General features: G+C 40.3%; 3 protein-coding genes across 6 annotated transcripts; 1 reads left to right on the top strand and 2 right to left on the bottom strand.

Annotated features, from left to right (window-relative positions):
- Positions 1 to 31,096: 31,096 nt before the first annotated feature.
- On the bottom strand, positions 31,097 to 48,623 carry LOC123036311 (opsin-VA-like). Of its 3 annotated transcripts, XM_044455460.1 has the most exons (7): positions 48,480 to 48,623; positions 47,303 to 47,482; positions 40,249 to 40,362; positions 38,966 to 39,294; positions 37,768 to 38,013; positions 35,134 to 35,239; positions 31,097 to 32,640 (listed from the first exon to the last, which is right to left on the bottom strand). In XM_044455460.1, exons 2-7 carry the CDS (start codon positions 47,451 to 47,453, stop codon positions 32,324 to 32,326), a joined length of 1,263 nt encoding a protein of 420 aa, XP_044311395.1. In that variant the 5' UTR covers positions 47,454 to 47,482; positions 48,480 to 48,623; the 3' UTR covers positions 31,097 to 32,323. The 3 variants fall into 3 exon arrangements, with proteins under 3 accessions (XP_044311395.1, XP_044311396.1, XP_044311398.1); XM_044455461.1 differs by lacking the exon at positions 47,303 to 47,482; XM_044455463.1 differs by lacking the exons at positions 31,097 to 32,640; positions 47,303 to 47,482; positions 48,480 to 48,623 and having other exon boundaries at positions 32,670 to 35,239; positions 40,249 to 40,966.
- On the top strand, positions 48,363 to 72,117 carry PLEKHG7 (pleckstrin homology and RhoGEF domain containing G7). Its single transcript, XM_044455191.1, has 13 exons — positions 48,363 to 48,956; positions 56,808 to 56,909; positions 57,147 to 57,296; positions 58,505 to 58,600; positions 59,850 to 59,945; positions 62,077 to 62,190; positions 64,651 to 64,822; positions 65,162 to 65,277; positions 66,033 to 66,126; positions 67,428 to 67,507; positions 69,030 to 69,189; positions 71,371 to 71,468; positions 72,010 to 72,117. The coding sequence occupies exons 1-13, from the start codon at positions 48,363 to 48,365 to the stop codon at positions 72,115 to 72,117; spliced, it is 1,980 nt and encodes a 659-aa protein (XP_044311126.1).
- Positions 72,118 to 73,809: 1,692 nt separating this feature from the next.
- EEA1 (early endosome antigen 1) lies at positions 73,810 to 136,374 on the bottom strand. Of its 2 annotated transcripts, XM_044455458.1 has the most exons (29): positions 136,196 to 136,374; positions 130,861 to 130,953; positions 124,540 to 124,667; positions 121,606 to 121,660; positions 121,428 to 121,493; positions 120,024 to 120,063; positions 118,423 to 118,536; positions 118,213 to 118,334; positions 116,757 to 116,912; positions 112,401 to 112,517; positions 110,949 to 111,287; positions 104,840 to 104,989; positions 103,682 to 103,801; positions 102,723 to 102,926; positions 98,168 to 98,368; positions 96,683 to 96,796; positions 95,855 to 96,010; positions 92,534 to 92,673; positions 91,881 to 92,211; positions 90,806 to 90,907; positions 90,231 to 90,425; positions 89,445 to 89,627; positions 87,094 to 87,279; positions 84,796 to 84,927; positions 82,682 to 82,867; positions 81,828 to 82,066; positions 80,662 to 80,782; positions 80,313 to 80,411; positions 73,810 to 78,468 (listed from the first exon to the last, which is right to left on the bottom strand). In XM_044455458.1, the coding sequence occupies exons 1-29, from the start codon at positions 136,217 to 136,219 to the stop codon at positions 78,346 to 78,348; spliced, it is 4,236 nt and encodes a 1,411-aa protein (XP_044311393.1). In that variant the 5' UTR covers positions 136,220 to 136,374; the 3' UTR covers positions 73,810 to 78,345. The 2 variants fall into 2 exon arrangements, with proteins under 2 accessions (XP_044311393.1, XP_044311394.1); XM_044455459.1 differs by lacking the exons at positions 121,606 to 121,660; positions 124,540 to 124,667; positions 130,861 to 130,953; positions 136,196 to 136,374 and having other exon boundaries at positions 121,340 to 121,441.
- Between the last annotated feature and the right edge of the window lie 7,805 nt (positions 136,375 to 144,179).

The following is a 144,179-nucleotide window of genomic DNA, read 5'->3' as shown; positions in this document are numbered from 1 at the left end:
GAGAGAATCAGGAAGAAGCAAAAGTCAAGACAAGAGTGAGAACATTGCACAACTTGAGGCAGCCAGAGAATCATAAAGCAACCACCACAAAGAGTCCTACTACTGCTACAAAGCAGGTTCGAACCAAGAAGCCCTATATAGAGCCTTTTGCAGCTCCCAGCGAGTTCGGTCCAAACTGCAGAAGTACCTTCAGATTAGATACCAATCTTGGAAAGACTCTCAAGGTGGGCCAGGCTATCTGACGAATCACCACCTGCTGTGTATACCTGCCCAGACTCCTCAGCAGTCCTTCTCTGAAAACACCATCACCACCACCACCGCCACCACCACCCTGCAGGGAGGCCAGTGACTGCTGGCAAGAGGGCCTTTCTGTTGTGACACCGGGCTGTGGAATGAGCTTCCCAAAGAGGCCTGCATGTGGCACGTGTTGTGCTCTTTTGGATGCCAGGTGGAGGCCTTATATTCCTAGGCAGCTTGGCCTTTACTTTTTGTTGTTTGCAAAACTGTCACAGTATAATAAATCTTTGCACTGCTGTTTTTTATTTTTATTGTATGCTGTAATTTCAAACCTTGAAACTTCTGCATTATGCTTAATTGCATTGCGTGTTACAGTTTTAATTATTATTTACTCCCTAGAGAGCTTCAGCTCTTGGGCAAGACAGAGGGGAAAAGTTTTAAAAATGAAAGTGTGGGAACTGTAAGAGTTTTTAGAGGAGTGAGCAGACTCATATCAAGGCCAATAAGCAACCTTTATCAAAGGAAAGCATTACCTGTGTGGCCTGGATTTTCCAGTCTGGATTTTTGTGCAAACCTGGTGAGCAATGCCAGAGAGCCTGAATGAGGAAAAGCAGAGAGGCAGATGTAGCACCAGGTCACAGGGTCAGATTCTTGCTGGTAGTCATGCACACAGCTTACGCACAGAGTGCCTAATGTGAACTGGGCTGTACAGCCAGACATGATCTCCACAGTCAGGGCTGCCAAGAAACAGGCAACCATCGTTCATAGAAGGGGCTTGCTGCCCCCTACTTACGCTGTCGGCTGCACCAACCTTCCTGCATGGCAGGCACTCCCATACCCCCCGTGCAAGCATGCCGAAGAACACGTCTGTATGCAGCTGTCCAAGCCATACGTGCTTCTGCTAGGATGGATGTATAGAGACAGTCAAGGGACCGGCACTGCACACCCAAGGCAGAACTGCCTTGTTGCCTCTATGTTATGTGCAGCCCTCCTCCATTTGCCCTATAGAAAAGGTGGAAAAGGACGTTTCTGGGCCCAGAGCGGCAGACAGATTTGTACATGGCCAAGGGGAATGCTTTGGTTTGTTTCTAGCAACACAATTTTCTGTGTTTCTGTTTCTAGCAGTGTAGGCAAGCCTCAGCCAGGGCCCAGTGATATGCGCTAGGAGGGTGCATCTCTGTCCTTCTGAGATATCAGCCTCTTGACTAATGCATCCATGTACCAGCATCCAAACCAGAAGGGTGCCCATGAAGCTGGACGGAAGGATGTGCAGTCCTTCCAATGTTGGACTGCGAGTCCCATCAGCCCTAGCCAGAGTAGCTCATGGGGAGGGATGATGGGAGTTGCAATCCAGCAATATCTGAAGACCACACATGCCCCATCCCTGACATAAAGGGATTGTTTCTTTATGTGAAAAGAAATGAAGAGATGTGCATATGTGCATAGATACATAAATGTGTTTGCGTGGATGGCCTCTTCTCCAGTAAGTCTACTTTTCACCACTGTTGCTCTTTCCCTTCTTTCTCATCATTGCTGCCACTTACTTGTTTGACAGGGGAAAAGTCACTGAGCAAGTCGGCAGCAGCTGTTCCTCCTTCTCGCCAGAGGACACCAGCCAAAGCAAGAAGCAATGGTGAAGAGATGGAACGCCATTAAGGGGACCCTTCTTAATAGGTCCCTAATGGGATCTGTGAACAGGTACCCAGCCATGCCTACTCTTACTGCTTGAGGGATAGACACACACACACAATTGGGAAGGGGGAAGATTGTAACAATGAGGTCAAAGGGAAATGCAATGCAGAAGCATATAATCGGTGATCACCGTGATATTAATAGTACCCATTTACAAAAGAGTTGTTGACAACACGGGCATCCTAGTATTATGCTCATTCATTTAACCTTATTCAGTTCATTTTCCAGAAAAAATCCAGAGCAACAATCTCTCTTGGGGTTTGTTTCCAGAATTTTGGATCCAGGCAGTATTAATGGTAGCATTGCATGTTTCATGGTGAACACAAGGTCCCCACCTGTACATTTGACACATAATGCTAGAGCAGGAATGGGTGCCTTTGCAGAACAGAATCAGCTGGTTGCTTATTCCTGCCCACTCGTTTGTTTCACACACACACACACACAGCTGATTTTACTTCTCCCAGCTGATGACAAACCAGTTGAAAAAAGGCAGGAGAGAATTAGGCAAGGGGGAAGACCTCCCCAAGTTCACCAATTCCACTGCCTTCACTGGGACTTAGTCCCAAGTATTAGTGAGTAGGATTGCACACTTAGTTCAAGAACATTTAGTCATTTGTGCTGTGCTAGGTTTTTACTTTACAAGTCCCTTGCTTGCTTTGAACCCTCAGGATGCAATGGGTAAAATAAATACACCTGTTCGTGTCTGTCAATATCTCTGCCTCTTTTCCTTCCCTTGCCTTCCCCAGAACTCATCACTTAAGGAATAGCTTGTTGATTAATGTTCTTCCTCCACTTCACAGAGATATGATGATTGCATTTCCTGGAGAAGAGTTCAGCTCTGTAAAGAAACAAGTTGTTTCATCGGGATTACATGCATGGGCTCAGGCTTTGTTATGATCTGCTTGAGCACGGAGCGATGCCTATCAGGCTGCTGCTAGAAACCATTGCAGATCAAGTTTCTGACTTTGCAGTAAGGAACAGATGTGATTTTCCATGATGCATCTCTGGGTTAAAGAAATCAATCATAGGCCTGCAAAATACATGGTTTGGTTTGAAAATAACTGCAGGCCATAAATGAAGCAACACTTCAAGTATAGGGTGAGTACCATTTTCTTGCACGCTAACCAAAAAGGTTGTACCAACTGGTTGTTAAATGACCTCAGGGTAAAAAAAGCTGGGAGACTTTGCCCAACAAGGCCACTACTCACAGAATGTGTGCTAGGATGTTTTTGTTTTAAGATAAAAGGAATGCTAGATGTTTAACTGCCTTTGTTTGCATACCTAAAGCAATAGGCAAGTAGAATGGCCACATGCCCTGCTTTACAGAGGACAGTCCTCTATTTTATGGGCAGTCAGGGGACACTCCTCTGTTTCAAGGCACTGGAATATTCTGTTCAGTTCTGATTGCCTTGCCTGAAAAAGGACATTGTTGAATTGGAAAAATTCAGAGCAGGGCAACAAAAATGGTGTTTTCTTGGAGCAACTCCCTAAGAGGAGCAGCTACAACTGGGTCTGTTCAACTTAGAAAAAAGACAAGTCAGGGGAGACGTGAGCTTAAAATAATGGGTGGAGTGGAGAAAGTAGAGAGGAAGACATTTCTCTTCCTCTCCCATAACACTGGATCCTGGGTTATGAAGCCGAGTGGTGGGAGGTTTAGGAGAGAAAGAAGAAAATATTTCTTCACGAAGTGTACCATGTGGAATTTGCTGCCACTGGAAGTGGTGGTGGCCACCAATCTGGATGGCTTTGAAAAGGGATTGACAGATTCACAAGGGAGGCTCTCGGTGGTTATTCTGGGTGATTGCTCAGAATAACCTTTACCAGAGGCGACAGAGATGGACCTTTGGCCTGATCCAGCATGGCCTTTCTTATGTTCTTATCTTCTGACTGAAAGGCAGTCTGTTTCAAACCCGATATACAGAGAAAGAATCAGCATGTGGGGGAGTTAAGGAGCCTCGAAGTCAGGCTTCAACACTCAGCACCAAACAGCAGACCAAGAAAGCAGATACATTGGTCATCCGAGCACCCCCTTTCCTATCATAAAATCTGCAAAGTTATTCTTTGTAGAGGTATATCTGCACAGACCAAATAGCATGTGGAATTTTATGCGAATTTATATCCTCTTTTGATGCATGTCCTCTTGGTGACGTGCAGGTGGGCCACCTAGAGCCAGTGAGTCCTATGTCCAAATGCAAAAGAGAGCTGGCTTGCTGCAGAATTGAGCAAATGAGGCACTGACTTCTCAGCAAGTAGTCTGTTTTGGTAACTTACAATACAATCCTATGCAAAGTTCCTTGGAAGGAAGTCCCACTGTGTTTAGTGGGTCTTGCTCACAGGAAAGTAAAGCAGGATTGCAAACTCAGTCACACTGGACATGGACATCATTGATCTTCCACGGAAATATGCAGGGGGTCATGCTGTTCAGTTTTGGGGTTTTATGTAAGGTTAGACACCTGAACAGGCTCAACACAGAAATTTTGCTTGATGTGAAAAACCATCTTCGACTATAACAAGCAACCTGGCTGCTGCTAGGTGACCAGAAGCCCTGCTGTACAGAGGATATTCCTCTCTTTTGGAGAACCAGCAGAGGACAGACTTCTATTTAGAAATGTATCCATCCCATGTTTAAAGTGAAAGACCCTTAAAATCCAGGGCGTTGATGTTTCTTACCAGCATTTAGCACCTGGGCAGCGGATGGAATACACACACAACTCACTTCTGGTGGCAGTTTCCCATGCACTATATTTCAACTGAAATGGGAATTATCATTTCTCATTGATCATCTGCATATACATCTACGTTCATATACTGTACTATAATTAAAGTGCAATGCAGAAAATCAATTGAGCTGGGTTCAAATTTAGGCTAGGCAACTGGAGTAGAAGCAAACACCTGACAGCCACTCCAGTCGCCTGAAAATGCTACAATCTGAGTCCAAATAAGCAGAGCGATGATGCAGCAAAGGTCCTAAAAGTCAGAAGTCAGAGGCACCTTCCATGAGCAGAGTCCTTCCAACCACCAGAGGCAGAATGTGGCTCCAACACATCAGTTCCATCTAAGAAGAAGCAAAATTAGTCTTTTCAACTACATGCTTGGTGATTATGATGAAAAATAGCTAGTGCAAACTGAAAATAAAGAAATGCCTGCTAATCAAAGTATTAATCAAAGGTAATCAAAGTATTTCATTTCTATACTTAGTCAGGTAAACCAAAACTAACAAGCAGTTGTGGAGGGTACGGTGGTTTGGTTGTTGTTGAGCATTGCTTTGTATTCACAATTATTAAGGCAGGTTCTCAGGTCAAGACCCAAAATTCAGCTTCATGAAATGCCAAGTGCTCCTCTTCCAATTTCTCAGCTGCCCAATGTGGTTTGCAGTTTGAGTGAAGCAAGCACTTCCTAATCCCCTCCCACACGCTCATGCTCTGGGGGATAACAGCCAAAAACCTGTGCAGAAAAACATCTGGTAACACCAGGCTCCAGGCTTCTGAAGTGTGAGAATGAGAAAAACAATTATACCACATTCCAAAATGAATTATCTCTCGCCCCTGTTATTTTGTCAAAAACGGTTACAAGCCTGAACATCTGAAGCAATTTCCTTTTCCCCAACCCCTAAACACCCCTCAAGACAAGCCCTGTTTATGAACAAAAGGCTAATCATGATCTAACTTTCAGACTTGTGGACAATAGCTGAGGAACAATTTAAACATTTAAATATGGTTTGATAATCATCAGCTGTACTCCCCCACTTTATTGATTACCAGTATTTATATATCCTCTTATTTGCTAAGAAGCCATCCAGGCAGCATACAACATTTTTAAAAATGAAACCATATAATGATAAAAACAAGAACATTAAAAATTAAGCTATACATTTTAGACGCCTACATTGAAAAAATATGTCTTTATGGCCTTGCTAAAAGTAAAAAAAGTCAGTGTGGTGTCATGGTTAAGAGTGCAGGGTGGGGACTCAAGTGATCTGGGTTCTAGTCCCCACACAGCCATGGAGATGACTAGGTGACTTTGGGCCAGTCATAGACTCTCAGCCCAACATACCTCACTGGGCTGTTGTGGGGATAAGAGTGAGAGCAGGAGGAGGAGAATTAGGTGAGCCATTTTGAGTTCATTGTAAGAAAAAGTGGGATATAAATCTAATAAACAAATGAGAGAAAGAGCTATTATAGTGCTTCAGAGACCACAGAGTTCTTTAGAGGGGCAACACAGAAGAAAGTCCTTTGACACTTGCCCAGCAAATGGGTTTCTGTGAACGATGTTATCCACAGAATGCTCCCCTGTAGATCTTGATATCCAGAAAAGTCCATAGTGAGACACACAGTCGCTTAGCCAAGTCCCAAGCCCAATGCTGATCCACAGCATTATCGAACCCAGACATTTTAAAAGCATTTTGACTGTTTCATTGGTAATAGGTAACAGGTGACCAAGAGCAATAGCATTGGGTGTCATAATGGTGGCACCTTGCTCCAAAGCTCCAAATGACTTCTCTTAGGAGGTTTATGGAAATATTAAACTGCATGACAAACAATACAAAACTCCTCATTAATCCTCTTGCTTTCTTCTTTCAACTTCTCTTTTCCCAGTTTCCTCTTTTAAGTCAAATTGGACTTCACTGGACTACCTTGGCAATTTCCTGCTTAAATATATATTTTAAGTCTGAAAGTGCTGTGGCTGCTATTTCCAGGTGATCTGACAACAGTCTCATCTCTCACTGGCTCCCAGGTGACAACCATACCCCTGTGGTCAGTTCTATGGCTGACTGTTAGTTACAGCGTTGAGCAATATGTGTCTGTAGTGACTGGATAGTGACTGGACCACATATTTACCTAGTCATGTGCGGGGGGAGGGGAAGGAGAGATAATTGAAGTCACACATTATTATAATACTTCCAGCCAATACTTCCAGGTTTGGCTGCCTTCCTGATCTCAAAGGTCTTTCTCAGTAAATACCATCCTGAGAGGTCTGGTTTGGAGGACAGTGTCCCTTGCTTTGTATTACTTTAGAGTCTGCTATTGTCACCCCCAGTGCTTCTGTGGGAGAGTTTGCCACTTTTGGGTTTCCTAGTCTGCTCAACCCTAAGCCCTCTTTGATGTACAGAGCGACACAGACTCTAGCATACCCTTCTCCATCCTTCCTATAGAGTTCCTATCCTGAGATTACCATATCCCATTGGCTCTCTCCATTCTACCAGGTTGCATTATGCCCACTATCAGTTCTCCTTTAAAATCAGGCACTCTGAATTGGTAGAGGGGCTTGTACCATTGGCAGCAAAACCTATAGATGGTTGCTCCTCAGATAACTCTGGTATGTGCCTATTAGGCTACGGCCCTTAAGGCTTTTTGACTTACTGTCAAGTTTCACCATATGTTCATGGCATGTGTCCACCCTGTCCCGTTTGAACCATTGAAAATATTTTCACTTTCATCCCCTAGGGGTAATTCAACCTGACTTGGCTGCTTTTCAACTCCTGTCAGCTTTCCCCCAGTGCTCCGTTTAGAACTGCCACCTAAGAGTCAGCTGTCTGGTTCCATTCTTGCTCAAGTGGTGCTTATGCCTCTTATGTCCCAAAATATTCCCCAGTACCTTACAATCTGAACCTCTCCTTCCTACATCTTGGCCTCATCTATGCATTGAGACTCCTCATCCTCGCCTACCTGGCTGAACCCGTGCATGAAACAGGTAGTGTATTAGAGAAAGCCACCTTGGTGTGCCTGGATCTTTACCTCATGCCAGGAAACCTAAATTCAGCCTCCAGTACTTCAGAATTGAATTTCCACATGTCCCCTGTCATTAGTACCAATTTAGGCCATGGCCATCAACTCCATCCCAGCACTGTCTATTAAGCTATCGGAATAGCACATGATAACCACGATCTTCATCCCCATGCATTCTGTGTGCCCAGCCCTCTATGTATCTAACAGCTAACTATCCCCCCACCACAGGGCCCCCAGCCCCACGAAGGCACATCCACGACATGAGAGGATACGTGTTTGTTTTCTGAGGAATGGGTCCCTTTTAAGGGATTGTTTCCCTTTCCCACAGAATGGCACCTTTCTTTTCTGAGATCCTCGTTCTGCATGACCACAGTGGAGTCAACAAGTCCAAGAGGTCTAATCCACCAAACCACCCTTCCTGCCTCAGCCTCCTCAGGTCAGCAAATGTGGCTTCCAGGGAACTAACTTGCTTCCAGGGTCAGGAGCATTTTCCACATGCCCACACCGGGCAGCCTCCACACCCCTGCTGGCTTTCCACCTTCATGGCTGTTTTTTACTGCTATTATTAGATTTGTTTATCTGGAAAATAAATTATTTGCTTGGAGAATTTATTTACTGCTTTATATTTAATTACATTTCTATTTATTAGGAGAAGGCAAGAGAGACCCCACTGCCTTGGCCTTCTCTTCCTGTGGTTAAATTCACAGAGGTGCTTGTGCCCAGAGCCTTCTCTTTATCTTGACACTTTGTCAGTGGGGTTCTTGGAACTGTAAGCCAAGCTCCCTCCCTGGCCTTCCTCCCTGCCCAGGTCTAGTTGACTTGGCCCTCCTGCTGCTGCTGGGCCAAATTAGAGGATCTCATTTAAAACGCAGGGGAGAGTTTAGCTGTTACTGGCCTGCACTCCTGTTCAGAGACCTTCCCATTCAACCGATGGGGATGGCGCATGCATGCAGATTTGGGGAAAAGGTCTCCATGGCTGGCCCACTTCCATGTACACTTTAGCAGTGAAGACCTGCCTTTTTCTTGATTTGGTCACTGCTTCTGTAAAGGCAGTCCCTGGTCGCGTGTGCTTTCTTAGCAGACACGTTTCGCAGCTCACACATGTTCAGCCCGTGATCAACTAAGACTTGTAGACAACATCTATGGAGGCTTATGCCGATGCCCAGCTGCACGGAGAAACAACGTGCTGGTCTAATTCAGCCTGAATGTGACGCAGCCCAGATTCCAACCGTTTCTATTTACCAGCCACCTGCCGCTAGGCAAGCATTGTCCCCCTTTGTCCTTGGAGAGATCGGGGATGCCTTTTGAAAATGCTGTTCGGCTGAATCACAAAAGTCGCCCTTCTTAAAAGTTTCAGCCCTGGGATCTGTGGAAGCGAAATCTCTGAGCAGGGCTGGGAGCAGATGCAACATGCAAATGCCTGAACACAAAATGACTATGCAGTGCTTTTAAACGCACGCACGCAGGCTCGCCAGTCCCACACAGGAAAAGCTGTTGAATGAAAATGAACAACAGGCCGGGAAGAGCCCTCAGCAATGTGGAACAGGAGAGGGGGTGGGGCAGGCTGGGATCCCCATTGGGAGAATAGGGGTGTTAACAAGCCCTCAAGAGTGCCCCTATTTCTGTCTGTGAAGCATTCGAGGGCAGAAGACAGCTGGCATTTGTCTCAAACCCCTCAACTGCTTTGTCAGTCTGAGTCATTCTACCTAGTGCCAGCCTTTCTTCGGGGTGGGGAGTGGGGGGATGGAGAATACATGCATAAAGGTTTGTAAAATTGAAAATAATGAAGATGTTTTAAGGAATTGGCATCTGTTCAGAGATATTCTGCGGTGCCAAAGAGATGCTAAATGCATCCGATGAATTATTCATTGTGAATTATTTGCGCAGCGCTTGCTAGTGGCGCTCGTGCCAAACCGCTCTGGTCCAACCAGGAGCTTGCACTGAAGAGCTTTTATGAGCTTTGTCTTGGGCTCCTGCTACCTTTTCAAAAGCTCCATAAAAGAGCATGGACGGGATTCTAGCACTGCCGCTCACTCGTGATTGATTGTAGCTGGACCGTTTTGTTGATGATGTGCTCTGTGGTACTTTTCTGAAGTGTAAGTTTGTGTAAATCGCACATTTGAGCATGATTGTTTTTGAAGCAGCTTTTGCCTCAGTAGTTGGGTGTGTGACAATGGCCATGCTAGCCAGGATGATGGGAGCTGTAATCCAGCACATTCAGAAGGTGCCGTGCCAGAGAAGGCTGTTTTAAAGCAATCCCAGAAAAGCTCAAGAGCATATATTTCTTCCTAGCTGTATCCCCCCGGAGTTCTTAGATGGGAAACTTGCAGCTGAAAATCTGTGCATGTGCACTCAAAAGGAAATCCTGCTTCCTGTGAGGATGCCTACTCCCAAGTAAGCAAATATAGGATCACAGCCTCGGTAGTTCAAGGGCTCTCTGTGAGCTAATGGTACTCCTCTGAGGCCAGTGGAGGGGTTGGTTGGGTCCCTGCAGCCCTCTAAATAACACCCAAGTGAACTCTTGGGTTGGAAATTCTTTGCTAAATTGGTCTGCCAGGCTTGTTTTGCTTGTTTTTTCCTTCCAGTAGAGAATTGCAGGCCACGTGAAGCTGGTAGCAGGTTATGCACCCAAGGTAAATGCTATAGTTCAGTGGGCTGAGCCCTCACCTTGCTTGCAGCATCTCCAGGTAGGGCAGGAAAGACTTCAGCCCACGATCCTGGACTGCGGCTGGCAGTCAGTGTTGATAATGCTGAGCTACCCGGGCCAATGGTCCAACTCGATCAGTATGCAGCAGCTTCCTGCACCCCAACATCCCTCTCAGAAACACATTGTGAAAAGAAGGACATGGAAGCGATCGCCTTGAAAGAGCCACAGATCCAAGCTTGCTGCTTAACACGAGTGGGCCTTCAGTCAGAGAATGCCAGAGCTCCAAGTTCTGCCCATCTTCTAGTCTTCAGGGCACCACTGGTTTCGGCCTGCAGTGCTGCAGGTTGTAGGTGTCCTATTTGCTATGTGACTTGGCAATGCCCTGCATTGCCAGAGAATGCCCCTATAGGAGGGTGCTTAACCCCTTTCAGCCAGAGCCAAATGCCATTTTGGGAAAGTCTTCAGTGGGGTGGCTCATATTCCACTGGTGGGAAGGGCAGAAGGTAGACGGAAGCAGAGACAAAGGCAAAAGAGCAGACAGCCCAACCAACAGCACATGGTATCTGAAAGTTCTTTCTGATACCAATGCCTGAGAAGAGGGATCTCAACCTCTTGGGGTGGCAGGGGGTCAATGAATGGAAAAAATAAAAAATTCAGCACTGGGTTGGAAAGGGACCTGGGCCTGAACTTCCACATCCCTGCTGTATTGAACACCATAACATGAATTTTCCCCCAGTGTACTTCCTAGCCATAAAAATCTGCTTATCTGTCCCCATCATTTATTACTTAGGATTAAAATACTAAGAGATAAGCATTGAGCAGTCATCTCCTTGGCAGAATGAGCAACCTGGGCAGTGGCTCACGATTTTCATTGCCCTTTGCCCATACTGGCTTGGACTGATGCAGGTCGGATTTGAAGGGCCACAAATAACTCACATTTAAGGAGTTAGGGTATTGGAGCTGTGCCCTCAAAGCGTATCTAAATAATGCTAATCCTTGCATTTCCCCTGGACATAGAACCTACAGTGGTGTTCCAGAGGAATGGGCAAACTGCAGCACCACTGCCTGCAGGGAAGCGGGGCACCTTCTATGAACCACATTCATTATACATCAGTCCATTACCTTGGATGGAACGGTGATAGTGCTGAAGCCACACAATAAACTCCCTCCACTCTGAAATAAGCTGGAGGTGCTCAAAGAGTACATTTTTCCTGCCTGACTTTGATCTCCAGGGAGGAGTAATCTTTTGCAAAATATAATTGATGCATGAATGGCATCAGAGAGAGAGGAAAGTGAAGGAGACACGGCCTCTGTTTTTAAGTAGTGATAATTTGTCAGCATCAAGCTAAAAAGAGAGATGGTTAAAATGACTGAGACATGTTAGCAAGTATTAATTTTTGTTCTTTATTTTTGGCTAAACATAGAAGCATTTCTTTAAACAGCCAGACATCTGGCCTTTCCTGTGTTCCCCTAGAGCCCTTGAAATCTTATCTGGATGCATATAAGCAAAGAGCAATCTTTGAAGTCAATATGGCACATAAAAAACTTCAAACATCAATAAAGCTATTCAGAAAGCAGTAAATGAATGTAGGAAAAATCCACCCCATACAGACAAACACATACAAGCATTTTCCAACAAGCTTCTAAGAAAAGGATTACCCTAAGTTAGTTTGTGTATAACTATGGGGAGAAAGGCTTCCAAGCGGAATTTCACTACCAAAGTGGAGGCTAGAGCATATCTCTGATTGATTGATTGATTGATTGATTGGATTGTCATACTGCCACTTCACCCAACAAGGCTCCCTGAGTAGGTTAGACAGATTTGTATTTATAGTGATGAAACTTTGCAGAAAGTTTTATGAATGGTTGGAAAAGCTCCTATTCTAAAAGGATGGCTCTAGATATCAGACTGCCTAGTAGCCAACAGAGTCTTGGCTGTTGGGCATATGGAAATGTAATAATAAATGGAATAGAGAGTCTCCAGCAAGGAGACCTCTGGTAGGTCCTCACTTAAATGGATGGACCCTGGCAGACATACCTGGTGGTTGGGTGGCCACCATTGCCAAAAAAGAGGACAAAGGAGGCTCACACAAGGCAGAGTGAGTTCCTTGCTTCAAGTGGTTGAGTGGTGAACTGTACACTAAGCCACCCCCTCCACACACACACACACACACACACTGCCACTGGTGCCTCTAGGCAAACATGCACTGGATAGGTGAGTGCTTCAGGGAAGTTTCAGTGAGCCACTTTCTCACTATGGCATCATGTTGCAGCAGGAGAGAAGGGCCAGTGGGGGCCTCCACAGCTGCCTCCTGGTGGCACTCCGATGGCTGCTCCAGAGGGACCTGTAGAAACTCTGTGGCATGGGGAAGCCACAAGCCATGATCTTCCGGATGGTGTCAGACTGCAATGCCCACCCAGTATGGCTAATAGTCAGGGCTGGTGAGAACTGTGGCTGAGCGACAACCAGAGAGCCAAAGATTCCCCTCGCTGGGCTAGATAGACCATCATCTGGCCTGCAGCGAGAGCCAATCTGAATTTACTGCTGAGAACCATGCTTGCTATGTCCCAGATATTATCGAGACTCCTGGGTCATACTCCATTTAGGAAATTTAGTAAGGAATCTTTTCCCAAAGTCCTAATTGATAACACAGTGGCGCTTCTAGAACATGAAGATCAAACTTGCATCTTCTGGAAACTGAAATGGGAAGTGTGCCTTTAAAAAGGGAGGGGGAGCTGGAAGGGGATTGCACAACTCCTCACTAATTGCCCTGCAGCTGTTTCCTGAAGCATCCTTTGGCCACAGACACTTTGTAGGTTTTCCTGGAATCTTCGAATCGCCTACATTTCTTCTGCTGCCTAATTCCTAGTATGGTTGTTCCTATGCTTTAGGGAAGATTTGTTGTTGCTAATATAAACCAATAAAAACTGAAATAGTTGCATAGTTTTTGTTAGACGTGACTCGCAACCAAAAGACAGCAGAAGAGCTCAACAGTCAGCGGCTGCTTGACCTAGAGCAATGAATTATTTCATCATAAAGTAATTCTCCTTTTGGATGTCCCTGCTTTATTGAGGATTAGCAGGATTTCTACTTATAATTCTATTTTCAACATGTTAATGTGGCCTGAGAATTGAGAGTAGGAACAGGAAACAAAGCCAGGAACTGTGGGTTTTGCATCCTGACTGTCTGACAAACAGAGAAGAAAAAGGAGAAAAACAGTCATACAAATGTCACAATATCCTGTGATTTTTATCTTCTGGGTCTGAGAAAACAGGAGAGGGAAGAACAGAGAGAAAGAGCAGGTGACTAGTGCCAATGGGAGCAATAGATCAAAACATTAGAAGGCCACAACTTGCCTATTCCTGCGTATATTCTGCCACGTTTGCTGTGCTTCCTAGATAATAGTGCAACAGGAGGCACAGCAAACTGGTATAGTGCAGAGTGACTGACTAGAAGCCTAGCACTATAGTTTAAGTGGGTTGCTGACTGAGTTGTGGATGGAGTCTTCTCATGGTGGTCACAGGTGAAGCTCCTGAATATGCAAGATTATTTGAAGCATGGAAAGTTCGCTAAGAAAATGGTCACTATTTGATATTTCCCATCACCAAAACTTTCCAGCATCGATCAAGAGTTGCAAATGAGATTAACAAGAGTGGGCCTGCAAAGGTTTTCACAGTTTGTGCCAGTATCAATGTAATGAGTATCCAAGTGTGGTCCAGATCGAGGTTCTTGTCTCTGGCTTGGAACTGCACTGCTTTCAGAGGAATGGGTATTTGCATGTAATTTCCGCCCCGTTCCTAACTGAACTTCTTTGAACTTCAGAGGAACTGGGAGTGTGAGTGGGGACTTCCCAGTCTAAATGAGGGAGAGATTCGCATATGTTCCTGTCTTCAGATGGGAATCTACCAGCCTGTTTTGCTGGCAAGAAAATGCGCACTCAGCTGCACATCCAAAAGTACATCCTAGTGAATGCAAAGCAGGCAAAATTCATGCAACCTTACATGTTGCTGCTTCTCACCCTACATTCAATCAAATGCATTTGGGGATGCTGATCCAATGTACCCTGCAGTCCTTTACACTTCAGAGGGGTTTTCCCACTCCCACTTAAAATGACATTTTGAGAGCAGGGTGTGGGGAGAAATCAAGCTTATAGGGATGCACTTCTCCAAGGCCAATTGATCCCTGTCATGAACTGTTGGGGCCTGGGGACTGGGGAGCAACCTGAGCTAGGAGGATGGAGCCCTCTTTAACCTCCTCTCCTCCACATCTCAGCCCTTGCTTGCTAAGAGCTTGCACTGGGATGCTACTTTCTGCTCCCAGTCGTGGAAGTAAGTGGCCAATGGGGATGGTGGAAGAAAGGGCAAGTGAGCAGAGGGGGATCCATGGGGTCTCCAGCACCCTGATTGATGTTTGAAGATGTGGCCAAGCACTCCCCAGCACTCTAAATGGATTCTTGGATTTTGCACGTTTTTAAAAACATGACCACAATCCAAGCTTTCAGAACATGCTTTTTATCATATTAACAGTAGCACCACTCTTCCCACTCCCACCTAGTGCAATCAAGGAAAGAACCTTGAGTTCAGTGTGCTCTCTTGCACCAAAATAAACAGCAACTCCTACCTGAGCTGGCATCTTTGGCTCTTAAAGGAAAGTGTGAGCGACACAAGCCTCAGATGGTGTGGTAGCCCACCTGCTGATGTGCAATGGTTTGGCTGGCTGGCCAGCTAGCCAAGCCATCCCACAGCAAAGGATGAGTGATGTGTTCTCCCACTGTGTTGCTCTGAGAACCCTCATCACAACGTGGCAAGACCTCTGCCCGTAAAAAGGAAGGGTTATTTCTGATGGGCCATCCATTAGTACCTTGTGAAGAGGTCTCACTTGCATTAAAAATGGCAGGTAGAACTGCAGCATACCCTCCAGGAAGTCCTTCCCCACACAGAAGAAAGTCTCAACACACCTCTGTGATATGCTGATGAGGTTGCATTTATACTCCATTGCAAGGGACCCCAGGTGGCCACAGGATTACATGTGCAGAGTTGCTAGTTTGAATTCTTTCCTGGTCCATAGCAGCAGCAGCAGCAGCCAGTACACAACATCGCACCATGGCCAAACTGAAAGGTCAAGGAGGAGGGTTGGAGGCAGGAGATCAACACCCTGACTGGCACCACCACTGCCTCCCACTTTCCATGCACAAGACTTGTCACCAGCCGGCGTTGGCAATTTCTGGAGCTCCTTTGAAACATCCATGATCTCCTCTTCCATGGGTAGAGCTATACCCACTAGGTGAGGCAAAGAAAGAAAAACAGATGACATTTCATCAGTCTACAGCAGCTTTCTCCAACCTGGTGCCTCCCAATGTGTTAGATTACACTGCCCATTGTCCCCAGCCAACATGACGGAAATTATAGTCTTATGCCTCTGTGGGCACCAGGCTGGGGACAGGTGGTGTTGACTATCACCTTCACAGTGTGTTGCACTTGCATGACGTTAACAACAAGGTGGGAATCACATGAAGTGCTTGTGAAATATCACTGGAACATTTTCAGAGGAGCATGTTGCTATCCTGGTAACCCGACTACAGTCACTGCCCCTGTATTAGTCTGAGGCCAGATTCATTGCTCTTATTGCACCCTCTGCTGCCCGGATCCTCTCATTGCTTTTCACTAAAGCTTATTCAAGAGGCAACATGAAACCTGATCAAGAGAAATTCAAGCAAGGGACGAGCCTTTGTCACATCAGGTGAAGGGAGAATAAGAAGTAACATGTTTAAATTATCAACTTTGCAGATTTGGGTGAAAGGCTGAAAAAAGCTTCCAAGGAGTAAGAGAAGTCTCAGACTGTGAAATATGCTCTTGGAAGTCTTTCCCCTGAAGCAGTCCAAGACAAAGCTGAGCAACTCTTGCCAGGGGAGCTGTTAGGGGACCAGGACTGACCTGATCTGTTGGGTTCTTTCCAACTCTCTGAGTATGAAAGTGGGAGAAAATTCTATGTTAAGAGCTTTAAAACACCTAATAAATGTATGTATTGAACATTTTTCTGGCCAATTGCTCAAAAACAAAGCAATACAAAACAATATGAAAGCAAATAAATAAAATAACTGTTTTAAAAGCCAAAGGCCTTGCAAATCAGTCCAGATTTCACTGTTTATTGAAACCCAGAAGGGATGGCACTAATATGATCTGCTTTGGGCAGGAATGCCAGAGCAGAGAATGCTTCTGTGTGGTCTTGTGCTCCTAATTTGGCCCATAGAGGACAAATGCCAGAAAATGTGAGCCCTGCACTTGCTAGAAATGAGCATTATATAAATGGGACAAGATCCGCAAATGCAATATTTTTCAGAATGCTTCAAATACAGACTTATTCAGCTTGTTCTCTCCCAGATTTAGCATGCGGTTATTCATGACTCACTGAACAACCCCATCAAATCTTGAAATACGGCACAAGATGCCAACATCACCAGGGGCCTCTTCTGCCAGTAAACCAAATGCCCTCATTCTCCTCCTGCTGAGGAGCAATGGCTCTTCATGCAGCAAACAAACAAGTTGGCCTTATTGTAGCCATAAAGTTAGCAGATTGTCACAAAATACGACGATACGTCACACTTGCCCAAATTGTCCTGTGAAGTCTGCCTGCGCAGCAGGGCAGAAAAGCATCAAATGAGAATCATTGTTGTTGCTGCTGCTGCTGGAACAAAGTTGCTACGATGACAGGAGATGCATTTGTTGGCAGGAAGGGCATGACATTTTGTAAGCCACAGGGACCTTCCTGCCTCACCAAATGCCAAGCAGCACAAAGAGAATGCATACGGCCCTGGTAAAAGAGGCAGATCTATTGTCTTGCTGGCAGACAGTACCAGAATGGAGAGTATCCTAGAGACAAAGGAGAAAGATATTCAAAAATGTGCTTGCCAACACTGAGAGAAAAGGAAACTGCACAATAGTAGCTGTGGAAGAAACAGCTGGGCTTTGGAGCACCAGCTTGCATATTTCAGCTTGTATTATAATCTGCACAGTTTCCTACCAATGGAGAGGCTCTCCAAGGGAAGCTTTTATTTGTTCACCAAAGAACCAAATATTTTGTCTGCAACTATTTATTAACTTTATTTATTTATTTTCTTTCCATGCCGCCCAAGAGCCGAAGTTCTCTATAAAAATGGGGAAATAATGTCTAACCTACCCACATCCAAAGGCTTGCTGTGAGTAGCAATTAATGTAAAAATGTCTTGAATACAGATCCATTGAAAATATTCCATCAAAATAGGAGCAACGATGCTTTAAAGGTACTTCAAAATAGCCCATAATCTGTTTCCAGGCTGGTCTGTAGTCGCAGCTAAAGCTCTGTCCTAGCCCAATTCCACACCCTGGCACCATGCTGCAACACCAAATCTAGTTCATTTTTTAAAAAAAATCATACAGCAATACACTCAAAACAAATTCTGGCATCAGCTTTGATGGATCTCCAAGAGGAGGCATTTGTCCTTGGAGCTTCTTGGGGGGCCTGTTTGTGGGCCTTGCCATCTAACATGATATAGACATGATATTTGTTCATTGGTTACAATTTCTTATTATATTACTAGTCCAAAGGCATATGAATACCATATTAAGGCTGGGCCAGGTTCAGTCTGAGGCAGTCAGTAGGACAAATCCATACAGTATCGTCAAATGGTAGATGAAGATCAGAAACATAGTATAATTGGTAAAGGAAAGAGTTTGTCCAGAAGCAGATTCTAAGGCAAGGCTGGCATCAGAAAAAGTGTTTGAAAACAAACCCAGCCAAAGGAGAAGGGTTTCAATAGACATCTCTATGTTGACTGCGTGGAAGACCAGTCAAAAAAAGATGTAAAGCCAAAAAAGCTGAATTGTGAGGGTCTAGGAGCTGGAAGGAAGATGCCATTTCAACAAGTGGCATGATTCAACTAAAAGCTTATTCAACCTGGCCTCCCAAGTCATACCCTGGTTCCAGCAGTAGGCAGTTTTTTCTTCTGAGCCTTCCTTTTCTGAGGACTTCCTTACTTTTGAGTCCCAAGGAACTGGTTGCTCCAGGCCTTGACCTCTGGGTGCCTGTCTGCGCCTGCACCTTCTGGGACTAGGAAGAGTGTCACTCCCCACCTTCTGACGCCACAGAGAAGACATCATCTGGCAGGGAGCTAGGGACCCTTTCTGTAGGCCTATACAGGTCCTTCTCTGCAGACCCAGCTTCTTCTGAGACTTGGGATCAACCAGCAGCATTGGGATAAAGACCCTTACCTGCCTCAGAGAGCCTTTGGGTTCTGACAATATCAGAGGATAAAGACTCTATGGCTGGACTCCAGTCAGCCATGACAGTAAAGTTCTGTATGGGAATGAAACACAGAAAGAAGAATTATATTTACTCGGGTTTCAAATATTTTATCCCGCCTATTGTTAAGAAGCCATTTGGAGGACTACGACTCATGAAGTAACTGCTTTGTGATGTCACTTTAAATTTCTGACCATGGTGGCAGCAAAGCAAGTGTTTTGTTTGGCTATTTGTGGTTTGCTTATTCATTCTTATATGCATTAATTAATTGATTGGGCTGTTTTAATGCTGAGCTAAAATATCCATTTCCAGTAAAATTGGGAGATGAAAGATTTCAGCCCATTTGGGAGAAAAATTTGGCTAAACTTACCATCAGTAGTACTCTTGGTAGTTGGTGGTCAGAACTTTTTCCCCAGAGCTCTCTTCAAAATGTACATTGTAAGTTTTTCTGTGTCTGTGCCCTTAAAAGCTAAAAGCTGAATATGGTTTACACCCCAGTACAGATATAATCAATGTTACAACCAGCACAAAATCTGAGTAGGGATAATATAAAATAATACATAAATGAAAACATTATTACAATGACAGCCATTAAGCAGAGCAGTTCCACAGTCCATTACAAACCAGGGAAAAACAGTGTGAATAATTATGTCTCTAGGAGGAATTCGATGTTCACCAAATTTGTTCCTCTTCATTAACATATGGGAGTGTGTCCTGGGAGGTGGGTGCCACTACCAAGCAGGTCTGTTGCCTGACAACAGTCTGTTAGCTGTAGAACAACCCATAAGGCTTGCTCAGAAAATCACAAGGTTGACTAGGCATGCAAAGGGGGAGGTACTCAGCTGAGTATCCTGGTCCTCATTGTTTTGAGCTTAGTATAGCAATGGCAGAAATGTTTGTGGCTCAATAGCTAATAGACACCCAGTGCAGTTCCTTTAACACAGCACGATGTGTGCATAGCTAAACTGGGTGCACCACGAAGGATCCTACGTGCTGCGTTTTGTGATAAATGCAGTGTCTAAACCAGCACAAGGGCAGACCTTCATAGACCACATTGCAGTAGCCGCACTGTATGGTTACCATGCATCAGACCCCCTGGAATGTGGACTTTAGGTAAAGTAAGTCCTATTTACTGCAAAAATGGGCCACCCTAGGCAGACTCCAACAGGACGATAACTCCTCTGTCGATTCTCCTGCAGCCTGCTGTCCCTGCTGCCCAAGAGGAGGCTGATTCCATGGCCCAAGCAACACTCACCACTTCTGCAACAAACATTCAGAAGTTCTGAAGGGAGCAGGAATGCTCATTTCTTGATAGGGATCAGCTGGCACATGTCCTTTGTGTGAGCTATGCAGAACTACTCCTTTCCAGAAAAACATTCTTGTTATTGTTATCGTTGTTGTCCCAGAAGTGCCAGGTCTCCCCTTCACAAGGAGCACCTCATCTTCCTTCTACAGGGAGCACAAGGAGTTGGGGGCCTATGGACACTGAAGGAAGTATAAGGACCTGTTGGGTTCTGCCCACTGTTTGAATCATTATTTTCAATCAGTGTTCAATACACCCTGGAAAAGTACAGAAACACTTTTATTTTCAATAGATAAGACAAAAAGAAAAGATCAATATTAAGCCTCATTGAGTGGAGACACATGCCAATATCAGGCATGCAACTCTCCTGGGGGATAACCACTGATGTCTTCATCATTACTTCTGTGTATTTTATTTAAAATGATTTTTGAACATTCTGCTAGAGATGAATTATTCTTGACATCTGATATATTACCTGGGGGGCATTTCTCAGCTGCTTGTCGTAAGATATATTTCAAGGCAAATTTGTGATCTAATACCCTTCCTTGAATATGTGCGTGTGAGCGCGTGTATTCTCCAAGCAATGTTTCTAAAAGGAAATAGGCAGACTGTTTGAAACATAAGTAGAGTCAGTATAGGATTTCTTGCTGTTATTGTTATCATGCATTTTAGCTACATCCAGTTTCCCCTCTGCATTGTGACTGTGCTGCTTTCACAAAAGCCTGGCCTGTTTTAATGTATCTGCATCTGCAAGGCTAATGCAGTACTAGAAACGACTTTCTGTGGTCTTCCATATTTTATTGATAGAGTGCACCATGCCTTCATAAAGCAACCTTAAATATTTCAATGCAGTCTCATAAAGCGACCTTAAATATTTCAATGCAGTCAAGAGGCTAAGTAATGAAAGGGACATTCCGTCCTCCACACTTGAGATTTTCTCATCTTGAATTTTGGAATAAGGTTTTCCCCAGGATCATTTACTTTCAGAATGTTATTGTGATGATTCATAAGGCAGGATTCATTTCTTTCTAAAGGGCAGGTATATGCATGTACACAGACATGCACGCGTGCACACATGCACATGTCTATGCTGCAGTGAAGAGGTATTTTGGAAGCTAAATGGTTACTGGAGTTTATTGGAGGAGATACAATCTGTGAATGAAGTGCTGGACAGGGAGAAGGGAAACATGAGCTCAAATTACGATTGTAGGATTGTTGGCTTTGGATGGGAATACTAGTTTATTGTGATTCTCAAGGTTTGCTGCACAGCGGATTGAAAAGATTGTGCAAGTGTAATCTGATTCTTTGATCTCGACAATAAAATGGAACAATGCTTAGGGCTAGTATCAGTACTGTAGCTTCTCGGTCAACCAGATTGGACTGCTTCTTAAGGATCAAACCAGCTGTGATCCTAGCAGCCAGGTTGTTGACACATCAGACTCACTGACAAATAAAACAGTGGGTGGGACTGAGTTCAGTACCTAAAAGGGTGTGCAAGTTAGGTATGGAGAGCTGCACGCTCTTATTACTCACCTCTGCATGACCTGGTGTGAAAACCTGTTTTCCCAGCTCAGCTCAGCTTGGACTCCGAGACAAGTGCTTGAGATGATGAGCTGAAGGAAGGAAGCCAAGGGAAGGGAAGGATTCAGCTCCACTAACTCACACATAGGGATGTATGGGATTTGTTATATCTTTTCCATCTGTGTTTTTGTGTTGCTCAATGGCTTTTGTTCCATCATCTGCTCATTGACAGAATCATATTTTAACCAGAATTTCATTCCACTTGTGCTAATTTGCATTAGCACTGATTTCCAGAAGTGCACATTAGCACTTGTCTCTGTCCTAGGAATTATTGTTCCTGTCTTATAAGTAAAACAAATATGGCTTGACAATGGTATTGTCAAGTCTACTTTGTTCTAAGGAAAACAGAGTATCTTCACATCTATTAAGGTCAGACTGAATGCTGAATCACCCAAAGCTTGTATGGCAGCCATCCCCAACTGGGTGCCCTCCAAGTACATTTTTTTACATCTTCCATCACCTCCAGCCAGCTTGCCCCAACACATTGGGAGGGCACCCAGTTCAGAAAGGTTGTTACATGCTTAGCATATGTCAGTTTTCACCCCCATTGACTGCTTCTGCTTGATCATGAGGAAAGGAAGTCACAGAGAAAGTCTCCCTATGCTGGAAAGAGAGGGTGGCTGCGTTGCTGCAGGAGAGCCCTGAATAAAGGCACAGCTACTGGAATTCTCCATCATGGATAACAGGAACAGATTACAGAAACACAGATGCCCATATCCAGTTAGGGAAGGGGAGGAAATTCGATTGGTTTGCATTGCAATGTGAGCCTTCTGAATTTGCACTTCCAGAATCAATACATAAACTGAAACAGTTATCCTTTGGTGTTTGTACTTCTCCAGGTTTTGCAACAGAACTCTGCAATGTCTATATTTTAGGGAGGAAAGTGTACACAAAAATCTGTATGTTAGTGAATATAAAATGCAAAATACATTCTATTAGCTGAAATTTCTTGCAATTGTACATACACATATACACTGAAAAACATTTATGTATTTTAATGTGGTTGTTTTAAAAACAGAGAAACTGATACAGAAAGTGTGTAGAGCTACTTTAAGCCTGAAAAAAGTAGAAATTGAAAGAAACCCAAACTTATAGATTCACCTACTATAATGTATCAGGATTGGGAATCTGCAGGTCACAGGCTGGATGAGGTCCATGAAATTCCTTCCATTGGGTCCGACTGTGAAGCCTTTCCCCACATCCTTCTCCCACTTCCCCATAAAGAAATGAGCTGAGGAGCAGTTAAAGGGGTAGCCTTGAGTCCCCCAAGCTCAGCTGTTTCTAGAACTCTAGAACCTGGTGACATAGAAAGCTGCCTTAGGCCAAACCAGACCCCTGGTCCAGCAAGCGGGTGGCAGCAGGGGCCCTCCGGGAGGTCAGGCAGGGTTCTTGCCAAGCTTTCCCTGGGGATGCTGAATACTGTGCCTGGGACTTCCTGCATGCAAAGCAAGTGTTCCATGGCAGAGCTTTGGTCCTTCTGGCCATCATTCCTCCCTCCCAGCTAGGCAGGTGCCATGTATTCCTAGCACCAATATCACTCCAATGCTCAGGTCAGCCCAACTCAGCAGCAGGAGGGGAAACTTGCACTTTCTGTGGATTCTGTCAACCTTGCTGATTGCAAGCAGCAAATGGTGGGGAAAGAGAGGATCCCACAAGGAGGATGCCACAGCAAGGCTGCAGCTTCCTGGCTCCGGCCTTTGGAAAGAGGAGCCACCACTGAAGGGAGTTTTCTTGCCCTCTTCCTACAGAAAGGCCTTGCAGCTCCAAGACAGTCGCTCACTTAGGAGAAGAGAAGCACCCTTTGAGCTCTGCCACTGGCAGAAGTCTGCTGGGGCAGCTGCAGCACCAGAACCATGCAAAGCCGACTGCAAGAGGAGATCAGCCTGGCCCCAACTGGATATCAGTGCTTGTTTCTCCCCCACCATTTCATGTTCACTGATCTCCCGTTTCTCCCATGTCCTTCCACTCACCTTCACTTGCACAAATTTGTTTCCTATCACCAAACCTGCTGCTTCTCAGTTTTATTTCTCATTCATGTCAAGCATGAGAGCAATCTTTGTCTGAAAAGTAGGACAAATAAATGCAGTATTTAACATTTTTTAAAAATACCATAATAGCTTCTCATCAGAAAAGTTGATGCTTCCACTTAATAAATTGTCTCCTCTCTTGCCAGTTAAGAGCATTATGCTTGTGTGGAGTTTCTTTGATATATGGCAGGATCCATGGTGGCAAAGAGGAGAGTCAGGAAGAAACCTGAGGGGAGTGGCCTGTGCAGCTATCCACTCCTGCTTCAGTACCAAAGGGATTCCATCTTCATTGTTGTCATTCATCTCTAGAGGAAAAGAGAAGTAAAAAACACATTGTATAGCTCCTTAACAACAACATTCTTAAATTAAGCCCATGAAGCCATAATGAAGAGCCGCAGTCCTTAAAGCACCCCACGGTAATCCACACAGCAAGTCGCAGCATCGATCTGTTTATGTTTTTCTTCTTCTCATGAGCACTATGTGTAGAAGGAGTCAGTGTCCTAGGAAGACCCATCTCTCCCACTGGTTGGTAAGCGGATTGCCTTCCTGCCACAGGCTGGTTTTGGATTACATCCACTATCCTACAGAGGGAGTGCTTGGCACTACCATCTGACCAGGTTTCCACTCCTCACAGAATCTGTAATCTCATATGGAGCTTTTCACTGAACTAGGGTGGAAGATACTTTTTCTCCTTATTCCACCTGTTATATTGGAACCAAAATGCCAATACACAGTGAGAAAATATGACCAGTAGCTTCCAATTAATTCAGGAAGTACCTTTTTTTCCTTCATGTAGACATCTTGTTGCCAACTCAGATTTGGAAAAAAAAGGATTTGTATCAGGTATGAGTCCATAAAGACAACAACAATTCTGCTTGAAGATAACTTTGGTATAGTTTAGATAAGGCAGGGCAGAGGCTGTTACTACTAGAGATTTAGTTTATCTCATGGAATGTATTTGCTTTTTTGGAAGATCGTTTTTTTCAAAAAGAAATAACTCCAGAGGTATCACATTTCAGGGTGGGTGATTTTACACATGATGAAGAAGGTGAATGGCTCTGTTGAAATACTTATGAACTATCTGGGCATAGACATAGTAATAAGCAATGTAGCACCAAGGGGCACTCCTGCACCTGCCAAGACCCCACAGCTTGCCCACCAGACCCCGGTGACCCTCTCCTCTGAAGCTGTGTTCTCCTCCTCCTCGTCTGACCTTCTCGGCTCCTCATTGGCAGCTGTGTCTCCAGCGAGGTTGCCTGGAGTTCCTTCCTTTCAAGGTTCTTCCCCAGGCCACTTCCTTTGCCAGCTATGTTACTCTCCTGGTTGAGGAAAGGGAGAAGGAACTCTTGTACCGTGGGATGGCCAAGTGAGTCTGGTGGCAATGGTGGTGGCAGCAGAGGGAGGGAAGTCGGAGGGAATCTGGGGTTGCAGGAGAAAGAGGCTAGAGGAGAAGCAGGGAAGAATGAGCAAAGAATGAGGAAAGTGTGGCCACAGCAGCAGGGAGCAATGGGAAGGAATGACATCTCAGGTGGGAGTAGGAGAAGGTGGGGTGAGAGGAGAGTGAGCGGCGATGCCTGCCACACCGAATGGAGGTGAGACCTTTCAGCAGAGTGTGGGGGATTCCTGGGGAGTCTGGTGGGGCTGAGTTCCCTCCTCCCAGGAAAGTTGAACACCCTTTTTGGAGCAATGGGGGGGAGCACTTCCTGTGTCTGCTGTGTGTGCCATCTTGTCTGTGAAATACATGTGTATTCATTGCATTTTTATACCCCTCAAAAGTTGAGGCTCTCTGGGCAGTTAACACAAGTTAAAGAAAACTTTAAAAGACACACACAGACACACACATGCCTGCACACACATTCATTTGAAAGAAGGAAATCATAATAGCAACTGTATGTGGAGAGATGATCAACTCTTTCCCTCACACACAACAAAAATCAAGTGCATATTCTGGAGCGAGTTTTATCTGATTTTATTTTCATATTCTTAATGAGTGTTTGAAATAATTCTTCTTTTTTAGAAAAGTTAGCCAGGTTGCTGGGTCATGTTCTTCTTTGTCTGCACCACAACCAGACCCCATGACCACCAATTTTGTCAGGGTGCCCACAGAATTCAGGAGTCCACAGCCCCGTAGTAGGAAATTGTGTGTCTCAAAAAATTCCCTGAGAAAATAAATGTGAATTTTCATGCAATTATCAAAAATTGCAAACTGCTGAAGAAACTGAATGGGGCAGACCTGTGAATGAATCCACATGAAACAAATACAGACTAAAGATAACTGATTCATTCACCCCAAATTTCTCATCCAAGTCTCTCTTTTCCTTTCCAGTACAGGAGACACTAAAAGCAAAGAGCATTTCAGGCACTGAGCTCCAGTTTTCTTTGATTTACTTCTGCAGCCACAAATCTCAGATCTTATACAAACATCCTGTAAGTCACTGGGTGAAGCGCTTCAGCTTGCCGCCTTGTTCCATCATCAAAGGACTACATCCCTTCCCCCCTCCCTCCCACTGTGGATTTAAATGGCCACAGCATGTACATTAAAATTTTTGTAGGATGCTCTTCATCTTAATGTTTAAGGAGGGTGGGCATATTATAACACATTTAAAGTTACTGGTCCCCAGTGAAGCATTTATCCAGCTTGGATCCAAGAACTACCTAGCTCTTCTTTTCTTGCCAGGACATGTAACTAAGAATGCCCATGAGTTGGAAAGCTATACTCGTAGCTTGGATTACTGAAGTTTAAAGCCATTCATATGGTTGAGCTATAAGATATTTCAGACAGAAAACACAATTCCCATTATGTGCATCTGTGCATGCACACAGACACACACATACATAGAAGTATCTATAAACCTCTGTTGCACACCACATATAAAACAGTCATTTAATTTCAGATCTTCAGTCATTTCTTCAGATGTTTGGCATACCCTTTATTTCCAAAGTTTATAATTAGGATCTATGCTAAAGTAATTGGCATTGTTCATCCTATCTGGATAATAAACCATGAACTGCTACAGTTCTGTTCTCAGGCTCTGAGCATCTCAGCTCAACTGAACTGCACAGATGTCATCTAACTCTGCTACCAATCCACCCAAACCGGCATATGGTTGCAAAAGTAAATGGTGCTTTGAAATTTTTTTGAAGATTTGTAATCAGGACTCTTGTATTCTTGGTAATGGCCAGATAATATGCAGTTAAGAGTTTATAACTACCTTTTTCTTCTATGGTTCTATAATAATTGTGAGTATATTGTGAAGGAAAAGGGATCAGATATACACCCATTTTATGTTCCATATAATCACCAGGACCCCCCACATAGGAAAAGGCACACATGAAAAAGAAAGCAGTTTTGAATGCTGGAGACCACCAAAGGGCATATCTGAATAGGTCATTTTGGAAGATCAACTGCTCCTCCTTAGCACCCATTCATTGCGACTTTCCTCAACACCCTTGCACCACAGAAGCACTGGAATTACAATTCCAGACAGTGTGATAGGGAAATAGCACACAGTCTGCATAGTCTCAGTGGGTGCTTACCACATTACCATCGCTTCTGCATTCCTGCTTTCCAAGCACCACATGGACCATTGCTGAGCAGATGCAACTTTTGGACATTTGGGAAGCACGAACCCTGCCTGATCGGGTTATTTATTCATTTATCTGATTCCTATACTGTCCAGTAGCCAAAGCACTTTGGAGAGTGAGCAACATTAATAAATACAATAATGTGCAATACAGAATAAAGCAACTCTAAAAATCATAGAAGAACATAAAAAATAAAACCACAGCTAAACAACTCAGCTGGTCCACACTGCTGGGCCTGCAGGGAACTGGAAAAACTCCCCCCTCCCCACTACCACCACCATGCGCTATTTGGAGTTGGTAAATGCCTCAGCCAGGGGGTGGTTGAGACTCACCTGGCACTGAAAAGATGGTGATGTTGGTTCCAGGTGAGTGTCAGTGAGATCATTCCAGAATCTTAGTTGTTGCCACCAGCCTTGTTCCCTTGGAGGTGGCTTTCAGAGGAGGACCTTGTACGCTGAGTGTATTGCCTGGGTGCATTGTGGTTGGAAGAGGCATTCTGTTAAGTATTGTGGCCCCAAGCCATTTAGGACTTTGTAGGTCAAAACAAGCACCTTGAATTGGGCTCAGAAGCATATAAGCAGCCAGTGCAAGAAAGTCAGAATGGAAGTTATATGCTCCAGTTATTAATCCTAATTATTAGTCTAGCTGCTGTGTTTTGCACAAGATGAAGCTTTCAAAAGTCTTCAAGAGCCGCCCCACAAATAGAGCATTGCAGTAATCTAGTTGACAGATTACAGAGTTTAGCTTATGAAGCCAAGCTATTCCTGTTCAGCTAGGAGCTTAGTTGGGCCACCAATGGAAGCTAGTAGAAGGCATCCCATGCCAGTGAAGCCACCTGAGTCTCAAGTGTCCTGTTCTGGCTCATTATGCATGATCTGAATTTGAAACCCAAACCAGTTCTCTAGCTTTGAACAAAAAAAATCAAAGCCCCCAGAAGAAAGTTCAGCTAGGGTCTTTTTCTTTTTTCCTAATTATTATTTATGTCAACTTTTTACCAGCACATTCTTAGGGCTGCCTAGTATGTGTAGAAATCCTTCCTGGCCTGTTTCTTTTTCAGCTTCAGTTGTCAAAGGGAGAACCTACCTGTTAATTGAAAGCACTCTTTGGGCCCACTTGGTCCTGGGTAATCCAGGTGTCCTTAGGCCATGGTTAGACAACCTATCTGCCTCCAGATATTTTGGAATAACTCCCAGTATAGCCAGTGGTCAGATTTTGGGGCTTGTAGTCCAAACAAACTGAAGAATACCAGTTTGTCCATCCCTGTCTTAGGCCTTCCCACCAGGGTTCCCCCCAGAAGCATGTGCAGGTCTCTGACATACCCACATACACACACTCACCATCAGTGGGGCAAGGGGAGTCTTCTCATCAGAAATATTTAGGCACAAGGGGCTTTATTGAACTTGCAGGATTAAAACCACATGAAGTAATTGGTTTATGAGAGCCAGTGTGGTATAGTGGTTAAGAGCATGGGACTGGGACTCAGGCGATCTGGGTTCTAGTTCCTGCTCAGCCATGGAGCCAACTGGGTGACTCTGGGCCAGTCACAGACTCTCAGCCCAGCCTACCTCACAGGGTTGTTGTTGTGGGGATAAGATGAATGGGAGAATGATGTAAGCTGCCTTGAGCCCTTTGTAGGAAAAAGGCAGGATATAAATTGGGGTGGGGGGGAGTAATTCAACAAAACAAAGGTATTTCATTTGTAAACCAAGAAAGAAGATAACAACACACATTCCAGGTGTTTTATTTATGAAAGCCTACCTTGATAGATTTGCTAATTAGCAGCAGGCTTTGAGAGAGACCAATCAAGACAGACTGCCTTATGAAGGGGAAGAGGATGCTATAGGAGGCCAGTATGCACTTTGTAGGTGTTGTGCTGCCATCTTGTGGCCTGTAACAATTGTGGTTATTATAATATACACAGTTCTGATACTAGTCATCAGTTTTGGATTATCTGTTTTAGCTGTAAGGCTGGAGAACCTGTAGAAATCTGAAGAAAGATAAGATGAGCTGGTCTTTTCACAAGCAATGACAGTTTTAACTCTGCACTCTGCCAGGTAAGATAAAACAACTTTCAGTTCCTGAATGGCACAATCCTGTGTATGTCTACTTAGAAGAAAGATTCTCTGTGGTCAGTGGATCTCACTCCAAGGTAAGGGCAACTTCAATTAAAGCAAGCCCATTGGAAACAGTAGAACTTGCTTCTGAATAGACATGCAAAGGATTTCATTGCACTTTTCGTTGATGAAACCTAATTAAAGTCCAAAGGTGCCATTACTTACAATTGCTGGGTGACAAGTTTCCCTTCCCTTATTACTATACATATGTAGTAATATTTGCATCATTGAAATAATTGATATCATTTCCCAGCAGCTGAGGGTGGGCACATTGGAGGTGGACCACTGGAAGTACTGAGAGGGTGTCTGTGGCACATTCACATGTGGCTGCCATTTTCTGCTTACTCATAAGCTATGGTGGCCTCAGCCAATCACAAAACACTCATTTTTTCAATTGACAAATAACATGCTTGAGAATCTAAGCACAAGGGGAAGCTAAGCTCATCTCTCTGAGGCACAGAACCACTTTTTTGCACCCAAATACAGATGGTCTTCATGAACAGCCTTTCACTTTGCAGTATGCCAGCCTGCAAGCTAAAAAATTAAAGTTTTAAAAATTAAAAGACATACAATAAAAATTAGAAAGGGCAGAGCAGCTCAGGAGGAAGCTATAGGTATGCTGGAGCCCAAGTGCCCTGCATTGGCGGTCTGGTGCTTAAGTGATCAATGAGTTCCTAAACATTCCATATTGTAAAGACTGTCCCAGGATAAATGATCGTTCTGGGAACACGGTATAGGGAAGGGGTCTCCTTCACAGCACCCTTTGGAGAGAGAATGGGAGGGAGAGATAGTGAGAAAGAAAGGAGCCAGGGAAAGAGAAAAGATCAGCCAGAGAAAGAGAGACAGACAGAAAGGAGCAGGAGGAGGCAGCATGAGTAGCGCGCACACACAGGGTGCACATTCATGCATGCACACGTTGGTGTGTGCTCCCGTCATTTGTGTGGTTAGCCCCCCACTCCACATGAACCCTGCAGGTAATTTGTGTTAGTGGCACAAAATGCCATGTGTACCCACAATCCCAAATAATGGTAGTATAAGTTGCAATGTGAAGCAAGGAAATCAGTTTGTGCTGGGGAGGGGATCTATTTCAGCCAAAAGAAACAAAACAAAACAAAACCATTTTCAATTTACATTTTTGGCAGAAGAAGAGCAATTATTTACAGATGGCAAATAATCATTTCAATCATAAGCTATCATGAGTTCAATTTTGTGCCTGCATAACATTCCTGTTTTTTAAAGGAAATAAACAGATCCAATCACAAAAGATAGAGCCTATTCATATTTGCAAACACAAGAAATGTTAGATTTCATAGATGGATGCACGCTACTAATATATTTCCAACACTGCTTTGTTGCCACAAAGCCCACCAATTTTAACCATCAGCTTCAGAGAACAGCCTTTGTCATCCTGTGCTATCAGACTATGCCATCTGCTGTTTTGGATGGAGGATAGCATAATTTTCAGTATTATATCAATATTATATTCAGTGCACTGTGTTACATGTGTATGCTGCATATGCAAGACAGAATACGTCTTTATCACTGTTTGTTTACCAGGAGCCTTTATGATCTTATTACAAAAGAATTGTTGCAGTCTTTATTAATGAGACTTCAGTGCCATCTGTTCACACAGCAGGAGTTTTAGATCCAAGCCAAAAGGACTTAATCTCCTGAATTTGGCTGGATTGTGCTCAGTGGTTGGCATAATCTATGGTTTTAGACAATGGACAAGTCCTGCTCTATTCCATAGCACCCTTCATTGTGCAGGGGCAGGGGGTGAACATCACCTTGAGGATTTCAGGAGATACTGAGCCACTGACATTTTGCTTTCAGGAACAAAACAAAATGGAACAAATGTTTCCAGCTTTGCGAAGCAAATAACTGAGTTTTCAAAAATCCAATATTATGTTCCAAATTCATCTTTAATGAGGCTAACTCTGAAATTTGCTAAAAGTAATATTAAGGAAAAAAAACTTCCACAGAGAAAAGTCTTTTGAACAGCTGGGGGAATTTGGGCTAAATCATACATTTAAAATCCTCAGATTTCATATTTCTTCCATGACCAAACAGATAGTCTAGTAATTCACCAGTCTTCATTTTTCCTATTGTGCTGTCTATTGAAATGACATTTAGAAATTACATATAGCCGATTTATAGTTTACCCGTTCTGTAAATTTAACTGTGCAGGAAGGTTGATGATTGTTTCATGGAAAGCAGGATCACCCAAGAAAGCAAGGACATGAATATGCAGTGCAGTATTGCTTGGATAAGGACAACTTTCCCCTGTGGGGGTGGTCCAGTTTCCCTGATCCTTCTTTCATCTGAAAATTGTGGTGCTTTGGGGAAGGGACGTAGCTCACAGCCTCCTTCGCACCCCACTTACCTATCTTGGAGTGTCAACCACCATCTCCTCCCATCTCCAAGCATTCTTCCAGCATCCTCTATAATCCAGCCCGTTTTTCCCTGTCCTGCACTGTCTACCAGCTTTGGTGGCTCTGTCAGGAGGATACTTTGGGCAGAAGTCCGAGAGCCCATTGAATGAACTGAGCAGAAGTGTCCCTGGCTGGCTTACCATCTTTTGAAGTGAAGTGACCTCTTACTAGCACCAGTGACAAAGGTCTTGGTGTGTCATCCCTTCCTGGAATCCCCCAGCTACAGCTGAGCCTTGGACTGTCTCACCAAGCCCCGAAGTCTGCTAAACGCAACTTCCTCTCTGACACTTAACACTTTCCTAAACATGTCTACATATTTGGTAGAGCATCTGTACCTAAATTTGATATAGTACCTGAGGCCCAGCCTCTACCTCAAAGGCATATACTTGGTGTGAGAAGAGCTCTGGTCATCACCCATTTCCCTTTTCCTCAGCGTATTTTCTCCATGCTAGTAAAACAGATGTTAGCCTGGGTGAGGGAGGCTGCTAGCCCATCTCCAAAGCCCTTGTCTGCCAACCACTCTACCTCTCTCAGCTTCTCCAAGTCAGTTCCTTTAGCGTCAAGAGAACAGATTCATTTCCTGTGGGTGAGTAACTCACTGCACCAAGCTCCCACACACCCCTGCGTATCATACACATGACTCTCTGTGCAATAGCCCCAGACCTATATTTTCACTTTTTTTAATCCTGTATTTCACCCTTTTATGTTTTATTATGTAAATCTTTCTTATTGAGGCATAGCATAAAATATCTGTGATAAATATATTGATACGTTTGCCATGCAAATCCCATGCAAGTCTCTGTCTGACTTTCAACTGAATATTGTGGTGAGTTGACTAGGCACTTGCTTTTTCTGGAGTTTCTCCTCTTACATTGCACAAGCTTTCCCCAGTCTGGCATTCTCCAGATGCCTTGGACTGCAGCTCTCACACTTCTCAGAAAGTACAGGAATGGCTCACTGGGAATTACAGGAGTTGCCCTCCAACATATCTGAAGGTTAGATGTCAAGTCTTGCTCCCCTGAAACACCAACAGACCAGCACATGTTAAAATCAATTGTAAATTATTTTTATTGTGACAAGATAACAACACAATATCTCAAGAGTCAACAGCCCAGAGACTTCACACCATTCTCAGATAACAATGTGGAAACCTAAGACAGGGTTATAAAATCCAACATCAAATTCCAAAACAATTCAACCTAGAGTTAGGAACAGTCTGGCAGATGGGATCCTAAAGGCACGGAATTCTAGGCATATAGAACTTGAGGTGTCAGGTGTATATTCCCAGGGAAGGACCCAAAAGCATGGGAGTCTAGCTAAGTCAAAAGTCCAGGGCTCAGCTGCAGCTCAAGCACAAGAGTTTTCCAGTATCCAAGGAGCTATTTAGCCTCTGCAGTAGCTTTTAAACAGAGGCAGCCTGCCTAGAGCTCTTAGGCCCCGCTATACCTGCAGGAAATAGATTTTATCCAATACTAGTCTAAATAAGCCCCCTTCATTTTGGTAGGTCTACCCCAAGTAGAACTAATATTGGACAAAACCTGTGGGCAGCATCCAGCACTTCTGCTTTGTTCACACTGTTGATGTGTCACTAGCATAAACAGTAGTGTGCCATTAACATCAGAACATACAAAAAGCCACGCTGGATTGCACGTCCATGGTCCGTGGAATGGTCCATCAAGTCCAGCACTCTGCGTGCCCAGTGGCGAGACAGTTGCCCACAGGATCCCTCAAACAGGATATGGGCACAACAGCTGTTGCAATAGGAATTCCCAGAAAATCCGGCATGCCCGTATTTGCTGCTGATATACTGGTAGAGGTCACTTGCATTAGTGGTGCCTCAATACCGTAAGCAGACTAGCAGTGTTTGATACTGCCCACTGTTTTTAGGGGAGAGCCCCTGAGGAAGGGTACAAGAAGCCATTCTCATGAGGAATGTGCTTGTTCAGGAGCCATGAAATGATGACTGACTGTTAAGGGAGACTGGGAAAGGGAGAAGGGAATACCATGGAACGACTAGAATCCTGAACATTATGCCACTACTGCTCCAGCATTTTGTTGCAGGCCCAGGTTATCTGATTCATAATTAAAGATTCCATAGTAAATTTTATGTCTACCTGCACCTCCTTTTCTTTCTTTAAAGGGCCATTCATTACAGCAGGACACCCCTATCTCAAGGATCCCAACGTGTATCTAGACTATCAAATCCCACTTGTCCAAATTGGAACTTTAAAAAATGATACTCAAAACCAGGAGGTAGGACCATACCCTGAAAGGAGTCCCATGTGACCCTGACAGCGAGCAAACAGAAGCACTGGAGAGTTAATTCTGGTGTTCCTTCCCCAGTTGTCCACTGCAGACCTGTGTACAAGATGAATTGCACATTTGCTCCAAATGCCAGGTCAAGTGAGAGCACTGCCTAGCGGGTGCTAGGCAATGTGGGCTGTGTTAGTAAGCATGCCTGTGGGTTGCCTGGTCACCAGAGTGTGCCTTTTGCGTCCCTGGACCTGGCAGTAAAGGAGAGGGAGTGTTCCTGGGGCAGGCAAACAAAATAAATAGGGGACTAACATTAGTTGCAAGGCTTGCAGGCAAAGAAATGGGCCTCCGATTATCTTTTAATCTATTACAACCGCAATCTTATGAACACTTAATTGGGAGCAAGTCCTATTTAATTCAGTGGCATTTACTTCTGGATAGGCATGAACTGAGTTGCACCATTAGCTGACATGGCCCTTTCACAAAAACTGATTTCCTAAATTATTATTATTGCTATTTTTATTATACATCTATATATTGTCTTATTTTCTAATAAGTCATTTACAACTGGGTAAATTAACAAAATCCTTAAACAATTTTTCTAAGGAATGTAAATCAATAAAATATTTAAACTAATACATAATTTCAAATCCTGTGCCTTTCACCCTTTCGAAATGCCATGAGTGTGAACTAATCCTCTTACATGAGGGAGTGAAGATTGAGAGCATCTCAGGAGAAAGCACTTTTTTTGGTTCCTGACATTACAAGCCTCTGCATGTAATGATGTCTTCAACTGCATCTCTCCTGCATATCTTAATATCAATTCCCAACCCATTTTTAAAACACGACTCAAACTCATTGGATTGGATCCAGTCCTAATGATATAATAGTACTAACCTTAGTCATGACTAACCTAAGTCCCATTGATTTCAGTAACTGTAAATATGACTAAATCTGTAACTAATCAATTGTTTAGGGAAAAAAATTGGTGAAAATAAGAAGTCTGTGAGCTTAATGCATGAAAGTTGCATCTATGTTGGGGTGAATATGCACATGGAAAACCATTCATAAGGAGCACTTAAAAAATTTGTAAGTAACATTCCAAACATTAATCCTGCTCTGACATGGATTTCATCCTAACAAAAAAGCTGATGAAATAAATTGTTCTATTGCAATGCTTGAAACTGCATCAATGTTCCAAAACACAGCAAATGGTTCCTCAGACAGTATCAGACTGGAGACACTTGGTTGATCTTACAAGGTGTTTGGCATTCAGCTGGAACTGCTGAAGTTGAAATTTCTTCTTCTGGTTTTGTGAGAATGACTTGACCACAGGTTATGAACTCAACTGCACACTCACGAAACTGAACAAGAAAAAGTTAAGAAAACAATGTTACGAGTGTTTGGCACCATGGCTAAATAGCATCGCTTTCTAGTATAATCCTAAATTGCATTATCTAAGGTAATTCAGGAACAATATTCTAGATCCTTTGGGCAGCATGTTTTGACCCATTCTTGGTTCAATTTGGCTCTTATTGACATTTCATTCTCAATTATCACCTATTTTGTTAATAGAAAAAGTGCTCAATTTCTCTCCACTTCTGTTTCCCACCTACCTAAGGAATCTGTGTGTTTTTCCCCTTAAGGACTGCAATAGATCTAAGCAGCAGATGGATTATATATTTTCAAAAACAGTTTTGAATGCCTGCTGCAGCCTCTTTCTATGTTTCATCTTAAGACTGTGAGTAAAGGCAGAAACCACAATTTCAGCCTCAGGCAGCTTTCCTCCTGCTTTCTTTGATTACTATCTAGCCTGATGAATAGTTTGCACACTCTTTTGTGAACTCTATTGCTTGCTTAATATGCATAATATTTATTTATTTATTTGAAACATTTGTATCCCATCCTTCACAACAGCTACTCAGGATGGCTTACAAGCTTAAACCAACAAAGATAAAAACAATCTATAGTACAATAGAAATAAATAGTGATAATAAATACAGCCAGTAAAAATACAATCGGATTCAAATTGATTGTATGAATAAGAATCTTGAGATATCTATGCTTTAGTCAAAATAGAGATAGAGACCCTCTGGCACCCCCAATGTTGCTGAATTCTAACTCGCATCATCTCTACTCCCCACAGAGTTGTAATCCAACAACACTGGGAGGGAGGTGTAAGCTCCCTTTTTCCAAGCTATAAACTTTCACTGCAATTTCACATTCTGACATCCAAAACCAGGCACCCAGATTGATTTCTATTAGTACCATCACCTAATTATTTATTTTCAGATTTTCCTGTTGAATAGGGGTTTCTTGGCTGAAAAAAAAAACCAAAAAAAGACCTTAACCAACTTAATTGGTCTTACACACTGGAACAATCAAAGGCGGATGGTGGACCCTGGTGGCTCTCAGGGACAATCACATGGTGCATCCATTCCTGGTTGTAGTTCAGACTTATTAAGGAGCTAGCTGTGGTACTGAACATTGGTTGATCCTAGCATTCAGGACCATGGACAGCTCCTCTAAAAGTCAGACTGCCATCCAAAGTGGATACATTGTTCCACTGACATTGGAGTTACTAGCCTCCATTATGTGAGGTGGAAATGGCATCCCTATTCGATGTATTGATGCTTACCCCATCACCAATCAAAAGCTTGTTCTCCCACAACTAAAGCCACATCCTGCCTTTGGCAAATGAAACAGAACTTTCATCCCAGCCTTTTCTTGACTTTGTAAAGCCTAAGAGCCCTTTGCTTTCATGATTGCCAGCCTAATTGCACAGGCCATAAAAGGACATCAAAGCTGCACTGACAGTATTTCAGTTGTGGGAATAAGTATTTTTATTTATGGCATCTAATGACCCCATGCTTGCTAATGGCCGCCACTCCATAACAGAAGGGGCTGGGTTAGGTGTGAACATCCCAGAGCAATGGCATATAGTGCCACCAGTGCCAACAGTGAGACCACTGTTTCAGACCCTAAACTCTCTGCCACTGGCTGGGGACACTGGGCCAATTGTCAGAGCCATTGCTACTGGGAACAAGAGGTTGCCATTATCTCCCTTGCAAGTATCTCCTTTGAGTGCTGGCTGAGGCTGCATTCCAGTGGTAGGTGAGGCAAAGCAAAGGGACCACGTTTTTCTGCCAGGAACTATCCCTCAGGAGGGGAATTCCAAGCTTTTAGAATGGGGGGGGGGGGCAGTGAAAAATCCTGGCAACCACTCAACAATGGGGGATCGAGCCAGGGGAAGGAGGTGTGGCTGTCTAGGGCCCTCAGAGGGCCTGACTGGAAGATCAGACAGGGTGGACTTGGCCTGCAGACAAAAAAGAAACTAGGAGATACCTGAGGGATAGATTTCTATCCAAGGCTGTATCATCAGCACTGTTGAGGAATCAGCTGAATTATGTTGACCAAACTGTGGCATCATATATATGACACAAGAGGTAATACAGATAAACTGGAAACTATTGATAAGATAACAGTATAGATAATGTTGGCATACTAGCTATACCAAGCACCTCTTTCCCATTATGTATGCAGTCTTAGTCCAGGTAAGGTACACAATCCTACTTCTGGATCTGGGATCCTGTTGCCTTGGAAGACTCTGACCAAGAAGGGGATCTGCATGGGAAAGTCTGTTTTTGTGTGCAGAATGCCCTTGCTGGACAGGATGCTTGTGTGAGCACTCAGAAAGTCTCTAGAAAAATTATTCTAAAAACCAAAGAGACACGTGAAACTAGACTAAGGCTACCCAAGAAGGATCTCACAATAACCAGCAAATTTGAAGTTGACAACCAATTTGTGATACACAGATGAATCTGCAGGTTGGATTCCACTCCATTCCATTCCTCCCATACCTTACCAACAAAAGATACAATTCCAGGAATACCTGTTTGTTCAAGAAAATGTAGATAATGGGGTTATATACTGGGCTGGTCTTTGACAGATAAGTTGGAATGGTTGCAGCCAGAGGTGAAATGTGCAGTGCTGGGTTAAAGACGACAATGAGAGCAAAGACCGTGTAGGGTAGCCAGCAGATCAGAAAAGCCACCACCATCACAAGCACCATCACTACTGCTCGGAACTCTTCTTCTGCACTACTCTTTCCTCCCATTTGTTCAATTTTCTGGTTTAGCTGTCAAATCAAAGCAGCAGCTGTCATTCCAGAAATCATGGTCTCACGTTCATCCTAGGTCTACCGTTGCATCTTAATGAATAAAGCGTGCTGTGCACCATATATAAGGTTCATGGAAATGAAAATTTTCTGGCAGGCAATTGCTCTTTTTGATGCTTGGACATCTCTTCTGTTAGCTGTGATTGTTCTTGAACTGCTCTTATTTATTTTTGTTCTCATTATGGCTTCTGTTGTTTAAATGTTGCTACTTTTTATTTTGATTTTATGCTGCAAAGTACTATGAGGACCCCTGGAGGGCAGAGAACAGCAACACTGGTTTCAATAAACCCAGGCAGTATGTACACACAAAGCTGTTAGGACCAGTCTTACAGAAAGCTTATTTGTGTATGATGAAACCAAAAAGAGGGAAAAGAAAGTTCTGGTACTGTTTGAATGATAGGCTATTAGACAGCACACTAAAGGCATTTTACTCTATGAGCTGAAAACTAAATTTAAAGCCGGTCTTAGGATCAAATGGTGTGATCTTCATATCAGTCTGGAATTTTTTTAGGACCAATTCTAGATGGGTCACCATTCTGATATTTGAAAAAATGGACAGAGCAACCCTATAGCCACTAGACAGAGAGCAAGAGGGTTATCCAGAGACCCAGCACCAAATTTGGAAAACAGCTCTGACTGCAGGGGTCGGAGGGGTACAATCAGTCTCAGACAATGTATCATTAGGCATTATTTATATAGCAGTATGCATGTTTTTGAAGCACAACTTTTAAAGTATTTGCATGTTTTTGCAGAGTGCTTTCAGAGAAGTAGGAGCATGGAAATAGTCAGACATCTTATGGGATTTCGTTTAAGTTAGGCATTAACACCAGGGGCAAACTGGCTTGTGACAGAGAAGTATGGGGTTCCATTTATTAGCAATGAGAAATGCATGCACATAGAGTCTAGTACGTACCCCATGCAGTGATCTAATGACATTGCCATAAGAAAATCCAATTATCAGAACAGGAATCAAGAAGCAGCACAGGAAGTATACAATGAGATAGCTGTAGTTGTTCCAAGATCTTTCTTCCCATCCAATGGAACATGAGGTCTGCACTCCTTCAGGACCATAAGAACTCCAGCCAAAAAGTGGGACCACCGCCCAGAAGAGACAGAAAATCCAGATAAAACCAAGTAACTGATAACCTCTCTTAATGCTCATCTGGAGAGTTCCCAGAGGCTGGCATACCACATTGTATCTTTCATAAGCTAGAATTGTCAGGGACCAGAGAGAAACGATTCCTAGAAAAATAGTAAGAAGGGCTAAAATGCTAAGAATCATCAAATTACATTATGTCAAATTCACTGTTTTCTTCAACTTTCACAAGAAATGATAAAAGAACTTGAGATATCTAATTTGTAAGATACAGAGAGGTTCCACCAGGGTGAGAGCAACATCATGAAAATGTTGGAATATTTACAACCCCTTAAGGTTTATTAAAATAAATTAATGTATGCCTTATTCTAATATCTATATTTTTTCTTACTGATTCATCCATAGTACAATCTTCCAGTCCTTCAGCTTGAAGTTTAAGGAACATACTTCCTATTAAAACTGCAGTCCTATAGGAATAATCTCTACTGATATCAGAAGGACTTGCTTCTGACCTGTACATGTGTCAGAATGAGCTGTGTCTAAACTTAAAATTGCATCTGTGCAATCTAGTCCTGTCCTTATGCAGAAAGAACCAATCAAATTGATACTAGTAGCACTTACTTTTTAAAAGTCTGTGCATTTTCACATGCTTTTGAGTATCTGCTTAGAAACTGAAATCAGTTGCTTTAATCCCAATATGGATGGAATCAAGTGGTAACAGAAAATTGGTAAAAGGCTTACAGTTGCAACCTAAATGTTCTTATGTGGGCATAATTGCAATTAAATTCAAGGGAATTTATTTCTGAGTAGACATATATAGGATTGTGCCCTCAGATCAGTGCCACTATCTATATTTGCCAAATATTTTAAATTTTTTAACTGCAAGACCTGCTTAGCTTAACATAATAGAACCCAATCAACTGCCAATCAAGAGGAAAGTAAGCATTTAGCTTTTATTGAACTATGTTGATTTTCTCCTAGATTTAGTATGTTGAGCTGTTGTTTTTCTAATCCTTGCTATATTTTAAATGTTCTATTGATGATGAGGAGGAGGAGGAGAAGGAGAAGATAACAGCAGTAATAATCATTACTTTGCTTACCAAAATAATTGACTGCAAATCCCTGAAAAGTGCAGAACCTTTGGCCAAGGAAGAAATATCCATGGTAGTTTGTAGCTATGACGATTGTGGTGCCGCAGAGGGACATCAAAAGATCTGAAAAGGAAACATTAAGAATAAATATGTTGAGGGGATTACGGAGCTGAGGATTCTTCAGAGTTACAGCAATAACTAAAAAATTATTAAATATTGAAAATAGTGCATTGAGAAACATCAGGAAAGCCAAGACTCCATATCCAGCTCTTGGGAAAATTGTAGGTCTCACTGTAGTACTCTCAAATGGCTCAGCTGCAAGAGAACTACCATTCCCCATGATGGCTGGACCCAGAACTACAGGGTTTGCTATAATACCTAGCAAACAGGGATCTTCTTATTCGACAGCTACATGGAGGGTGGGTGTTTTTTAAAGGAGGTAAGTCCTTGGATTAGAGCAACAGCTGCTTTCTTTTTTCAAGGGTGCCTTTGTTGCATTCACTGATGAGTAATAAGCAATTAGTCTCCTAATAGGATTATACACAAAACAACAGTGATCTCCAGTTGACAGTATATCTCTCTGAAGAATTCAATAGCAGTCTTTATGATACTAATTTTGAAAATATTTGAGAAAGAACTAAGAATGGGTACCACCAATTTATAGGTTTGTCCAGAGCATCCTCTAGTTTCATTTAATTTTGTGATTTTAAAAGAACCATCTGGTCCTTTTACATTTTATGATGTAACCTAGCATTTCTGACAAGAGGAAATTAAACTGTTTAAATGTTTTGTGAAGAGAGAGTATATTTAAATATCAGAGCTGAGATTCCTGATAGCTTTTGCATCCTTTTTGGGCACAAAACAATACATTCATTTATGGTGCAAGGCTATGGCTGTTAGATATAGTCTAGATGGCCATAGGTTTATTCATAGTCCCAGCTCCAACCTCAGAAACTTGCTCCATAGTTTGATCTGAGACTCCAACACAGAGCGCCTTCCCTCGTCCCGCACTGCCCTTTCTGGAAACACACCCCATCTGTGAACCTCTGGGTGGGCAAGAGCCAAGGAGAGGACACAGCCAGCATCCACAGTATCCAGTGGTACCTCAGCCTCCTTTCCTCCTGCTCTAGACAAAAGCTTTAGACAGCTAAATTGGTGATTTAAGGGCACAATCCAATGTTCTTTAATTCTAACCAACATATTCTTATATACTCTTCTATTCCAAATATTCTTCCAATCCTTTTCTTTTATTTCACCTACCTCCATTTCCCAAATTGATTTAAACTTTTTGTCTGATCCCCTAACTCTATTAATATTCTATAAATTTGAGCAATTCTTCCTTTACTTGTATATTCTTCCTTAATCTCGCATTCTTTCACAATTGTTTCAAATTTTGTTAATTGACTTTCTTCCTCTTTAAATTTTTCCTCCATCTTTATCCATTTTTCTGATTGTATTAAATTAAACCAATTTGATTCAGCCTCTGCCAATATACTCCTGAATTCTGTTATATTTTTTATCTTATTTTTCCAATCTTACAATTTATATATATATGATTATTTTTTAATTTATTATCCAATCCTTTGATTCTATTTTGGGGAATTTCTCCATTTTGACCACTGGTGTTAACAGAGAAATTCCCAGAATTAGCTGCTGTCTCGATTTTTCCCATATTTCCACTGTATTTTTAAAGAAGGGATTTTGAATTCTCTTAATAATCTTTTTATATCCTTTTTAAACCAGTATGTCTTTAAATAATCACCTATTTCCCTTAATTCTTTTAATTCAATATCACGCCATATTAGTTCTTTACTTTAAGCTTTGTTCTTTACTTTGTTCTTTACTTTGAACTATCTTTAACTGATTTGCAACCCAATACATTTTAACATCTGGAATACCCAGTCCTCCCTTTTTTGTGATTCATACCATAGTACTTTACTTATTTTTGCTCTCTTCCCTCCATTACAATAAACCTCCAATAACCTTTGTATTTGATCATAAAACTTGATTGGAATCATCCAAAACACAAAATTAATCTTTGGCAGTATTTTCATTTTTATTACTGCTATTCTTCCAAATCATGATAATTTTACCTTTTCATATTTTGCTGTTTTATCTTTTATATCCTTATTTAACTTTTCATAATTTTTCTTCCTTAGTTCTTGCCTATCTTTTGGAATATCAATTCCTAAGTATCTAATACTATCTACTATTTTTAATTTATAGTTTTCTTTTAATACATCCAATTCTTCGCTATTATGATTATATAACATCATTTCTGATTCTTCCCAATTTACTTGAAGAATTTTGACCCTGATTATTGTCTTGTTGAATTTGCTGGGATCTTTAAAAAAACCTGCTTTTTCATTGCATACCAGAGTAGCTGCTGATACTTCCAGACAGAAATGGTTCTGGTAGCTTTGCTCCAGTAATGTCCCAGTTAAAAACATCATGCTGGATATTTCTGGCCACCATCTTATTGCCATAAAATTGTCACCATCACACGACTTCTCAGAAAAGAGGGACCCATGCCCTGGAACGCTTTCCTTCAACACTGAAACACTGCTAAACTCTTGGTGTGAACTGAAGGAGCAATGAAGTTTGTGCAGAGTGTCTCTGACAGGCAGAAGAGAAAAGGGCAGGCTTGATCAAGTTCTGGGATTCTAGAGGAGCATAAAGTTTATTTTCACATAGTTATCTGACAGCTTTTGCATGGGCTAACAGAATACAAGATTTGCTTGTCTAAATGTTTGAACTGCACCCATGTTCTTTTAGTGTTGCATAGAACTGTGCATGCTGTAATCATTTTAAAAGCCCTGGAATAAAGAAATGCACTTGAAAAGAGTGACTGGCGTACAGAAGTTTACATAATCACACATTTAATTCTACCATTAAAACTTGTTTACATTTCAGAGATGCCTTTATAGTACTTTAAATGTGCATGATGCAATTTCAATCTTTCTCAGATATTTGACATTTTCAGTTGCTATGGTACTTTTTTCTTTTCTCTTCCTTGGCTCATGATAACAGTTTCAAAGGTAATGCAAAATTAGGAGAGGGTTGCCAAATTGTGCTGAATATCCAGATAAAGAGCAAAAAGAGCAAATTCTTTAAACAAAGAAGTTCATTAGTTCTGTTGCCACTGCTTTATATGCAAACACTACTCATGCCCTGTAGTGTATGGTATAGTTTAGGACAAGTATGTACATACACACCTCTATTTCCTAGATAATTCCTTTTACTTTAACTGAACAAATCACCTCCCGTTTCCAATTCGCCTTCGTGTTCACTCCCAGTGATTTTTGGTATGACTGGGAAATAGCAAGGAGAGATGCTAGGTAGACTTGGGTTTGGATGATCATATCTCAGCTTAAGTCAAGGTAGGCACAGCCTTTGGGGCCATACAGCCCAGATGCAGAGAGCTTCGTGGGTACCCTTTGTGGCTCCCTTGCAATAGCAGCAAACAGACCAGAGGCCCTTTCCCAGGTTGCCCAAACCAAAAAAACCATAGCTACCAACTTCAGAACAAGCCCAGTTTAAACCATGGTCACCCTGTTCAGATGAAATGACAAACTGGCTACTTGAAGATGCCCCAGTTTCAGGGTGGCTAGAACAGTCCTCCATTTTTTAGGGACTTTCAGAGGTCTTGAGATGCCTGCCAACAGCAAGCAGCTGTGAGCAAGCACTGAACTCACCTAGTCATTCTTTACAGTGGTGAGATACGGTGCATTTTTATCCATGTTAGCTATTCTTTATATATTTGCACTATTCATATCAATGTGCCTATGCAAATGTTGTATAAATTGTTGTCCTCAATAGTCCTCTTTTTAGCTACAAGATTCTATCCTTTAGGGCACCATGTAATTGGCCACCCTACTTGATTTGTTTGCCAGCTCACATGAAGGGGCTGCATGTGATTTTATCTTCTTTAAATGTCAACAGAGTTTTTTTTTCTTTTTCCCTGTGCATGTAGGGAATCTCCCAAATATGTAAAAACAATTCCTTGTCCCTTGGTGAACCCAGTTCACTCTGTGACTGGCAACTTGCTATTAGATGAAATGGTGAGTTAGATTTAATGATAACCTCATTTTAAACTAAAGAACAAGGCATTCAAAAATCAACTCTATGGGTGTAAAGATTAATGTGCTTTGCTGAGCAAATGGCACCCCCGTTAAAAAACGTTGTCCAAAGTTAGAACTTCTTTCTACCCTTCCCAAGTGAAAAAACAGAGTTGGTTGAGATGTTGTGTGAGTAATGCATAGCTTGCATACACAGCCTGCATAATATAACACATGGAAACCCTGCAAAGAATTTGTTCTACTGAAAGGTCTGACAGGTTCAACATCAGTTCTAAGATCAATCCGATGATGGTTGCTGTTTAACTGGACGCTCCAATAGCTGGGCCTCGCTGCGCCAAGTGGCTGTCAAGGGTGTTTTAATGCTTAGGGCTAGCCCAGGCACATCTTAGCTAAGAACAACATTACACAGTATTCATAGAAGCCAGCCCTACACAAACCAGCTTAGGTATATTCCTGCCAGCAAGCTGAGGGCAAATAGCAGTACTGGCCCATGGAGATGTTGTTTACATCCTAGCTGTCTGTCGGACAAGGCGTTTACTAGTAGCAGCTCCCAATTTTTGACTGTTGTTCCACGCTTTGTCCCTATTTTTGGAGTTTTATCTCATTCTATTTTTTAATATGAGAGTTGCTAATCTTGTGCTTTCCCAAGATTCAGCTACTTCCCCCAAATCTCCAGCAGTTCAACTTGCTGGGGAGTGTGGAGGCAGCCTGCCTCTAAAGTGTGTGTGTGTGAATGAAGCTTCCCCAGATGTCACTCAGCTTGTTGGCAGACAGCTCCCATCATCCTCACCCAGCATGGCCATTGCTTGTGCCGAGTGACACGTTATGGAAGTTATATTTTATATGCATGGCAACATGCATCCCTCTATGTTGTCAGTGTTGTTTTTGGCCACTAGTAATGGTAAAACCCTCTCAAGGAAGTAATTATAATTAATGTTTTCATTTAGCACCATCCAACAGCCAAAGCTCTCTAAGTGGTTCACAACACGAACGTATACACAAATTATACAAATAGGCAATAAGGATATAATAAAACAGTATAAAACACTATAAAAACACATTTTGCCACAGATTATTGAAATGGCAGCAAATAGAGAGGGGTCTTCCATCCCTTTCTGAAGAGTTGAAAAGAAAGCACTTCTACCATTAATGCCAGATAAAAGTCAATTCCATGGAAATCCTCTCTGGACATTGATCCTGCTGGGTGGGAGGTGATAGAAACATAGAAACAGAGTGAGTCCTGGGCCATCTAGTCTGACCCCCGGCTCCAGCTGGCTCCACTCATGGCATGCCTACCATGTGTATGTCCAGCCTGTCCTCGAACACCCTCACCGATGGGGCTTCAACCATGGGACTTGTGGGTCTGCACATCTAAGGGCAGTCCTTGTTTGCCATTTCTAACACCACAATTGCTGAGTTAGGAAGGAAGGAAGGAAGGAAGGAAGGAAGGAAGGAAGGAAGGAAGGAAGGAAGGAAAAGGGGCACACAGTGTATCCATCCAGGAATCTGGGTCAAATCCATAAACACAAATGGAAGAATTACCACTAGCAATGAATTCGCTCAGAGTCATCCCATCAGCAAGAATAAATTGTGATGTTTAGAAAACACCTCCCTGGTGCTCCAAGCTGAGGTGAGTTTTGAAACCCAGGGGTGTCATATTTCTCTGCTCACACTTATCACCACTACGCTCTTAGCATCTCTAGAATAATATGCTGGTATTGCCAATCCAGATAGTGGTGATCTTGCTAAATAAGCACAGGAGCACTATACCATCGTAAGCAGAGGAAGTTCTTGTGTGATTGTTGTGTCACCAGCACAACAATCACACACTCATGCCTATATATGCAAGCCACCTATTCTCACCGGGGAAATGGGGTGGGTTAGCATCATATTGTAGGACAATTTTAAAAGGATGTCATCCTTAAGCATATAATAAACTTATTTGTGTCAAGAGACAGCAAGGAAAAGCCACAAAGTAAAGATGGAGCTGCTCTAGTGGTAGTTTTAGTCACAAAGGGAAGACCAGGAACTGGCACATCTTCCCTAATGCCAGGATACCTGATGACCTTTCATTTGCTTTTTTGTTTCTCCCCTAAGTACATCCAGCTTGCCAAACAGTGATCCACAAATCTGGATAGAAAAAAAGAAAAATTGGAGGCAAAGGGAGTTAAACCTTTCCAACGAGCAAAGATCATCAGTTACACACTAAGGCAGATCATGTTACCTTCTGCAAACTAGCTTGTTCTCGCCACTTCCCTTTGGACTGTTGAGATAAAGAAATCCCATGGAAACATACAAAGAGGAAAAACAAGTTCCCTCTTCTTGCACTCAGAAAGGAGACTTGGGAAGAGAAAGGAGGAGTTTGGCTTCAGGGTGAAAAGGCAGCAAAGCTACCAGAATTTTCAGCTGTTCTTCTGAGCAACTTCAACGTTCTATGTCTTATGCACCATGTTAACCCCATGGAAGCTTGCCGTATTAGTGGTACCTTTGCACCTGCTGCGTGAATGGTAAGTATTCAGCTAGTGTGTGTATCACAGTGTTATGAGATCGTGCTCTCTATCAGTGTGGTTATTGCCTCATTCATCTACTTGCAGAATATGTCAACTGGCTTTTATATATCTTTTGGTCTGGTAACACTTTAAGGTGATGTGTATGCACATTTGCTCAAAAATAACCTCTGCTCTGGTGCCCCAGTTGCTCAAAAGTAAGTTCTGTGTTCCCAAAATATACTTACAGATCAATAGGTCCCAGTGACTCAGGAGGGAGCTGACCTCCAAGTAAACCTTGTGCTTTGAGTGAGAGAAAATTTGAACTGAAGCATTGTGGATGAGTAGCTCAGCCCTAAGCAGTGTCTCTGTCTGCCAACCTCCTTTGCAATTAGCAGTTCCCCTTTTTCCCAGTGTAGACTAACTCCCCCCCCCCCACAGTCTCAGCCCCTTCCTTCTCCCCTTCCCCAGACTAGTGATCTGTGCTTTTGTGCTCACCCACTCCTTGCAGACTAGCAGAGAGAGCCACCGGCTTGCATGGTGCAGGTGCCCAGACCATCATCTCCCTTTCTAGCTCTCCCAGGCATAAAGTGAACTCTTCTTTCTTGCCACAAAGTCTCTCTCCTCTTCCTGCTTCCCCTCCCTGCATGGATTCCTCTTCAAGGGTCCCTCTGACTGCTTGGAAAGATGGGCAGAGAAAGGTCTGGTTTAGGAAAGAGAGCAGTGGCTGCTGAGTGGGTTTCTTATGTCTAGATAAGACAGAAGGAGGACTAGAGGTGGAGAACAAAAGCAGCACAAAGAAGAGCAACCCTTTTGCTCAGAAGGATTAGGGCCTGCAAAGGGTTAATTCCAAAAGGAAAACAGCCCAGGGCTTCTTGCTCTGCCTAGAGGGCTGTGCAGAAATATGCACAAATAAACCCTCTGTTCTCACCCAACCTCAGACTTGAGAGAAGTAATCTGACAGTGCGGAACTGGTGCTGATGCGGGAAAATGAAAGGCCCTCCTCTGTACAATCTCTTTCGTATGCTTAGAACAGCAAGCAACTGGAGCAATTGAAACTAGTAGATCATGCACAGTAGATATGGATGCAATGGTATAAGATAATACAGCATTCAGAAGTCTCCATCTGAAAGAATTTATGAACAGCTTTAAGAAATAATTCAAAAGAACAAATTAACAGCACTCCCCATTAGATGTCTCAAATAGTTTTCAATGAGTCTTGAATAGTTCAGTTCTTCCTCCAAGTTGTAAGAAGACACCCAGTGTTTTTTTTTAAATGGAAGAATGTATTGCTTTAAAAAGAGAAATGTTCATTGCAAGAAGGAAATACTTACTCTCCTTTCCATTCCAATGACTATAGATCATTCATTACTCTGAATAAAGGATGCACCAAATGGATTGCGAATTTTCTTTTGAGGTGGAGGAAGTAACCTATCTGGAAGCACAATGTCCTATGCTTCAGGGAACAGAGCCATGGGACAAGAGTATGAATTTGATAGGAAAGGGTGACAAAGCAGCCTCTGACTTCTCATCTTGTGCCACTCCAACCCCAGCGGGCATGGAGATAGACACGTGCCCAAACATCATCGCCAGGAGGCAGGGCTTGCAGGACAATGACCCACATCTACTGAAAATTCCATCAGTCGAGTATGATGATGGTGACATCTTGCCTTACCAATTTGATAGACACGCTCCAGGAAGGATTTCTACTTCTCCAACTCTGAGGAGGATAAGAAACAATCAGCCATCCATTGCTCAAGCATTCCCCCTCCAGAATGGCACTAAGCGCTCAAGGACAGGCAAACAGTCTCTGCAAGCTGACTCTTTTCTTCCTGCTTGTGCAAGTCATGCATCATGTTCGCAGCATTTTAACTCCTCCACATGCTCCATGCTGACTCGGAGAGAAAATTCGGTATCACTGGAACCCCTATCAATTATACCACAGCACGGTGATGATCACGCTGATAATCAAACTTTGGACAACACAAGGAACTGCAGCTCTTCTTTCCTGCCTGAGGGAAAACAGAATTCTCAGGAACAGAGTCAGGTAAGTAAAAGCCTGCAACAAAAAGGGCTATGCTTTCCCATGGTTTGTTGTGTTTACAAAAGGCTGGTCCAAAGAATCAAGTCCTTGACGCTCTTCAGTGTAAGTGTACATGACCTACTATGTAACAATCTAGGTCATATCTAGTTAACCTCCAGAGTTCCTGGAACTACATCAGTGTGGTGCCATTTCTCAGGTGAAATGATATAATTTTAAATCCCAATCATTTATGTTCATAAAGTTATCCATTAGTCTACTAGGACTAGACAAAATTAATTAATTTATACCCAGATACTCTGACTTGATTGGATTGATCCAAACAGTAATTCCCAAGAACCCAGAAATAATCTGAGATATTCATATATTTTCTGAGCAGATGTAAATCTAAATATTCTGGCATAGTTGTTTCAAATACAGGAAAAACTTCTGAGTGTAATCTATATGCTGTAATGTACAGAATGGCTAAGAGTAGGCAGTGAAATGACCTGGGTTCTGAATATTTCAAAAAATACCTCTTTCTGTGGTGTTTTGTTTTATTTGTTTTTTATTGTAATCCATCCCAAGATTCTAGTGGAGGATTGGTTAGAAAAGCTTTTAATTATTTAATTAATTAATTCCTTTGTATTTGGAGGGCAGGTTTTGCCTGTAGAAGAAGCAGGGTCTTCTCAGCTGCTGCTTTTGAAGCCTGGACAATGCATCAGGTTCCAACTTTTCTGGCTTTCTTACAGCTAGCTTAAGAGTTTTAATTCAATGTTCTGTTCCACTTTGGCTTTATTCTTCTTCTTCTTGTCAACTTATTATGTGTATTGTATGCATAAACCAAGTTGAAATCTTTCTGTTGACAGTCACACCTATATTTAGTGAGTAAATTCATTACTATTAAAGTAGGAAATAGGATCTGGCTACATCTGCCAAAGCAGAAGCTGCAATTTGCACCGTAATATGACTTGTATCCTTTTGTTACAGTTCAGATGGCAAGAGCCCTGAGATCCTGCCTGTTTCACATATGAGACCCTTCATTCTCATCTTCATTTAGTCATTCATTCATTCCTTTACTGCCCAATAGTCAGAGCTCTCCGGGAAGCTCACTGCAATTCACAAAATGCAAAGCGTGAATGCAGTAACATATAGCCTAAGATTCCACCATTTGATGATGTTGTCCATTGAAGAACACAATATGCTTATGAGTGAAACCCTGAGTGCAAAAGAGAAACTTTGGAGAAAGAAATGAGGTTGTTTCGTTTAGAGCGCAGTTGTATGGTTCCTAGGAGGCATCTGAGGTGCCATTACAGATTCTCAGTTCTAAGTTCAGAGACAGGATTCCAACCTTAGAGGTGGGAAGCAGAACTGACCCCCACTGCTGCCCTCTCACAGCCACAGAAGAGTCATGCTGGTTGCTCCCCAAGGTCAAAAGGTAACCTTGGACATGGGTAAAGGGGGACATTTTGGGGAGCAGAGAAAGGAGGAGAGTGGAGATGCCTGGATACAAGCTATCCTTTCCAGTCTCCTCTCCTCACTATTTAGCTAGCTAAAAAGAGCAAAACAGACCATCCAGCAAAAATACAGGAAGACCAAGACAACCAGCAGGAGAAAATCATGTTTGGCCCAGTCAGTACAGGATGACCGCAAGTGTCCACAGTTGGAGGTTTATGGCTATAGTGGCAGAATTGCATTCCTAGAGTGAATGCTTCTAACCCAAGGGCAAAGCGCTGGAGATGCTGTGTTCTGAGGCTGCTTCAAGCAGCAGAGCAAGGAGGCACCGGGACCGGTGTGCATCCTGCTCACCACACGCTCAGTTTATAGTCCAAAGTGCATTTAAAGCAATTTACACCCAAGCACACCCCTGTCTTGTCTGGCATTGAGCTGCATGACTCCACCTTTTTAGAAATACAAACAGAATTCCCAATGCAATAAGCACCTTGGCGAGAGACACTTCATTAGCCCCATGATGGGGAGAAATTGTCAAATTCCCAGCCCTGCATCCCCCGTCCAAAAGTTCAAAGCCTGTTTAAATCCTGAGTGGCTGCTATTTGCCCTTCTTAAAAGAGACACAGAAAAGAGACGCCATTTACAGTTTGGCACTAATCGTGCTGGATGCTCTTTCTTTCATTGCTCTGAAAAAATGCAGGCGAGTTTTGAATTGGTTCTGCCTCAGTTGTGGGCAGAGCTACCTTTGGGTTGTGAGTTGGGGAATAATCCCATGGCAGAGATGCCACCACCAGTCCACACCAGTCCACACTCTAACTCCTGCTTCTGTGGGTTTTGGGGGCTTAAGTAGAATCAAATTTGCAAAGATAAGAAATGGACAAAAATGTCTTTACTAAGAACCAATTATGCAAAAACAGAGCAATTGCCCCAGTGCAAATAAATGCAAGAAATACTGCTTCTGAATCCAAATAGAAATACTGAATTCCTGCTTTCAGCTTTGCAGTTTGCCAATCTCAAATTGTCTCCAGTTCCACAAGGTGTGGGGTGCTTCCAAACTACCTTTGCAACCAAAACGGCAGGTTCTAAATCTTAGGTTCAAGATCTTAGCCCTGCCCTAAAAAATAGAGCAAATACCCTTGCGATTCAGTAACTCACGAATATCAGTTCAGTTTATTCATGGTGAGAAAAACCCATAAATATTAATCTCCAGTATTCAACTTCTAATAGATCATGCTAGGTCACTTGCTGTTAGCTCTCCTGCTACACTCATGTTCTTCATGATCAAGGCAAGAGATGCTGGGGAGAGAATCCCACTGGAGGGGACTTGCTCTCTCTCTGTCTGCCAGTAGAACTGCATTTTCTCTGTTTCCTATGGGCCTTCAGTTGACCAAATGCCAGTCGCAGGATTGCACCTTTCAGTGAAAAGCACTAACACTCAAATGTGTTTTCATAGATCCTTTCAGCAGCTGAACTGTATGAGATACAAAGTGCCAGGCTTTTTCTCCTCCCCCCCACCCCCCCACCCCTGCAAAGAGTAATGCACAATATCTTGCTTTATTTCAGGAACTAGATCTACATAAACCTAGTGGGTATGTATGTGGTTTTTTTCATATTTTTTAAAAAACAAAAAAGAGTAGAAAAAACAATGTATCCTATATTTTTGTGAAGGGGGTTTATTCTCTGTTCCTAAGTCGATCAGTTCTGTTTATTAGATTTATTAGATTAGATGTATATCTTGCCCCATCAGCCAAAAAGGCTTTCTGGGAGGGTTACAAGATTGCAATGTACATAATAAAAATCAGTAATATGAAAACTGCAAAAATGGAACAATAAAATCTAACAAAGCACCACCATAAAATTTTGTAACAGCCTCAAATCTTTACCCATAATAACACAATGAAAAGCACAATAGCAGTAAAATATAAAATACCATACTATATTACAAAACCTTAAAATTATCTCAACAATTAAAATAATGGCGAGAAGGTGCCAGGCAAACCTCTTTGGGGTGCTGATTCCAGAGTTGGGGTGCCACTTCCAAGAAGGCCCTCCTCCTTGTAAACCCCCTCATGTCCTTCAAAGGACCTCTGAAGGTGGCCTAAGGACCAGGTAGGAGCACGTGGGAAGAGGCTCTCCTTCAAGTAACCTGGCTCCAAGCCCTTCGGGACCCCATGGAACATCATTGCATGATTTAAATTTAGGGAACCACTTCTTTGTTAGCAAGACCTGCTTGACAGGTTGCACGTTGGCTCTCCGGCATGCCCTTCTATGCTTGTCCAGCCTTTCAAGTTGGATCGTCAGGAGCTGCTACGCAAGACATTCAAACTGCTGGCAAGCCTGGCCTCTTGAAATCTGTGCCTTACATCAGGAATAAGGAATGGGGCATGTATCCCATTTTGTTGTGTGGTTTGCCTTTTTTTAAAGAAACTTGATCATCAGCAAACAGAAAAGTGTGCATACTGCAGCCATGCTGGAGGCAGGCTGCCCAAGCACAGGTCCTGAAGTGAAGCACTACAGGAAATATTGGTGTGTGCATAAATAAGGAAGATTTGGGCATAAATAGCAGGAGACTGTAGTGAACACAAGAGCAGCCCTGCTGGGCAATCACTCTTTCAGTCTTCCAACAGTGGCTGGGCAAATGTTCCAGATGCTTCAAAGATTGTTTGTGATCTACTCTTAAACCCCTGTAAATCCTGTGCTACCTGATGGAAAGAGGTGCAATTGCTCTGAAAATAGAGGTTAAAGGTTAACCCTATGCCCCTAATATATATATTTGTTTCTACTACAAAAGCAATCACAGATAGATATCCTCTGCGGTACAGTGCAGTAGTTTGAGTGTTGGAGTGGAATCTGTGAGATGCAGGTTCTCATCCCCACTAATCCATGAAGCTGACTGGGCAACTTGGAACTGATGATGGACTTGCACACAGGATTATTGTGAGAAGAAAGAGGAGGATATGGGCGGGGACAACAGGATGGCATTCTATGCAGTTAAGGGAGCAGCACTTGTGAAAGGGACCTCGGGGTGCTGGTTGACTGCAGGCTAAACATGAGTCAGCAGTGTGATGTGGCAGTCAAAAGGGCGAACGCCACCCTTGGTTGCATAGCCAGAAGTGTGGCTTCTAGATTAAGAGAGGTATTGCTGCCACTCTATATGACACTGGTGTGCCCGCAACTGGAGTATTGTGTTCAGTTCTGGGCTCCACATTACAGGAAGCATATAGCCAGATTGGAATCAGTGCAGCATAGGGCCACAAGGATGGTGGCCGGATTGCAGGGGCAGTCGTATGAGGTGAGACTGAGGGAACTGGGGGTTTTTTTGGCCTGGAGAAGAGGAATCTCCAAGGGGGTCTGTTGGTGACATATAGGTATGTGAGAGGGTGTCATGCAGAGGTGGGTCGAGGCCTGTTTTTCCCTGCAGAGGAGGGCAAGATATGTTTCAATGGCTCAAAGCTCAGGGAACCAAGGTTCAAGTTAGATGCCAGGAAGTACTTCCTGACAGTTAGGGCCCCGAGGGTATGGAATGGGTTTCCACGGGAGGTGATTGAGGCCCCATCAGTGAGTGTGTTCAAGAATAGGCTAGACATGCACATGGTAGGCATGTCATGAGCAGAGCCAGCTGCAGCCCAGGGTCAGACTAGATGGTCCAGGAGATCCCTTCTGACTCACTCTGTTTCTTTGTTTCTGTGTAAGCCACCAGCACCAGCACCAGCACCTATAGGACTGACTGCATTCAGAGGGACCCCATGTGCCTTTCTTTATTTTTTTTAACCAATTGTTGATCGTTGTAGTATTTTAAACATGTAAAAGTCATAAACCAGTACATAGTTAAGGACTTCAAAGCACATTAGCCATATTAATCCTACTTGTGTGCTATATTTGTCAAGCCCTTTGATCCATCCAGCAATCACAATACATTTTTTCTAGTAAATCTTAGAGGGGAAAAATAGAATGTAACATATTACAATAACTGCTACAGTTTTAGAACCCATGACCTAAATACAGAGAGAGTGATATTTGACTAAATGCAGTACATATTTTCTTTTACCATACCCTAAGCAGTATTGACAATCAAGAAATACTGTTCATTTGCAATATGTATTTTCCAAGCGTACATGCAAAGAATCCAAGAAATCATCTATGGTTGTTTGAGCAAGCTAATCAATTACATTAGCACTTTAGCACCTGAACATGTCATAGCACAGGGCAGCCTTCATGTGTGAAATTACTATCACATGCTCACTCGTTATAGGCCATTGTCTTTTAGCTTGCAAGGAATCGGCACAAAAGTTGGTACAAACCTATTGAAGACTGGCTTTCATGTGACATGAAATTGGCAATTCTGATACCAAGATGATAAATCCTGGCATCTTTGGATAGCAAATGAAGCCAAGGCATGTGTCTCCTGTTTTTTAACAGGAGCTGTCCCCTCAACACTGCATCTCCATTCTTGGAAGGAGTAATGCTGAAATGTTTACCTTCACTTGCAGGCCACACAACTCTGCAGAGCGCAGGCAGAGCTCAGTGGTGGTGAGCTTGCCTGGATTCGAGATGTTCCCAGGAGACCTGTTGATATCAGACAGCGCAGCAAAATTCTTGTGCCATTCGGCATCACTACAAAGTTCAGGTCAGGGAAGGAGTGGGCTCGGTGGGGTTTAAAGTACAAATCCCATGTGTGGTTTCTGCGCCATCGACAAGACATCAATTGTGCATTCATGAGTTCTCACTCACGGAAGCTTGTGAGGCCTTTTCACACATCATTGCTAAGCCCCCACCCCCCAGAGCCTCCTTGGCAAGCTTTTTGGAGCAAGGAAAACATGGTATTAATTTTTCTGTTGAAGCAGACCAAACCAAAGCTTGTGAAAAAAGGAAAAACCTACATTTATCGCACAGCTCCATTTTGTGGTAGGTTAATAAAACATACAGAAAGGCAGAGAGATACAAGCTTGAAGAAAAGGCCTAGTGTAAGAAATGCTATTTTTCTCTGGACAAAAGCAGCAGCAATTGAAACCCCTCATGTAGAGAATTTCTTAGCTTGCATTGCTAGTAGAGCTTGGAAAACTTGGCATCACTGAAAGGAGCTGTGATGAGATGAATAGCTCTTCTGTAAGCAGAAGCAACATGGCACCCTTAAAAGAGGCTTATTGCAATGCTAGCAGATGCTGGACAGTTGGGCATCGCCATGCAGACCCCCCTCAGGTGGAATGAACATGAGAGGGAGGGCATCCCAAAGGACACTTGCCTGAGCAATCTCTTACATGCGCACCTGACCCCTGTAATCAATGTACTTGCTATGGAATGCATCCGATCAGGAGCAACTGCAAGCCTTGATTACTCCTCCTCTTCCTCCTCTTCCTCTTCCATCTTCCATAGCATAATATGCACAGAAGAGCTCCATGTGAACAAGAGCTTCCCCATGGACTTCAAACTGGGAATTTCCCACTCTGAAGAGACTGTGGGAACCCCTGCTTACTGGATCTCCCTGAGTGTATAGGAGTCCCACCGAGATGTAGGCTGTGACTATCATGTACTGTGTCTGGTTCAGCTATAAATATGTTGGTTTGAGTCCTAAAATAAGTTAACTTACAAAGTGAATGGAAACAATATTCACTGTTCCCTCTCCCACTGAAGCTACTTGCAACTCCCTGCCGAGGACTCCTGAACGACGTTGGGTGGGCCACAGGATGCTGCAAGCAGAAGGACCTCATCAAAGTCAACTTGCTGTATGTCCAGCCTTGAATTTGGACCGAAGTAGCTTTCTGTGACCCACCCTCCAGTGCCGTTCCAGAAAGACTGTCTAGGTCTAGGGTGTGTTCGGTGGGGGCACAGCTGGACGCAGGGAAAAGAATCAGAACATTTTTCTTCAGCCAACTTATTTTAGGAGCCCAGCCACTCTCTCTGCTAGGCAGCTATGCGGGGCCTCTGCCTGCTAGGGCAACATGGGTTAGGATTTTAGGGGCAAGATGCACATGCTATTGAAATAAACCACCTTTATTTTGTTTTTTCATGAAGTCAAATGTTCTGTAGAAGGGCTTCGGTTATTCTAGCTAACAGCACCCTTTTTTCTGTTCCCTACTTCAGAATCCAAAAAGCCCTGGTGGCCGTTTGCTAAAATAGGAACTGTGAGTATCTTGCATGGTTTCGAGCTCCCTCCCCAACCCTAACTGATATTGTTACCAATTGAAAAATATATTTGTATATATTGGAAACAGTTTACTATAGTAAGATCCATAAGTAGTTCACAGATAAACATCTTACCAAAGGTCTGAACTGATTGCATGCTGAGGTCTATTGAAATGAAACTGAGAGACACATGAAGGTAGGTTAAGACCCACAAATTGTCCCCCTCCTCCCCACGCCCAGTATCACCATCTTTCACTCTACTGGCGTGCCTATTTTCCATGTCGGTATTGACTGACCCTAGTTTGGATCTATGTGTTGTTTGTACCATTTAGAAATCTCCATCTTTCTGTGTTTAAATGTATGACAGCAGGTTTCACAAATTAACATATAGGCTCTATCTTTAAGCAGAATAAAGACAAACAGAAGCAAAAATCAGACCTGGAAAACTGTCTTTCTACTATAACCATCAAGATGTCAGAATGTTGTGGCTATCAATTTCACAGCATCAAGGTATGAAAATACCAATAGATCTTTTGTATTGACCTTCATTTTTATTCCCGTCTTAAATTTCCTTAATTATAATATGGTGAGTGTTAATAATGTCATTATTATATTGTATGAATTTTAACCCTATAGCAAGGATAACCCAAAACATAGCAATAGTTTCAGGGATGAAAGGCAAAAATGCCGTTCATTTAGAAAGGTGCCCAAACAATGATGCAGAATATCTGTATTTTCAACTGGCAGGATAAATCGTGGCATGAAATCATGGAGATGCATCAGTTTGAGCCTAAAATCACTGGTGATCATATAGAAATAAGGAAGAAAGAAGCAGTGTGGGAACTTTTCACAACAGAATGCACATACTTGCTTGATCATCTCCTGGTTCTCAAAAAGGTACATTTGAATTTTATAACTATTGTCTCAGCTGTACAGAACTTTTAGACTGCTGTTTTTCATGTGCTGTTGCTTTAGTAAAATATTACATAGGGTAGCTTTTGCATGCTAGACGAAAATAAACAGCTCAGATATACCTAAATGAAGTCCATCCATTATGTTTTCTAGAGCAGCAGTGGGCAGAAGGAAGATCAGGATCTCCTGTTAGATCTGTGGGTGATTTGAAATGGTCTGGCAAAGATTTTCACTGCCCAGCTCTTTAACAATCACTACAGCAAAATTCCTCCCACCCATAAATTGTTCTGCTGAAAATAAGAAGGTTCAGGTGGGAATGGAGAAGTAAGCAGCAGGGGATTTAATTGCTGGGTGTGCTAAGTTGATTTCTGGCTCTAAAATTCCTGAGCTCATGTGCAAGTCTTTCCTACATGACTTCAGTTGGGTCCCATGAATCATGTGAAACTAGAATCAAAGTAGGTCCTGCCAGCACCCCTTTGTTCTAACTCTGTACCAGACTTGGGTGAGGAACTATGTATTGGAACTGACCCGAAGCCACATCATGAGGAGGCCATGGGAAGTATTCACAATGCCCAGTACAATCCTCTAAATCAGAAGCATTAGACTAGATAGCTATTGGTCTTGTGTGATTGTGAGGAACTCTACACCTGGTCAGATAAACAGGTACCAGGCTCTATAAACTGCGGAGCAGCATGTAGAACCTTCCTTAGATGAGGGTCGACTAGGACAACTGAGCTATTTCCACCTCCTGCCTTTCCTGGCCCCTGTTGACAGGTTCAAGTGCTTTCCAGAAGGGAGAGGGGCCTCTATAAAATCTGCAACATGGCTAGCAAGAATCAGCATTTTGTGTATAACCTGCAGTGCCCAGGCTCCTCAGCACCCCTGGGAAAACATCCATCATACAAGGGAGCCTTATAGTCTGAAAGGACATTTGCATAAACCTTGTTTTACTTGCCTATTGCTACTCTGCACCCATATTCTAGCAATATATTTGTAGTCAATAAAGTATTTAATATCTGTAACACAAGTTGCTTCTTCCTAAGTAACGTGGAATCTAGAGCAGGGTAACTTCAGGGGTTGAGCAGGCCCCTGAAGTTAATTCTAACCATTTCTTGAAGTAAAGGAACTTGTTGTGATGATGGGGCTCAGGGATTAGGAGCAAAATAACTAACTGGAAATTTGCTTTTACAAAGGTATTTATGGATACATTAAGGTACTTGCAAAGCAAAGAATTCCTCCCAGATGTAGACGCTGGACTACTTTTTGCTAATTTGGAAGAATTAAATGAGGTGAATAAAGACAAGCTTTAAATTGTGGATTGACGGAAAACAATATGTATCTGCCCTGCAACATGCCACGCTACTGTTTAAACATAATGGTTAAACAATTAAAATAACTACAGTAATAGGATCAAAGCAGTTTAGGGCCTGCTTATTTAAATAATCACTTTGGGAAAAACATAAGTATGTGAAATTAGGCTTCCTAGTGTATTTGTGTAAAAGCAGCTGTGGTTGGGCTGTGGGCCAAACATGGCCCTCAATTACATAGCATGGGGTCCCTGGGTGACAGTTTGAGGCACTGAAGCAATATGTGCCGGCCCTGCTTGACATCCATCTTCTGATGCTCCAGGAAACATTTCTCTGCCTGTTCGTGCTCCGCTAGTTCTTATGCTATTCCATTTGTTGCAAGGCAGAAAAAGGCCAAGCACATTCCCTGCCCGTTCAGAAGGCTTAATTCTCATAGTCTCCAATCTGCAAGGAGACAGAACTCCTTGTAAGCGATTTCCATTCGGTTTCAAGTCGTGCCCCAGCGCTGCAGTGCAGGAGTGCAGTTGTGCAGGAGGTTGGATGGTGGGGGCCTAGTGCCAGCACAAGTGTCACAATTAATGGAGTGAGGCCAAGAGGCGCCTGGCCTCCACAAAGCGGGATGTGCACCCATGTGCCGGGGGTGGTAGCTGAGTGCAGGTGTGTTATGGAGGGGGATGAAAGCACGCAGGGCCAGCATCAAGGGTAAGCGTAGTCAGGCAGCTGCCAAGAGCCCGTGCCTCAGCAGGGGCCATTGAAAGAGTCCCATTTGCTTCTCCTCTTCAGTGATGACCCCGGTTTGTTCACCTGCCTCTCATTCTGGCCCAGTGGTAGCAGTGGAGAAGGAAGAGCAGCAGATTCCACTGACGGTGTGCTTATTGGGTCGCTGACTGTCCAAGAAGCAATAGGTAGCGATAATGAGAAAGAAGAAGAGGGAGGAAAGCAGCTTGGGGAAATGACTATGAGGAGAAAGACTTGCACAGGAAGAGGACTGCTGGGGGTATCCTGCCCAGGGGACCTCAGAAGCCTTCACTAGGTGTATAGATGAATGAATATCCATTAGGGATATGTATGGCCCTGCCCACCTCTGAAATGTGGCCCCAGTAGGAAAGGGGGCACTCTGGCTGGAAAGGTTTTTATCAAAACCAGTAAAATCACAGTAAAATAAAGTCCCTGTGAATCTTAAAGTCTAAAGTCCAAAAGGCATCTGAAATAATGATTTTTTTCTGCCTAGATGAGCCTATGTTTTGTGACCAGTTTCTTTAGCACTATAGAGGATCACCTGAACAAACTGACACCCTCCATAGATTTCACCTCTGTGCTCACCAAGGTAAAATCTCAACACATACTCATTAATGGGCGTCAGGTAAATGTAGGGAAGCAGAACTTCTGAGTTATCCTAGCTAACAAATGATTATCTCACTTCAGTCACTGCAAGAGTTGCACCTCATTACTGCATGTAGCTACACATAAATGTCTAGACTGATCCAGCAGAATTTTAAAAAATAATAATTTTGAAAACAAATTCTTTCTGTGTACTTCTATAAATACCCACTCAGATGATATCTTCATGCATCTAATGAAGACTCTGGACAACAAGCATTTACATCACAATACATATCTTTCAGGGCACAGGCACACTAAAAGTAAGCCCTGTTGAGTTCCTGTATGTAGATATAAGGTTGCATCTTGGCAGAGAAATCCTCAGCGGAGGCATGGGATAGATGATCTTACACTTCCACGTGTCAGGGACTGGAATATGGGAGGCAGGGTGTCTCAGACTAGACAGAGTCCAAAGTCCAGTGATGATGTAGAATAGCAAGTCCAAGATGTAGTCACAGAGCAGGCCAAGGTCAGGGACACGAAGTACATATAAGGGCAGGCCAAGGGTGTGGTCATAGACAAGCCAAGGGTTGAAAACCAGGAAGACAAACAGAGGTGTTGGTAGCTTAAGTCAAGATAACTGGGCGGGATACACAGCCGGAACCGGATGCGGGAAGGATCAGGCAAGATGCAGGAGCTAAACTTCACCACCACTGCTAGCAAGAAGACCTGAGTTGCTAAGGTGAGACAGCAAAGCAGCATATGGGCCAGTTACGATGCAGGCACTACAGCAAACAGGAAGGCCTGTGTTGCTGAGGCCAGTTCTGGATGGAAGAACTTATTCTTATATAGCTCTTCTCCCAGGACTCCCAACTAGTGCTCACCGGGAGGCTGACAGCTCCAGCGAGGCATGGGACTGATCCTGTGATGCTGGGAGAGGAGCCAGGGGCCTACTCAGCCTGTTTTGCTTACCCTGAACTAGTTTCTGTCCTTGGGTATTGCAATAAATATAGTGTCCCATTTGCAATACATGGAATGCAGTTGGCACCATTTTATCCTTTGGCTTGGGTGGCAAAATGCCTTAGAACCCCAGACTGGAGCTTAACAGTAACAGAAATACCACAGAAGTAGAAGACATACACCCACAGAGCTTTCTGCAGGTATATGGGAAACTTCCATGGCCAATGTGTCCTGCCTCCCCATTGGTGGAGCTTTGCTATGCCCCAGTAAGTCTCTACTTTCACTACATGAGATTAATACAGTTTGTTTGTTTATTTATTTATTAATTTATTTATTTAGAAAATTTCTATGCTGCCCCATTCGCCGAAGCCTAGGGGCAGCTCACAAACAGTTGCCCCTCTAGAGCTGATCTTTCTTCTTCCTCTTCTTCTTCTTCTTCTAACTGCTGCTAAGGGAGCAGCAGGAGTACAATTAAAAACCTTCAGGAATTCTTGTCTTTCTGTAAACAAAAGGTACAGTTCAGTAAAATATGAATCATTTTAAACTGGAGGTGAAGCATAGCACAACAATCCTAAACATAAATCCCCTTGAATTCAGCAGAAGTTCCTTCTCTGCATATGACCACTATCTGAAACATGTACTAAAAGTGTTCAACTGTAGCTGGCTTATTCCAAGGTTCGGTGATCTGCAGTGAGGCATCCTTGGGTCTACTTTACCAAGGAAAGCCCATTTTAAGAAGGCACCCTCTGTTTGGAGGACCATAGCTGGAGGAAGAACACAGAGTCCATGAAGCAGTTAATTAGCACTTACCACCTGGACAACAGCTAACTAGGTGGACACACAGCTCACCTGGCCAATACATCTTACCCACTACAATGAGGTGTTAACTTTACAGTATTTATGCCTATATTTACATATGTGTGCATAAATTACCATGTTCAAATGTGCTTTCTTTTGATGAAACATTTTCTCTTTTAAAAAATGTCTAAAGTGGTCACCCTAATCTGTGGTACCACCATGAAATCACAAGGAGAGATTAACAGTGTCTGTTCATATTGAAAAAAAAATATATCCAAGTTTCAGCATAGATAGGCAAGCACTATAAAATTAAGCCCAAGAAATGGATGGGCCCACTTTTTGTACACTGATGCTAAACAACTCGTGTATTTGTCTTTCAGTATTTCCAAGGAAACATGTGCCAGAGCCACCAGATATACTGCTTGAATTACACATCCGCAATCTTTTACTTGGAAAAAATGAAAAAGAAGAAAGATTTTGGGACCTATCTGAAAGTAAAGCTAACATGATATTGTGACAACCATTTTTTAAAAAATGGATGCTGTCATAGAAGTACCATTACACTGAGAAGGACAAAACATAGCTTGTTATAGGAAATATGGTGAATATGGGCTTTATATGGAATGTGACACTCTTCTGTTTGTGGCAGTGAAAACAGCAAGTATTGGACTATATTGACATATCCTGCACAGGATTCAGTTGAACAAATATTGCAACAGGCATTGACTTGTGGATTATTTTGAAGGAAAGAGGAAACACTAGGTGTACAATAAGCCTTCACATTTCCACATGAAAGTCAGAGAAAAGTGTGGAAAGGCATAGGCAGAATGTGAGTTTCACACCCCCTCATCCCCATGGGAATGCACACACAAACACATCACCTGAGGACCAGTGGAAAACTCCTAAATGAGGTGGGCAGTGACTGAGGGCTGCTGGGCCCCCATCTACCCTCAACAGAGGGGGCTGGAGAGAAGGGGGAATTCCTCAAAATAAGGTAGAACAACCTCCCATTCATGAGTAATCACATGCTAGAGGTGCCTTCACTGGGTTTTTAGGAACCCCTGCTTCCTCCTCAGCTGCCTGCATGACAACATAGCTCAGAATTTTAGACAATCTCTCACACAACTTAGAAAATTCTGCTGAGGGGATGACAAGGCTGGAAAGCATGTTCCACTAGTTCTTCCATATGTATTTCAATCCATAGGATTGGACTCAAAGATCCCTTTCCTCTGATGCAGGAAACTTTCTGCTGGAGGAACAGAGTTCTTGGATCCAGTCCAGTTCTGCTCCCAATGACTGACACACCAATCCACATTGTTTACATTATGGATCACTGAGGCCACACTGAGGAGTGAGCAAATGAACTGCCACACCTCGGCTCACCCCTCCCAGTTTGCATCCAGTCTGAACCTGGAACTGTGGGCTGTTGTGGAAGAGATAAACCATGGATTGTTGTTGGGATTAAAGCTCTGAGTTGTTTGTCCCTCAGTAACCCAGCAGTTTCAGAAATGTGAGCAAACAACCAGGGAGCAAGATGAGCAGGTGGGAAGCAGTGTTGTTCCTCATTCCCACAGGATTCCAGCAATTCTTAGGCTAACTAACCCAGGAATTGCTACTATGTGCAAATCAGGTAATTATTCTCAGCACTTCTTAGAATACCCCAGTAAAGAATACATTATTTAATGCAGTATTAATAACCAACTCTCATTGTGCAGGATGAGGTACTTAGGCTGAGAAATACTAAGTCTTGCCAATGACTGAATAATGAGTTCATCTGCCATTTGTTTCCAAAACCCTAATCATTTTGTCCGATATTGTTGGATAGCCCTCTATTGTCAAATACCCATTCCTATTTTTAAAAAGATAAATACCTTTTACTCCCATATGAAAGTAGCAATGTAAAATAGGGGCATTACAGTAGAGAAGGGAGTTCACCTGCTCCTCAACCGAAGGACCCAGTTTGAGACTTGGGAAGCATCTGTAATAATGTGCCCTGGGAGGAGCTGCCTTGAAGATTGTACAGAAGGTTCAGCAGTTGCAATACATTCCCAGGGGCTGGAAAACAGAGCATGTATCATTCTTGTGCCAGCTACACCAGTTCTGAGTGTGTTTCTAGCCTACTTTAACAATAAGTGGACTACCTATTACAGGTAGTGTTGCATTCCTTCTGAAAGATCAGGTGCACCATCGGGGGTGTTTCTGAATGAATCCTTCATCCAGAGGCCCAGTCTCAGAGCACCTTTTCCCAGCTTCAGCAGGAGTTCTTCTTGGACTGGGAGTGCTCGGCCACAGTTGCCAGGCACTGATAATCTTGAAAATGGATTATTATGGGATGCTTTATGTGGAGCTGATCCAGGTTGCTTTGACCAGTTTGTTGAGCAATCAGCAACATGTTAGAGTTGTGCTGAAGGAATTGCACAGACTGCTAATTTAAGATTTTGTATAAATTCCTCAACCTGATAGACTGTCTTCTCTCTTAGAGACCCATTCAGTCCTTGAGGTCATCTGGTGAAGCCCTCTGGGTGGTGACACATGGTCCTGTGGTCTGGTCTGTGGTGGTTCAGAACAGGGCACCCAGAATGTGGAAGAACCTTCCCCCCTGAGATTAGATGTGTGCCAAAAACATATTATATGCATACTTGCTATAGATACATTTGTTCGATGCTTCCCAGTGCGTTTAGTATAACCTCTGTGTTATTCTTATGGACAAGTCAATATGGTCAATTCTATATACTAGTTTTATATTTATAATTTGTGCACACCCTTTGAAAACTGTAGATTTAATAGATTTATATTTTATAATTTTCCATAATTTAAAATTAGCATTAGAATTTATTTCATGCAAGAAACTGATACTGCTGGCATATCAGATAACTAGTCTGTGTATGAAGAACTGTTTGCTTTTCTGTTAAGACTTGGGCTTTCCTTAAATAGTCTTCCTTTGCCTCTAATAGTGGTGTGAACAGAATGAACTGTGCAAACGACTCCATCTATCAGAACTGCTGGTTGCCCCTTTACACAAATTGACCCGCTATCCTCTCCTCCTGAAGAATATCTGGAAAAATACAGAGGCAGCAGAGAAAACTGTCATTGATTCACTTAAGGACAAGGTGGAAAAATCAATACGTGAGTAGAAGTACAAAACACCTTATCTTTGGGGGTTGTTCTGTGTTGCTCAGATATACATGCATTAAGACTGTACCAAAAAGGAAGAACATAATTTGTGAATGCCTTCACTGTCTGCAAAAAATGCAACATGAGATGAAACAATAAACCAAAGACTCACATTTGGTACAAACACAATGTTGGTCCTCATATTTCAATATGCACAGAATGTTAGCTCTGAATAGACCCCTCCATAGGCTGATAATGCCTATGATGATGACAAGTCCATAAACTGGCACTTTGTAATGATTTCACTGTTTTATTCCAACTATCCTTTCCTACGGTTCATCTCACTTTCAGGGGACTTGGAAGGAAAAGTGAAATGGCTGGACAATTTTCAGAAATTTAAACAGCTTCAGGAAATTATAATTTGGCCTTCACTTTGGGATCAAGACAAAAGATTTTTTGTTCCCGAGGTAAGCACTTCATTATCAGTATTGAATATATGCCCTAGGAAGGCATGTCTTAAATCTTCTGATAGTTCTAAAAATAACACGGAGAGCCAAATAGTACAATTTATGGCTTAACTTCAGAATAGTTAAGTAGCTCTTGAACGTTTCAGAGATGCTCTGCACAGCTGCTACTTCCTCATGTGCAAGTCTTATGAGCGCTCACACAAATCCAGTTCCAGAATTCCTCCCATTTTATGCAACATGCTGTCATCATAGGAGGCAGTGTGACAATCACACCATTAAGTGGAGATACGTGGTGGTGAATGGCACAAGCAACAAACTAAGACAAAGTGCAAACAAGCACAAGTTGCACTTAATGTAAGGGCTGCAACATACATCTACACCGAAGCATTTTTATTAATTTGCGAGAGCATATGCAAATGTATTTTCTCTATGGAAGATTTTATACTGGAAAATTTTGGCAGTGTTTCCAGGGGCGTTGTGGGGGAGGTCTGATACACTGATGCTTTTGTGGATTTTATGTGTCATGTATTTTCCTTTCACCTCCTACACCGAGTACCCCGATCTTTTTCAGCGCATATCTATCCCCACTTCTAACATAGTTATAGTTAGTATATATATAGTTAAGGCAGTCAGTGGAATACATAACATGGTAGTCACCAAAAGTACAACAGTTTCAGTCTTACTCATACCTTTAAATAGAAACTCACTTCCCACCTGTTACTTGGTTTTCTTTTCTTCTTTTTCTCCATTGCAAGTGTCTCAAGAGCATACTAAGGAACAACCCCAAAGAAAACATCTTGTCATCTACAAAAAGATCCCTTGTTCATGAGGGAAAATTAACTCTTGCAGGTAAACATTGCATTTCACCTTCAGTGGCTATGCCAGACAATAAACAGGATGGGGTCATCTATAAAGCTCAAGAGAGAATATGAACAAAAGGTAGGCAAAGTGATTCAAAGAATGAAACATATCCAAGCACAGGAGCCAAACCTTTGAGTGATACAAAAGTTCTTGCATCTGATTCTGGGCAATAAAACTTAACTGTGAGCTGGTAACAAAATAAGATAAAATAGCAAATGAAACTCACCCAATTTTATCATTATCGTTATTATTATTCAGATAAACTCTAATAATGGCCAGCAAAACAGTAGGCACTTGTTTCATCAATTCAGAACCAAGGATCAAGTAAAATTAGGATAGTTAGATCTCCATCTTCCATTGTGAATAGGGAAGGTATATGGTTAACTAAATCAATTTGGCCTTCTGACACACACAAAATAGATTCAGTATTGCATCCATAATGGGCTACCGTGGTGCATATTAATTATAATCTAAAGCTTGGTAAAATCATTATTTTCAAAGATCCAATCAATGTGAGAGCAAAGTTTCCATGCCATTCCAGAGAAAGAAAATCCCAAAAGATTGCCAAAGTCTGGATCTTTCAATAAACACATTCTTCAGAAACAGTGTTAGTGAAGGTAGCAGAATAAAGCACTGAATTCAAAAAGTGAAGTGTTTGACAGATTTTACCAAAGCATAGGCAGTGCCTGGCTAAACTGGCAGCAAAATAAAGCAGGCCAGACTTCTAAAAGAATGAAGTACTACTACAAAATATAGTGAACATGCTATTCTTTTTATACATTAAGAAATCCAGGCTAAAAAGGAAATATGTCCAGTTCTACCTGGCTCCTTGGCAACATTTCTACCTCCAATCACCCCTGTCTGCATCCAAGTTTCCCTAAGGTATTGAGAGTTGCTCATTTGCACCGTGGGTGACTTTGGTCTCTATACCTACAGATATGCTTTTAGAAATCCAAGGGTAAATTAACCCACAGATTGCTCCATGAAGCAGTGGAGGGCAAACATGCCCCTGGACTTCTCCTAAGAGCCTCTTATCTTCTGTGGATGAGGTAGGGCTACAAATTCTGTACCTCTGGGACAATAGAAGAAAAAGATCAGTTCATAAGATGGCTGAGAAACAAAACCCAGAGTTCAGTTCAGTTTGATAAAACAAACTTTCCAGAAGGTGGACACTAGAAAAAATATGCTTTGAATCCTTTAGCGGTGCAATGGTAAATTCAGAAAAGAAAATATTGATTTTGGTTTTCCCTTCTCCATATACACTGTTTATCTTTTTGTTTGTTCTTCAGAACATATGAAACTTAGTGACGTCTACCTCTTTCTGTTTGATGATTTGCTACTGATTACTAAACTTAACCGGCATAAAAAGGTACATAATGATAATACAGTTTCTTTAATATACTTTTTGGTCTGTAGGGGCAGCATATATTATGGAAAGATTTTTAAAAAATTGTTTTCACATCGAATGAGGAAAAGGCTGTGCATTGCATCTGTAAATAGAAAATAACTGAGGGAAAGGATGCTACAATTCCCCATCTCCTCTTCCAGTCAGTACCTCATACAGGGAATATGGCTTCCTAGTTTGCTTATTAATGAAGTCACTTTTCAGTGCTGCATTAAGAAAGAAGGAAAGAAAAAAAGATAGCAGCCCAGTTCCACTGTTCAACCTTTACGTGTTGCTGACCAAACTCTTCAGACCAGCAGTGACAAGAGGTGGCATCCTAAAAGGGTGGAAAGGTGGATGGCAGGGTAGTGTGAGCTGTAGTGTGAGATGTGTTTTCAGAGAGTTCAAGGTGTGTCTTAATACACATCTGCAAAACTCTTCAAAATATCTCTAGCACTCAGGGAAAGAATTACATAAAAGAAGGCAGGCGGCAGGCTGCTAGCTTTCTGAAGTGAAAAATCTTTGAACATAGTCTCTAGGGAACAACGCATGAATAACAAAGATGTAAAAATCATGGGTCGCCTGTGCTCAGAGTCGGAAAGCACAGGGGCATGTATCTGTCTCCCAGACTTTTAATGTACTGCAGGCAAGGGCCTCAGAGGATCTCTGTTACCAGCTTCTAACAGCAATTGTGCGATGTGCGAAGTGTTTTTAAGTCTTGGCTCCACATTGTATTGGTTTTGCTCGGTTTATTCTGAACTCTCATAGATGTCTAAGAAATCCAGCTCCGTCCCTCAGAGTGGCAATGGTTGGAGAGGCTTAGGGTGCAGGACTGAAGGACAAAGGGGTTGGAGGTCTTCACACTCTTCCTGAGAGTGCCCCCAGTTCTCAAGGCCCACATTTGTGTCCCACATTTCTGAGCCAGTGGTGACTGCTGGTGATGCTGCCAGGTGGAAACCAAAATCAAAACAAGGAGGTTCACACAGTCTCAAGTCTTGTGCATTGATGGAAACTGCATATAAGGTCCTAGAGAGGCTCTGGATTGATTTCAAAACTATCCATGTTAACCATATCAGGGCCAAGCAGAGCAGCTGAGCATCTTTGCTCTACTTGCCTTCAAGTGTCTCCAGACACTGTAAAAATAACCTCCTCCCCTGACCTGGTGCTCTCCAGATATTTAGGACTAAAAGTCCCAGCATTCCTGACCTTTGGTCATATTGGCTGGGGCTTGTAGAACTTAAAGACCAAAACATCCAAAGGCCACTAGGTTGGGAATGGCATTCATACAGTTTTAAACCTGTAAATGTAGCTATCAAATATACACCTATTTATTATTAATGTTGGTTTAAAAACAGTTTTAGTTTCAGTGCCCTATCAGAGATGGGATTTCAAAAGTTGCAATTCCAAATTTAAGTCAAACACTTCATAATAAGAAAATCTACAGTTACAAGTCAGAACAACTAGGTAGGGAATATTTCATTAATATATTTTTTTCTTTTTATTTCAGAAATATGGAAGTTCTGATTTCAATTTAATACCTGTTTGCCCTGTCTTCACTCCTGAGTTGCAATCTTTGCTTGAAGAAGGCAGTTACTGCACAGTGCTTGATCAACCTATTCCATTAAACAGACTGATAGTAAAAAATATTGATTCATTCCATGGAAATGGTATGTTAAGCATGTTTTACATATGGCTCAGTTAAAACTTCTAAAAAGAAATAAAGAGCTATACTGCATCCATATAGGGCTAGATACATTGTGTGTCCATCTAAACTAGTCCTCTTTAACATAATTTAGGAAAATAATAATAATAATATTAATTCACAAGAACCAGTTGCTTCCCCCTCATTTCAACTTTCCTATCTCAGCGCTTCCCCAAAACAGCCTAGAACAAGGAGTAAGAGGGTACCCCTTTCTATGATTTTATATGTCTTCAAAATCTGATTAATCAAAGGCTAGTGGGAGACCAGACACCTTCCATAAATGGATGTACAGCACAGGAAGTCATACCTTGATCAAAGCACCTTCAACTATGAAAACTATGCTTTCCATACAGGGCTAACAGAACAGGAGCTGCTATGTTCCATTCTTTGCAATGTCAGTTTCGGATGTGCTATACATACAATGCAAGTCCTGGCAGCCAAAACAGAAATGGCAAAACTGAAGCTCTCACACCCAGCCTCTACCATCAGTAGAACACTTGTATTACATTTTCAGCGTGTATCTCACACAGTTCACACTTTAAATGAAACTATTTTTGCCGAAATATCCCTTGGTTGGTACTGAGGAAGGCTGGACTGGATCAATGCTTTTATAAATTTTCTCTAACAAGTGAGATACAACCCTGATATAAACCAAAACTTCTAGCAGTTGTGACATTAGCATGAAGGGAACTAGATAAGACAGGAGATAAATAGTGCAAGAGCATCATATGTTCATTGTGGAACAAAAGCTCTTGGAGTTCTGCAGAGTTCAGAATGTATGCCCTGACTCTAATAATCTATTCTCACTTCTCAGGAATTAATTCGATGGACATTTTTAATAACTTGGCAATCAGACTTGTGACACTTAGAAATTGGATAAGACTATCTTTAGAATTCATATTTAATTTTTAAAGAAGGTATGTTTGTTACATGAAGTTATATAACAGGCTCAGATAGTTTGTCTTTTGTAAAATAGTCTTTGAAGTGCCATTGAGTGCTAGTCTTCCTGAAATGTATTATCTTGTAACACTGGTTTCATGGTAGAGCCAAGTTATTTTAAATGAGAAATGACTGTCCAATGGTGCTTGGAAACTTAGCTTTTCCATTTCCCAGCATGTTTTAATGAGAGGCCCTCTTTGATGCAGGAATAATATTCTACTGCAGCACATTTCACTTTTTTATTTACTTTTATTTTTCGATTCATATCCTGCCTTTTTCCTACAAAGGGCTCAAGGCAGCTTACATCTCCTCCTCCATCGTATCCCCACAACAACAATCCTGTGAGGTAGGTTGGGCTGAGAGTCTGTGACTGGCCCAAAGTCACCCAGTTGGCTCCATGGCTGAGCAGGGACTAGAACCCAGATCATCTGAGTACCAGTCCCATGCTCTTAACCACTACACCACACTGGCTCTCCAGTCAGTCATTTTTCTGATAGTCTTGGATGAAACTTTATAATATACATCTCCATCAAATATTAAGCCAGGACAGAAGATGCTACCTTGCTGGAGGTGGTCCACTGCCTTTTCTTTTCTTTTTAAAAGTTTCCCTGTAGAGAAAGGGATCACTCCCTATACCATACCCCTAGTTACTTTTATATCTGAACCAAGATAGAGCCTGTGATGAGAACTCCTTTAGTTTACAAGACATAATGGACCAGTAGTTTTCACATGCAATTTCTGCTCTGTGGTCATTACAGCACAGTATCAACTATGTTTATAACATGAACAAATATAACACACCAATTGTTTTATTGTGGGGGAAGCAGAAAAAGTTTGAAAAGTCACATGCACATTATCTCTGGTATTTATAGTGAGTGCACATGCCACAAGCCATAGTCTAGGGTTAGAACTGCAGAAGTGAGAGCTGGACTTTGTAGTACCATAATAGTGTAGGTAAGTTTCAGTTGGCATCTTATGAAATCATTTTTTAAAAGGTTGGTTGTAAAACCTCTTAGGTTCCATGCATCTTGTTCCACTGAAATAGATTATGATAACTCACTGGTAATGTGCTGTAGTTATCTGATCTATGCTATGTATAGTTATCCAATTAAACAGCCATGTTTCTCATAGAAAGACAGATATTTATTGCTTAAATAGGTCTGAAGGCATGGTACAATTATTTACCATGTATTAATCATTTTTCTAGTTTTTGGATTGCGAAATGCATTTCTAATACAGCATGAAAATAGGTATCAACAGTGCATAGCAGCCTTCTTACTACAGGCACAGACTGAGTCTATCAAGGTAGGTATACTGCAACATTTCGTAAAAGCTCAAAATATATTCACACAGGCGAGTAGTCCAACGTAATTTTAACATCCTTTCCCCAATTATTTGCACTGTTACTTGCCTGCACTGTTTCAGTAGTCCCCAAAACATCAGAGCAAGGTACCTCTTTATTCTAAAAATTACCATAAATATGAACAGAAGTTATTGCTTACTAGAGCATCTATCAATAGATGCAGTTCCTTGAAAATTGTGTACAGGTAAATTTGAGAGTGGAAGCAAAACCTTATTTCCTTTTTGTTGCCATAAGAAACTTACTAAGAAGGGAATTTCTCAATTACTGCTATACATGAGAAGCCAATTCCACACCTGATAAACAAGCTACAGATTATTAGCCATATAAAGCATTTATAACACTAAGTGCACAATCCTATGCATGTTCCAATAGAAAAAGACCTACAGCGCCCATGTCTAAATTTCTAAATATTCACAGGACTGCACTCTAAAATTGCTTGGGTTTGGTAAAACAAAGCTAAAAGTTTTTTGTTTCTTGTTACAGAAAACATGGATGTCACAGATGGAAGCTGCAATCTCAAACTATGCAAATAGACAAAACTCTTCCAAAACCTCATTTTTCAGTTTACCTGCTGAATCATCTGAAATTTAGCTGTGCTCAGTGGGCAACTGGCAGGCATTCAAACATATTTATTTTATTTTTAAAGTATGTCATTTATAATGTTTGCAATTATTTCTGGAAACCAGGAAAGATGAAACTCTAGGAACCCTGAACAGAGGTTAGAGAAAGAAAAAGGAAACTTGGATGGTCAGATGCAAACAGCAGCGTGGGCAGTGTGCTCTTAATAGTTCCTCCCATGGACATTTCTGTGTGTCTTGTTAAAGTTCTTTTTTTCAGAAGAGGAAAAGATACAATAGATCGATATATACATCAAGAAAAACAAAACAAAACAAAAAATCAAAGGCCACAGAGCCAGTATCTTTTAACTGTCACCCAAAATTTGTGGCTAAGTTAAAATAGGAGTTACTTTGTGATCATAATGATCAGGCTATGAAAAATGGAAAAACAGATTAAAACAAGTACAAAACTTTCCGGAGGACCACCTACAGATGTCAAAGCAAACACCTAGCACTGATTTTCACAAAGGTACTCATAAGGTACTCCTAAGATCAGGATGCAGCACCAATGTTGACTTACTTTGGGATTGTTATACAACCATGTGATACAAAGTGATCAAGAAAGCTCACTTTCTTCCCATCATGAAATCCTGGGAGAAAACTCATCAGTACTATCACATAAAATGAGGTCAGAACACACCACATCCTGCAAGATAGTTGAAAATGAGATGAAAAGTTGTGACATCACACTACAAAGCTTTATCCAGAAATGAGACTTTAGTTCAACACCGCTGAAACTGAAAGGTAGAAATCAATTCAGGCTGGCTACACCACACCAAAAGTTGTTGTACCAATTGACTTTTTGAGATATAAATCAAAATATTTAATAAAGACTTTCAGTAGTATTTCTGCTGAGGCTATGAAAGTCATTTACAACAGAGGTACTGCTTTTGAGAAGGACAAATAAAAGGTCACTATGCACCTTTCTCAATCCCTAAAAAATAAAATAAAAAGGCTTGTGTAATCATAGCCTAATCAACCCATCGTGCAGATTTGCCATCTTTACCAAGTATAATGAACATCACTATCTGAAACATGGCTGTATGGAAGACACTAAGTGCTGCTTCCCTTGAAGTCTAAAATGAGAGATTGTAATTCAGTGGCAAAGTGCATGTTTTGCATGCAGCAAGTCCCAGGTTCAATGCCTGCTCGTTCCAGGTATGGCAAGGGAATAATCTTGCCGGAAACCCTTCAGAATTGCTACTAGTTAGAAGCAACAATACTGAGCTAAATGGCTCAATGGGCAAATGGAGGATACAGCAGTTTCCCATGTAACTATAGTTTCCCACATAGGTTGTCAATTCATATGGGAAGCAGCTAGACTGGTGGCACACCACCACAACTTGGTCAACACTGACATGAGTGCGTGAGTCAACACACTCAGGAAATCCATTCTAGAAGCTCCTATAACTACATAGGAGCAATTTGCAGTGGGAACCACACTGCCTAAATAGATAAAGGAAGCACAGCAAGGCCAATTAAAACAGTTGCATGATCAAGGAAAAGGAGGCAGCCACGACTTTGCTGCAATTATGTTCAAGATTTAGAACAGCGACAGTAAGCAAGTCATGTTTGCACAACCAGGATCTGGATTGCAAATGAATACAAGTCAATAAAGTGATAACGATCAGTGTAAGCAAAAGTACAGAAAAGTAGACATTGAAAATGGTCTATTAGAAAGGTCTAATTTTATTTTCAGCCCAATTACAGATTAGAATACAAAAAAGTAATATTTTCACAAGTATTTGAAATATTTTCCACCCATGTGTTTCATACAGAATTGGTTGATACTTGGTGTCATTTCCTTGCTCCTCAGCTTTCATTACTTTCCAAATGCAGAGTTTAGGGATTACTGTGCATACCGAACTAAACTCTTTCACAACGTAAGGCACAACTACATGACTACAAGTCATAAACACACCACTGAAAGGAGGAGTTAAGAGACTCCAACTGATAAAAATTGCCATGCAAGACTATCTACAGATAATGTGAATGTAAGGTCCAGTTGAGAAAGAACTTCAGTGTTATGTAGATAAGGCTACCTTAATATATCACCTGTGAATATAAAGTAAGCACATAATTTTTCCAATTCTAATTTATACAATTATACAGAAAAAATCAGTTAATACTATGCACAATATTCACATCTGCAACCATAAGAAACCAATCATTTCAAAGAGGCCAACGGGACAGTACAATTTGTGGCACATACCCATTATAGCATAATAGCATTAGTCAACTTCTTGTCTAGAGTACAGGAAATAAAGGCTAGTTTATGGCATGTGAACATTAACATAAGCCAATTGCCAATGTGACATGTATAGCTCATATAATCCAGTGGACTATATAGCTGATATAGTCCAACAGTTTATGTGTTGATTTCTGTCCAACCGCTACAAGTTTCTAGAACTGACCACAAGTGGATCTGTAACAACTGAAGCCTACATAAACATACACACCCAAATATTACATTTTTGGTAAGACAACACACTTGAAAATTTGGAAGTCACCATACCTAACATTATAATGAGGAAACCCAATCAAACTTGTCTAAAGTTGAGTTTCATTTCAAGAGGTAGTTTAAACAAAATCTTATATAGTGGCATTGAGAGTCAGATTAGAGTTTTTGTGTTTTTAAAATAGTTTTATTACAAAAGTGACAAATCCTATACAAGCAGCATTTTGGACAGATTTGTATTATAAAAGGTTTCTGTGTGTGTTAATTCACTGTGTTGTTCTTTTTCTTATCCCTTTGGTGCTCAGAGTTGGGATTTAATATGGGAGAATGTATGTTGCAAGTGAACTAACAACAGGAAGCCTGGACCTGCATACCAGTCAACAATGAACAATGTTTGGGGGGGGGGGGGGAGAGAAGCCCACAAGGCCTGTACTAAAACTTATTCACATGGACTTTGAAGACATGACAATTGAGAAAGACATATCCAATGGACTTGAAAAGATTCTAGTTAATACAGTGAAAGTCTTCCAGTCAACCTTCTATACAGTGACTACATAGTATACTGTGTTGCTTCATGAGTCAAGGCCAAACAGTCTGTGTTGAAAACTAGCAGCTTTTATCCATTTTGTAGATTTTAATTCTTAAATAGCAACTATGGATGTTTTACAATTGTATACTACTGTAAAGTTTTTTAGCTTTTAAAAAACCTAATTCGAACACGAAAACATGTACTCTTAAGTGGGGAATTTTTCTATTTATTGCTATGGTCTGAAAAGAGACCATGTAAATTCTAGTGTGGTTTAATGATGAAAAAACAGCAGCTCATGAACAATGGAAACCATTCAACTAACAACATAAAATGTGCAATGCTGTTATGTCTGCATTCCAATTCTTAAAAGTGAACTATGCTCATTAAAAAGAAACATGCAGATTCCTTCACTATAAATAAGATGTCTGAAATGCATAGGAATTATGGGAACAACATTCTTAAACACCAACATGAAGTTACTATGAATTTCAAATGAGCTCTTAGCTAAGCCTTATGGACCAATTACTACTGCAACAGTTGTGGCAAAACAGTTGTTTCATTTCTTGCATATTGTGCTGATTACACTAGAAAGAAAGTGCATAGTGCAAGTGACAATGCTATTTTCTTACCCTTCCTTAGGTTTCCTTGAGTTTCTACTGAAGTCATTCAGAGCTCTATAAACTATAGCAACACCAAATGTTCTTCTGGACAAAGATGGTTATTTCTCAATTTCCACATGTGTACAATTTCTAGGGCCATGATGTGTAATCAACCTATTAAATCAGTTAAAAACATTTTACTCTATTAAACACTCAGTATAACTGGAGAATAGATGATTTATCTTTAAAAATTCTTTTGAATACAAGTAGCTACACAGGGTTGGATCCAAAAATACCTGCCACAACAGAATGGGCTCTGCTAGCAGAAGGTATCTCTGTCTGCATTTTTAGGATTCTCCACCACAGTTTGACAAACTGATCAGTCTCCTGGCCCTCTATGTCGCATTTCAGGGGGCTGGAGAGACTGCCATAGGAAGAAGGGGGCAACAGATCTCATTCCCACTAGGGCAGTTGATCTAGCCTAAATCTGGACCAGTACAAATGCTGCAGGTGACAGAGGCCATTTTAGAAAAAAAATTTCCCCTTTTCTCACACATAAGGAAACATTTGTCATAAGATAGTGCCTCCTACAACATGTGTGCAAATCATATAAAACCCAAGTATAAGTTTTTCTTCAGAAATAGCTTATATGCATATTTATACAGATTAAACTGATTAAAACACCCATGACACTACTTAGGAGCCTACTTTCCTCCACCTTTTATCCTAGAGAGGGAAGTAATGAAAAAGGATGGATGGCTAAGTAACATCTAAATGGTTAAGAAATCTGGTATACGGACTGAGCATACCTGAGTCAGGAGTTTTAAAGGTGCGTACATCATATTTGTATTTAACCATCTGGATGTGAGGGGTTTTTTAACATTTGAAGCCACCTTATATCCATACAATTATTTATTTTTGACATTTCTTTGCCACTGCCTGCTCCAAGCGGTAGCCCACTCCTGTCTCACCCATAACTGACTGCTCTCCAAGGCACCAGGAAAAAGGTCTTTTCCAGCCCTGGTGCCTATGAACCCCTTTTCATCCTTTTTAAAATCTTTTTTTCTGGAAGAATAAGGAAATGAACTTGGAACTTTAGGTATGCAAAGTACATAGGGTGCCTATACAAATATCATGGGTTCAGCTCATTGCTTCTCCTTTCTTCCTAAATCTAAACTCCAGTTTGTCAATCTGCAACAACTTTGCTTGCTGAAATCATTTTTTATTCTTCTAGGCCAGTTAAAACAAGAAACAAACCATGAAAATAGAAGGTTTAACTTTAAATGTCACTGTGTATTTTATTCAGGGAAAAGTTTCCATTTCAAAATGGTGAATGCAGACTGAATGAATCACTGCTAGGTCCTACAGTCTCTGATAACACCAAGCATTCTGACACAAAGAAGCGATGTCCAACCCCATCTCTGAAAACAGCCAGTTTTGAAATTGAGTCTGTACTGCAAGACCTCATGGCTTCCAGATATGGTCTAATTTTTGAACTTTTCTGTTTCTTCCCTTTAAACTGCTTCTTATACTACACAGCTTGATGGAGAACTCTGGCATTTTGGTCCTAAGAAGGTATTGCTAAGCTGGGGACATTTCCCCTGGATTCTGGATTCTGGGAGCTTTACTCATGGACCAGCATGACTATCTTTGTTTTTTGCTATTTTAAACAAACCATTATCCAAAACTGAGAAAGTGAAAGAAAAAGTATCTAGTAAAATTTTGGAATTCCAAGCTAAATTCTTCCCTAACTACTTATCTCTGAAATCCAACATTTCCTATTTATATTACCTGGATCTTTCATGCAATGCTTCTTCTGAGAACAGAACAAGAATTGTTTTAGAAGTACAAGAGAAAAGTAAATGAGTATAAGGACAATAAAAGCGAGAAAGAAAGAAAAAAATATAGCCCCATCTGTAATGTTTAAGAATAGGAACTTGCATATTTAGGATGATGTAGCACATCTAATTACTAATTCTAATATAACACAGAGTATTAGAAGAAATGTCAAACATACACTACACTACAGTCTTGACAATGCTTTACATGTTCAGTGTAGTATATATAGTGACATTATAATGAAACTGCCTGAAATGTTTCTTCGAGGGAGTTTTCCTTTAGTAGGGTACACAGTGCAGAAGTGGTGTGCATGGGGGGGAAGGACAGATACTGAAAAGAAAAAATAAGAAATTGGCAAAAAAGTGGCTTGTTTACACACTCCAATGCAGCCATTAAATTGTAACTATACCATTACAGCAGCAATATAATATACACAAAATCCCTGCAAATATGCTCACTTTAAAAGGTATTACTTTTGAACAAATCAAGATAAAAAAATACATTGTTACTCCTCTGTTTAAACTTTATTTACTAGTTACTGGGGACTTACAAACTTGACACAGAAGCTCTGATAGGATCAAGACCAAATAAGCCATAGATAACTTCAGCCTCACAAGAAGTATATTTGTTTGACTTTATCAATAAAGTATGTTTTCAACTATACTATAATTTTGCCCATTGTTACAATCATAGCCCAAACCAAACAGTAGTCTGAGTGTTGTACGAAGTGCATAACAGAAACTTCATTCTAGCATAACATTTAAGAGTCATGAGTAATTATCCTTGCAAGTCATTGAAACAAGTATCACAGACGCGAACAGGTTTCTTAGAAGAAGGAGTTAAGGCATTTTTTGATGAGCACTCAGCACAGAAGATATTTCCACACTGTCTGCAGTGATGCTGTAAACGAAAGGGGGAAATGTTATACACACACACAGCTCAGACATAATGCCCAACCATGACTTGGTTCAACATGAACATGTTCTCTTTTCCCCTGTATGCTCCAATTTGTCACTTCCATCTTTAACCAACTCCATAGTTTTCTGTTAAGTCCAAACTGGCAGCTTTTGGTTTATGCTTTCCCTTTAAACCAGGATTGCGATCCATGGGTCGAAGGCCAAACATAACACACAGTTTGACAGTTTAGAGGTACCTATGAACTAGGGTTTATGCTTAAGATGAAAGTAACAAATTGCATCAGAGAATATAGAGCAGGACAGGAAATGGAAGCACGTGGTTACAAGGCTTTTAAGCAATTATTTAGCATTGTACAAGCAACCCCACAATATTTTAAAATACATATTAAGAGGGCGAAAGTCTTACCCAAATCATTCAGCTTTGTGACAAAAATATCAAACGTAACATAGGATTGCACTGAAATAGCAGATATCAATAAATATGAAAAAAAGTCATTGGAATGAATATATTTTCAATTCAATTTATCAAAAAAGCCCTCTCTAAACTGGCAGAGGATATTTTGCAGTATTGTTCTTTCCCAAGAATGCAACAAGTGGAACCAGCTCCTGAGCAAATGTGATGCTAGCCCTGCTGAAGTAAAGGCATGCCTCAACTTTGCTGCATTTTGCTTAACTGCACTTCACAGATGCTTTTTTTAAATTTAAAGGTTTGTGGCAACCCTGCATCAAGCAAGTCTAGCTGCATTTGCTCTCTTTGTGTCTCTGTGTCACATTTTGGTAATTCTTGCAATATTTCAAACTTTTTCATTATTATTGTATTTCCTATGGTGATCTGTGATCTTTGATGTTACTATTCTAATTGTTTGGGAGTGCCATGAACTGCACCCATGTAAGATGGCAGTAATCTCATGATAAAACTTCAACAGATGAGGAGTTGCTTCTTATGAGTGAGCAAAGAACATAGTTTCTTGAGATGAAATCTACTAGTAAGATTGCTGAAATGACAACCAAGGATTTGGAATGTTACATAAACTTGGTTGATAAAGCAGCAGCAGGGTTTGGGAGCACAGACTTCAATTTGGAATGAAGTTCTACTGTGGGTAAAATGCTATTGGACAGCATCGTAAGCGACAGAGAAATCTTTTGTGAAAGGAAGAGCCAACTGCTGTCTTGATTGAAGACATTGCCATGGCCGCCCCAGCCCTCAGCAACCAGCACTCTGATCAGTCAGCAGCCATCAACTTTGAGGCAAGACCTCTTCACCAGCAAGAGGAATATGACTCGCTGAACGTTGGTTAATTCAGGCAGCTTTTTTTAGCATTAAAGTGATTTTAATGTATATTTGTTTTTTAGACATAATGTTACTGCATACTTAACAGACTACAGTATAGTATAAACATAATGTTTATATGCACTGGAAAACCAAAACATTCATGTGACTTGCTTTTTTGCAATGTTTGCTTTATTACAGTAGTCTGGAGCCAAACCCGCAATATCTCTAAGGTATGCCTGTATACTGTAGTGCAGCGTTGGTAAACTTAATGAAAATAAGTGAAGATATAACATCTGAACATGCTCTCTACTGTTAGCCACAAAATTCTCATTGCACTCCTGATGAAAGGAAACCTGCCTTAAGTGCCTGATCCAGCCTAATCTTGGAAGCTAAGCAGGGACAAGGCCTGCTTAGGCTATGGCTAAGGGCAGTATAGAAAGATGATGATGATGAATTTATATGACATCACAATAAGGGGATATGTTTTTTCTTAAAATACATTTTCATTGCTTTAAGGAAAATAATTATCATAAAATATTACCAGACTCACATACCCTTCTTACTGTTACAGAAAAACCTTTTCCGCAGGCCATGCAGTTCTGAACCTCATTGTCTTCTGCCCATTTCCTATTTAGGGCTTGTGTATGTTTGATCTATGTGAAATTTAAAAGAGATTTTGGTAAACATTAAATCGAGCCCCAAATCATGTCAAAAACATTCAAAAGAAAATCAGTTGTGGCTTTAGCAATGCAAGAAAATCTCCTCCTCTCTCACTTACATACGGACAAACTCTCGCACAACCACACACACATTTGCCAATATCTGTTGCACCCAGAACAGCAAAATTTTCCTAACTACATTCTATGTTAGCAATGATGCTGTTTTTCAAGCAAAAGAGAATACCTGAAGTGACTGGTTCTCTCTGCCTAGCTCTTGCATGGCTGCAGTAGTATCATCCAATTTCCTTCGCGCATCCATCAATTTGCTTTGAAGCTTTTCAATTTCTCCTTCACTTTTAAGGCACCTACAGAGCATAGGGTACACAAATAATGTCCTAAGTTTCTGGGAAGAAATAACAAATTGTCTTTTGATACTGTAAGTAGGGTAAAATAAGGTTACAATTATAATTGCCATGTGAATTAATATGGTTCACGTACTCTAAGATTATTGTCTATTTTCTTATTTGAAATCACTGCACAAAAGTTGTTGGTTGTAATTAGAAACCAAGAAAGATGCAAAAAGTTAATAAAGGGAAGGACTATTTCAGCACATTCTATAGTAAGCCTGCCTGTTCACATTAATTAAAGCTAACAGGGCAGGGAGAGGTGAGGCGAAGGAACAAAGAAAATGAAGCCTTTCAGTTTCTATTAATAAGAAATATTCTGTCACAGGATATTGTGAAATGAAGCTACATTTTGTAAGGCATGAGTCACTATTCCAGCTTGATTCCAATCGTAACGACAAGAAAACCACATACACTTTTAAAATCAAAGAAGGGTATTAACTAGTCTATGTAGCAGCCATGGACTTACTGCTATATCCAGACTCAAGCAGAGATTCCTGACCAGGTAAGTTACACTCAAGGAGTAAGTCACCCTGTGCGTTACACATGAGCAGTCTACATTTCATGTAAACCTAGAGTCCGTCCTAGAATTTTGAACTTCAGCTGCTATCTAGCATGTTAAGTTATGCTGTTTTTCTGATTGCAAATTTTTAATCAGCATGGAAGAGAAGCTAAATTTTTTCACACAAAACCACACAAGAGCCAGTGAGGTTTGGCGGCTAGAGTGCTGGATTGGGGAGCTGTGAAATCCAGGTTCTAGTCCCCACTCAGTCATGAAGCTCACTGGATGACATTCAATTGGTCATTGTCCCTCAACCTACCTCACAGGGTTGTTGCTGTGAAGATAAACTGGAGCTATATAAGCCACCTTAGATTTCTTACAAGATAAAAAAGGTGCCATACAAATGTAATGTAATAACTTCTAACCTGTATCAAAGCTGTTCCAAGATTTTTGTTGAATATGTTTTAAAAATTCTATTATTCAACCCCTCGTTCATTGCCTTACCTTTCCAGCAACATTCTCCTCTCATCCTGGTTATTTTGTACTGTGGCTTCCAGTACTGCAATCTCTCCACGTAGATCATCCGTTTGTTTTTCTAGCTCACTAACCCTTCTTTGGCTGCTTTGCCACTCCTTCTTCACTGTTCCTAGATTTTCATTCAGAGCTGTGATCTGCATACTAAGCTTATCTTCAGCATCCTTATGGTCTTTATACTGTTCCTCTTTCTCCTTGATCTCAGCTTTCTAAAAGAGAAACAAGTACAATGTTTTCCAACTTTGCCAAATAATTTTCCAACAACTCAGAGATCATGTTTATTGCTCGTCTTGTCCTGGACTGAAATAAAGAACAGGCCAGAGTACTACATGCTCTTACTTCATTCTTCTCCCTTTGAGGAAAAGTGATTGACTAAATGAGAAATCCTGGCTCACATCCTGAGTTGCCATTCCATTAATGGAAGAGACATCAAGCCAGTAGTGCTCCTGCAGGTAGGAGAGGAGTTCATTTTCATGGATTCTCCTCTCCCCTTGCTGCTCCTCCTGCCACCTCCCGTGATATTCCAGAAGTTTTCCCAATCCTAACAAGCACTTTTTCAGAGGCCACACAGCATATGTGGGATGGTGTAAACTGGTGTCCTGCAAAAGGAAGGGGTTGGACCCAATGGTCTTCTTGGCCCCTCCCAACTCCACTATTCTATGATTCTATGTTATAGGGAAAGAGGAATCGGCAAAAACTGCTTCCTAGTACCTTCTGCTAGAAATAAAAGAGTGAGAAAAAAAGATTGACATTTGTATGTCATCCTTTATAAGCATATTTAAACATGTCAACACAGCAAGCACTCTCACATTAAATATACAGACCAGTTTTGCTTCCATTTCAGCACATTTTTTCTTCAATTCATCTTCTCTCTTTTTTAGCTGATCTTTGATAACTTCTTGATTCCTTTTCTCCTGTTCAAGAGCTGTATTAATGGTATCAACCTTTCCCTGTAATTCTAACTTCTGCTTAATCAACAGCTCCTTGGCATCCTTTAGGTTTGTTAACTCCTGTTAAAAATATAGTATTATAATTTTAAAAATGGAGTTTGATGAATTAAATGTCAAGTTATACTAAATCACATGAATACAGTTTGAGAAACCAGTTGTTAAATTAGCAAGAACTTTCACAATACCACAACAAATAAAGCTTAAAAGAGACAAATGTTTTCCAAATTCTAACAAACTAAACACCAGCTGGGCTTTTGTTTTGTTTTGTTTTGCATTTGGGTTTTTTTTTGGTTGGGGGGGAGTCTTTTAATCACTCAAATCAATATTTTGAACTGCAATGACTACACTAGAATATTTCTGAAGAAAAATATTTGTCAGTTTAACACAGAAAAGTCTCAGAGGACCTGGAAACAGGAACATTTGTAGACAGAAGAAAAAAAAAAGTCAAAAACCACAAATGAGTGGGACCAAAGACCATGAGGTAGAGGAAGTGAAGGATAGCAAGGTCCCCAGGTATAAAGGCTGAAGGAGCAGGCAACATCAGCACTGTACTGAGGACCAAAGTTTATTCAAACTTTTAAAACAGCTTAAAGTGACTACTTCTGTTTTGAGGAAAATGCAGCCATGGGGCTCACTAGCTAGAACACCCTCCCAAATCAGTTTTGTCAGATATCTTTTTTCCCTGAAAGCTACCTTCTCCCTCTGCTATTTACCCTCAAAGGCTGCTTATTATAAAGTAATTTTCTACCAAGGGAAGAGGGTGTGATTTGCAGCAGAAAAATGCTATTTACTTTTTCTTCAAACAACAAGCAAACAATTTAAGCATGCTTTTTTAAAAAGTGTGAATAATTTAACACGTAAGTGGACCCTAAAAGGCAGGCAAAATTAGTTATTTTGTTTCATTGATATATATTAGTGTAAATGAAACCATACATCCAAGTTTCTATTTCATAAAAATGCAAGCATAGCAAATAAACTCTGTTATGTTTTGAATGAGCAGCTTATAATAATGATGTCTATAATTATAACTTAATTTTAATAACTCCTATATCTGTTTAATGGTCTGTAACCCTTTCAGTTCTGCTATGGGAAGAGAATGTACAGATAGGCACAAGAGCACACATGTGTATAATCAATATATATGTTAGCTTTATGTTTTGTATTACAAGTTATACAGGTTTGTCACCATCTTTGATGTACTTAAATTGAAAAAAATAATTTAAATGGTGCCATACCGCTAACTAGAAAGTCTAACTAAAACAGTAATACCATCGATATGAAAAGTTATGGTGTCCTTTAACTGAACTGTCACCCTATTGCAGCTCAGTTCTACCTGCTTGAAGCTCCTGATGTCAACTCATATTATCATCTAGGGTCAAGACTAGCACAAAGTTCCTTTTACCTAGCACAGCTGCAAGGAGCAGATCAGAATCTTTCATTCTGGTTGACCATTTGTTACTATATGCAAATAAACTACAGTAACTCTTAATGATGCTTTGCTGAAACAAACTCGAATGTGTCTAATCTTTTCACAGCCATGGTGAAAGAGAAGAGTGAAAGAACATGAGAGACTAGGTTTCCCAAGGTTATTCCCATCATGACTACAGATTATTATGTGTGAATGCAACTAATTTATAGACTGTTTATATTTTGCCATATTTTTGTTTATCTTCCAAGAAATCTCAATTATTGAAAATGTAATATTCTGGAAATGATACTGAAAATGAAACTATAGCATAGCTAAATGGCCCAGAAATGAGAAAGCTAGGAAAAATAGTGTGCTTCACCTATCAGATATATGACATATTTCCAATACAGTCCTTGGAGCTGAAAAAGTTTATCACTTCTAGCACTGACTCTGGATTGCAACACAGTGCACTGCAGGTCTTTAACTTCACCAAACTGGAAAATTGTCTTCACCAATTTTCACACAATGGTGCCCATGTAAATACATAGTCTAACTACTCAAACTCTTTGTCTCAACATACCTTCTCATACTCTTGCTTGCAGATTCTAGCTTCCTCCTTCAGTTTTGAATTTTCTTTTTCCTGTTTGCTGTTTATATTCTGGAGTTCTGTAGTTTTTGATTTTTCATTAGCCAAGTCTTTTTCTTTTAAATCCTGGAGGTATAAAATGCCCAAAAGAATGTTTAAGAGCTATCTTTCAATCAAACTATAAAGGCTGTTTTATTATCAGTAAACAGAGCTATCTCTTTAAAATCTCATTATCCTTCCCTGCAGAAGTAGTATTGTAATACTATTGTGGTTGATGATCTATCTTACACATTAGATTATCATTGTCCTATCTTGGATGGGCCTGCACTTCCACAAAATGGACAGGGTTTGCAACTTGGGAGTACTCCTGGACCCAAAACTTTCATTAGAGTTTCAGGTGGCCAGGAGTGCCATTTTCAGGTTACAGAGAACATGATAACTATGACCTTAACTGGATACAAACAGCCTGACCACAGTTACTGACATGCTGCTAACATCCCAACTAGATTACTGTAATGCGCTCTTCGTAGGACTGCCTTTGACCATGGTCCAGAGATTTCAGCTGGTCCAAAATAGGACTGCACGTCTGGTATCGGCCCCACTCTGTATAAATTACATTGGTTGCCAGTTGAAGTCCAGGCCCAATTTAAACTGCTTCTTTTAACATGAAAAGTCCTAAAGGGCTCGGAACCTGGTTACCTGAAGGATCACCTTTTCTAATATACTCCTACGTGCTCACTGTGATCTGAGAAAGAGGCCCTTCTGAAAGAGCCATCACTAAAGGAAGTAAAAGGGATAGCAATTAGAAGGGCCTTCTCAGTGGCTGCTCACCACCTTTGGAATGGGATCCCTAAAGAGGTCTGCCTGGCACCATCACTACATTCATTTTGGCACCAGGAAAACACTGTCCTCTTTTGCAGGTATTCAAGCTCTGATTTTAACACCTGATTACTCTACTCCAGAAGATTTCTCCCCAGCCTTGTAATGTTTAATCAATCAATTCATTGATTAATTAATTGCAATTAATTTATTTTTAGCCAATTTTATTTATTTTCACAAACTACATTCTTCAAAAGGAAAAAGGCATATATGGGAAGAAAGAGGCCACATATACAACATATAATTTCAGTATTTGAACATGTTCATAAAAAGGCAAGAATTTCTGTCTGCTTATGGTCCCATTTAAATCATTCAAGTCTTAATCAGAATATAAATAGTTTCAGCTATATATAATAATTTACAGCTAGTTTTATAAACTTGAATATATTATAGTTTATATAACTAGCTGTAAAATTATAACATAGCTTTAGTATTAGAATAAAAATCACTGACATTTGTAAAGATTCTATTTTCTTTAGCAATTAGTTAAATTGCTCGTAGTAAGCTTTCCATCTTTCAATAAATTATTTAACTGGTTTTCTATTATAATTAGTTAGTTTCGCCATTGCTGCATACTCAGCTAGCTTGTTTTTCCAGTCATTAACAGATGGACAGTTTTCAGCTTTCCACTTTGAGGCAACTACTACTTTTGCTGCTGTTACTATGTATTTGAGTAACGATAACATAATCTTTGGAACAGTCTCTGGTATGATACTCAGTAACATATTCTTGGCATTCATAGGAAAGTCAGTTTAAATATATCCTGCATTTCCGCATGTATCTGCTTCCAAAATCTTTTGATTCTATCACATGTCCACCACATATGTTAATTAATGTATTTTAATGTTGTTAGCTGCTTGGAGAGCCCTGTGCAGCCCTGTTATATTCAGCAGCATATAAATTTGAAAAATACAGAAATAAATAATAGCATTAAATTCTGATATACCAGCATTTTAAATCATCACCCCTGAAATCAAAGGAATGCAAGTCCAACAGTGAAAACATATGCATATTTAGTTAAGCTCCAAATTCAAGGAGGGTTTACATTTGAACACAGGAGTACAGCCTGTAACTATACATCTGCATCTTCATCTATTTAACTCTTGTAATAGCAGAATCTTAAAATCATCATGAACATTTCATATACCTTGGATAAACTTAGCATTTTTTTTCTGTGATTTACTGTGACTTCCAGTCATGACCTCTTGTTGCATGTCATACTAGGTATCTGCATCCACAAAGTAAGCATCAGTTTTAGCCCAAAACTTATACATGTCCCATACCGCTCATATTACATTGGCACATATGTTCAGGTGGGGACAAAAGTTTAAAATATTGCACAAATTCCACAAATGGTAGAAGCAAGTACCACTAAAAAGCAGGTAAAGAAAATTATGAGTGACCGTCAATTACCTTGTCTTTCTGTATTTCCTGTAAGAGTTTTTCCTGCTCTTTCAGCTGCTGTCCCTTTTTGGACAAATCTTGTTCCAGTGTAGATCTTAGAGTCTTAAGTTCTTTGATCAACTGATTGTGATTAGTAATTTGATTTCTGTTTGAAACTAATTCCTCTTGAGCCAAAGCAAGCTTCTCCTCTATGGACTAGATTTGGAAAAAAAATAATTACTACTAAATTCCCAGAACCAGTCTGTGTTAACACCGAAGACACAGTTATGTATCAATGTCAAAAAAATTGCATTATGATTACAATAAGGCACTGTTTGCAGCAAATTACAAAGCTTGTCAATTTAACTGGTAGCACTGAAAATTATCAATGTTCATGTATATCTATTTATTCATCCAGCCTTGAGATTTCTCATATACTTCCTCCCACCTAAAATGAAGTACTGTAAAATGAGAAGAAACATGAATAAATAGTGATTCAGTTTTCACACTGTTTATTCGTTCAGAACATTTATAATTCAATTACTAGCTTCTTTTCTCAAGACTGTTTTGTATGTGTGTGTGTGCGCGCATGCTACCAAGTCATTTCCAACTTAGGGCAACCATATGAATGAAAGCTCTCCAAATATCCATGATAGCCCTGTTCAGCACATGTAAATTCCAGGCTGTGGCTTCCTTTATGAAATCAGTATAGCATTACCTTTATCACTGATAATCAAAGCAGGTTAATCCTGTGGAGAGCCTTTTGCCTCAAGACCAGCATGCAATATTATCAAGTACCAGGTAAAAAACCAACTTCTGTATAAACCCAAACTTGCATTATGAGAGAAAGATACTCCTGTTGCTATTTGCCTTTAGAGTTACTTCTTAGTTGCCTTGAACTCATAATATTAAACCTAACCCATTTTTAAAAAATAAATACCTTAACTTATATTATAGCTTTAGCTGGAAAGGTAATAAAAGAAAAAAGAATTCAACAGAATAGCTTTCTCAAAGTGTTCCAGCAGATGGTGCCATCATCATAGCTCAACCAGTAATACTAATGATGCTCACCATGGGTTTTCCCTCATCTCCTTTCCTTAGGTTCCGTGTTCCAGGGGACTCTACAGCAGAAGACTCTTCTCCTTGCTGTGACTGCAACCCCTTCTGTGGATTTTTTCTTGTACCCCTCCCCTTTTCTGGAGAGCACTTTTAGTGACCTCTAAAGGAACAGCCAGTGAAAGTCCCTTCAAAGTGTCCAAATAACAAATTAGAACAGCTGTTACTGGTTCACCCATGAAATCTGTATACATGCCTGCCCAACATCCCTGATGAGCCTTGTCCAAACTGCAATTTCAAAGGAGAAAGTTCTGACAGCTCAAACAGGGTATGAAAAGAAAAAGGGGTACTGAACCAGTGACAGCAGCTAAAGCACTCTGAAGACACTCATTATGAAGATTGCAAAAAATTATCTCCTAGGAAAGAAAAAATAGGGGGAAGCAAGCTGGAACAACTACAAAAGGCGAAGGGTTGGTGGAAGGGAGACCAAGCCAGTAACAGTCTCTTCAAATAGCCACTAGGTGCCTAGGGCTCAGTGAGCTTACGATGAGCAGCAGGCAACTCTTCCTGAGCAATTTCCTTGAACCCATGTTCAGAACTCAGCACAGACACAAGAACTCATAAACAAGCCATGGGTTGGCAGGTGCCTTGTAGTCCATAGAGAAAGTAGTTTGGGTCACACAACAGCCCACTGTTGGCTTGTTACCAGTGATGGGTCACATCTCAACTTTTCATAATTTTAGATATTATTTTGTGGGGTTGTATTTAGTGATCTCTGCTTGTCAGGATAAATGCTGTTCTGCTGCCTGCAGGTTTTGTATATTTGTATTGTTCAACTCCACTGTATTTATTTGTTTGTTATATTTATATCCCAGTTTCTCCCTGCATGTGAAAACATTTGTAAAAGGTGGGATATTCATTTACTAAATGAACACTTCCTTCCATTTTCAAAGTTCAGGGGCAAGTATAGATCCCTATGTAACCAAAATAGTGCTATCTATGCAATAAAAAGGAGGTATCAGCAGGGAACACCACGCTTTGCTGAAATACAAACTTTGGGGACAGCAATCTTAAGATTTGGGAAAACCTCAAAACACCTTATGACTTAGCACATAGGGAACATGAGATAGTGACTGTCTGTTGTGAGGTGGGGGAATGAAAAGCCAAGTGAGAAAAAGAATGGAATGGACTGTCGTGGGGGACAACATGGCTGTTTGACTTCAAGCAGCAGTCTAGACAGTACCACTTCTATAAATTAAGTGCCAAATAGGCAGCATCTACACTTCTTAATTGTTTCTGTACAACCGTGAAGCACTGTAATGTACCTTAAGGTCTTGTCGTGTAGCCAAGAGCTCAGATTCTTTACCATAAAAATCCAGTTGCAGCTTTTCCATATTTTCTTGGGTTTTTTTATGGGCTTTCTGCAGCTCTGTTATCTTTTCTCTCTCTGTTGTAAGCTCTTGTGCTGACAATGTTATCTGCTGTTGTAGTTTATTCTCTAGTTCTGCCTAACAGACACAGAAAACATAATTGTTTTATATGTAACAATGCAATCAAAATGAGAGACAATGTGGATACAAATATGGATCCGTTTTCAATTAGCTTTTTATTTATCGCAATGATGAGTATATAAAATTATGGCACCATTCTAGCTAACATTAACTACAGTTTAGGTTTCACACACACTGACCTCATTCATGCATAACACTAACATAGTTTATTTGACTCCATGTTTTGTTACCCTACTACAGTTTGTCAAGCAAATAATTGTCCAAAACATGGTTTATTTTCTTTGTCCCTTCACCAGTGTTCTGGAAAATATTTTAAAAGTTTAACAGTAGCAATTTGTGAAACCTTTAATAGTCTTTCTGGGCCAACCTTGTCCACAATGCCTTGATCTGAGGAAGACTCCCACATTTCTAGGAGTGATAAACTGTGAGACAGATGGCCTGGGAAGGCCTAGCAGTTCCTGAATTTTCACAGCTAATGTGATGGTAAAAACTATTTCAAGCAAGGGGCGGGAGGAGAGAGAGAGAAAGCTACCTGACACAGCTTCCTGCCTCTGCCCCTGATGAGCACTAGCATCTTTTTAGAAAATATGGGACTATTACCTTTTCTAAGAGAGCTGTTTTTAATTCAGCTTGCTGTATTTCATTTTGTTTTTTCTTTTGGTCAAAAGATTCCTTCAGTTCTTTCACCTTCAACTGCAACTGCTGCTCATTCTTTTCCTTTTCTTTCAGAACTCCTTGCATCTGTTGGACTTGCGCTCGTGCTGAATCAAGTTCTATTGCCAGCTGCTTGGAGATCTACATAAAGAATCATAGTACAACATGTTATCTCTGCCATAGCTATTATTATTTTAATACTCCTGCGTTTACATTATACCTTGTTGCAGATCTTCATGGCTCTGCAATATCCTTCTTATAAGCATTTTAATTCATTTTTATGAATTTAAAGAAATAAACTGCAAGTGTTCTAAACATGTGCCATCTTTTCTTGTGTTAAATACTCACACAGAGATTTACTTAATCTAGGAGCATTAAAATATTAATTTTTAAAGTACAGCCTAGTTTATATGTAGAATATAGCAAAAAAAGTCATCACTTTCCACCAAATTTGATACTAGAAATACTATTTAATAAAACAGCCAGGACATGGCTTTCATATAGCTAGTCAAAAAAATTACCCCTTCTTGTTTTTCCAACAGGTTTTTCAGTTCATTCTGTTCTTTAGCTATAGATTCAGACTGTAGCTGAAGTTGATGCATAGCTTCTTGACACGATTTCTCCTGTATAAATAAAGAAATACATTTTTTTGCAGCAGCAGCTGTGAAAAATGTGCATTCCATGTTAGGAATCAATAGGAAAGGATCCAAAATAAAAGTGCTAATGTCATATTATTTTATAAATACATGCAAAAAGTATTTGAAATACTGTGCACTAAGGAAACCTCCTCTATGAAGGAGGGCACTGGGCAGGTAATTATACAGCCCCATGATGGTTATAATGGCCATGAAGTCCTGAAGCAGCCTGCTAAAACAGCCCTGATGTGAACACCAAAATCCTGAGGTTTTCAACTATCATGCCAGGGACTACCACAGCTGTCTCAGGTAGAGAACAGTGGACTGGTGTGCCCCCAGATCAATCAGGATTTTAAAAATTCAACACCAAGTATATTTGGACTATTTCAGAAGGCTCACCTTATGCTGTTGCAACTAATCTGTTCATTTGTGGACAATTTCTTCTAGGTGAGATTATAGTATTTTAGAAATCTACTAAGTACAGAGGCAATTTTCTTGCAGGTATTACTCATCAGTGCTCTAGGCTCACTTGTCATTTAAAATGATACCATTGCCCACAAAAGACTGATAGGCATCATTATACATCTGTTTCTATTAAGAACGCTTCACTAATTTTTAATGACAGCAGTGCATCATTTCTTCCACAACATGCATGAAATAAAGCTGCTTTATTACCATTCCCAGTTCTTTCAATATCATTCAAATATTAACAGTAGACTGGCATCTGATTCAAGTCAGTGCCCAGCATCTAAAAATAAGCATGCACATAGAGACCAAGATGTACATTTAATTAGTGAAATGTTCAATTTAGTACTCCTAAGAGCACTAATTTCACATTGTGAATTCTCTCAACTACTAGCATACTGCCCTAAATTTTCACAGCAGGAAGTAAGACACAGATCGTATTTATACTCAGACTCAGTCACACAGGATGTCTATTTGTTTAAAATGCATGACTCACTATTTCTGCCACTGCTGCCTTTCCTTTATGTTTCTCCTTTTCCAATTCATCATTTGCTTCTTTCAAAGATTCAGTGCTTTTGGCCAATTTGTCTTTGATGACTTCAAGTTCTTTTAATAGAGTATCTTTTTCCGACTTCATTTTCTTCAAATCCTCCGTTACTGCTTCCAATTTTCCATTGAGTTCCTTGTGCTGTATGTCTGCATCTTGATGTATTTTCTCAATATCCAGTTTCAGTCTTGCATTTTCTTCCTCTTGCTTCAATAACTGTTGGTTTGCTTCTTCTAGACTATCACATTTCTTTTGCAGGTCTAATTTGGTACTAGATATTCTGTACATACAAAAATTAAATAACTGAAAATCTTTCAGTATTAAATACAACATAATACAACATTTACATTTATATAGCCACATTCCAAATATTCAAAGTTCTTCCCAATAATGTTCCAAGTTATTTCAGTAATAACTAATACTGATATGAGATACATTTATCTTTGTCCCTGAAAGTAGACTTTGGCAGTATAAATCAAACTGAGAAAGTTTTGTAGATGGGACTCTTCCCAAGGGGAGAGTTTTTTTTTGTAACCAAGAACTAAGTTCCATTAACATATGATACAAATCTGAAAGTAATACATTTAAGAAATTTAACGTACATTTCCCTTTCCACATCTAGCTGCTTGATAAGTTCCGCAGCTTTGAGGCTTAAATCTGTACATTGTTGTCTTTGTTGCTGTAGTTCCTGAAGTGTCTTTTCTTTAATTCCCACAGCTTCAGTAATGTCAGCTTCAAGTTTCTGTAATGGAAGGTATAAGAAAGCTGAAAAATCATGCATATTTTAGAGAACGTGGGTAATAAAACATTCTTCTCTCTTTCTTACAATGCTAGAACCTGACCTTGTCCAAAGAAGCGAACTGGACAAATAAAAAGAAATATCTATTTACACAGTGCATTGTTAAACTATGGAAGTCTCTACCATAAGATGAAGTAGTAGCCACCAATTTGGATGGTTTTAAAAGGGGATTAGACAAATTCATGAAAGAGAAGGCTATCAAGGACTACAAGTCATGAAGACTATGTTCTACCTCCAGCATCAGAGGCCTATGTTGCTGCTGAATCTGAGCACTGCTGAATCTGGACATTGTTGCATTCAAGTCTTCCTTGCAGGTTTCCCATGGAAAGTTGGTTGGCCACTGTGTAAATATGTTGTTGGACTAAATGGACCTCTGAATGGATCCAGATTAGCTCCTCTTATTTCTTGAAACTAACAATGGCATTGAACTGTCATGATGAAACAGGAGCTGATATTTAAACTCACTGTACATTCTCTTTCTTCTATAACAGTGATGGGCAACCTGTGATCCTCCAGACATTATGTCTTACAACTCCCATCAGCCGTAATTAGCACAGCCAACAGAGACGGACAGCAGGAGTTGCAGAAGGGCCACATCCATTCTTGGAGGTCATACAGCCTTATCTCTGTCTTGGATACTGTCTTCACATGATGGGTAAACATGGTTCATCTTTGATCTTTGTGATGTTTGTGATCTCTGATTTTTGCCTACCTTGGCCAGAACTGGCAAAGAAACACTCACCCATCAGAAACAAAGATAGGAACTGGGGGAAAGTGTATGACCATAGCCATGGGATACTGGTAACATTTTTTTATAAGGAACATAATGGAAAAGATAGGACATTATATCAACAAAAGATATCCCAAAGGGCAGCTGCCAGTTTCTATCCCAAAACCAGGCCTGAAACCTTACTGAAAATGGATTACCAGTTTCTTCCAAGAGTGCCTAGAGCTCCTCCAGCCACCACTCCCTCCATCAGCTTTGCCAAGGAAAGAAACACTGGCCTAGAATGAGCTATTGGTTACATGATCTGGCTCCAGGCAAGGTTTCTTCAGGGACGGTCACCTTAGAACTTTGTTTAAAAAACACACTGCTCTTGTCAATGAGGTATTTACAACCTTCTGGATCCAGACAGACATCCCTTCACTGTTCTGGCACAGAAAAGTTACTCAAGTTCACCAAGAAGGTAAGTGAAGTGGAAAACTGTCCTATCTGGATTCCCACAAGGTTCCTTGCTGCTACCTAAGATAGAGGTATGTGAAAGAGCAAAATTATAGGTGAAAATAGGAAGTAAATTAAACCGGAAAGAAAACTGAAGGTCTTACTTCACTTATTCCTTTTAAGCTATCCTAGCCTAGGTTCTGCCAAATATCTGCTTCTAGTTCCAAACAGCAGATTTGGGAAGGCAGGGTGCTCCCCAGGTGCCCAGAAAAGGGATATCCCCAATATAGGGTCTTATATTTATGTTCTTATTTGTTACATGTAAACCCCTGAAAACAAGTTTAATTAACTACATATAACCCATCTGGTATTTTAAATGATACTTTTTATTTTCAAATTATTCCATTATTAAATACAAGGATAATTTCCCACATTAACATGGACAAGACAGCAAATATTCAAAAAATTACCTGTGTTTTATTTGTCACACTGGATAAACATTTCATCCAATAATTTTTTTCTTAAGCAACGTATCCTCAACTGGGGACTCAACTCTAATCAACATCTCCACCTCACAAACTAAAACATACCACTCAACAGGAGACTGCCTCTGCTCTGTGGTGTTTACACAGCAGTTTGCCTGATGAGCACTGACATTTCAACATTGTTATACTGAACAAATAATAACACCGAAGTTACACCCAAATTTTTACTTTAAAAAAATATTCCCTGCATGTTCATTCCTTTCTGAACAAAGAACATGTATTTATTTTGAAGCACATTGTTTCCTATCCTGTTTTTTAGGGTAGGTTATAGAAATATTGTGATAAAATGGATAGAAATTTATATTATTAAAAATACTGATTCTAAAGTCTGTGAAACCTAAGTTATCAAACACTTGAAAGTAATTAGTAAATCATTCATACTAACTTGTGCCCTAAAACATTATTTCTCTACCGTTATGAAGACAGATACAAACTGTTGTAAAATATAAAAGTATACTGAAGAAATGCTATTTGCAGGATTATAAAACACAGATGGAACTTCATTCTTCTTTACAGCTCTAAAGCCCCTTCCCAGTTCACATTCTATTGCGCAATCCACACAGTAGTAGACCTACCTTCCAGTCCTTCTAAGACATTGTCAAAACCTGCTTAGTGAAAAGTCCCCAAATTTCAGGCTCCTGTCTTTAATAATTTTATTTCATTAACCTTTCTTTCTAAAAACATGAATGGGTTAACAAAGGCAACCAAATTTGCATATGAATAGTATTGTGGGGTACTTCTATATCTCAAACAAAATACCCCCAACAAAGGAACAACAGATCATCTTAATCTCTTCTGAAAGCCTAGAGTCTGAGCTAAACCTTCCAGCAAAAATATAGAAAGTCTATTGAGAGGAAAAAAATTATGCTGGTATAAAGTTTTTAGGTGTAAAATATTGCTACCCAGAGTGAAGGTTATTCAAGTTAAGCACTGTTTGCAGATGATTCAAGCTGCAGATGATATTGTTATGCATAATACTCAGTAATTATTAAACTAAATAAACTGTATTGGCTGAAAGGCATTCTTATGCTGACTAAAACCCTCTGTCAGGGAAACATTCATATGCAGCATTCTTCTTGCTTGAAAGGCATTTCTTGTCCAGGGCTAAGGAGTTGGTCAGATGCACCTCTCTCCCATCATCCTTTACAGAAGAATGAATCCTGTGTATATCTCCATACTCAGAGAAATGAACATACAGTAATAACACTGAAGATCAATCTTTCCCTGTAGTGTCTGTTTAACATTTATCTATATACTTTTTCATCATATTTGCACTTTGTTCTTATATATTTGATGGCAATTAAAAGACTAAGCAAGAGCTGATGCTACCTTTTAGACAATCGCCCATCCACTCTCAGACCCTTATCTTAGTTATCTTAATAATGCAATGGGGGAAAAAGGGTTCCTGAATACAAACCTTCTGATTACCTTCCAGCTCTTCAGTTTTTTGCTCTAAATGAAGTTGCTTTTCTTTGTACTCTTTAAGACTGGTTTCCAGCTGCATACAGTATTCCTGCTTCTCATGCAGCTTAGCAGTAACTTGATCCAATTGTGTACTGACCTTATTTAGCTCCTATTAATAAACATTGAAAACAGTAATTAAAAAAACCCACACTGCAATACTGGTTTAGTGAAATATTATTTTATATCTGAAACATGTTTAATAAATTATTCATAAATATTAAAGCAAAGTGCCAACTGACCATAAGCATTTTCATATGAAGAACATCTATTTAATTTACAGAAATCTAGATTAAAATTCGATCATACAGATAAAATTCAGACTCAGGAACTTCTAAGTTACTCCCACACCCACACTTTTTATAGTACAAGCTCTCCACATTGGATTACTACTCCATTTAAAAAATTCAATATTACCCAAAGAAAATCAATTCCCAGCTAAAAAAAAAATGAGCATCAAATAACTACTTTATTCATTCCTGAAATGTATATCCCATCCTTCAATGGCTAAGTGAGAGTCCAAGAGTTGCATAATTCTGAATATCTTTTCTTCGACCACAACTACTTAACAATTTGAAAAAAGCGCACAAATGAATTTCATTTAATAACTTATTTAACATCTATTTATGCTAACTTTTTTTAAAAAAATAAGCTAAATTTAAAGAGATCATCATGAACAGCATATTTTAAGTGATTATAGCAATATCCACCCAAGTGATCTGGTTTTAAACAAATCAGATTATCATTTAAGTGTTCACTACATAACCTTTTTAATTTCTCTCACCTGCTGTTTATCTTGTAATGCATTCTGGGCAGTATCCAAATGATTCTGAAGGTCAGCTCTTTGAGCAGCTTTTGCTGCTTCTGCTGACAGAAGCAATTCAGTCTTTGCTTTTACCTAGCAGAAAACAAATGTTCCTGTGTTAACTATAAATATTAAGACATTGCTGTTTCTTTACATATTCTTTCCCGAAGAAGAGCAATTCATAATTCTTTCAAACCAAATTATCAACACAATGCCATTGAACCAAAATCCACAAAACAATTAAATGGTCTATTCATCTATGCAAAAGACACACTTCATTTCAATTCCAAAATGGTTCACAAATTGCTGGTGTTTTGAAGAACTGTATGAAAAAGGCCTCACTTATATCTAAGAGTTCTAAATTAACTTTACTGTGATTGCAGGATATTAAACTGTTTTGAAATGTAGCTGATTTCTCTCGTTTGTTTTGGTTTGGGGTGAATTTGTTTCTTTTGTCTATTTTACTTTGAAGTTGAACAGATTCAAAGTTGGAGTTTCAAGACAGAAAGAGGCTCTTCTTCACAGAACACAGAGTGAACTTGTGGAATTGGTTACCACAAGAATTAGCTATTTCCTCCACCAAGTACAACGTTTAAAAGGGGACAAGGCAAATTCATGGAGCGTAAGGCTGCCAATGGTTACTAGCCATGATGCTTATATATTACCCCCCGTTTCTATTGCTTCTCAGTTTCTGGGAAATGTGAGCAGAAGGGTTCCATTACACATGCCATAGGTTGGCCATTGCAAAAATAGATTACTGGATTAGACAGACTTTGGTTTGCTCCAGCAGGGCCATTCTTATGTTCTCACTAATTTAGATTGCTTCTGATATAGAGTTTTTCCAGTCTAGTCTAGTCCAATGAAACTTACTGTATTCATATTTCACAGTAAACTGTAGGCATTTCTTAGGTTTGTGCCCTTTCTCTCACACATATTCCATTATTGCTGCACTGAGGAATAAGCAGGAACATTTACTTGCTCCTTTCTCCCAACTTCTGTACCAGCATGGGTGTGGGGAGATTCAAAGCTTTCAAAACTGTGGTTAATTTTAACCATGGTTTTGTTGAAACAGAACAGTTTTGTAAGTTATTGTTAGAAGTTGGCTGGTTACAAAGAAACAAGCAGAGTTTATAGTTTATTAGGAGTAAGTTTAACCATAATTTTCATATTTGGACAAAATAGGGCACGGTGAATCAAAACTAGAAACAAAAACTTCCAGGCTCCTCCTCACAGCTGTGCTGAGCAGAGAGGAGGCGGAAGTACTCTAGTCCAAGCTCACTGCAGTTTATTTCTGTACCAGTAAGTCAGTTTATCTTAATGTCTGAATGCTGTCACTATGTACTTTATTTAAGGTCAAGCACTTTCTGAATCTGATCAAGATAAGTTGTCACTGTATCTGCTAGAATTAAACCAAACCACCCACCATTTATGTTTTCATTCATATGTAACATAAAGTCAAATTACCTGTAAATCAAGTTGCACTGCTTTTTCTTTGCTTTCACTAAGCTGACTATTAAGCTCACTTATAGTTGTTTCTAAGGAAAGAACGCGGTCTTGAGAGGCTCTTAGATGGGCCTTCTGTTCTTGCACCTGTTCATGCAAATTCTCTAGGGCCTGCTTATGGCTTTCTGACTGATTTTTCAATTTTTCCATCAGCTGAGTTACCTACAAACAAAACAAAAGAATACTTAGGGGGAAAAAATCATCTGTATAAAATGAAGACTAACATGGGCAATGAACCTTTCCTTCAGAAGATTAGTGAAAGTGCTATAATATAGTCTTGGCATTTACCCTTCTGGTAGTGGTCAATTAATGACAAATGAGGGGAAATATGAGACAAAGACATTCTGACACCTCGAATTGTGGTGCAGACACAAACTGACAGCTGATGCAACATGGTCCACTGCTGAGCCTGACATTGGTTCCTCCAATGCCTTTCTACAATACATGACAGACAACAACGTAATAGGTGAAGCAATACCCAGCACAGAGATGCAGTGATGTTTTTATTGTTATATTTATTATTGTATTTACATTGCAATGATTATTGCATTATTATTATATTTCAGTCCACCATTTTTCCTCCTGGGAAGACCCCAAGGTGGCTTACACAGTTCTCCTCTTCTTCACAGCATTAATCCTGAGAGAGAGTGTGTCTGGCCCAAATTCACCCAGTGAGCTTCATGGCCGAATGGGGACTAGAACCCAGGTATCTCCAATCCCCAGCCCAACACTCGAACCACCACACTGGCTGTCAGGGATAGGAAAATCTACAGGAATAAGAATCTTCCTGCAAAAAGCCCATTCCTAAATTCTGCTAGCAGAACTCACTGATCCCCTTTGGCTCCAATAATGTTAATATTGCTGCCAGAATTGTCAAATGACAAGCTTTACTTTGTACGGGTCATTTCAACATCTCCTCAAGTCTTCAATTAAACATCTTCTGCCTCCCAGCTGCACTTACTGCTATAGCATTGTGCTGGCTCTCTGCCTTCAAAATATCCCTTACACAGACACCAGTAAAGACTATGTTGCAGGTGGTGTTGTGAAATACTTCTATCAGTGATTGCTTATCCATGGGGCTTATCCATGGGACTTGAGACTAAGTCCCAGGAGAAGTTCTGTTTTCCACACAGACAACATCGTAATAATAAGAATATTGAACTGTCTGAGTGTAGTAATTAGAGTAGAATGTCTCCCTTTCTTTTGTAGTGCTGCTCTTTCTCCCTAGCAAAAGGACTATGGTCCATAGACGTTCTGTGTGGATTCAGCTGCTAAAGGTTTCAAACCTTTGCCTGCAAGAATCCCGGCAGCTTATGGATATAAGGATCAACTGCTGCCTTCCTGCACAAATCCTGCATGGGGATTTGTTATTACCAGAGAACTAAAGACAGGACTACTCTCCCCAGGGCACAGCCTGCTCTGGTATGGACATCAAGCCACTAATGCTTCACAAAGGTTGATGGTGTAGATCAGGTGGCCACTCTACAGAAATCAGGCAGAGGAATTCCAGCATGGACAGCAGTGGATGTTGCCACTGCCCAAGTAGAGTGAGCCTTCCTGAAATCTAGAAATAGTCCACACAACCCAGGCTGCTTGCCTTTGGGATGACATGAGAATCCTTTGTTCTTACCACTGTAGTAAATAAAACACTTCTGAGAATGGAGAAATGATGCGGTCTGGAATCAGTAGAATACCAGTGCTCTACAAAGATACAGCATATGCAAAGTCAATTCTATTAAATTCAACCAGAAAACAAAAGAGGCTGGCAAAACAATGTCCTTGTTTATATGGAAACTTGATAGAAGTTTGGGGAGGTAAGAAGGGTCCAGAGAAGACTAGTACAGAAAATCCACCCTGATAGCACATATCTTACTGAAATGACTGCCATCACAAATACAACCTTCCATGACAGCAGGTGTAGACCAATTTTCACCATGGCTTTGAATGGCTTCTTTGTAAGGGCTTGCAGGATGATGGAGAGGCTCCAGTTGAGCATTAAAGAGCAAGTTGGTGGAAGAATGTTCTTGGGCCTCAGAGTAATTGCAGGGGGGAAAAGTGAGAGAAATCCAAGGATCTCTAGATCAGTACATGTAAGGCAGAAATTACAGCCAGGTAGATGCAAATTTCTTCTGCCCACACTGAAACGGAGAATTGAGGAAAATAAGAACTTGCTCTATTGTCCATCAATATACATCAAAGCCTTCTTGCAATGCAATGGAGGAAAAACCCTTCCATTTTACATTGTACAATCTCTTAGTAGAAGGATTCAGTGCTCCATCCAGTATCAAGAATCATCATTAGGGAAGGCCAGAAAGCCCTGAATCTAGGAAAGAATCTTCCATGCTGCAAGACACAAGATGCATACTTCCAGGTGCAATACCCTTCCCTGATTTTGGCCCTGTTTTGGGGGGAGTTGGAGGAAGGTTCAGTCAGACATATGTAGCAGTTGAGTGAACCATGGTTGCCTGGACCGTCATGGTGTTATGCTGACACTTGTCCATTCCATCCAAATGAATCTGCACTCTTTTGTGAAGTGGAAAGGGAGGAAACAGGTAAAACACTGCCCCCGACCAGTTCAGGATAAAAGCATGTCCCAGGGTGTTTTTTTCTGCTCCTGGCTGGGAGCAGAAGCTGGGGTACACCACGTGGTCCCAAGCGGTGAAGAGGTCAATCTGAAATGTTCCTCAGAAGGTTCTCTTCAGCAGGATGGTGTTGAGTTGCTGCTCATGTGGCTCAAAATGTCAGCCCAGGTGTTGAGCCAGTAACAGTAAGGGTAATACCCTTACAGTAAAGGTAATACCCTTGTTGATACACCAATTTCAGATCCTGATGGTCAGACAAGCCAGAGGAATAGACCAGGTGCCACCCTACTTGATGAATAGTGGTATTGTCTGTGGAGATCTGCATATGATGACAATAAAGGACGTTTGAAAAGCCATGAGGGTTTTCTTCACTGCCAGTACTTCCAGTTGATTTATATGGTTACAGGCTTCAAACTCATTCCATGTCCCTTGAATCTTCAAAGGACCACAGTGGGCTCCCCATCTGAACAGGAAGGCATCTATGGTCAGCATGAAGGTCAGTTCATGAAAGCAATCACCTTGGTGAGGTTGTACAGATGCATCCACCACTCTAGGCATGTCCAGAAAGATTTGGGGATTTGAAGTGCAGTTTTTTGAGAGCTGTCTGTGAGGCAGAACATGTAGATGAACCACAGCTGTAGGGGACACATCCAGAACCTGGCTAATGAGACTACTTCAGCCATTGCTGCAATGAAACCAAGGAGCTGTTGGATCTGAAAAGTGGGGCAAAATGTGGTCTTGGAGTATTACAAGTGCCTACTGGCCTCTTCTTCCAGGTATCTGCACAAAGCCTGTCTGCCCAATTTTACCTAGCCTAAAATCTTGGCAATGGGCACACACCACTAGGATACCGTTCTTTCCTAAGTAGAATATGCAGAAGGAATGTCCTTTGGTTGGTGGCCACACACCCCATAGCACTTGAACAATAAGAAAAAATGCAAACTCCCCCCAGAAACAGAGTACCCCTGAATGGTAGGCAGAATAGCAGCAGTAAGAAAAAAATGAATGCAATATCAATAAAGAAAAACCTTACCAAAAATGAAGGATGTCATTAAAGATGACAGAAGCAACTCATGAAGCAACCATAATGGTTTGCCAAATAGATACTGATGAAACAGGTAGTAATCCACATAAGAACATGTTCATTGGGATGGTGGGTAGGGTCCTTCCCAATTCTCAGCTATGGAAATTTCCCAAAGCTAAATCCGTATGTATTTGGCACAGAGAACACAAAAAACACTAAAGCAAATAGGACTTTGCTCTGAGCCAACATGGTCTTTCCTGGTTACCTAGCTGAGTATTATGTGTAAAAGAAAGTATAGACTGTGGTGGCTGATGATATGACAGTGTCACTAACTGATGTCTTTCATGTGTTGATGCCACGGTCATGCCTTTTAAGTTGGGGACATCTTCTACAAGCATGAATAGTGGAAAGTAACAGTGTTGCCATGGATGCTGTAAGGCAGTAGCTGCTGGCATAGTTAGGCTCCCTCTTGTGCCTACTGGCACTGTTTTGCTTTTTACTGTTCTGCTGGGAAGGCTGAAATGATGGTCTAGAAAGTGTCCTTACTCTTTTCCTTTCTTCTGAAATATCCCAGTATAGTTCAGAGAAAATTGTTTTACCTCACAGCACATACCCCTCCAGCCCTAAGCCCTCTCTCTTTCCTGGATACTTATCATAAATGTAGGGACTTAATCCTTCTCTAACATGCCCTCCATTCCAATCCCACAACACCCTAGCATGTTATGTCTTAATTAATGTCAATCATAAATAATCTACAAGCAAAAAACAAAGCTCTGATTTTAAAAATGTTCCAGCAGCACACTTCATGTTAAGTTTATGTTCCACTCAAAACATAATTTGTGGATGAAATAAACATCTTGTCTATAGTATAATAGAATGAGGCTGAAATTCTGCCTCAGAACAGTCTTACCTGTTCCTGCAAAGTGTGGTTCTTCTCCTGCAGCTGGTTAAGAACTGCTGTCTCTCCTTCACCAGCTTGAATTTTGGCATATAAGTCTTCCCTTTCTTTTTCCAGCAGGGAGATATTCTCCTTACTCTTTTGCAACAAGGCTTCAAGGTTTTGGATTTTTTGATCCTTATCACCAATCTGACGTAGCACTTGTTCCAAATCATTCTTGTGGTTGGTTAGGATGGGGGGGGGGGGGAATACATTCACTCAATTAATTATGAAAGATGTATACTGAGTTATTTACTGTAGATATCACCTTTTCACCACAATGACTCTTGAAACAGCTTGTAACAAGAACATTTAAAATGATTTAAATCTAAACAAAATTTGAATAATTAACAGGCAAAAAACTAATCAAAACAAAATTTCAAATATCAAAATGAGAAAATGTAAAACCAAATTTATTTGCTTATTCAAACTTCTAATGACCACAGAAAAGGTATGTTTTCATGCTCTTACACTACTCCAAACGAAGAAGAGACTATGCTCTACCCCAAACAGGCAGCGTTCCAAAGCAGCTGCCACCACAGAGGGAAAAGCCCCACCCTATTCCTTAGAATCCAGCTCGGCATCCACAACTGACGGTATTTGGACATAGTCTCTTTGACAGGTCTTCATTTCCAGGTCAGGCATTCCCTGGCTAGAACCTTATCTCAAATTGTGACTAAAACATGTGACAGGCAATAAAGATGCATCAAAACAAATTGTATGTTCACCAAGTCTTAAATCTTCAACAGACAAGCACATTTTAATGATACCCACACATAAAAAGCCTTATACACCCCTAGAAGATACCAACACATAAGTGATCATAGCCATATTCTTGCCTTATACAATAAGTGGGCATCCTTGGTGGATCTAACATTACCTGTTCTACAGACTGGCAACATGGTATTTCTCAGTGGCATGACTTCTCTTACCTGGGCTTCTCTCAGCTTTGCTGTCGTACTTTGCTGAAGATTCTGTTGCTCCTGATGTTGCTGTTTCATTTTATCTAACTGATGCTGTAATTCAGTTGCATTTCCTGCTTTCTCCTTTAGCTTAGAAAAATAGTCACAGACTGTTGACTGAAAACTGATAAGCACAATTCAGTAGTTTAATAGTGTTTAGTATTTACTGTAATACTGAAGCACTTTACAAAATAAACCTCTTAAATTAATTTAGCAGTTTGTGTTATGTTTGTCCTAGACAAACCACAAAAATAAGTATTTCATCAAAGAACCTGTTCACTTCAACAGAGTCCAAACTATAATAAAATTATGTAACTATAGAAACTTGATAAGTTATGCAACTCCAGAAACTTGCATGTAAAATAGAGATCTGCTGCTGTTTCATTAATGAAAATGTGGACATAATTAGGATTTTTAGCTTGTGTTAGATAGCATAACAAAAATCTTTACAGTTACTGCACGCTTTTCGTTCAACCCCTGGGAAAGTCTTGAGGGAGAAATAAATGTTAATGTTCTCTAATTTATCTAAGAAGGACCAATACAATGATCCCTTAAAAGTCATTATCGTACCTACTGTGATTGTCTTCAGCATAGAAAGGGAGGAGAGGGAACAGAATAAGAAATTTTTGGGTGGCATAGTTCTTTAACTAAGATTAACTATTCTCATTTTTTAAACAATGTAACAATGTAGTGTAACAACTGCAGAGATCCCACAGAAGCACTTAAAAGGGAACAGAGGGAAGAGGCTGGTAATAGTTTTCAAGATTAGCGACTATGTTTTGAGGGAAAGACATGCCATGGCCCACTTTACAAATCCCAAAGACAAATTCTCACAAGGTCCTGTGAAGAATTAATGTGCCCTTTACCCTCTTAGCAGCAGCCATTTCTATTCATGGTCATTTCTCCTTCCCTCCTTTAGTAAAGCTGAGTCAGTTTGTCTGAACCATTCTATACTTATTTCCTCCAAACTATGTGTTCAACAGACTTCAAAGTCTTCTCTGGATAAATTTCCTAGGTCATGGATTATACTCTATTAAATCCCAACAATATGAAAAGGTTCTTTCAATTAACAACTACAGGAGTTAAATGAAAAGCAACTAAGAATTAAATCTTGCTTATAATGCCTACCTGTTCTTCTGCACGTGAAAGTTTTAGCTGAAGGTCAGCCACCTGCTGTTCCTTGTCCATCAGCTTTTCACTAGACAACTGCCTCTGCTCTTTTAGCCGGCCATGTGCTTCGCCAAGTTGGCGCTCCGTCTCCAGAAGTTTATTGTGCAACTGGGAAGGAAAACTGATCTCACTTTTTTTTTCCAAAAAAAGTTTTTGATGGGCAAAGTATTTTTTTTTTCATTTAGTGTGTGCGCGTTATAATTGCATGCAAACAGTATCAATACCACCTGAATTAGGTAAAGTGTGCATCATTTGCACCAATGGACTGGGATGTAAACACACTGCCCTATCAGAAAGTCATGGTTCTCCAGATTGACAACGTGGAGCTGGTTTTATCGATACGTCTCCTTTCTAACCCCAAGGAAACCTCAGCTAAAAGTCCCATGCTACTTTTTTTTAATATACTTTGCTCATTTTGGATATTCTAAATCCATAACCAGTAGCAACTGATAAAATCTTTACAAGTGGTTTGTCTACAGTCAGGTCAAGTTAAATGAAATGCAGGTTTACAGTAGAAACTCTCTTGTCTTCCCTTTCTCGTTCCAGATGCGACCTGCTTTTCCTCGGTCTTTTTTCATTTCAGTTGTATAAATTAGCATATACATAGTCCCTGTCAAAACTATCCCACTGACTATATAGATAATTATTAATTTCTTTTTAAGTTTTATTTTGTTTTGGTAAAATTCACAATAAAAATAAAATTAACCTTACTTTTAACAGCTGACAAAAATGGAATCTGGTGCACTTTGTTCCTTTCCTGAGCACCCAGAATCTCAGGAAAGTGTAAAAAGATGCAGGGGACTGGGAATTATGAGGGAAACACTTAAAACCATGAAGCATTCACTGAGAAGAAGAAAATATATACTTACCCTCTTTTTGCAAGCAAAGATCCCTCATGGCTTTGCTTTCCCTAGACAGCTTGCCTTTTAACAGCTGCTGAGTTCACAATGTAAAAAATAAACATTTTTCCAGCCTCTCTGGGCCAATGTTCATGGTTGCTACCTGCTGCACTTTGACAGCAAACACCTTCCAGGCCATTGCCAACATGAGGCTTCCACTTTCAGACACCCACAAGTATGCACATCCACACCTGCACAAGACCAACTAATTTAAGAAATACATATTTGAACAAATTCCTTGTACTTAAACATATTTTTAATTTGGGCAAACCAGTGACATCACCTCCACTTTGTCATTTGTAAAGGCTATCATGGCCTGCCACCTTGGGGACTATCAAACATGATCTCCCTGCCCCGCAAATGGGGAAAAGGAAACAGCAAGCTCAAAACGTCTAGTGATTGCAATGAAGAGAGGAAACAAGGCAGCTTTAGCTATCGAGTGCCCTGAGATACCAGGGGGAAGACCAACAGAGGAGAAGACTATATCCTACATGAGTCTGATCCTCCTCCCTCCTTCTTCCGCAGTCACTCACACTGTATAATTAATGTATAGGATAGGTTCACATCTCATGCAAACTCACTCATGAGTCCTATAGCTGCTGCTCTCCTTAGTCTCTCCTTTCTTGGGGACTGGAATGTATACTGAACATTTGTGGGCCATTGCTTTGTTTTCCATATTTATTGGCATATTATATTGGGGATTATATAAGCTCAGATACAAGCATTTAGCCCCTTCCTATTTTAGCCTTCCAAAATATCTGGTTGATTTACCTTTTAGGAAAATGCAAACATTTTTTCCTGGGTGAAGAAAAAAAGTACTTCCTTTGGCAGATTGTACAGGGCACCTTTAGAAAAATCTCTGGAATTTCAGTTTGTTTTTGCAGTTTTTTTAAAGCTTGAAGACATTACCTTTTTATTTCAGAATGTGATGATTAACTTGATATTAGGATATTATATATTTGATATTTAATATTATATGTCCTTCCCTTGTTGTTCCAGATGGATCAAAATTTGTGTTTCCACGAAGTTGCATTCAGGCTTCTGACCCTACTTCTGTCGGCTTTTGCTTTTGCCTTTCATCTGTCCTTAGCAATTGTGAGTATGCCTACTGTCATCCTTCTAAGGTTTTTTTTTGGGGGGGGGAGGTGGGGGGGAATTACAGGAATTGTCTTTTTTCATTCTTCCCTAATAATGTTCCTGGTTCCAGTCCACAGTTCTTCTGGTTCATGGGCAACTGAATTCAGTAAATGCAAGTGTGTTCTTTCTGTAGACTTTATATTCCTCAGGAATATATTTCAGCTTTACCCTGATTAATAGTTGATGGTCACTACCACAATTTGTTCCTGGCTGTGTTTTGCCAATGAGAACACAGATTCTCCATCTGAGATTTCCAATTACATGGTCCATTTGATTTCTGTATTGGCCATATTAAGATGTCTTGCATGTTTTGTTTTGGTGTGTTTTCAATTTCTTCTTCTTCGGCATCTGTTGTCGGAGTGTAGACTTGAATGATGTTCATATGGATAGGTTTTCCAAGAATTCTGTCTGATAAGATTTGGTTGGACTTTGCATTATGGCTCCTTACCGCCAGTGCTACATCTTGCCTCAGCATTAGAGCTACTCCATTTCTTCTGCGTTTGTCATTCTACATTAAAACACTTTGGGTTCGTCTGACTAAAAATGTCCCACACCAAACCACTTTAGTTGGCTTATACCAACTACTGCGACGTTTAACTGTTCCATGTCTTGCTTTACACTCCCCAGTTTGCCTTGAATCATACTTCTCACATTACATGTTCCAACTGCATGTGTCCTGCAGTGTGGCTTTTCTTTTGTGTCTGTGCATTTTAGACTTCCCCTGAGCTTTGTTCTAGCTGCATCATTAGTGACAGTGTTATATGTACTTGTCCTTTGTTCTTTTCCAGTAGCTGCCTGAATAACTTCCAACCTGGGAAACTCAATTTCTGGCACTATTTGTCTGCTTTTGCATTGTTTCATAGGGTTCTCAAGTTATGAAATATTCAGAACATCAGTGTCATCATTTGTGAAAGATCCTTTGTCAGTGTCACCTTGAACTACTGCTACTGCCCAGTAGCTACTCTTCAAGAGTTTATCTGCCTTTATCGCCATTAGAAATATCCATTGTACTATTCTGATGTGTCCATTACTCTTGAAGAGGGTAGATGCAACTTAGTCTGGTGTCTCAACTTTGGCTATTTTGCCTTGGGTCATCCTAACAGGAGACCAAACTAGTGAGAGAGTTAAGCCTGCCAGAATTGTGCTTGGCTTCTCCAACACTCTCAAATCTCATTATCATGTAAAGGTGTGCATCCAAGAGGGGCATGAGACAGTTCACATAGTTAGAAAAACTATGAGACAGAAATAATTGCTTTGTACAGGGTAGCTGCAAAAACATGAAACCTACTGCACCTCATCTCCAAGTCAGACCTGAAGCATCAACCTGAATATATTATTTGCATGCCAGTGAGCCACTGAAGAGTTCTTCTTTGGCACTGCTTCTTTTAGAGCCTTAAGGAAACCAAAGTACCTCTTGAAAGTATTACAATGCTTTCCCATTTTCTTTAGCCATTAGCAGCAAGAATTACAAGGGTACTGGAGATTTTAGACTGGTATAAATTTTTAAAATCTTTTATTGTTTACAAGCTAATATTAAGATTCTTCACAATGAAAGTTCAGTCTGCATAGAACAACATCCTTTGTAATAGTACCACAAAGGAATTTCAGTGAACTACATTTTCTTTTCTTTTTTTAATATATTAACCCCCACATATACTTCTCTCATTAAAAAAAAATACTTTTCCTCAAATCCTATTAATTTGCAGCAGAGCCAAAGACTTTAAAAACAACTTCCAGCTGAACTCATCATTCTGATGTGGCTCTAGAACTTTTATTCTTGATTACTAAAGAGACAACTGCAAGTTTTTCAATCCTATTTTGAAGCAGGACTGCAGAATCTACAAGTGTGCCATACAGTCAACAAAAAACCTTTTCAGTTGGCAAATTTCCATCAAGCCATGACAGATTCAGAGAACTAAAACTAGTACAACATAATCATATTTCAGATGCTTGGCTAGGAAATCAAGTAAGTTTCTTCTTGTAAAATAACTGCAAAGAAGAAACTTCAACAGGGAAATAGCAGAAATTTGCCACTAGCCTGGTAAGAAAAGCCAGGCAGTGAACTAAAATATCTCTTATCCTTCCCTCTTCTAAAACTAAAATTAATCTGTGTTCTGATAACAGAAGCTGCTGGTTGGGGAAAAATATGCAAACCTTAGATGTTAAAAATGATGCAGGAGTGCCTTCTAATAATTCAAACACATGATGTTTGAATAAACCTTCTCTTAAAATCTTGTTGACATTTGCCCATATGAACATTTTGCTAGGATACATTCCAGCTGCTTGGAACCTTTTAACCTGACACCTCAGTCAGATATTTTATGTCTCTTCAGCTGCCAAACATCTTGTTCCGTATTATTGCCATTTCCCCTTCCCATATACCAATGGACCTTGTTTTCAGTCTTGGAACTCACTGGTGAATAATTTGTACTTCTGCAGCAAGACAGGCAGTATTCTTAAGCTAGAAAGACTGTTGCACTGGTGCATTTGGAGAAATTATTGCTCCCTCCATCGTATGAGAAGCTAGAGCACTCATGGGCTTCAGTCATCCCTGGGATGACCTGGAAGTTGAGGTAGATCAAGGCATTACAAACTCTATTAATTAGCAGAATGGGGAACTGCAGAGAGAAGTAGCATCTAAAACCATGAATGGCAGGTAGTTTTATAAGTTTTGACTTGCATTTTCAAAATTTTGCATTGTTTTTAATATGCAGAATGAAACAGTGTTGCATGTTTCTGCACCCGTATGCCTGTTTTTCAAAGAACATTTTCTGTTTCATTCTGCTCTTCAATTGTTCTTGGTTTACTTGGGGGATTAAGGCAGATAGCAGCAACAAAAGATGCAATTTCCAAGTCGGCAAATCACCCAGTCCAGGTGGTATCCATCCTAGAGTTCTCAAAGGAGTCAAATATGCAATTGCTGACTTTCTTACCAAAATATTTAAAATGCTCTAAAATCAGCCCTTCTACCAGAGGAAGGACAATGGCAATGTAACACCATGTTTTAAAAATGGACCTAAGGGATCTGGGAAATTACAGGCCGGTTAGTTTAACAACTGTTCTGCATTATTAAAAAAGCATTATCAAAATAGACTCAGCAAGCACATAGAGGAACAAGACCTACTGGAAAAAAAAGTCATGATAGCTTCTACAAGGAGAAATCTTGTCTCACTAACCTATTGGAGTTCTTCGAGAGTGTCAATAATTACATAGACAGGGACAGTCCAGTAGAAATTATTTATTTAGAGTCTGAAAAGGCCCCTGACCAAACTAAGCAGGAATGGAATAAAAGGGGAGGGAGTGCCTCTCATAGATCACTAACTAGTTAAAGAACAGAAGGCAGAAGGTGGGAATAAATGGCAATTTTTCACAATGTAGACAGGTAACTAGTGGAGTCCACAGGGTTCTGCATTAGGAGCAATGCTTTTCAACCTATTCATAAATGATCCAGAATTAGGAGTAAATAGTGAAATGGATAGGATAGCTGATGACACTAAACTCCATAGGATGGTTAAAAGCAGAAGGATCTCTCCAAGCTGGACGAACGGACAACAAAAGAGTAAATATGAACAAGTGTAAACTAATGCATGTTGGAGCAAAAAATCCCAACTTCAAATATAAACTGATAGGATATAAGCTAGCAGTGAGTGAGCAAGAAAGGAATCTTGGGGCAGTAGTGGACAGCTAATGAAAATGCCAGCCCAATGTGCAGCTGCTGTGAAAAAGGCAAATTCCATGCTAGGTATTAATTAGGAACAGAACAGAAAACAGCACTGTCAAACTGCATACCTACCACACCATTTGAACTGCCTATACAAATAAACGTGCTCATTAGATCTAGCCACAATGGCCAACAAACTCTCTTACACTGCAGAATAAGGAGCCCTCAAAATATTCTTCCCCATCAGTATTGAAAACACCATCCCATTTCCCCCAATGTGGTTGTCTTTGCTGTGTATGTTGTTGTTTTGCAATCCTCAGATAAAGAAAGGAAAAACACAATCCATCTGCCTGATAATCTTTGATCTTACCTGATTGAGTTCATTCTGAAGCTGCAGACTATGTTGTTCTTTTTCTTCCCTTTGTTGCTGAAGCTGTTTGAACTCTGCCTTAAGATGCTGGTATTTGGTCTCAGCTTCTGACAATTCTTCCTTAAGTTTCTGACTTGCTTCTCCCCTTTCAAGTAATTCTTTCTGTAACCTCTGTAAAGAGTCCTCAGACGCAGATAGCCTTGCCTGAAGCTGTTGACAATCCAGGTCCTTTTGATTAAGGGTTGCTTGCAGATTCTTTTTACTTAATAATTCTTCACCCTGCCTTTCTTCTAACCGAGTGTAATCCAACTCTCTCTTTTTCAATTTTTCTGCAAGACTCTGCAATATCAGATTTAAAATCAAAGTTGGAAATAACTGAAATAGTATGTTGTAGGTAAAAATGATACATCAGTATATATAACCACTGTTTCATGTTCTTGCATGATTGATAACAGCATCTACCAAAAAACTCATTTTTTTTGCTTTTAGCAACTCTCCTTTTCTAAATATGAGATTCCAGTTTGTCTCATTGTACTTGCAACATCAAGAATGTTCAAAAGCAGGAAAGATACTCACATCTGAATCATCCTGAAATTTTACAACCTGATCCCAAGAAACAATGCATCAGTAAAACACTGTACCAGTAAGATGGGAAATAACAGTATCAAGACAGTGCTGAAATTTTCATATAGTATGGATTGTGTAATGGGTCAGTACCTGTACCATGAGTTGAACATAACCAACCTCCACGGCCAGTTTGTACAACAGCCCATTGTGGATTAATTTACCTGCAAGGAATCCTGGTATATTCCGGCAGCCATGAAGAATATACAAATCCTAGTAGGGGCTACTGGGGCTTATCATGCCATCCAAACACAAGTCAAAGGGGTGATTTGAAGGATAAGCAATCCTCACATAACCCTAAAACAGATGATGAGTTATGCAAGAGCTATTTAACCATCAAATAAACCTTGCCATTCACCTCTGGATAGCATAAAAAGCCATGGCAACTCCTGGCCATAGTCTGAATATTTATACGGAAGCACCATGCACTGAGGTACCCCTAGGCTAAAATAACCCATGGAGGTCTGTCATCTGAATCAGGTCAGAGTATGCAACAGTAAACAAGTTAACCCAATTCAGCATAGAATACTCTATTCAATTAATGTGATCCACAGGGCAGATCACATTTATGTTGGCCCTCATACAAGTCACGAAATCAAAAGGGATAAAAGATCATAGCCTCTCTATTTTCACCAGGTTTTCTTTTAACATAAACAACACTGAAATAGTCAAAACACAGCTGAACACTTATTTTACTTATAAACTCTAAGTTTACTGCATGTTAAACCACTGAGTTGAACACAGTTGAAATTCCAAAACACAATGCCTACACAACTAGTGCTATTGATGTCAGTTTACACTTTCAAGAGAAGTAATATCAATTCTTACCTGGTTCTTCTGTGTTAATTCATTAACTGAAGTTTGAAGTTTTTGAAGGTCCTGAACATATACAGCAACCTCCTGTGGTCCTTTGGCAAGTTCTGCTCTTAGTTGATTGATAGTAGCCTATAAAACAAAACAAAACAAAACAAAACAAAACAGGTTTATCAGAAGTTCAGCTAATATCTTCAGGTCACTATGTGTATTCTTTAAAATGGAACCTAGAGAAAATTAGTTTTTACTAGCTTAGTATACCACCAGCAAAAGTAGCTTAATTATATACTAGGAATTTAATTTTATACAATTTTATGATTATCAGCTTTAATTATATACTAAGACAATCATCTCTGGAAGAAGAAGCTTCTCCACCGGGTCATTTCTGCCAGTTTTTTCAGGAAAAGTGGAAACAGTGTGGTAAACAGAAACAATGTGTTCCAGAAAGGAGCCTGCCTTGAGTGCAAATGTTTTCATGCTCTGTCACAGGATAAAGATATACACGAGACAGTATGTCTTCAACAAATGGAGAAAACCTTGTTTGTGATACGTATTCTATTGAAATACAAGTGCAAAAAGATTGTATTTTTAAAACAAACAAAAAAATGAGTGGCTTTATGCACAGGAAAAGGTGTGCTACTATACTCCTAGAACCTTAAAATCCGTCAAGGATGCAAAAGACATAACACTGAGACTCAATGAATTCTGAAAATTAAAAGTACTCTTTAAATCTTCACTCAGCACATGCAAGCCTTATTAGACCTCTTTTTGAAGGTAACATGCTCAATCTAACAATATAAGAAACTTCAACCACCCTTTTTCTTCCCACCTGGGTTCTTATCTTCTTTTATTAAAGGGACGTATGCTCTGTCTTTCTATCCCCACCCCCCAAATGCTGTAAACCTCCTTGCTGCTATACCAACCCCTGCCTTGCAAGGTCCCTACTCATTGCAAAGGGAAGTGAGGCTAGCACTTCATTTACTTTTACACGAAGGACAGCAAGCTGGGAGAATGCCAACCACTGAAGATGATTGGAGGGAAAAGATGAAGAGAGAAGAAACTTAGGACTATATGTTTAATCTCCCCATTGCAAGATCAAGATTGACCAGATGCCAGTTATGATGAAATCTGGGTATAGATAGCATTTATTTATGAGTAAACAGATTTTGAGAAGTGTGAATACTGGTAACAAAAGAAAATGCAGCCTTTTAAGAAGCAGAATGACAACTAATCAAGACAAATATGTTAGTATAAAGAGCATGTAGAGGAAAAGTGTGATCACAAGTATTTTTAAGTGAATGTGTTGAAGGAGCTGTACCTTGGAGCTGCATGGAGGAAGTGCTTAATCTTGATGCAAAAAACAAACAGAAAAATTGTGGGGGGGGGATGAATTGATATATATCTTGGTACATGGTGTCCCACCTCGGAGTTAGTATGTGCCTCACTGCATTAGTGAAAAAGAATATAGAAAACAGACCTCCCAGAGTTCGTCAAATTATCTCAATGAAGTTCATAATTAAGGTTTAAGTTTCTCACAACCCCCACCCCAAGATATCAGGACCTGTAGTGTGACACAACCTGCATCAGTAACAACTCAGTAAAATATAAGGGCATTGTTGGGACCTATGGTCTTGCAGCATTGAAGTTGCACGAGGGTGGGCAACCAGGTGCTAAAACCATCTGAATCAAGAGGCTTAACTTGCCTCAAGAGAGGGCCAATCTCCCACTGCTTCCATAGATGTGGCATATATGTCTTTTTGGATCACAGCCTTTACTTTTCCTTCTCCTTCTCCTGTGGGTCATTATTCATATAGCTACAAAGTAACTTGGCAGAATTTATTCTGAAAACAAGGTTCCAAGTCATTTTACATGAACTTTTTTTAAAAAATCCAGAACAGAATCGAAACACTGCTTTGAAATAAAAAAAGAACAAAACATATCCTCTAAATTACAGACCTTTACAAGGAAGAACAAACAAAATTTTACAACCCACTTAAAAGGGATCAAGCAAACCTAAGTTTTGGTATAAGGATTAAAATAATTGCAAAAAAATAAATAAATACCAAAGTCTTTAGCCAGCAGACCCTTATATAAGTTCCTAGGGTTTAACATGATGTTGAAGTTATACTTATAAAACAAAACAAATTCAATGAGAGATACTTTTTTAAAAAAATATTACCTCAAGTTTAAAGACCTCCATTAGAAAGCATCAAATACAATGATGGGTGAACAGTGAAAGAAAGCAATGAAAAATGCTATAACAACATTAACTGTAGAATTTCATGGAACTATTTCAACACAGACATGCATAAGACTGCACCATAAACTATGAATAACTCCCATTTTATTCAATGGGGTACACTTGAATGGGGTACACTAGACATGAATTCAACTTCCTTATAGAAGGTAGAGAGAATTGATATTTAGTATTTATTTAATCCAGGGCTGCAGTACAACAAACGTTTATGAACATGAACTTTTAGTAAAGGGTATATGAAATAAAGTAATATGTATCAGTTAAACCTCATTTTCTATTAATAGCAACAGTCTTTGGATTCATTATTCTATATTCAAATGAGTTATGCAGGAGTTCCAATATCTAGAATAAGAGGAGGAAGCATCAACGGTAAGAAAAGCATGTAACAAAAACTGGAAAAAAAGATGGTGATGATTGCAGAACTGATTGAAAAATAATGTATCTGTTAATCTTGATAAAGACTAACAGCAACATGTAAGTATGTTTAATGAGAAATAAGACCCACAGAATTCAGTGGGACTCTCTCTCTCAAGCATTCATTGGCATCGAGTGGACTTACTTCTTTGCAAGCGTGCAATCATCCACCTACTTACCTGTGAGTAAACACCATTGAATTCAGTATGGCTTACTTCTAAGAACATTTGTAAACAATTATGCTACAAGTCACTTAACAATTTCTGAAGAATTTATTTGATTTGACTTGAACTAGGAAATAAATTCTATATTTACTATTTATTTTCAACTACTGCAACTATATCACCCCTTATAAAAAATCTTCTATAACACTGAGGAAAACATGAAAGATTCTAAGTTAAAATGAGATAACTGCTTAGCAGCCTATTAGGCCCACTTATTTGCAGGGCCTACCCAGCATGCAGTAGTGCTTTGGTGCTTCTAACAGTAATGTGAAATGAGAAGAATCTCTTGTCTCTAGAACAAGCCAGTGAGTGGAGTTCACAGAAGGGAACTTCACTGATCTGCCCCTATCTATAAACACGTTTCCATTCATTTCCAGGGTCCTTTCTTTAAGCGCTGAAGTTGCACTGAAGAAATGATAGACTCCGCAAGTGATAGATCCTGTCGGCCTCACTCATTATTCCCCTCTTTTGGGGAAAGAAAACAGCAATAAAATTATTGGCAAATTAATAATAAATTAATTTTGAATTAATTTTCAAGTAGGTTTAATATTTAACACCTGCATTATGACCGAGAGGTGCAAAGTTTATGCACCTCTCAAAGGGCACTTCTCAAAAGTTTATGCCTTTGTTTCTAGCACAAAGCCGCCTGTCTTTAAACAAATTTAACAGGTGATATTTATGCACAAAAAAATCTTTAAAAAGTACATATTTTAAATGATTAAATTTGACACTGGTGAGACATATAATGCATAATCAAGAGCCAGTGTAGAATAGTGGTTAGAGTGGATCTGGGAACTCCAGATTCTAGTCCCCATTCAGCCATGGAGCTCACAGTCACAGTTTCACAGCCTAACCACCTCAGAGGAATACTGTTGTGAGGATAAAATTGAGCGGATAAGGCTTATGTAAGATGACGTGATTTCCTTGAAAGGAAAAATGGGATATAAATATAATAAATAAATACATGGCATCATGAGGCTTTCTTCATTGCAGTACTATCCAATAGGACACAACAATAAATAAATTCATACAATGGTTTAATAATGGTAAAGTTACTGCAGATCAGAGCATTTTTTTCACAGTGACTTCTACTAGGTATGCATTAACATGGCTGTGGCTCATTTCTTTTGAAAAACCTTCTGATTTTAATTCAAGTAAGAGCTAGCAATATGGTTCTAAATCATGTTAAGTTATTCATAAGAATATCACTACTGCATCGCTGCAATACCTAATGGCTAGAAGGCACAATGTGTAATACTATGGTTAAAAATGGAGCAACCGATATGATTTATTCATTTGTAGCCCACCTTTCTACCAAGAAAAGCCAGATCTTATTGGTATGAATTGATAAAGATGGTTAAACAAAGTTATACATTAGCATAAAGCACATGCCCTGTTAATACAAATTGATTAATGTGATATATTATGTGAGGTTTATGGCTCTTAGTCAAACATTGCTTTGGCTAGATTCTTTACCTCTGAGGTGCTACATTCTGCTCGCAGATGATTGCACTCATCTTTCAGTTTCTCAGATTCTCTCTCACGCTCCAAAGTCATCTCGTCCATCAGCATTTGAACTTGGACTAATTCCTTCTTTAGAACAGCAACATCTTCCACCCCAGGCCTTTGAAGCTATGTGAACACAATGAATGACAAAGTGTCTTACAGAAATCAGACTGAAAGGATACTACCAAATGACTTACAAGAAAGTTTCCATCTTAGACTGGGAGCATTTCAGGCACACAATATATATTACTGTCTCACATTGAGCAGAATTAGACATCTTTTATTAGAAGATGGTAACTGCATCATGTGTTAACCTCCACTATATATTAGCATTGGAACATTTCTAGAATAACAGCACCAGTGTTTGTTTTATTAATTTTAACTTCAACTGATACTTTTACACTAATCTTTTTCTGCTTCTGAGAAAGTATATCCACTGAAGGTGATTAGACAAGTTCTAGGTCAGAAGGCTAAAACTTTTAAGTTTTGTCATGACTGCAAGCAATGGTATGATAAATAAGAACAGGTGTAAGCCAGAACAATCTCAGAATCTGGTAAAGCTGTAATTCAAATGTCTGCAGCCCCCCACCACCCCCACTTTCCATTCTAAGAAGGTAGCCAAATGCAGACTCCTTGGTTTAAACATCAGTCACTCTTTTCCTCCTCCACCTTTTTGTTTAGTTTACCATCTTGCCTGGTGAAGAGTTCTGGGAAACCTGAAAGTATGCTGTGCCTTTTGTGTTAGCCTAATAAAAGTTATACATTAATATGAATTTTAGCATTTATCTTTCAACATTGTATGTTGTTACTTTCCATATTTTTGAATAGTTTTGGAGTAAATAACTGGAGAAGACAGTCATGCCAGGGAAAGTTGAAGGCAGAAGAAGAGGAGGAAGACCAAAAATGAGATGCATTTCTATAAAGGAAGCCACAGCCTTGAATTTCCAAGACTTGTGCAGTGTGTCAAGGATAATCTGAAGGATAATTCATGTACTTTAAAGCAGTCATGAAGTAGTTTTTCCTCTTTAGGGATGCTACTTTAACCAGCATTCCAAAATGCACACCTACTGATGAGGGCAGAAGCTGAAATCTTTAACTCTAAACATATTCTGTTGTTATTCTATCCATCTTTGTTACATAGTCTAAGTCTGATGGCATCCACAGGGAATTCCATGTATAATTCCATTATATATCTCCATTATACGTACATCTCTCTGTCTCACACACACAAGACATCTAGAAAATTATTTTGATTATAGAGCCAAAAAGCAGCTATTTTTATTGCAGGGTATTTCTTTACTATAAATCAAACATTTCAAAGATGCACAATGGCAACTAGCATTGGAAAAAACCAGTAATTGAAAATTATCAATTTTTCCAATTTGGAAAAGGTAAGTTAAAAACATTATCTCATTATATGGCTTACCAGTTCTGTTTTTAAATCTTTGCATACACCTCTTTCTTTCTGTATTTCCTGTGTCAAATTAGCCACTTTCTGTTCTGCAGCTTCTCGAAGGCTTGTTTCTTCATCATGTTTGGCTTTAAGGTCTGGTTAAGAAAAAGTCACAAAAAAGACTCATTAACTCAATTTAAAAAGGAACATGACCCATATTACATAATATGTGGAAATACTTACCCACAATTTCAGTAGCTAGTTGTGCTGCTTTCTGCTCAAACAGGTCTTTCATCTGCTTAATATTAAATTTTTCTAATTGACTCTCTTCCAGCTGATGTTCTAACGATTCTAACTCTAAAAAGAAAATACACTTATTGAGTAACTCAAACCAGAACGATTTATACTAATTCCCGTACAAATATCATATTGATCTGGGGGTTTTTAATCTCAGAGGCATTTAACCAACCTATTAAATCAAACCTAGATTCTAGAACCTCTATAATTTTGTATTGTATGCATGATTCATTTAAATTATTCTTCTTTTTACATGATTAATATGGCTCATTTCAGGGATAGCAATAAACCATGGCTTGTCATAAAAAGTAACAGACCATTAAATAAACAAAAAAACAAGCAAGCAAATGGCCAGCATAAGGGATATTTAACACATCCATTCCTGCTAGTTCAATGCTACAATTTCATATTTCATCCAAACTCATTCTGATTTGTAAAGTTGAATGTGTTTTGACACAAAAGCCTTCAGCAATGACATAGCAGAACATATCAACATGTTTTGGTTCCTCTATGCAAAGGTTTAAGAGGAAAAAGATGTTACTAGGCTGTCAACAAAGACTTTTTCATTCAATACATTTAGCTTATATTGTAGTATTTTCTGCAATATTAGGCCTATTGTTTTATTATTTCCATGGTATTATATATAATTACCAGTTTACATAATCCAAGGATCCTTGCAAGTGTGAGCGATTTGTGGCCCTCCAGTTTTTTTGTCTAACAACTCCCATCATCCTTAGCCACCACAGCCAATGAAGATGGATCATGAGAAATAAAGACCAAAATATATGGAGAGACACAACCTGCACACTTCTGCTGCATAGTATTTATTTGTGTTGTTTATACTGATTCTATTTATACAAAATGATAGGACTTCCAGGAGAATCATTTATGTAGTTGGGCTGCAATTGTATACAAAATGTAGGCATATTTCAAATTCTCTCATATAAATCTTGAACCCTGCTCTTTGTATTTATTTTCCCATATTATGTACGAGAGAGAGTGAACAAGTAATTTCCACAGCAAATTGAGCACCTAACTAGTTAAGCAAATTAACTGTGTGTTAATCATGAAACTGTAACTGTTTCGCAATTATTTGATCCAGTAAAATAGCAATTGTGATTTTAGTTTTCAATAAAAAGGTCATATAAAATCTTTATGCTGTAGTTGTAATAACGTTGCTCAACTTAAAGGCAACATGTTCTACAGAAGCACAAGTTACAGGAGCACGTATACGCCATAAGAAAATGTATCTCCCATTTTCTCATTAAAACACAAAACCAATACACAGTTTTGAATGAGAGAAACTGCATAAGGTTATGGAGCTACAGAATGGGCTCTAAACAAAAAACAGAGAAGACTGCAAAATGTCACACTGGAATATTTGCAGCAAGCCATTTTAATCCTGTTAATGAAATAGATAAGATCAGAAAATAATGCCTTCTAAAGAGACATGTGAATCATCCAATAGTATTTTCTTGACAACTAATTTTCATTTTCTTTGTTTCATTCCCTCATTACAGAAACTGTTTTTAAAATATGGTTTTCACCTGTAGATGCAGATGTTGCTAGTCCATCAGGTTTCGACTCCTTGAAATTTAAAAAAAAAATATATGATTCACCAGATATTGGGGATAACAAAAATATTTTCACAGGAATTTAGAATATTTTTATTCGGATACACACTTGTGGACTAAATGCCATAAGCAATTTAGGGAGCAATTCTATGGCCCCTTGTTATGGGACTATGGGATACCTTTGCTTACAAGATCCAAAGCTGAAAACAGAACTCTGATTCCCCCTCCCGCTCCTAACAGCCAGTGCAGAAAAAAGTACCAGCTGTCTCGCCTAGGTCCTGAACTTGACCTTGGCAAGGGAGTAAAGGGGACATTCCAGTGAACAAGAAGGGCAGAAGACTGTGGAGGCCTGGATACCAGCTATCCTGAGTCCCCTGCAGCCTTGTTTCCTCCTGCTCTAAACAGCCACATATATAGGGTCAAAACAGATAACTATCTAAAATGCAAAACACAAATTGAGGAGACGTGAAAATCACTTCCACCACTTTTCCTTCTCTGCATAGGATGTTCTTACACCTCTGAGTTCAGGGATTTCCAAGCATCAAGGAAGCAACCCATAGGGCTGTACTTATAAATACTGATGACCAAATACCATCACAGAAGGGCAAAGATAGTAAATACGGTTGTGTGACCAAGAATAATCCTGCAATGTAATGTGCTGTCAAGCCTAACAAACTCTCAGCTACACATCAAGCTGAGACAGTCCACCACACACTAAAGGCACAATCCACTATGCTTTGCTATTATGCTACCTTTATTCATTGCACTTCAATGGGACTCCACTAAAATGAATGAATGCTTGTGCAGCACTGGTCTGCTATATGATTTGCCTCCCATAAGAAAGGCAGGAGGAGTCCTTGCTGTTAATATGATTCTTATTCATACATGCAAATCTGAGCTGTTATTTTTGAGTGATTTTTTAAAACACTTTAAAGCATTTTTCTTAGCTTGTATAGCATTAGAGAGCAGGAAAGAGAAGAGAGGTTACCAGATGAAAGGAAGGAAGGAAGGGTTGTGGAGGAATAGGAAGCTGACAGGATATGGAGGGAAGTGGCAGGAGGCTTACAGAGGAGCAAATTTGAGCCTGTCCTGCAGTAGGTACCCAAGGACAAATATGAACAGCAAAATGGGAACATGAAACTTTGCCTTAGGATTAAAACTGTTAGCATGACTGCATAGGCTAAAGAAATATTACTGAGTGTAACGACCAATGGTATACATGGCTACAATGATTTTCTTACATTACTTCAGAAAATAAGTGATGGAACTAACTGAATCAGGCCACGTGCCTTACAAAAAGGGTATTACTCTTCCATTTCAAGGTTGATAACAAACTGCTTGTGGTAAACCTGCTTCAAGTATTTTTAAAGCAATTACTTGCTGCCTCTGCCCTTGAACTTTTTCTAATTCTTTCTTCAGCTCTTCAGAGTACCATCGCTCCTCCTGAACAAAGGAAGATAAAAGCATTCTATGAGCTTAAAATTTTGACAATCATCTAGTGGATTTTGCCATTTAAGACAAGGAACTGGATACATAAATAATGCACATTTCTAACCTTAAGTGAAGCTTGCAAGTCTTGAACTTCTTGTCGCAGTAACGTTATGTCATCTCTAAATACATCCCATGTTGAAGAAAAGGAAACAAATGTTGAAACTTGTGTTAAAATAACTGCAGCTAAATCCAAGTTATTAGCTCAGGATGATACAATTAAACTAAGTTATTTTCTATTGTAAATTCCATTTTTTTCCAATGTAATTCCTTATCTCCCTCTCATGTAAAACAATGCACTAGATATTTATTTATTTATTTATTTATTTATTTAAAACATTTGTATGCCACCTATTGTGTCATAGCACCTCTGGGCACCTCACAATCAGATATACTAAAACAATTAATACACAAGGCATAAGTGACATGCACCCAGGTTTTAAATGCCCTAACTCAAAAATTATGTTCAGTATACAAGGGCTCACATGCTAATTGACTATGTTCTGCACTGCAGACCTAATCAGATTTTTAAAATACATATTGGTGTAAAAGATCTTCGATTAAGTTTCATTCAGCAAAACCTGATGTTTGGGGTATATTGGATGCCGCAACATATTTTCAATAGGGGTTTAATTAAATCAGCCAATTGCTAGAGATGCAATGCAGCCCATGCTTCTCTTACTTATATGTTTCAGCAATGCTTGATGGCTACTTCTTTCAAAAGGTGGTGATAATTGAGATAAATTTTGAGATGGAAAGTCTTTAATATTTACAGATATCCATGTTTAGTGGAACCAGCTGTCTAGAGAGTGGTGGGCTCTCCCACACTAGAGACATTCAAAAAGAAACTGGACAGCCATCTGAGTGGGATGGTGTAAACTGGTGTCCTGCAACTGCAGGGGGTTGGACCCAATGGCCTTCAAGGCCCCTTCCAACTCCACTATTCCATGATTCTATAATTCTATGTTCTCCTTAGCTATATGCCTTCCTCTTGGAACTTAAGGCAAGGTCAGTGTAAATGGATTTTTCAAATCCTTTTAACAGCTAGAAAACTGATACAATAACACTGGGTGGATAAACAGCCACCTGCAATAACAGAATGGACAGACGAACTTCTTGGTTTAACTAAAACTTATGCAAAATGAAGGTTCCATGCACAAACACAACACTCATTAATATCTCAGGTTAAAAGCTAAGCAAATATTCCACATTAATTCATACACTCTATTATCTACAAAATTATTTAGGAATATTCTTTTTAATATATAAAGTAAATATATAAATACTATTTGTTTAAAAGAAAGGGAAATTAGTTCATCCAATAATTGCTTCAGCAGTCACATCACATGTTAAATAAAGACCAAACAGCAACAGCATCTTTACAACTGTACTACTTGAACATTTCTATGCATCCATGATCAAGACTATCTTTCTAAAATGTCAGTATTGGCACTGGATTAAACAGGGGTGGCCAAAAAAATGAACTCAAAGCCCTTCACAATTTGCAACAGTCTTTCATTTTACTTACTGATTTAAACCAGTGGTACAGATGGGAGGCCATTTTAAAAATTCAAATCAGAAATACTGCTTGCCATGTTGTCCAAACATGGTGAGGGTAGGCTGTGTGAGAGCTAAACAACTCTGGCATAATGCATGGCTTGAGCAACAGTAATGCAAGGTTTGTTTATCCATTACACAACCCACTTGTCATGTTCAGACAACAAAGCAACCTACAGTAATGGCTTGCATATACACAAGCTGCCCAGCGTACACTGACATGCATCACAACCCACTGCAGCATCTTTAAGCCACACTGATTGTGCTCAGCAGGTCAGGAACTTCGGCTTGTTCAGATAAGGCTACAAGATTGTTGACAGGGGTTTGATTCACCAACCTCACTGGTTTCCAGTCCAAATCAACGCAAAATTCAAAAGTCTGGTCATAAAATTTAAAGGCTTTAACCCGGGCAAAAGCAAGAGCACTTACTCCCACATAAGCCTGCAAAATCACTAAAACAGCTTTCCAAGGCCCTTAGTCTTCACGGCAAAGGTCAAGCAGTTAGTGGCAAGACAAAAAGCCATTCTGCAGCAGTATCTATGGAGCGACCTGCCCAGGGAGGCTCATCAGGTAGCAACTTGTATAATTTGGATCTGGTTTTTTCAAATGTTTACCTTTTTGACATTTTGATTAAAAGTGCTAGTTGCAGAATGGGGTGGCAGATGGTAGACTGATTACTGCAATTTTAATATACCATATATTGTTTATTATTTAAATATCCAATTATTGTAAACTGCTGTGGAAGTTTAAAAAACATTTTGTATAGGAAATTAAGATTAAATTAAACAAATAAATAACACCCATTTCAAGTTGCTAGTAAAATTCTGTTCACATAGAAATCTACTTGCCATTAATATGGTACTAGTAATATTGCATATTATAAAAATTCTAATTATGTTAAGAATGCAGAAGTATCAAGAAATTCCAGTCAGCATCATTATATTGCTTTGAACAAGCTTTCAAGAGAAAAGCAGGGGGACAAGCATTGAATAGGATTTTTTTATTTACATAGTCAGTCCCCCAACATGGCTCAGAAATGATAACATTTTTTAAAAGCATTTAAAACATTCTATAATTGTTTTGCATTGTTATATTCAAATTACCAAGACTAGCACAATTTAAAAATCTGCAGAAAAATGTGATGGTTCTAACTGCCTTCCTAAAAAGATCCAAAAGAATCCCAGAGAATTGGAAGCTACTTAATCTGATTTTAGCTCATTTGATTTTTGCCTACATTGCTGTAGAAGGAAAGCATATTTGATTGCTCCTAAAAATAGAAGTCTTCACTGTTTCATTCAACTGAACCATTTTATTGATCGAAGATTAATATAATTCACTGTATCATTTAGCGTTAGTACATGCTTAAAATGCAATCCCACCAAATTACTACTATTAAACAATAAGTACTACAAAAATGAATAAACAAACCAGTATCACTCAGCACCTGTTTGGAGACATGTTGGATTCTCCTCCATGACTTGTATCAATACCAGAGTCATGAACTGCTTCATAGTGTTTGAAAAGTTCTTCAGCTGATCCATGGGATTTCATACACAGAGGACAAATAAATCCCTATAACATGAAATAAAAAGGCAAACATTTAATAGAATGCACTTGTTATCTTTAGTTTTTGTAGTACTTCTACTTGCCTCACTGAATTTACAAAAAAGTTCCAGATTTCCTCATCATTTTATCTAAATATACAGTATTCTAATTTTGTGGGCAGAAAAAGAATCATAAGAACACTATCAATAGCACAGTTCTCATTATTAGATATAAAGCTGTAATGCTGTAAGCTTTCCTTAGAGAAACTACTTGAGATGCATGTAACAATTTTTAATTAGTTGCCATAGCAAACACCAGTTTTGGCCTTTGAATGTGATGTGCAAAAAAATACTAACTCAACTGCAGATGTGTCATGCCTAGTCACTTTTGAGGCACTTCCATCTTTGCACTTTCCTATATTTCAGTTTAATACATGTACACTACTATTTCACAGGACTGCTTAGAAACTCCAAGTTGTTTATCCTATTACCCATGGTTTGCTGTTGGTTGGCTCTGGGCTATTTCTGGGCTCACACATTACAGAAAATATCAGCAAAGGTAATTCACATGAACCAACAGTCCCTCCAATCCCACAGTCAAGCAACCCAGGAAATACCACCATGATAGGTAAACTGGGTCATTATCTTGTGTTTCCCTTAACCCATTATACACACACAGTATTCAAACAGGAATTATTTTGTTCTTCATTTCTTACATGACATCTCTCTGTCCAGGATTATTTTAAAAAATGCTATCAGAAGCCTGAGTTCTTCCACATTTTATGATTTGAGAGAAAGAATGACTCATGGTAAGTTTGATTTAAATCACTAGTTTAAATCAAACTTACTACTTAAATTATGGTTTTCTACATAATTTGTGCACACACTTGTCTTACCCTTATACATATCTCCTGAAAGCAGGGCTGAAATTGGTCGTGACTAACCTAACTTCCATTTCTTTCAATGGGTCATGTTCCAAGCATGACTACATCTGGAATAAATCCATTCAGCAAGTATTGTAGCAGCTGCATAAAGCAGGAGTTCATAATAATCAGTGATGCTCTTTGTTTAAAGAGTCCTAAACTTGACCTGGAAGCATGTATAATTTCCTGCTTCTCAAATTGGTTTCTTCTGTATGTGTGTATGCATACAGAGCACGCTTTTTGAAATGCTACAAAAATCATGGTTTGTTCTTCTTTTACAATGTAATCTTGTGTATTTTACCTGAAAGTTCCACTGCATTCTATAGGGTATACTGACTAATATGTACAGGCCTGTACCTTTACTTATATATTTTAGTTACTAAGGGCTGGATAAAAGTTGGGTGATAAGTCAATAAATAAAATGATTTGCATTAAATTTGAATCTTATGCCTATGGTATAGATTCACATACTTCCTGAGTATAGCTACAAATAAGGCTAATATGTTATAAGCAACTCTTACTTATGGCTTCCAAATTTATTGTTCAAAAGAAGAATGTACTGCATTCCAGAGCTTGCAAAGGGAACTTCGTTGTTATTTTTATTGCAGGGTAGCTAAATATTTTGACAAGGCTGTCATTCTTTATTTAGCAATATAATATCTGCTGATAGTCTTACATTACTTTTTTAAAAGTTTAGTTGCACTGAACATCTTGTTTACAAAAATGGTCCAATGAAAATATAAATCAAGAATATTCACTACAAAAATAAATGCAATACAATATAAAAGTGCCTTACATTCGATTAGCTAAAAAAGTTGGGAAATATTTAAAGCTAATTACAGAAAATGCAAGACCAAAAATTCACTATTGCTTTATCCCCCCCAGCTGAATGGTCACAAAAATGCCCATTTTCATGACTACTAAAAATGTCTTAAGGCACAGCTTGGCAACAAAAATGACTTAAGGCAGGGCTTATGACTCTCCAGGTGTTTTTACATACAACTTCCATGATCTCTCACCACTGGCTATGCTGACTAGGGCTTATGTGAGTTGCAGACCTTATATTCTGGAGGGCCACAATTGCCCATATCTGACATAATCAGCTCATACGAAGGAGTCCTCTTGTACAGTTCAATCTACAGTGGATTTCTACTCAAAAGTAACTCCAGGTGTGTTAAGGGGATTTTACCCTACTATGTTTGCTTAGGATTGCAGTCTTAGGTATTGATGGAACCCATCAGCCAGCTCCAAATGAAGACAAACTATTATATTTTTAATCTCTCAGCCATTCCTGAAAATCCACTCATACATCAAGAACAAGCTAAATACTCCAGAAGCCAGAAGCTTCAGGGTACCCATGATTCTTGTGCATCTTTAAGATATTAATAAAGCACTTATTAGTATGGCTGAGTCCCTCCAGAGTAATCATTTTTCCTCCATTTCTATTCATACTAGAATGAAAAGCATACAACAATGTTCTTGGTACTTCAACAAAGGAAAATATACCATCTATTAAGCATTACTTTTGGTTAGTCGTATCCACTCTAAAGTGTAAAACTAATGTTCTCTACAGTGTATATTGGGAGATGGAGTTAACCAGGATATCCGGACCCTTCCAGCCATCTCCATTTAAAATACATTTCTGATTCTGATAATTACATACAAGTTTGAAAAGAAATAGCAAAAACAGATCATTTTGGTCTTTAGCAAAAACCATGCCACCCACTTCTACCTCTATCCAGAAAACCTATAAGGAGAATTTCTAATGACCCATCAACCAGCCTATAACATTTAAATACATATATTGTTCTGTAGGTTTACCATGAACAACATCATAATATCACTCTATTCAAATAAAAAGAAACCCATGCAAAATTATTTTCCAAGCTTGAATAACTTTAACCATTCTACAAAAGATAGCTGAAGCCAAAAGGAAAACATAAGAAGCACTCAGGACATACACTACTTGGCATTTACTTTCTGTGAAAAATGAAGAAATTATCGTCTCATATAGCCCAAGATCCATTAATATGCAGAAAAGCTAAAAAGACCCACATCCAAGCAACCAGAAAGGAAAAGCATTCATTTGTTATAAGCATCCCAGAACCAAGCCACTGAAATCAACTTTTTTACAACCCACAGTACTAGCAGGTAATTCTTGAAGCTCGAGTCTTCTTGTTTCTGTCCCAACGTGCATATTCTGGTAATGTTCAGACAGATCAGTGGCAGTAACGTACATTTTCATACACACTGGACAGATGAAGCCCTGCGAAACAGCTACTTTTAGATACATAAATTTTAAAGCATTGTAAACAAAATCCATGTTGAAAGCTTAAAACAGATAATTCTTAGTAAGTAGCAGCATTTTAGTATTTATGGCATCAATTTCTTAAATGTTTTTAAGACAAGTTTTAAGAAGCTGTTAATCTATTAGCAAAAAAGACAAAGACAAAGCTGTTGAAAGTTAAAATACAAACAAGAAAAAACAAAAGTACTGCAGCTAGAAACATTATCATAATCTACTGTCGATTCTTCCTAGAACTTTTTACTGAAGTGTCTGTTTTTTATCTTATGCTTAAAGTTAGGAACAACAATGGCAGTGGCCAATACATTTTTACTAGAAGCCTCTAAATTGATATAAAAATATTACGATTCTAAAAAGACCATCTGGCTGAAGATACTAGTTATCCATTATTATTTTTTTCTTAATAATCATATGACCCAGTTGTTCAATATACACCTCTACTCCACTACTGATTTTAATAGGAAGCTTTTTTGAAAACCATTTGTCTAAGAAGCAGTGAGCTAAGGCAAACTTCACTGGCCCTGTCAGCATATTGTAGATTAATGAATTGCTGGGAAGTTTGTCTGACATACACTAATGCCATTTTGAATAAATGATCTCACTTCAGCCAATTAGAAATCATTACATAATGTGCAAAGCTAAACAGTATGGGTTAATTGTGTATTGAACAAGCTATAGTTGAGGGAGGAGTAACCATAGGTTAAAAGTAAAAAGGTTCACTCATAATGAAATAACCTCTGTCTAACTGAAATAACCTCTAACTATTTCGCAGTTTCAAAATAGTGGTAATATTCAAAATGGGGCCAGTATGCAACTGTTACAGGCAAACTGTAACTCCTGCTTGTTTTCCTTTTTCATATAAGAATCTTTTTTAGGAAAGAACTACATGAAGTCACTTCTGTAAGTGATCTTCATTTAAATTCAAGTTACAGATCTTTTAAAACAGTACCACCATAGAAAACTATCAGTATCATTCAACACTATCTAGTGCAGTGGCTAGTTGTTTCTTCTGTAGACTAAAATGATGACAGATTCCTTGAACCAACTTTTTCTTCCCCACACCTGTCATTGCCTGCACATTTTTTTCTCTCTCACACTGGAACTGACATTTCAGTGCAAGTCTATATGCTCCCTCATGCATGTGTACAGTATCTGTAAAGCAAAGCAGCCTGTGATTTCGGGATCACATTGTCCACAAAATGTGAAGTCAATAGATGCAAGTGGTGAGATAGCACTGACCCATCCAGCAATTCAACTAAGCAATGCTATGCACATATTATTAAAACAAAAGCTAGGCAAAAGCGTTTGGTAGGAACTACTGAAATGATAAGCTTGGGGCATGGGCTTTAGTAAAGGCAAAACTCACAATCTAACATTTTTCTCTTTTGCTTGAATAATTCCATCCCTGGCAATTAACTGTTACAATAATACATAGTTTCTAAAGTCAACATTTGAAAGAACACATTTTCATTTATTTCTAGAAGAACCTGTTTTACTTTCACTGAGTAAAAGGAGAATATTATGAATACTAGGAGATCAGCAACATGGAAAATCCAAATGGAATACAAAATCTCACTCTTAAGAAATAAAACATAGAATGCAGTTCAATTTCACAAAACTTAAGCAAATTAAATGGATTATATCATGATGTGAACATCCCACTGAAATGGAAAAGATATTCTCAAGAAACCTGCTCCTGCACTGAACTGTTTGTTTAAATATAACCAGCACAGAGGAAATTTCCAACTGACATACAGTACTCAATGCTATTGTATTGAAAGGACTGGATACTATCAAAGACCTATCACATCCTAAAACAAACAAAAAAAATCTCTCTCTGTTCAGCCTTATTTTCTGCTTTTAGAGCCAACACTGGAATTTGAGAAATCTAAAAGTTTAGATTCAAATAAATATACTCTCAACTTCACAAGGCTACTTATGTCATACTGTGTAGTGTAAGACTTCGTCATGACAACAAAGTATATAGTGAAGGATCCAGATTTTGATCCTGCCAGTAAAAGAAATAAGAGAGTTCAACTTTTGCGGATTGTCCAACTCACATGCATCTCTTTGCAGACCCCAGATCTGTGCTCTGGATGACTGGGGGACATTCATGCATGGAACAGATTGGGAGGTGCAGGACACTAGCGGGTGCAGGATGAAGAGGTAATTGGAAAAAGACTCCCTCCATTTATTCATTCATTTTCTATCCCACCCAACAATCAAAGCTCTCTGGGGAGTTCACAAGAGCATATTTAAAAGGAATATAAAATATACCACTTAAAACATATTAAAATATCATAAAAGATAGCAATACAAAATTTAAAACCAAATAAATAAGAGAAAAACAAAACTATACATTAAAAAGCCTGTTAAACCATATATTAGCAAGATCCCTCTTCTAAGTTAAATGCCTTCCATTGTGGTCATATCTGAATCTATTCACTATTAATAAGCAACAAAGAAACTGAAATTTCCTAATCTGCTAAAAAGTGAGGTAAACACAAATTCATATGTAAAATGTATTATATTGCAATGCTGTTTGCTATTTATTTAATTTAGAGTAATTAAGTTAGTTTCTATCACAAAGAATAAAAGTGGCCAGTAGTGCTGCATACTGAAAGTTCTCTACCATTTATTAGCATCAGTGTTTTTTTCTTACAGAGGATGAATATTAAATAAACCCTATTAAGTACCTTTGACCAAATGATTATGCAGCACTATTAGCCACTTTTACTCTTTATGTTAAAATCCCTAATCCACAGTAACTTTAAGTTTATATTTGAATACAGCTCATAGCCCCATGTTTTGCACCAGAGCCCTGAAATACAGTCTAAGTAGATCACACATGCCTGAAGTGTGTCCCTCGCTGTCCCAAAAATACAGTCACACACACACACGTCCTAGCATTTGCTATGTCAGTAAATAAATGTTTAAGTTTGTTTTTGTTTGTTTTAAAACCTCTACATTCATCTATCATTGCAATACTGTACCTCTGAAGAGCTCTCATTGTTGACATCCACTGCATTTCCAGGGACTGCAGATGAATCAGAGTCGGAGCTCTGAGACCCCACTCTGCCTGGAGTCTAGAAAAAACAGAAGACGTATCATCTTAATGTGTAGTGCATAACAGTGACATTCTCAGTGGGTGGGGAACAAAGTGGTAGCTGCCCTGCTAGTTCCATAACCCTGCTGGCTCACATGGGCCAGGATGTGGTATGAGACAGAGGAATGACTTAACTTGCCTTTTTTCTCCATAGGCTGGCAAGGGATTTTTTCTTAAAAACCACCCAAAAAACCACTGAAACAATGGAAGGTAAATCTCAGCTCCAAGCTGGGATACTTTATCTGGCCCAATCCTGCACCACCCTTGGGGCACACAACAAATCCAAAGCTACTGCTTTCCCAGCCCTGAGAAGTATTGATCATCATTAGCAGCAGTAGGCATATGGTTGCAGAAATTTCCACAGACATAACTGAGTTTCCAGGAGAAAGTGGAACCCTTCCTGGCACATGGGCTGCCCCATGAGTTTTCCCCATGAGTTTAGGGCAGCCCCATGGGCTGCCCTAAATCCCACGAGTTTTCAGATTTGGGGACTAAGATTGCTCTATAATGCCTTGCTCTACCTTTATAGGTTTCAAATGTTTACAAAATAAACACATTCATACAGGTGAAAATATATTGTCATATTTGCATTTTATATATTGTTTTCATTTTATTGTAATTCTGAACAATGGAAATTTAAATTCAGTTTCACAGAAACTACACTGATGAACTATCTATATACACATGCACAGGTTGCCCAGGCATTTTAGGGCTATTGCAGGAAGCACACAGGCTAGCAGTATTAGCCATTCTGCTTATTTTAAAAGAGAGGCAATCTAGAAATGGTTTAAATGACTTTAAAAACAATCCAGCCACTAAAAAAGCAACTCTATGGCCACTAAGCAGTGTCTGGTCACTGGGTCATTTGGAATGCCAATTCCGCTCTTGGAAACGCACAACCAACACAAAAACAAACCTAACAAGCTTCTTCACCAAGGTCACAAACACCATCTCAGAGACAAGGTTTTGTTTCAAGGGGCAAGTGCCACCACAATATGAAATATCCTAGCCGTGTCTCAGCCTTCTTTTCTTGTGCTCTTAGACATCACACTCAAACAGGAAAAATTGGCTAAGTGTTTTACAGAGCAGAAGGAACAGAGAAAACCTTCACCTGAGCATTCCTCCTGTCTTGCACAGGATGACCACAATCCTCTGAATACAGAGGGGTACAGGCATCCATACTGGATTGTGCCCTAGAACACAAACTAACTCGTACCAGCCAAACTTCCTACCTTCATACCTCCATATAATGTCACATTTCTGTATAAAAGCACAGACACCCTAAGGGATAGATGGGACTACTAAGAAGTTAGAAAAAGCTAAATGAAATGGGTAACCCAAAAAGGTACACTTTTCTTACTCAAGACAAAAATATTTTTAATAGACTGTGCAACATATATAGCCACATAATATTGTGGTTCCCAGATGCATCTATATATGTTTTCCATTTTCCATTGTATAACACTAGAATCCATGTATGGGCTTGCCATATACATTTGGACGTTAAAACAACATCACTGCCATTTTGAACATACGCTAAAAACTGATCAACTCAGCAGCAATTTAAAGAAAACTTTTGCTGAACAGCTGAAGACTTTTTAAAGCCTGCTGAACATTTGGATCTCCCACCTGTCCTTCTCTAGATTTAAATTACTATGCCAGATACATTGACAACCATTCTACTTCTTAACAGTCATGGCTACCTCATAGATGAGGGAAGAACAGACCAACAGCAGTATAAATTTAATATGCACAATATGTCCTTGTTATTTTGAAACAGGCAAGTATATTTTTCTCTGTAGAAAAAAATGCAGCTGTAAATTAAGTCAAAGGGTAATCCACAAACAAAATAGAGCATAATAAAAATGATAATCAACAGACTGCTGTCTTTGCATACCAAATAGCACATGCTTCAAACACATGGTCCAAGACCACCAAAAAAAAAATCTGTTCTTGAGTTTTATTTTAAAAAGTTAGAAGCTACTGGTCATGTTATAAATCAATCTGAAAACAATTTATCTGTAATTTTTTTTGGGGGGAAACTGTTTGAACAAGAGAACAATATTGGGCAATCAAGCTTTCATCAACAAAAGTACTTTAAAATATCTTGAGGTACGGTTGTTACATGCCATCAAGTCATCCCTGACTTATGATGACCCTATGAATAAATGCCTTCCAAGGTGACCTGTCCCTCACAGTCAGCTCAACTCTTGTAAATACAAGACAGTGGCTTCCTTTATGCAATCGAGCTCTCTCATATTTTGTCTTCCTCTTCTTCTTCTGCCTTTCCAGCGAGTCTTGCCCTCTCAAGATCTGCCAAACTACAACAGCTGCCATTTCTTAATTTTTGCTTCCAGAGAAAGTTCTGGGTTGATTTGATATAGTACTCGCATGTTCATCTTTCTGTCAGTCCAGGGTATTCACAAAGCTCTCTTACAGCACCATCAATTTTCCTCCTATCAGCTTTCTTCACTGTCTAGCTTTCAGACTCAAATACAGTGATAGGGAATATAATTGTGTGGATGATCATTGTCCTGGTCTCCAGTGAAATGTCCTTATATTAGTTGATCTTCTAACCCACATTCAAAACATGTCATTCTCATTATTACCATTTGTTCATCAAAGACAACTAAATAACTACTAGAAGACTATTTCAAAAGCTTTCCAGCTCCTTTCACAGTTTTTCAAAATGGACAGCAACTACCCAGGCTGGAGTTTTTTCCACATGAATCAAGTTCTTCATGATACCAGTATTATAAATAAGATCCTCAGAAACTGAAGTATCTTTTTTAGCTAACAGTGCAATCCTATTTTCTGAGTATATCTACTCAGAAAAAATTCTATGCAGGCTTCCTCTCAGGTAAGTATGTAGGGGACCCCAGCCAGAACAACTATCTTCCATAAGTTTATACCTGAACTATAAGTTAGAATACCTTTGGTCTTAGAGACAACTATCATAATTAAGACGAAACTCCTGCATTATGGCAGTCTTGTTTGTTACCTAAGTTTGAAAAAATGAATTAAGGGCTACCTACTAGAGGAGGCCCTTTCTTATCCATTCTTATCCATTATCCATCCATTCCACATCATCAGAAGAGATATCAGCCAATTCCCTTCTCAGTCATTGTACCAAAGTAGTGTGTATGAACACATTAGCTCAGTATGTTGCCTTACACTTAGCCAAACGACTAGTAAATCTAGCTAAGCGATGTGTACTAGCACTAGCTCTCCCAAGTTATGGAACAATCTTTCCAAACCCTTCTCTCCAACTGGAAAAGCAAGGGATTGAATCTGGAATCTAACAGGCACTATGCATGAGTTATGGTCTCTCCACAATCTCAGAGAAAAAAATCAAAAGAATTAGAAAAACAGATAACAGAATAGTATAAAATATAAGTAATCAGCATATGAAGGATTGGAATAGGTATACAAGACAGCAGCATAGTATGTATTGGTTGCAAGGGTATTTGAAATCATTTAAATACAGGCACATAGTTCCAATTCCACTAACATGGGTTCATGAGCCACCAAAATGAACAGAAAAGTGGAACAAGGCTGCTGCAGTTACAAGCCTAGGACCTTTCAATATGTAAGCTTTCAGTAGAGATTCTGCTAATGTTTGTTTAGTGACTAATGTCTGATATGTCCCAGCATTCAGGCATCTCTCAAAGATGATGATAAGGAAAGTGAACAAGCAACAGTATCAGGAATTGCACTTGTTCTAGGACACTAGAGCACTGGTGTCTAGCATTCTGTCTGGGCCCATATGCAAATGTCAATATGGGATACACAGACTAAGCCATTTCCATGGCAGGCATGGAAGATGCAGTCATAAATAGACACATAATGGTAGCAGCATCTGTCTCCCACCTGTACATGCAGTATTCTTCCAATTACATGGCAAAACCATTCTGCCAGCGGTTTTCAAAATAGTGTACTTATGCCATAATGTTACCAACTGATTTTGGGTATAATAAGAGTTCTCATGTTCTCAGCTGTGGATAATTTTAAAGATGATGAAGGCAGAAAGTATGATAGATGCCATCACAACTGAGCACCTACTTGAGCTTAATGGTTACACCAACCCTCAGTAGTACTTAAGCACTCCAACCAATAAGGGCGGTAGATGCTCCACCCACTTCATGCACTACTTACTACTATCTACATATGAATACAGTAGTAAACAGAATTACCCTGCTACTATTCTTCTCTCCCACACAGCATGTGACAGTGCCAAAACAGACAAGTCCAGATTCAGACAGTGGCCATTACGTTGTCACCAATGCTCCCATATGCACAAACCAGCCTTCCCCCAGGCAGATGTGACAATATCAGAAAACATATGAGCCAATATGCAACAGCTTCAGCAACTTCACAAGAAGAATTAATCTCTTGTTATGTTTAATAACACAAGCTCTGAAAGAGTCAATGAGTAATCTCTTCCGCCCTCAAGAGACACCTCCCTGTCAGAAGGAGAAGCAAGCCATGATTAACCCTGCCAAATGCTGAGGCCTTCAAAACCAGGGTACTACACAAAGTGCAGTCAGATTCACAGGAACCAGGCCAAAGTCCCATTAAAGCTGACTGAACCCTAAAATATGGGGGGGGGGGTGGACTCCATGTGCTTCCTGTAAATTCCTCCTTTTTACATTTCAGATCCACTCTTCTTCTCCCACCACCAAGGTGGAGCCCAAGCATTTCCCCCCACCCCACCATAATCTAACCTAGTCTGGTCTGATCATCAACAGTGTGACAAGAAGCTATTACGGCCCCTCCCCAGATCCACACTCCCACAGGACCCGCCTGGCCTTTCTCCGCCCTCCCCTGCCCATCGCCCAAAGCTCCTGTTGCTCCGGGCCCCCTCAGCCAGTCTCTCTGGCCACTTCCCCCACCCCTTCTCTCCCATGAACGGGCACGGAAGGAAGGGGCCTAAGATCGCAAGCAGCCACGGCCTGGCGAACAGGCAAGTACGGAATGCGGGGCTGCTGGCCGGGAAGAGGCGCCAAGCCAGCCAGCAGAGGCAGGCGGGCTTCCTGATGCCGAGCCTGCGTGATCCCTGCTCAGACGCTAGGCTCTTCCCGCATTGTTGCCTCCGGGCCGGCTCCACGAAGTGCAGCCCCTTCCCCGCCCGCGCTGCTTGCTACTCCTGCCGCTCCTCAGGCTGCTGCTGCTGCAGCGGGCGCGACAGAAACGCCCTCGCCACCCTCCCTCTGCCCCCTTACCCTCTGCAAAATCCTCCTAAACATCGTGGCGGGGGTCACGTCTCCGCCAGGGCGACGACGGCTCCTAGCTGCTCACCGCGGGCCCCTCAGAGCCATTCCCAAATCACGGGGCCACTTCAGCCCCTCTCGCTCGCCCGGCCCAACTCGTCCCGTCGCTCCCTGACAGCGAGGGGAGGCGCTGCCAGGACTGGGGCGGAGGAAGGCGGGGGCGGGGCCGCGCGGCAGGCCCCGCCCCCTGGGCTGACTGCGAAAGGGGCGGGGCCGCGCGACTCTCCGTTCCTCCCCGCGGCCCCGGAGGGGAGCCCGGAGGGCGGGTCTCTGGCGGAGAGCGCGGCTGCTTGAGTTACGGGCAGGCGGGCAGACGTCGGCGGCGCGGCAGCAGCGCGCCCTCTCCGACGGGCGAGCAGGAAGGCGCGGCGCTGGATGGCGGCGCTTCCTCTCCGGCACCGTCGGAGAGTGCTCGCGGTGCCTGCAGCTCGCGTAGTCCTAGGCAGGTCCTAGCCTCGACTTCCTATCGCCATTTCTTGCTCCCAGGGTTTGCGGCCCGAGACTCACCACTAAGGAGCGAGTCCCACAGTCTCCCATCAGGGCCTAACCCAACCATCGATGTGGTTTGGGGGGGGGGGGGCTTAATGGAGTTCGTTCCCCACTCACAGATAGAAGAGATGATGTTAAGGCTTGGAAAATGGCTTTCTAAAAATAAGTCACGTTAAGGAAAATCAATCAATTAATACCCGTTTGTGAGTTTCCAAGACAGCCCATCCTTTCAGAGTGCAATACACAAGGAATCGTTTCAGCCTCCAGTTTTACCATTTCTGTGTGCTAGTAGAATGACTTGAATGGTTGAATAAAACCTCAGTTATATTTTGAGAAGACCCACTGAAATAAAAGACACAGTCTCCAACCCTGAATTAAGTTTTAAAAAACAACTGTAGTTCCACTGGAATATTTGCAATGCAATCAGGTGCATGATTACTCACAAGGCACTCCCACTGAGTTTAGGGCAATTTACTTTCCGTTTTGTGTATAGGAATGCAGCCTCAAAACTCACGTAAAATAGACAAAATTATAGAGTAGTACTACTTGCATTCATTAAACTGACAAAACATATGAGTCAATTCAATTAATATTCAGTACTATCAAGAAATGCTGACGCTCAACCTATTCTCATTCTGTTTTACCAATATGAGCACAATACAAACCCTCAGGAGTATTGGTTTTACTGTCCAAATGGACATTATGCAGATTGAAATGGGTCTAGATAATCTAGATAATCTTATCCAAGGATACTTGCAGCTGTAAAACCACCACCCTTTCAAATAGTTTGCATTGCAAGGTCTGTAACAAAGAACATGGCAAAGTCTAGAGGTATCCCAAATCCCGAACCTGCTGTCCCGTTCCATACTATCTGCAACGACTACTGTTGCGATTTTCATTACACAGAAGCAAAACAGGCTCATCATGGCAACTCTCCTCATGTCCATAATCTTCTTCCTTCTCACTCATCCAGGTGGTATCCCAAAGGCACCAAGGGGAGGAATGATGTTTCTCACTTTGACTGCCATGATCACAAGCTAACTTTAGCTAGCTGTGACTGTCAACCAGGGGAAAGAAGAAGACCCAAAACATAAAAATGTGATTGTGGTGGGTTTAAGTTCTATTCTTTCCCGTCCTGGCAGTGGTCTTGTGATTTATTAAAAAAACAAAGGAACAACCCCCATCCACTTGCTAATCCCTTAGCAACAGACTTCTCATAACTATGTCACCCACTATGTGAAAGAGGTTGCCTGCTCCAGAGTGAGAATGTGGTTCATCTTTGCTCATGATGAGTGAATGATGCTCTGACATGTATTACAGCAAACATCCCAGCTTCCCAGTGGCGTGTGCAGAGGGGAAATCAATGGACCAGCACTGCCCCGCAGATTCTAGGCCCTGCTGCTGGCCTGCTCATGCTCACTAGGGGGCGTTACTCTGACAAATGAGAGAGGCAATACAGAGGGAATCTGCTGAAGCACACAGCCCCCACCTGGCACTGCCACCTAGCAGATTCTCACTGCCCTCACATGTGCGGCAGCGAGCAACTGAGCAACACTGTTCATCTCCCAGCACTGACCCATTGATCTTTAGGGCAGGAGGTGGGAGAAAGGGGATGCCTCTGACACTTGCACAAATGGCGACTGCAAGTGGTGCTCTGTGGTTAGCCGCTTGACAAGAGCAGCAACAGCACACTCTTGCCAGGTGGCTCTATGGTTCTGGCATCATAGTAAGTTGCTTCTGTTGATGGTTTTTCAAAATGAAATGTACCACACTGAAATGCCACAAGGGGGTTCAAACAACACAACAGACCAACTTGTATAAAAAAAACACCACTGATTGTCATGTCATGCAAACCTGCTCATTGTAAAGTACAGAGGACACTACACAGTCAAGGAAGAGTGGGTTTGTGCTGCTGGCCCTGCCTGCTAGGTTGAGCAGTTCCCCTTGACCCAGCACGTGAGATCTGTGCATTGAGCCTGGATGTCTGCAGGGGTACAGCTTACACTACAAATGTAAGTTTTTCCCTGGTAGACATTAACAACTCATGCATAGATGGCAAGGGCAGCTCTGGTGAAGCCAAGCAAACATGAAGGTTGAACCAGTGTAATTCCATTGGTTCTTGATTACATGGAAGTCCCTTCACATACCTAATAGGTGAGGGCAGCTATAGTGATATGTACCAGTACCCCCGGGATCTTCAGTGTGGTCTCCACAGGCACCACGCACCCACAGAGACCTACTAAGGTGCCTGTCAGAATCTTTATTCTTCTCACTGCATAATCATAAATTATAGTGGACAGTTTCTGTTTATTCTAATCTACTATGTTATTGTCCAGGAGACTCAGAAAAAGAGTGAGTAAAGAAGAGAGAGGGCAAGCAAAGAAATCTACTAATGGGAGCCACGGTGGCCAGAGGAAAGCCAGTGGGGAGATCAGTCTTGGGGGGGACAAAAGTTTGTGTGTGTGATATGTGACCATCCCGAGACCATTTGGTAGTGGATGGTATGCAAAAGTGTTAAATAAATAAATAAATAAGTGTGATGTGTGTTATGAAATGAGAAAATATGTGGGTTTCTTGCACAGGATATGCTGTCTAAACCCTGTTGTGATACCTCAGCATGGTACATTTGATTTTTAGAAACCATAATAAGAAACAAAGGTCTCTTCTATGGTTTCCACACTTCATCCTATTTTCTCTGGTCATTGGAACCTGGCAATATAGTTTCCACAGTTCTGGGATACAGATAACATATTGTCCACTGGAAAGAACAGGAGCTACAAGAGTTGTTCCAACCATTCACCATGGGATTGACTTTCATGCATGGTGGCTGATGGGATACATGCAACAGTGGGAAGACTAAGATAGGAGGCTAGAACCCAGTCTAGCATAGAAACTACTTGTTCATCTCTCATGCACACCCAAGCAAAAAGAACGCACACCATGGAAACCACATAGGGTTGCTTGTCGTGGCATATGGACCCGACTGTTCTGTGTGCAAGAGAAGAAAAGCTTTGGGTGATCCAGAACAGGGAGAAATACTTTTTTTGGGAGGCAGGACAGTAATCCTAACAGAAGTGGGTGGTGATTTTGTTTTGGCAATGTTTATTTTCTTCGTGCTTTGTAGAAATGTTTCCTGCTGATTTTCCTATCTGAGGAAATCAGCTTGCTTTTCTGTGAAAGCAAAAAAAGCTTTGTTGGAGCAAAAACAGTAGGGGTTCAAAAAAAAGTATTTGTCTTTGCCATTTGGTGAGGTATGTGTTTTGTTCCAGGTCATGACAGCCATTTTGTAAGAGCATTGGCAACACTTTCACAGCAATGTGTCCAAGCGGATTGTAGATTACTGTTGTAGAAAGAAGAGACTAAGAAAAAAACATACAATGAGACCTAAATTAGCTGCTTAAGTTCTTACTAAATGGTTGGCATGAAAATGTACAAAAGCAATAATTAGATGCTATGCAATTTAATTAAGGTCAAACTCAGTAGATGATTCAAAGCAATTATATCCTGCTATCATGCATGTACTAAAGATACATAGTTTAGGCCCAGTGCTTCACAATGAATTTAGCTCATTCTATCTTCAGCTAAATATGTCTGTTTAGTGTCTAATTCTAGGCTTCTTTATTTTCTGCATTGTCTAATATCAAATGTTTTAAAAATAAAGTAATAACTAAAAATAATAGACCACAACCACAAATGGAAGCAGAGAATAGTAACAGTACAAGTGATCTTAAATATTTGTTTAAAAAACAGATTTGGTTAGGGTGCTATGCAGAACTCAGAATTACTGGCATCCGATGGAGGACAGGAGTGTGGAGGCAAGGCTTACATTGGCACCCCTCCCTCCCTCCAAAGCATTTAAACTGATTTGGCCATTTCAGGTACTGACACCAGCTCCCCAGGAAAGGAGGATTTTTCATAGGATGGCCACACCGTGCTCTTCCTCTTCTCCCCACCCTGGAACACCCCCAACGCCCTCAATCTTGGAGGCTCAGCCAGAGCAGAAAGATCTTTGCTGGCTGCAAGGATGGAAGGAGGGCACTTTGACTTTGGCGTCCCAGCTCCCACTGTGGAGCACTTTGGAACTAGGACTCTAAATTATCCTGCAACTCCACAGATAGTGTCTAGTGGCCATAGGATTGCTCCTTACACATTACTTTCAGGTCAAGAACTGTCTTGGAAAATATTCAGGCTTCTGTATCGGGTGACCATTTACGAATTGCCAAAGTGGAAGAAATGAATTTCCGAAAAAGAGAATGCTGATTTGCATAAAAATTGCATGGGTTGATTTGTATGTACAGAAGGAAATTTAAAGACTATGGCTAGGAGACCTGTGTGCCTTGCTCAGCCTGTTTCCAGGGCGCTGCTAATGGACAACTTTAAGGTGCAACTGTTCCTTCTGATGGCTCTTTATCTTTAAAACAGACTTCAACAGAGAGCTATCTTCTGTTAAAAAAAAAAGGATGTCTGGCCACTATGGTCCTGCATGGCAGCTAAACAAAAGTGTTTACTTTTGAAATTTCCCATGCCATAGACAATAATGTGAATGATTAAATTTATCATTTTCTCAGTTGAAGAAAATGCTTGTGAAAATATAAATACATGCTGTTAATCTGTGGCTGATTCAGGCAATATCCTGTTTGGGCAATAGCTCATACAGGAAAATCCTGTATGAATGGTGGCAGACCATTTTAATAGGACACCCTCTTTCAAAAAAAATCATTCCATCTGTATTTTGAGGAATGTCAAGTATTTTCTGGTTCCATCCACTCACTGATTGAATTTGGTTGCTTTGGTTTGTTTTGTTTGTTTTAGTGATAGTCAAGAATATCATTCTTGGCACAAATGCAGACCAGACTAGTGCAAGTGCAATTTTGCATACATTTCTCCAAAGCATCAAACATAGGTCCACATGTCTGTGAAAAGCACTAGATTTGGTGTCTGCTGCAGAAACTACAGGTCAGATTCATAGAAATCCATATCCGTTTGACTCTGTTGCAGATTTGCATGCCCAACATCCCCACCTACAATTGACATAGCTTCCCAGCAGACACTTGTTTATTGGAATATCTATTCTTGCTTCTTTTCAGCTGGGAAGCACTACTGGTGAGAGAAGCAATAGCAGGCAAACAGTGGAACTTAACTGGCAATGCCTATCCCTTCCTTTGCATCCTACCGCCAAGCTCTGCTAACCCTCACCATAACTCCTGCAAATGTTGGTTCCTCTTGTTCTCCTCTTTCAGTGATACCATGACCCATTTAATTTAAATCTCTTGCTACCAGTAACTTAGGAGATGCATTTCAATATTTCAGAAAAGGAAAATGCTGCACACAAGATCTGAGTAGACACCAAATGACTGGCTGTCCCATGAAAGCAGATGGACCCATAGCAACGGATGTAACCTTCTGGAACAAGGCAGAGGGATCCCAGGCAGGGGAAATTTGGCCCACAGGCCAGTGGTTTGACACCACTGTGTACTATTCCAGTGTGGTATCATAATCCCTCAGACATGTTGTGCTCAAGGCTTGGCAGCAATTGCTGTGATTGATACACATGGCAGGTTTCTGGCTTCATTGAGAAGACATCCAGTACTGTATATAATTATAGATATAGTGTCCTTATCAACAAGCACTACATCCTCTAACACCTGTATCAGCCAAGTCCCCACGTGCTTCAAAAAATCTACTTCTTCAGTGTATTTCCTTCAGCACTAAACGATCTATTCCATGATCTCATCTCCCCGTGTTTCAACTGTGTTAATCCCCATTGTCCTTTATCCTTCACTTCTCCCTCTTCTCTCTTTTCTTGCCACTGGATTGTTGTTTAATAACAATTCCTGAGGTGCTGGTGTCCATGCCACTTTAAAGTGTAATGCTCCCAGTGTTCTGCCTACAGTCAGTAGACTGTGACTAAGATGATCACTGAATCCTTTCCCCACCTTTGTTTGCTATTTCATAGACACTCCAATTTTGCTTAGCTTAGCATTATCATTGTCCATACTGTGGCACCACTGGGAAAGAGGCAGGGCCAATCCAGGAATTAGGCAAAGTGAAATGGAAAATTCTGGGGTACTAGCAAATTTGTTAGTTATTTGTTTTCCCACCTTTTTTACCTCTAGCGAGCAACATTTGGATTTCCTGTTTCAAACAAACAAGCCTTAGGCAATCTATGTCCGGTTTTCTCTTGGAAGAAGCATGGTTCATAATTTAGTTTTCATGAAGTGGCATTTTATAATTTAAGGCTAAATGGACAGATGTCTAAACTCCACCAGATGGCTTCTGTTCTTAGTTCTAGTGCTTAACATTATAAATGGGATTGAGAATATTAACTGAGTAATCAGCATGCCAACTTGGTTATTCAAACACTTGGCTGCTTTTTCCGAAAGTGTTACAGAAGCTTCAGAAAGTGCTGCTACAGCTATATCATTTATAATTTGTGAATAGATCTTATAGAAAATGTTACAGCATTTAACAAGCAAGGGTGGTATTGAGTGCTCACCGGGATTCTTGTTCCCACCCATCCATGAAGATTACTGGGTGAATTTGGGCACGTCAAGGACTCTCAGCCTAACCTATCTCACAGGGTTATTGTGAAAATAAAATGGAGAGGAGAATTTTGTAGACCACCTTGCATGCCTTGCAAAAGGAAGAAAGGCAGGATATAAATCTAATGTAACACTACAGCAATTAGTTACAAGATAATTTGAAACCTACAATGGGGTTGTCCTGTTGTGTGAGCTCAGTTATTGATGGTAGACAGGAAAGAATATAAAATAATACAAAATAATCAAAGATAATGGCTCCATACCTGATCAAGAGTTGACAGTATCAATGGTTATAGAGGGATCAAGTACTACTGTTTTACATATGTTGTGCTTCAGATAATAATGACACATCCTAATAGATGTATGGAGAAATATTAACTTACAGTAGTGCCAAAGCTGTTTGAGGAAATGTGTTGCTCATTGTAGGTTACAGTGATTACATCAAACATGGGTGGTCATGCTTCTGGGTGCGAATTTCAAGTTTTCCAGTGAAAAACGCCTAGATAATAGTTTTGACAGAGACCATGTGAGGACACAGAAAAAGAAAGTACATGCAATAACTAACCGTGGCCCTGCAGTATTGCTTCATAGAGCTCATCTGTACAGCCACAAACTAATAACAAAATTTGATTTCCATGATATGGTATCATCTCTATCCGATGGATAAATCATCAGCCTCATCAGACTGGGCCTATAGGATAGTGCAGGGTCTCTCCTCAGCCACAAGAGGGGGCACATAGTCGCACTTACCAGTTCCCATTGTAAAGCAGCTCACTTTATAGTAAGCGGTCGGTCTTAAAGGGTGGCTAGAGGACGGTTTAAGTCCTTCCCACCCAGGAGAGGGTGCAGGTTTCTTCAAGGCTTAGTCAGGGAGCATAAATTACTCTAAGTGTGAATACCAGAAG

The sequence above is a fragment of the Varanus komodoensis genome, unplaced genomic scaffold, assembly GCF_004798865.1.
Source record: "Varanus komodoensis strain SLA01 unplaced genomic scaffold, ASM479886v1 scaffold8, whole genome shotgun sequence".
Lineage (NCBI taxonomy): Eukaryota > Metazoa > Chordata > Lepidosauria > Squamata > Varanidae > Varanus > Varanus komodoensis.
This window is presented reverse-complemented; position numbering and strand designations above follow the sequence as displayed.

What these genes read in the sequence shown, in the direction of transcription:
- LOC123036311 (XM_044455460.1), bottom strand. Translation starts at nt 47,453, where the DNA reads ATGCAGGGAGGGGAAGCAGGAAGAGGAGAGAGACTTTGTGGCAAGAAA. An exon ending in TGCTAGTCTGCAAGGAGTGG is followed by an intron (nt 40,363 to 47,302) that starts GTGAGCACAAAA and finishes TTTCCTTTTCAG; the next exon opens with ATCTTTTGATGTCCCTCTGC. An exon ending in ATTTGCAGTCAATTATTTTG is followed by an intron (nt 39,295 to 40,248) that starts GTAAGCAAAGTA and finishes CTATTTTTCTAG; the next exon opens with GAATCGTTTCTCTCTGGTCC.
- PLEKHG7 (XM_044455191.1), top strand. Translation starts at nt 48,363, where the DNA reads ATGGAGATAGACACGTGCCCAAACATCATCGCCAGGAGGCAGGGCTTG. An exon ending in GGGAAAATTAACTCTTGCAG is followed by an intron (nt 66,127 to 67,427) that starts GTAAACATTGCA and finishes TTTGTTCTTCAG; the next exon opens with AACATATGAAACTTAGTGAC. An exon ending in CACAGACTGAGTCTATCAAG is followed by an intron (nt 71,469 to 72,009) that starts GTAGGTATACTG and finishes TTCTTGTTACAG; the next exon opens with AAAACATGGATGTCACAGAT.
- EEA1 (XM_044455458.1), bottom strand. Translation starts at nt 136,219, where the DNA reads ATGTTTAGGAGGATTTTGCAGAGG. An exon ending in TTTCACGTGCAGAAGAACAG is followed by an intron (nt 103,802 to 104,839) that starts GTAGGCATTATA and finishes TATTTTTCTAAG; the next exon opens with CTAAAGGAGAAAGCAGGAAA. An exon ending in CTAGATGTGGAAAGGGAAAT is followed by an intron (nt 92,212 to 92,533) that starts GTACGTTAAATT and finishes TTGTATGTACAG; the next exon opens with AATATCTAGTACCAAATTAG.